We start from the raw sequence: 141,315 nt of genomic DNA, 5'->3' as shown, positions 1-141,315 counted from the left end.
CTAAACCAAACATGTCACTCTTCTAGACTTACCCCATTGTGAAAATGACTTGGGCAATATTGAATATAAACCCTTTTCCAATCAAGCCAAAATTCTTGGGAACAACCGAACAAGCCTATCCCCAGCAGAAAGAGCAAGTCATCAAACGAGAATCAAAGCAAAAGGAAAATCAAGATAGAATTTGGAGATATGCCTCTCACTTATTCCACCCAACTGTACACAAAAAGATCTATATCAGCTGCAAAAGAAACATTGTTTTTTCACTTTTTCTTTGTTTTCGACTTTTTCACATGCCTGCAGCTAGCTTCCTCTAACAAGAACTGATGTGATTTTCCGAAAACATTAATAAATAAAAAGATGCCAAGGTATATTTCCATGTACCCACTACAAGTTCTCTATCGTTTTTCTTGGCCAAGCTTTTGTTGGATTCTAACGGGAAAAAAAAAATTGCTGAGAGAATCACTACTCAACAATCAATACTCATGAGAGAGAGAGGGAAAGGCTTTCTTTTCTTTGTATTTGTTGTTGCATTTGCATGTGTGTGTCTGACGCGTGAACGTTATTAATGCGTCCCGTTTTCCTAAGAGAGAGAGTGAGACACAGTGTGGGAAAGTGATGCAAAGAGAGAGAGGCAGTGAGAAAGTTTCAAGAAAAATGTTCACATCTTCACACGTCTCTTCTTCTGATGATCCCAGCAAAGCTATGGCGTTATTGATTCGTTGTTGTTATTATTATTGTTGGGTTTCTTTGCTGATGATTCCGAAATTTCCCACCTCAAAGAGCCAACTAACTGCTTCCCATTTCCTTAATTTGCCCTTTCAAAATTCAAAAAGAGTGAAAATATACATACACCCACGTCCCTTTCTCACTTATGTTCTTAATAATTGTCGTTTATATATTTTGGATATTATATTAAAAATTTACAACTAATAATTAATTTTGTGGGTATCCATCGATGGATTTTATGTTAATTCTTCTCCTAAGAATTTAAGAATTTATATTTTATTTTTATCTTTTTCTTTTTGATGATTTAATTAAATTTATTTTTTCTAAAATGAAAAGACATGTTAATACGTAACAAAATTGGTCAATTCCCACGAAATTACATTTTTTGTTTAATACGTAGCCAAAAAGTACTAATTACAACTTAGGTATGGGTTAACCTTTTTTAATAATTAATTATTTTGAGACCACGTAATAAGATAATTTTAAAGGACACCATAAAAATTGGTTAAGCGGCCTAGAATCTACTTTGTTTATTCAATTTGGATTGTTTAAAATTCTTTTACTATTATTTACCTAATTACTCCAATGATAAGTAAAAGGTTCTCTATATATGCCATTTTCATTTTAATTCTAAATTCAAGCTGTAAGATATCTATACATCAAATATTTTCAGGAAAGAAAAGCCAAACAATTCTTTTTCATATTTAAATATTTTCAGTGAAACATCAAAGAATTTTAATTATTTCAATTTAAATTTTTAAAAAATGGTACTATAAAGAAACTTTACTTAGGTGTTGTTTAAAAAGAAAAAAGATGGGTAAAATAGTTAATACTAGTGTCATAGATTCACACGTTCAATCTAAAAAATATATCTGTTAAATGGAGGAACGTTTTTACTTGTAATTTTAAAACTTAGCTCATATTTTACGGATGCGTAACAATAAAACTTACAAGAACATTAAAAGGTCAATTGGCAAAAAAAAAAAATCATAAAAAGGCCAATGGTTTTTTTGTCCAAAATATATAGGGAATATGCTTAAGGTATAATTTTAGAAACAAAAAAATAACCCCAAATAAATACACAAGAATAGAAAAAGCACTTGACATTAGATAGGTGAGGAATGGAACAAACTGAATTTCTTTCCTTCCTGAGATTTTTAGTGGATACCTTCAAGATTTGAATTGGTGTAGTATTTTGATTATTTGGAATTTTGGACCTCTTGAGTTTTGACCTCAATTAAATGTCAATTTTAGAATTTTGAATCACAATTTTATTCGCATCAAATTTCAATGGAAGAAAAACATCAATCATTGTTTTCCAAGTCCCCCAAAAGTCAATTTATTCTAATGATTTTAACAAGGAATAAATTTTACTGTTAATTTTCCCAATTATTACCCTTTTATCTTTTTTCTTCTTTCAAATTTTAACCCATATAGAGACAACAGAAGAGTTAATCCTTTTTCCCCCTTATATATAAGAAAATGTGGGACATGCATCACTTAAATTCAGCCTTTATATAAGAGAGAGAGAGAGAGGAGTAAAATTACCAGGGAAGAATGAAGAAGAGGCTGAGGCAATATTTTGTTTCCACTTAACTGAATTAATGGGAAGGACAAAAGGGGTCCAAACAACCATGTGGGGCTGACTCATTCTCCTGTTGTTTTATTTTTTATTTTTTTACTATTTTTTTCTTTTTTGGATGAACACAAGATCACTACCACCAAAGCTACAAACAAATGCAGAGAAAATTTAATTTACCCTTGGACAAAATGTTCAGTTAAAGATTGTTTCATCATTTTTGTCTCATCTTCTTTTTTTTTTTTCCTTTATAATTTGGCCTGCCTTAAAAGTTAAAAAGAATGACCTAATGCTGATGGATGCATTGCCATTGACAATTTGCATTAATTTCTATCGACTCTTTTTTTGGGTCCAATTTTCACGTTTTAATTAAGAGTTTTTATTTTCTCCCAAAATGTCAAACTAGTGGTAGCAAATGGCAATTGACCAAAGTGATCAATATGCTTATATAATCAATTAGACATTTGATTACTAATTAGTTTCCAAATTAAACGTCTAGTGATGGTTGAAGCACTAATTTTGTCAAAGTTTTTTATATGCATAAAAGGTGTATAATGTTTAAACGGTTGATTAATTACTGTCGATTTATTTTGTGATGTTCTGTAATATGATTTAAAATGATTATATCTTATCTTTTGAATTTTTGATGTGTGTTCGTAGCAATAAAATTTTGCTTGATTAAGCAAAAAAACATAAAAGGTCTAAAATTATCTCTCTCCCTCTTCTCTCTTTCACAAAAGAAAGATGCAATTTTAGAATCAAAAAGGGGAGAAGCTAGTTGAAATAATTATATTCCATAGGCACTTTTGAAAGAAAAAAGAGAAGCCAATTTCCTTGTTTGCATGCATCCAAGTCAATGTTGTAAATGATGCCAATTCACAGTCATTCCAAAAGAAATGCTACACTTATGGCCTTGATTCCCCTCACCACTCCTTCATCACTAGCTTTGCATAGCCTCTCTGGTCCCATTGACAAAGAAATTTTTCGAGAGAGATAGAAAAAGAGAATCTCAACAAAATTCTTTTATTTTTTTTCTTCTGATAATTATGCATTATTAGTGGCAACTGGTTCTTAATCCTCTTAGTGTGGACAGAGGGTACTTAAAATTGGTCATGGGTCTTTGCTCTCCTGCTTTCTCCAGCGGTTGTAATGAAAGGGCAGCTACGACCATGAGCTCATTTGGTAGGCTTTGCATCATAATCAAATGGTAGCGCATTATCTTCTTCTTAATTAAATGTTACATTAATAATTTATACAAAATCACTGTCATTACGTGTCTCACGTTAGAGTTTATAGGTTCTTATTTTCACAATTTCAATTTTTTTAATAAAAAATCTTCAATAAAATACAAAATTTTGATATCTGATTACTTCTTATGTGTCATACTTATTCAAGCTAATTGTTTTAGTTTGGCCTAGTATGCAACGAATCAATATATGTTTTAAATAACATGGTGATATGAGATAGGTTGGGGACTTATTATTTCAAGTTAATTTATTAAACACCTACCAAATTGACATAAGAAACACTTTTTTTTTCCTTTGATATTTTCAAGAAAGAAAAAGAGAAGAGATTCAATCTTTAAATCTCAAATTTTTTGACAAAAATTATACTAACTGTTCTATCAAACTTTGATTGTTTACGCGCTTAGTTCGATAAAATTCATAAATATTAAATGTATGAGATATTTTATTATTGATTCAATTGATCAATAATATAACTGAATAAGATATACATTTATTAAATTATATAAAACATTAAAGTCCACTTATCAATTTTTCTTTTAAAAAATATAATCCACATATGAATTAACTTAGCACAGGAAGCCTGTTACATAGGTATACTATTTATTTGTTAACTGTCACATTACGTATAGAAGTATCGATATAAGGTAAATGTCAATTCTTAATTAATTATCTTTAAAAGCATTCATTTAGATATTTTCTTTATCCTTATCTTAAAGTTAATTAGACCCGCGCCTTCCATAAAACAAACCCAAAAAAAAAAAATTAATTACACCCCAAAAAGGAGAAAAGGAAGTGTGTTGGCACCGTTTCCACGTATCCCCAATAAGTTTGAAGACTGTTTCATTTAAAAAAGAAATAATGTGATTATTCCTAAACCAAAATTAAACCAAACCCTCCTTTATTTTGATTCTTTTAACGTTTGATATCGTGTCTTCAAGGGCTACACTAGTAGATACGTTGGTGATTGCTTAATTTGCTATTAACTCCACCACTTTAATTAATTTTTCCTTTTTACTATTTAAATTGTTTTTAGCATTTACCAATTCAGATTTCAAACTAAAAATGATTTAAACGTGAAAAAGGAAAGTTCATCCAAATGAGGGTATTTTTCACTTTCGATGATAAGGTTTAAGTTCTTATTATTACTAGAACCATGAATGGAGGTAAATTAATGATTTTTTAAGCTATTTTTTTTACTTAATTTCATTTTTCCAGCTAACACTTGGCAGTGGGTACTTTATAATTCGGTATTTTGCGTTATCCGAACTCGATTATAAATTATAGATTACTTTTATTATTGCAATATTTATAAAATTCAATCAATTTTCTAAATATGATTTAAAATTTTAATTTATTATTTTATGAGTTAACTTTAATTTGTTGATTTAATTTTTATTAATAATATATGTAAATATTAATTTTATTTTTTCTTTCAAGTTTGGATTTGTGAGCTGCCATTCCTATCATTTTAGATCTTTATTAGTCTTGAAACCATTTTAGCTTTCTTAATTTCTTCTTTGCAATCCTTTCAAAAAAATTTTCTTCTTTACAATCCTTTACTACCTCAATAATTGATTTGAATTCAGAGATGAGGTATATATCTTTGATGTGATACTTAAATTTTATAGTCTTATCTTTATTAGAAAAAAAAAACAAAAATAAAAAAAGAATGACTTAAAGTTTGATCTAATCCTTTTGCTATCAAACTTTTTATTAATTAGGAGAAATGAAAATATTCAGATACAAAACAAAATAGGATGATAACAATTTTCTTTTCTTATCAGATGAAAGAACAGACACACACATCTAACTGATCTTTAAAAGTTATTTGAAGAGATAATGTAGGAAATTGAATGTTTAAAACCACAAGTTTAGCATTTGGATATGAGAAAGTGAGGGAAAAAGAAAAAACAAAACTATGGGATATAAAAAGATCTTGACCAAGTTTTTCAGATAATAATTTTTTTTTTATTCTGTGAAGGAGATAAAACAAATTTTACTTAACAAAAAAGCATATGGGCAAAGATTAATTCTACAAAGTGGTCATATAAAATAAAATTGATTAAGTTCATGTGGTCAAAAGTCAAAACTTAAAAATTATTAAAATGAGTAATTAACCATCCTATTATTAATTTTATTAATTTATAAAAAATAATAAATCTAATTAAAACCCTATAAAACCAGTCTGATCAATGCATATTTTTGAATCCAAACTCAAAATTATTTATAAAAAAAAAGTGAATTATAGACTTAAATACTAACTCCAAAAAAGACAAAAAAGTTCTCAAAATCAAAATGTTGCACATTCTTAATTGAGACTGGCAAGAGCTGCAAGGTAAACTGTGTCCCAGAAATGGGCCAATTCAAATTCCTTTCTGGAATCAGTAAAAATCATTATTCCTCAAAGTTGGTCCCCAAATGTATACCTAATTGGGGCTACAGTGTCAGGTTAGCCAGAAGGGAGAAAGGCCTCAAAGCAAAAATAAAATAATTGTCTCTGCTCTGCCTCTGATATTGGTAGCCTACACCAATATGGAAATATGTGACCTATTTCACAGTTAAGCCTTACCATATGGTATCAAAATTTATTGTTATCTGTTGGATTAAATTAAGGGACCACTGATTTTCATTTTTCCTTCAGTATTTATGGCTTTTGTTCTTTAACCAAAGTTGTTCAACATTCATTGTGGCTGGTGAAATATTTTAAGTGATTTTTATTTTTTAAAAATAATTTATTTTCCCTTTCACACAAAAAATGGGAATTTTGATTTTTTATTCTTCTTCAAAATGTGATATTTGTTAATGATATGGATGTACGAAATTATGATATGATTCTAGATGAATTATTGATCTGGGTTTTTTTTTTTTGGTGGGGCACTAAGAATTAGGAGGAATTTTTTCAAATATTCAAAATGCTTGAAAAGTTGAAATAATACATATCATTATACTTTTCCCATGTGCTTACTGTTTTTCTCTTGTTTATTATGTTAATTTGTAAAATGAGTATTTAATGGAGTCTTTTTATTTTCAGAATAAATTCCAATTTTACTCCACCATTGAGCAAATTTTAAAGTCCATGCACGTTTGCTGCAATCTTGTGGGCATCCTGTAAACTGAATGCCTAGCTAAAATCTTTAATGGCAAATATTGAAAATGTAACCACCCTTAGTTAAGAAATGAGCAGTACTGTTGGATTATCAAGAAAATTGCTCAAAATTCCCCCATGCCAAAGTCAAAAAACAAAAAAAAATATAAAAAGGAAGAAAAATCATGTACAAAATAATGTCAATAAATAAAGCAGAATCCCATGCATATGGGCCCTATAGATATGACTCTGAAAGTGTGCCCACAATGAATAGCGAGGGGAAGGTTGGTTTCGCAGTGAAAGCTTTGATTCTTTGCAACAAATGCATAGAAGACCCACTCTGCGTGTTGCTTCCCCATTACCCCTTTCAAAGTCCTTTGTTTCCTTCCCTTTTCCCTTTTATTTTTTTTTTCTCTCCCTCTTTTCCTCCTTATGCTGCTGCCCCTTTTCCTGTGACTGGCATTGTCACTAGAAAGAACAGATGCCAAAAGTACTTTGGAGACTCATAAATTATGGCACCACCCACCACCTTCCTCCTACTGACATATTCATAAATATTTATTTCTACCTCCCCCCCTTGCTTCTTAATTTTCATTTTCCTAGTGTTTTTTGAATCTTGTCTTGGCATTTTCCCGGGTAAAAAGCGTACCTATATATTGTTTTGAATTTATGTTGAGCATTCTTAGTTAGATGAACAACGAGTACAAGGTGGTAGATGTTGATAGTTGATTTGAACCATCATAAATATCATCTTTCCAAATTTGATTTCGAGAAATGTTATGTCCTCCATATTTTACCATAACAAAATTAATGCTTTTCACTACTTGGATTTTTCAAATATACCATTCCAAATATTAAATTGTAAGAATAAGCATACATGGAGTAGAGATATAAGAATAAGCATGCAAGAATTCTCTTGGTAAAAATAAAAAGAAAAAGAATAGAATTAGGTATTTATCCCACCACAAGCTTCTCACCTCTTTTTGGTGATTTTTTTATTTTGCTTGGAAATTAAATTTTATTGATTATTTTATATTATAATCATGTTAATCATCAATCAATAACTCCCACTCTCTCCTGCCTTACTTTTTCGCAATAAGCTCATCAACCAATTAATGAGTGGCAAACCTATGTGAAGTATGATAGTTGAGCGATCCAATTAGCTTGATATAGGTGTTATTTCACTAAGTTGACAACAAACAAATGCACATCACTAATCCTCCATTTCCACATTTGTTAGCTCATAAAATTCCCATGAATAATAAGATAATATATTATATTGCATAATATATTGATGTTGTAATTATTGTGATAGGGGGATAGCACTTATTCCTTCCTTTTCATCTCTCACAAAAAGGTGGTTTTTTTTTTTGAATAAAAGCAAAAAATTTACATTAAATTACAAATTATTTAGAATTTAATAGCAGAAAAAAGAAGAAAAGCCTTTAGCTTTTGGTGAAGCAAAATTAGGTTTCAGCACTTAGGAAAGCTAGCTAGAGCACTATAAGATTTAAGAGGGTTACATCTTGCATATATAGGGACATTGAAAAAATTGATAAATAAAATAAAGTAAAACTTAAGAATGGTTGAAGCTGCATTTGTGGGTTGTAATACTAATTGGGATGGTTGGCAGTGATTTTGGTGTGAGAAAGCCATTGGTAGTGGGTAGACTGTTGGGGGAGTGGTGGTGTTGTGGAATAAGGATGGTGCCAATGCAAAGAAACAAAGTCCAAAGGAAATTTTAAGTGCAAGAAAGAATGGAAGGAAGGAGAAAGGGCAAACAAATAAATAAACAACAAGAAAGAAAAAAAATGAATAGAAGGTTTTTTTTTTGGAGGGGTGTGGTGTGTGGGACAAGGAAATGGATGGGAATGGTTGGATTAGCATTAAAGAAATGTCTTAAGTAAAGTTGGTATGTCTTCAACCCAAGGAAATGCGCCTGATTTCATGATACTTCTTGGAAATGATGATTCACATCAGACTTGCAAGTTTTATCTCATGAAAAGCACAAGACACAAAATAGTCTCCAATTAAACTATATCAATTCAATAGAAAATTGAAGTTAAATATGCATACACCAATTTTCAATTAAATAGTTTCAATCAATCCATGATGGTACAGGCAATCATTATTGCATAATTTCACTGAATTATGGGAAAAAAACAATACTATATATTTCAAGACTAATTAGATAAGGTTTTACTCAAACATTTTAGCCAACTTCTTAATTTTACCAAAGTTTTGGCATTAGATTAGTCTTAATCATCATTGAAAATAGAATAAAACAAAAATAAAAAATTGGACCGAACAACAAGGAGATGGTGATTAATGAAGTTTCCTCCTCTTTCCACTCGTTTGTGGTTCAATTGTCTATGTATAATTTGCAGAATTTCGTGACCCAGACCAGGTTTCCGATGCAAAAGCCTATTAGCTTCCAGGAGACAAAACCAAAAGTGGGTTTCAAAAGAAGCATGTAGAAACATAGCTCAGTGTTTGTTTTTCTAGACCGATACAATTTGATCCCTTCCGCCAACCGTGTTGACTAGCCTGGCTGTTTCTTGCCTGTTTCTCTATTGACTCCCCATAAATTAAAACCTTTTCATCATTGTTGTTATCAAACATCATTCATACTTCAATTAATTTTACCTTGTCCTGCCACACAATGATAACCACAAATTTGCTGTTATTATCGATGATTCTATATTATTCATCAGGGATTTGCATGAAAGCCTCTCCAGCACATATCCCAATATTAGTTGTTCATTTGCTGTACAAAACTTCAGGGCAATTTGATTAAATTTCAACCTACTAGAAATAAAAACTAGGTGTGAGGTCAACCGTTTTGGCCTGCTGGTCTAATGTTTGATTTCCATGGAAACATTTGGTTTATACAAAACTCCATTAAAATCAAACCGGTCAACTTCATCTAGTCTTCAATTATCTCGAAAGACCCATTTCATCTAAATCATCACTAATTTTCTCGGCATATTAAAATATAATTCAACAATCCTATTCTAGTAAAATGCTATAGTGTGATATCAAGGTATATATTAACTTAATTGGCATATGTATCTTTATATATATAAAAACTAAGCTCATGTGTAAGCAAACCAAGTAAAAGAGACAGGGTGGTCGATGATGCCCTTTTGCTTTAATTTCAAAGTACTAATAAACTAACAAAAACAAGGCAAATTAAGTGAAGATGGAGGGGAAAGGGAAATGCTGTCTTTGAGAGAGGGAGAAGAAAACTATGAGCAATAGGCAATAGTGATATGCATTTGCCGTGCAGCTTTGTATTACTATGAGGGGAGAGTTGATTATGATTTTAATAGCCAAGGAAATGGGGAGAGGGAAGGAGAAGGGAGCCGACCCTTTCCTAGTGGGACCAAAGCAAAGACAATGCGTGATTCCATTCCAAGCACTCTCTTTCACATTTTTTTTCTCTTCTTCCCTGCAAAACCTTTCTCTTTTTTTGGTGGCTTCTCCCTTTCTTTATCACCTCCATTAATTAAAGTTAGAAATCCTTCTTGGTTTTGGGGAAGATCACCAACACCAGTGTAACTTTTGTTGTGAGACACTTAATTAAAATTTCATTTTCTTTGTGTGATTTTACATTTCCTATACACTTTGTTCACAGTGATCAGAGGCAAAGGCATATGGCTCATTAATTATATATTGCAAAATTTTTAATTAACATAATTGGCATGACAAAAAGGAGCCTATTAAATACAAAAGTATATAAAATTCTTTTATCAATTGTTTTCTTTTGACCAAAAAAGAAAGAAAGAGAATTACTACTTAATTTTAAAATCTTTACCTAATTAACCTATATTATATGCACCAATGCACCATGCCGTTTTGTGTCATCTGCACTAATTGCATCCAGTTGTATCATCTAGCTCGGCTAAAACTTTAATTTTTCTGGTTAATTAGTAATTAAAGAGTTTGGACTTTGGAAATAAAGGGTTGGGATCTATCTATGAATTATTAAAAAGAGGTCAATAAACACCGATGGTACAATAATTTTTTGTAGCTTAAGAATCATTAATATTGGAAGGTAAAGTTAGTAGAAAATGAAAAAGTGATGAGTTATAAGAAAATTCATGAAACCTTGGTTGAATTGACAGGGTAGTTCCCACAAATAAATTCAAACAAATTCCGAGACAATTTTTCTTTTTTCTTTGTGATAGGGACAATTTGTGATCACTCGACTCACCTTAATTGTTGAACAGTCTTCATCATTAATTGGGGAGTGGCAACTTAAAATAAAATAACAAGAAGAAAAAGAAAATGGAATACAGCTAAAACAATTAAAGTACGGTAGAATACGTTCTGTGTTTACTTTGAAATTCAATTTAACCAAAGCAATATCAGAAAGTATGATAGCAAAAGGGATAGCGTAATTTACTAAATATATATATGCATATATGTAGATTCAAGAGTTGAAGATTTCTTTAATCGTCAAGTTACATCCCCTAAATGAAGGGTTTGGAGAGACTACGACATTAGTAATTTGACATAGTCGTGTTTAGAGAAATTCTTGATCTAACACCAACTCTCGACGTTTTATCAAGAAAAAATAGGGAACCCCTCAACCAACAACCAAGCAATTAGGTCAGTGATGATTCATATATTTATTATAACTATTCTCAACTGATTTTCTTTTCTAGGTTATATATATATATATATAAATATATGGAAAAGGGTACGTAAAAGAATGCATAAATATGAAGAAATTTTGTGGGAAAAAGTGGAAAAATTAAAAATAGGAGGCATGAATAAGAAAGCTGGCGAAAGATGCATGGGCCATGTACAAACAGAAATAAACCCCGCGGCAGCGGTAGCGGCAGAGAACTGCCCGCACTATGGCACCAACTTTCAACTTACTATTCGTACCATATTTCATCACCATTTCCTTTTATCAACGGCAGTTTTTTTAATACTATTTATTATTTATTATTTTATTTTTGGAAATTAAGCGTTTAATAATTAAGTGGTAATTAATTAAGAATTAAGGAAAATTAGAATAAAGGAAAGATAAGAGGGAGGTATTTAATTGGCCTTATTGGATGTGAAGTTAATAACAAACACGAGACTCTCCCTGAAGAAAAGCCAACCCCACGCGAAGAAGAAGAGGAAGCAAAGGCAAAGAAAACAAAAGAAAGAAAGAGCAGAATAAGGTGTCTCTCTCTTGGACTGATTCTTTCCAATCGCATCTCTTTCTCTCTCTATCTCTCTCCCTCCCCGGTTATACCTATATATCAAACAAAGGAACAAAGAAACAAAGAAAGAAAAAAAGAGAAGCATATCAAACAAGGCCAAGGCAAAGCAAAAGTAGGTGAAAAACCAAAACAAGGAAAAGGAAATGAGAAATGAGAAGAAGGGTGATTTGGGTTATGCTACAGCAACTTGCTATTGAGCTTATCGTTCATTCTTGATTGATTGATTGATTCCTTTATCTTCTTCTTCTTTATCTTCTTCAAAGTTTATTGCTTTCTCCTCACATTGCTATAATGGCCGTTCAAGCTCAATACCCTTCAAATGTCCTTCTCTTAAACAGGTTTGTTTTTGCCTCTCCCTTTCTCTCTCTTTCTCTGCCTATGCTTATCATTTCTTATCTGAGTCTTTTCTCCCTTTTTTTTTCTGGGCATATATTTCCAGAAGCGGACAAGAGGGGCATGAGTTTTCGTTGCAGCAACAAGCAGGAGTTTTTCTTGATCAATCCCATATGATATTCAACAATGGAAGCAACCATGGTAATATCAACAATCAAAATAATAATCCACGGAAAAGAGGAAGAGAAGTTGCAGGGGCAATAACAGCGCCCATCAATTCATTTTCTATGCAAACGCAACCGCCTCAGTTGATAGACCTTTCTCAACTACACCAACCAAATGTAGTCTCCACCGGCCTCCGTTTATCTTTTGGCGACCAACAACACAACTTACAGCAGAATCAAAACCAAAGTTTTCAACACCAACAACAGCACCACCAACAACAACAAAATCTTGTTTCCAACTCCTCTGCTTTTATGTCAATAATATCCGATGATTTGGCTACCCAAATCAAACGGCAAAGAGAAGAATTGGACCAGTTTCTTCAAGTTCAGGTACCAGTTCTCTCTGACTGGAATTGGGCGTTGGTCAGTTTTTAGTTTGGGCAAATGTAACATTTGTTTTGGTTCGTTTGTTTTTTATTAAAGGGAGAGGAATTACGGCGCATGTTAGCGGAGAAACGGAACAGGCACTACCGTGCGCTACTGGGGGCAGCGGAGGAATCTGTGGCGAGGAGATTAACAGAGAAAGAAGCTGAAGTGGAGAAGGCGACGCGCCGGAACGCCGAGTTGGAGGCACGCGCTGCGCAACTCAGCGTGGAGGCTCAGGTTTGGCAGGCGAAAGCCAGGGCACAGGAGGCAACAGCGGCTTCATTACAAGCGCAGCTCCAACAGGCTATAATGAGCGGAGGGGCTGCCGCGGCGCAGGATATCAGGAGAGGGGAGGAGGGGCTAAAGTGCGGAGGGGGAGTGGAGGGACAGGCGGAGGACGCCGAGTCGGCTTACGTGGACCCGGAGCGGGTGGCTGCTTCGGGACCGGTTTGCAAGGCGTGTAGAACACGTGTCGCGTCGGTGGTTCTTCTGCCGTGTCGGCATCTTTGCTTGTGTACAGAGTGTGACCGAGTGGCACAAGCCTGCCCGCTTTGCCTCACCGTCAGGAATTCTAGCGTTGAGGTTTTTCTTTCCTAAAAAAAAAGGTTAAAAAAAGTCAAAAACAAAAAGTTGGCCAAAAAAAAAAAGCAAATCAAAATAAATATAATAATAAATTTTCTTTTTTCTTCTCTTTTTTTTGAGGGTCTGATATTATGGTTGTTCACCCAAGACCCAGAAATTTTACCTTTTCTTTTTTTTTCGCCTTGGTTCCCCCTCTTGGAGGTAATGTACATTGGCCACTTGGGTAGTGGCATTGTTTTTCTTTTCTTTTTTAATTTTTAGAAATTTAATTCATATATAAATTCTTTTATTCGATAAATCCTTCGTTAAAATGTTGTTAAATGTTGATTATACTTGTTTTGCATGGTAATGGAAGAATGCAAATTGCGCTGCCAAGAAAAATGCGGTATGCTTAAAGCTTGTCAGGTTTCAGGGTTTTGTATTTTTATTTTCCATGAAAAGAAAGAATCAATAGTTCGATTTACCCATAAAACTGGGAAAACATGGTAGAGATCTTTGTTTATGTTGTTTCATAGGCAGTCCTGAGGCCCCAAAATCAAAATTACTACTACACTCTGGTGGAAATCAGTGGCAGCAGTGCAGTTTCTAACACACAAAAAACTTTGAAAAATTTCCAGTTTCATCAGGTATAGTTTGAATCATTGGGTTGTTCAATTTTTGTTTTTCCTTTCTGTTTTTACTTGTATTTTACGTTACCCCTTAGCTCATCAAGCTTTTGGTGATGGGTAGCATTCTTTGAATTCATTTAGATTGAATTTTGTTGTTGTTGTTGTTGTGGTTAGTTCAGGGAGTGCATGACAAAATCAAGAACAAGTTATTTGCTTAATGCCAAAAGACATGAATTGACAATGTCCCTAAGAATACAAGATTAATCAAAGATTAGCAACAATTTCCGTGTTGGGAACTCTAAACTTGCCGTTATTTTTGGCAGTTTAGGTTAATTTCTGCTGCATGGTTCAACCGCATCCAACATTTTCTTGTGCCAATTTAGCAGTTTTTCTTCTTCTTCTTCTTCTTTTTTTAATAAAAGAAAAGGAATGAAACTTCCTGAATTTCTTGATGCCAAAACAAGAATTAACCCTGTCCAATGATAATTAATTGAAAGGATTAATCAATCAAAACCCAAACGAGCTACATATGGTTCAAATTTGAAGCACAATCATGTCATCCATCCAGGGTTAACAGTCCATGTGTTGCTCAGATGCACAATGTCTCCATTATAGACATCAACCACCACTATAATGGTTTTAATTATTGCCTTTTGGAGGCAAATCCCTTAAAAACATACCACTATTTCATAAAGGATGAGAAGAAATTGTTTTGTTTAGCTTTGCCTTTAGCTCTCTACTTCAAGTACCTTCTTTCTAACAGGGAGGATCAGGCATTTGCAAAATTTTTACTCCTGGGTTAGACAAGTAAAGAAGAGATAGATGCACACATCCTTTGCCTTTTTTTTTTATTATTATTTGGAATTTCTAATTTATATGAAGCTATGTGTTTTGCTACTTCAAGTTGAAGACATTGGGTGCACTATTGGTTTGGTCCCATGCAACTACTGCTGAGATGCTGAAATATTGCTACTGGTCCCATAAAGGTAGTGATATATATGGCTATTGGCCAATTTGATTGCTATAATGTTTCCATAACCACAAAAGATACCTGCAATATCTATTCCAATAATTCAGCAAAAAGCTGAATGCCCTGCTTTGGTAGATGAAAGAAGGAGAGATTGAGAAAAATCACATACAACAACTGAAGGAAAGAAAGATATAGTTAAATGTATGGTAACAGCACATCAATCTTTCCATTTCGTTGTTCATCTTTGGAGACAAAATTCCCATGGATTATATGCATGTCTTTTCTGCATGCTCAGGAAACCTTTTATCGAGTGGTATTGGGGCTAACTAAGCTAAGCAATTTCTTTTGGTGGTTTCCACCTTTATCAAGGCCTAAGCAGAGGAGACTTTTCCTGTTGTTGTGAAACTCAATTATGCCTTGAAAGATTAATATATCCACCATAAAAGTCCACCGTCACATTAGTCCAGTTTCAAGCTCTCCCTGTTTCTCTTTTGAAAAGTGGGTTGGAGGGAATCAGGATATTGATCTGTTTGATAATTTTCTTTACTCCAATAATTATGCTATGTCTGGTCCTATAAATCCTCTAATCCAGGAATAATTAGAATTTCAAGTTCATGAATGGAGGAATTCTCACTTTTGCGTTTGAAATTCTTGCAGCTATTTTCTCGCAATGTGCTAAACTTATAACAGAAGCAAACTACTGGCCTCACCAACTGCATTACAATACTATTGAATCTTGGAATTCAGCTAAAACAATTTTCCTTGAGAACCAAGAGACTCTGATAAAGAGGCATCAAAGACAGTGATTTTTCGTGACTTTAGCTTGCCTTGTACATTTGTACTGAATGCATATTCTGACACACAAACAGAAGAAAAATTACAAGACTGGAAGCGAGAAAATATAAAAGAAGCAAAGAACTAACTGTTGGAAATATATTTAGGTAAATTTTTATTTGAATAAAGGTCTTTTTTGTTTTTTGGGTTAATAAGGCATTTATATATCAAAGTTTGAAGAGAACAGTTTGATATCTAACCTAGAAAGTAAACCTAAGACTGTGTTTCTTTGAATATATATAATAAGCTGTCTGCAGCAGATTGGATCGCAGGCATACCTAATTACATATTATTATGCAACTTTAACCGTGTCTCTAACTTGAAGATAAGCTGGAATCTGATTGTGACCACATGCCCATCACATTACATTGTCCAATGCAGCTGCCTATGTTATGGACTTTCTCAACTCAAAGGGGTGTGACCAAAAAGCCAGAATAATTCCACAGTACATAAATGCACAAGGAAATTGAAAGGAAGAAAAAAGAAAAAGAGCAAGTTTCACAAAAGAGGGTTTGCTGTTAGATTTATAGCTGTCATGTTCTAAGAACAATCTTGAATTGCTCTCTAGTTATAGACAAACAAAGATTCCTTGCAATTGAGGGAGGATCGTGATTTCACTTGTTTAAACAGCCCTTCTTTAACTTTTTTTTCTTGGATTGATACCTTCTCTCCCCATTTCACCAAAACCATACATGGGAAGCATTTTCTTCTTCTTCTTTGAACTCCATGAGATTCTTTCTCTAAATTAGTCATGAGTGGCTCATGTTCATCCAGAAATTAGTAATCCTAGAAGAGAAAAAAATAAAAATAATGACAACTTTCGGTTTGGCCAACATACAAATATATATATATATATATATATATATATATATGGAAAGAAAGCAAAATTTATCTATGCCCTTTGTTCCTTAGCTCTCACATGCTAGTTCTTTGAGCTACTATATGTACAGTGCAGGATTTTTGCTTCTCGAGGAGTTTGTCAAACTCAAAGTCATAGGAGATGTCTTAAGGGTTAAACATATGATTTTCTTAAGTTTTTTAGTCAGAGGGGAGATCTATTGAAGCTATTAGGTGAGAACTGAAGAACAGGACTTATCTAGAGACCATGAAATTGAAGGGAAATTATGGTTTGCAAGTCAAATGATTCTTTCATGCCAAGGAAAATTAAACAGACAACACATGAATCTCAAGGCTGTCAATGGGGCAACGAAGAGGACAAGATAGCATACACAGACTAATTACAAGAGCAGTGCCCCCATGTTCTCATAAATTGGCTCTCCATTCCTTGTTAAAAAGACCTTGAAAATAAGTATGCGGAGTGTGTAGATGTACCGACAGATGGTCTTATAAATTTTCCTGGGGCCAAAAATGAAAAGTTAGTGTGAGTCATGGAACAACAACAGCCTGCAAATGATAAAGACTTGATATACAGTGTGCGACCGCATAGATAGTTTCCAATAAGACACCACAGAGAGGAAAATGCAAGTCCATGAGAGCACACAGAGCACTTGCTTTTGCCCTTTGTTTTAAATCAATATTTGGAGTGGAAGACAGAGAATGCTGTCCCGTCTTCTCGTTATTATTGTTATCACCAGATCCCCAGTCTTTATGATTTGTCTGTGACACCATTTGTCCAACCTTGTTGTCATAAACCACACTCTGATAGATACATACTTCTATTCCATTTTCATTGTAATAACAATAATAACATACATGTTAGGTTGGTCCTCTCCTGGATGAATTTTCTGCCTGCTAAAATGCCTCAGAATTGACACTCACGGGCTTTCTTTTTCATTTTTTTCTTTTGGAAATTGATCATAGCAACTAAACGTGGGCTAACCTTTAAAACACCAGTACAAGCTGTCTTGCCAATTAAATCCAATGCTATATGCAGCCAAGTAGCCAGAGATAATGTTTTGATAAAGCATTGTATGGAAGGGGGCCCTTGACATGATGCACAATGGATGGCAGTTTGACAAAACAGGGACATGAAAGATCGATCTGATGCACATTTTTGGTACTCTTTATTGCTAACATGCATGCCTTTCAGTACTGATTTTGGCCTTTTCTTCAATTTTGTTAGGTGTGGGAAACCACATCTCGTTTTCTCCCGCCATCACACTTGTCAACCAATATTACTAATATCAAATAATGCAGTGGTAATTGCCCAGTCTTTTTTCTTTTTGGGAATAAGCAAGATCTAATCGTTTAGGTATAATGTCTCAGAATGGCAAATACCTATCTCTAAATCACATAGAATGATTACTCTATTGAAACTGTTCTTGTGAATCCTTTCCATTTCTGGTTCGTGCATGTTTCTGACCTCTCTGGTTCAGTAAGTTCCAAAAATAAATAACCTCTGAACTCAAACCTCAGGCTGCAAGCCACTTGAGTAAGGATCAAGGGGCGTGCATCAGACCCTGGTTTTAAGCCCAAGCGATAATGATGACGAATACGATTGGGAAAACCCCAAAAAAAAAAAAGGTTTTCGAGTTTTTCCATGATCAGGATGCTTAAAAACGTCATCTGACATGTTAGTTAAAGTGGTTGAATCGGACGAGTTTGAGTAGGATTCATGGGTTTGATCGTTCCAGTTCATGCACTTCTCTTGTATTACAAATTAATAAAGTAATTGAAAAAGTCTAGATCAAAATAGATAATAAAGTCTCATTCTTCCAAATCAAAAATATCATAAATAAAAAGAAAAAAAGAGCTTATTTTTCATCACTTTGTTCATTTATGATGGAAATGAGTTATCCGTGAAGAAGCATGACTACAAGTTCATGTCTAAACATTGAAGATAACATTCCCGTGTAGGGTTTTTCGAGGGGTAATAAAAGAGTTCACGAGCAAGATGAACATGTAGCTCTTGGCTTTCGTCATGTCTACTATATCAGACTATTCATGTCATTAATACATGTCCATTGTTTGGGTTCAGTGGGTCATGCTTCCCTCAAATCTACCCTTTTTGGATTGAATGGGAAGAATTTGAATGGTAATATTAAAATATAAGTTCAAAAACTATCAGTTTTCACCATTTCACCCGATATGATTGATTGCCAGTGTATGGCTGATTGCATGGTTGCGTTGCTTCCCATTCCTAGCTTTCTAGTAGGGTCTCCATTGCTTCGTGCTAGTCAAGAGAATAGGGCCATCAGGGGAGGGATCCTCTTTATTGCCTGTTCCAGCCAGGATCATAATTCTTCTCCTTCTTGTACCAAGTGCCTGAATCAACTTGATCAACGATTTTATAGGTTATTTTTATTTAAGCCCAAGCTTCAAATGTTAGGTTTGGGTTCAAGTTTGAGAAAACAGTAGGCCCACCAGTGAAATTTTTTTTCATTTTCTTTTCTCTTCTGTAGTTCTTCTCTCATTCAAGATTTTGTTCATGGTTTTGACTGAACTACAAAATGATTCCATCTCTCAACAATTTAAGCAAAACTGGACATTATTGAAGCAAAAGAAACCATATGAAATCATCTAAATTGAAGTTCCTTTAATTTTTTTCGAAATTGAACAGCAAATTGTTACCTTTGCTGTACTAGAACAACATTCAACATCAGCAATCAATCAAATAGAGGAGAGTACTTCCATTCCCTTTTTTTATTTTTTCTTTTTTTTTTTGGTATTTTGCATAGTACTTCCAAGAGAGAAAAAAAAAAAAGAAAAAAGTTGTAGTAGCCAAAAAACAAAAAAAAAAAAAAAAAAAAAAGGCAGTACACTGGGAAGTTTCTGTTTTCTATTGTTTTTCCCACTCAAGCGACAGACTCCACCGAAAAAGCATTAATGAAATTTGGAAAAAGAAGTCAATAAAGAAGAAGCATGCCTTTGATAGCTAGGTCTGGAAAAAAAAAATTGTGAAAAAAAAAAAAACAGTGGACATAGGCAATTATTAAGCATGGCTTTCTCCATATACAGTACAGGACTTGTTCCATAAGCTTTCTACCTTGGTTGCCATCAATTCCAAAGACGTTGATGGATTATGAAAATGATGTAAGATTTTCATTAATGCATTTGGTTATGCCGATTAAGAAACTCCCAAAACCCAAATTCATTGAAACTTAAAAAGGGTAAATTACTAATTACTGATCAGAGATGTGCAATGGTCCATTTTTTTATTATTTTTATTATTATTGATTGCAGGTCAAGCAAAGCGTCTGTACAAATGTTTGCTTTTTTATTTTTTCTGTTGTTTGTAACTATTGATTCTGTTAGGTATAGGAAGAAGCAATTATTTTCTGCTTGCTTCCGCCATTAAAAGTTGCAAATTAAAGTTCAACAACCAACATCAAAGACTGAAAGTCGGTCTTGGGTGGCTCAGATGCCAGTCATCATCCCCCCGTATTCTCAAGGCCCAAGGAGGGAAAGGGGCATCCCCTGTGGTCAAAAGGTTGGAAGGTGGAGACCTCCAAAAGTACCCTCAAAATAATTTCATTTCTTCCAAGAAGTTGGTCTTTGCCCTTTCTCACTTTTCACCATGGCCAACTCACTTCAGAATAATGTAAAGTAAATTCTCAAAACAACTAGTTAAAGCCTGAAACATATCGAAATTAGATTGATGGAAGAGAAAAAGAGCTCGCATTCGGGTCGCCAAGGCCAGATCATTTTGACCGGATTGGTTTGCTCTAGGCGGTTCATGAACCAGCTACAATTGCAAAATGGGCTACTGATCCAAATATGAATGAAATGGGTCGAATCAAACCGGTTTTGGGCCTCCAATATTCACCACATGGAGATGTAGGTAGTCAAAATTTCTTGTGCCATATCATATCAAATCACAAACAACTAAAAGATTGGTACAATTTATGGACGGGGAGACTTGGATCAAACTGTCATGTAACCTAAAGTTCTTTGGAGCCCTTAGTCAATAACTTATCTACAGATGGTGGCATATTTTCTTAAAGTGGTTTGACGTTTGAGTGTCAAACCAACCTGCAATCAGAAGAAGCCAAATCACATTTGCAACCTTTTTTTTCTTCTTTCTGCTCTTTCAATTCTCATTGATGTTAGTCTTTGGAAACTTGTAGAAGTTTGAAGCTTGAGGCAACCTTCATCCTGTCAATTGATTTGGATTTTTTTTTTCTGCACTGCTGGTACAAATAGATCATTCATTAAGTTACAACCACAAAACCAGCTGTTGGGTTAACAAGCTTTCGATTGTCTAATCACAACTGGTAATGATGCTGAGTGAAATGATAATCTAGATTTTTAGAATCTAAAGGCTATTAGTAATGATTTATAACACTTTGTGATGGGTCATTGATTTCCATGAAACGGAAAATAAAAGTTAATTTCACACTTAAGGGAGAGGTTTATTGAAAAGTTATGGTAACCTGTGCATAGTCCTAGACATAGACATTTACCTTTCATTTCCTCCCCACTTTCTGGGTTTCTTCGGTATGTTTTGAAAGAAAAGGCCGAGCAACCTAAGCCCACGTTGGGTTTAGGGAAGCCAGCCCAAGGAGTGGCAGTAGACAAAGCAAGAGCATGCCTTCATTATTATTTGCACTATTTGTGGTTTCCAAATTTTTCATACGAGATTTCTTTTTTAATTAAAAATATATAAATATCATTTTTCTCTGATTACCACTTTATCAAAAACTTCTGTTCTCACATGAGTTATTCATAGAATACCATTGAGAAAATATTATTCATAAGGTGTTAACAAAAAAGAAATACTATAAGATGTCATGCAAAAAAGTTGAAATTACCAGAAGTGTAAATAAAATTTAATCCAATCATAATTTTTTTACATAATAATAAAATGTGATTGTGGCACAACCAATCTGTATATAAGCGACTCAATTTAAGCGTGCTCAAGCTATTAGTCAAAAACTTGGACCCATCCAATTCTTACACTTTTTAACATGTTATTACTTTTTCTTCTCCCCGTTATTATGCCTTGTTAACAGAAAGCAAAAGCCGCCTAACAAAGGTCCAATAATGGCATCAACTTTGCACCCCTTTCAAAGTAATAGAGCATCGAATGAACCTTTGCTCGTGCAAGACCCTAACACATTCCACATGCCTACTTACCATTTCTAACTCCAACACGATTAAAAAACGAAAGCCTAGAGAGAATGGTTTGAGCTATGCTTAATAGGATGGCCGTGGAGAAGCCTTAATCACACACATGGTTCATTCTCCTCCTTACGTGGCTCACCATATTCGATGGCACCACGGAACTACGAGTCTCCATTATTCACAGATTCTACTCTTTAATATTATAATCCACCCCATTAGAAAATCCCGACGCATAATAAATAATTTAAGAGCGACCCTTTTATTTTTAATTAATTCGTAAAATGACAGGCCCAAGCAATTAAAATTCGCAAGAAAACAAAAGCAAAAGCTTAAAGCTTACTTGGGATGCCACCTTAAAGAACTACAAAAAGCCTTACAAAGGAAAGAAAAGAATTTTTGTAAAATTAAAATAGTAAAACCCCAAAAAAACGAAAGGGGGAAGGGTCAAGTTAAAATAAAGAAAAGTGAAAGAAAGAGAGAGACAATTAATTAAAAAAAAAAAGGAGCGTGGTTTCACGTCCCAGAACATGCCCGGGGCTTGGGAGACACACGTGGGACAAAACAATTGTTCCACGTGGCTGTCTCTATGTTGTTGTTGGAAGCCTTGTTCTTTGAGCTCGAATCAAATCTTTTACAGACACAGAAGTTAATGTTTCATCCACGTGTCAATATAAACCGCCAGCATTTGTTAACGTGTGGTGATATCATATCACTCACGTGTTAACGCAGCAATCTGGAGTATAGATTTTTTTTTTTTTTTTGAAATGGAGTGAATAATTTATGATTATTAGGAAAAAAAAGCAGAGAAGATATTTGAAAATAACAAAAGTTTTGGTTTGCAGTTCAAGTCATTTTCGATTTGCTGAAAAGAATCCATAGTCTGCTGTATATAATACAAAAACGAGGCCTTGGAAAGAATCAAGAGTAGCCCAAGTTAGCAAGATTTTTATATTGTAAATATCATATTATGTGTGCGAGAAAATTTCAAATTTGGTTTTATTATGCAAAATATGTACTCATAAATAGGATTGATCAAATTTTTTATTAAAATCAAATTAAACAAATTAATTGAATAAATTTAGTTCAAACGAACTGTTTGATTAAGTTTTTTAAAATAAAATATTTGATTAATTCGATTAAAATTTGTTTAAACAGAATTAATTATTTGTCCACTGCGATTTATAAAATCATGTTTGGTTACTAAATGTTGTTTTATAATTTCAGTAACAAATAAGTGATCAGATGTTAATAATGTCAATGATTTCAGTATAAACATACTTTTATAATTAACTACAATGCATAAGTTTTCATTTATATTTGAATTACATTTTGACTATTTGTTTAATTTTATTTATTTATTTATTTATTTTGAATTCTTTAACTACTTTCAAGCAAATGAAAATAAAATAGTTGAAAAAAAAACAGACAATCAAATACTTAAAGTATAATAAAACAAAACCTAAACTTAAAAAACTCTAGACTTATGATTTATCATACAGTTTTTGCTTTAAATATTTATTATATACGTGTAGCACGAAAATAACCTCTCCATCTCTTTGTTTTTTTTTATTTTGTTTTGTAAGACCATCATTATTCGAGATCTCAGAAGATAAAATACTTAAATTTGGAACTAATTAATAAATAAGGTATTCAAATCTTACAATTAGTTTAATATTTTTAAAATTTATTACACTAACTCAAATCCTAATAAATATCATTATTTCATATTTACTCGAACTCATTTAAAAACTCGATTATTTAAAAAAATATTAAAATACTTTTTATGAATATTCAAGTACCCGAACTTGAATCTGTATTCATATATAGTAATATTTAACATCTATATTTTATATAATTAATTAATATTAAATTTATAAAAATATACAAATAATAAAATTTAAATTTAAATAATTCAAAATAAATATCTCAAATATCAACTTAATTAATTAAAAATAAATATCCAAACAACATTACAAATTTAATTAACTATATGAGTTTATTTTTAATTACATAAAATAAAAAAAATAAATTTCAAAACTATTATAATATCATAACTTCTTTTTAGATATATATATTATAAATTTATATAAATAAAGGTACATATATTATACTTAATAATTTTATAAATTATAAGTTTTGTAACATTAACATAAAATAAAAAGTATATGTGTTAATATTTAAAGTATATATATTATAAACATATATAATAATAACTATATTTTTTATAAATTAATATAATATATAGTGTACATATATTAAAATTTATAAATTAACTATTGACTTGTTGAATTAAAGCAGTATGTGACAATTGAAGGCACAAAAAGAAAAGAGAGTTGTAAAAAAATAATAATAATAATAATTGACAGTCAACGGTTTTGCATTTCCGTTGTTTCTCGTGAAAGAGATTGAATGTGCCACTTGAATATTGATTGAGAATTATTATTCCTGTCCCTGATATAGTTGAAAGTGTCTTTTCGTAGTTTTCATAGCTAGTGAACGTCATTAAATTATATGCACCAAACAAAAAATTCATTAAATTATGAGTTTATAATTAATAAATTGTCACGGTATAAAGTTTACATGTTATCAATAAATTTAAGATTATCATCTTATCAATAAATAAATTTAATAATTATAAATCTTAAAATATAAATATTCATAATTATAAAAATATTTATTTTAAAAAATTGACTTTTTGTTTTTACACATTTATAAAGTGACAAAAAAAAACTTGTGAATCAAATGAAATAATTGAAGGTAGTTGTGAATTGAGTTTTCTTTAGCTACTTCCGCAATTCATCGAATCCTATCAATTTTATAATCGAAATTTAAAATGCCAAAAGCAAAAGTTATTACAAGTTGTGTTTGTTTAAGGTGGAAGACTATTTGTACACTGTCGTTTTTACCTTGTTTTCATCGGTTATATTATTGGGAAATGCCCCTAATTCATAGTTGATTCCCCTACTAGCATTTAGGTGCATGTATCTATTCGACAGCATCATAAGCATAGACAAAGCATACATTTAGCTATCTTTGGCATAATCTAACTTAATTTACTACAAAAACAGCAATAGTCAACACCTGTCATTTTTCGAAATTATTTTTAAAATAATTTTTACATTTTAAACTTAAAATTAATTAAAATATAATTCTTTTTTCTCATATTTCATGTTTTTCCTTTTTTTTAATTCGTTTATTTTTTTCTATAAAATTTAATATTTTAAAATAAATTTTAAATATTGTTGCCTAGAATCAATTTGGGGACGAAGTCGAAGACAAATTCATAAAATTAGGTGGCCCACTTGTTTGACGGCCCAATGCAACGAAATCTATGGGTCGTTTCCAACGGCACTCACAGAATCGAGGAATAAAAATAAATAAATAAAAAAAAAAGGTCATTTTCTTTGGTGTCTCAGTCAAACGGTCAGCTTAGGTCGTGAGAATAAATGTAAATAAAGTTGTTGCAAAGCAAAGGTAATTGTTCAACGTTGGATGAAAAGCCTTAACCCACCCACCCTGATAAAGAAAGAAAAACGCAATAAGGTAGGGTGCTTTTTTTTTTTTTTAAATCCTTTTCACCCGATCAAAGGGTCATTGCAGAGTAATAAACTCCACTGAATCGTAAAAAAAAATTAAAAATAATCAAAATTCATTTATTATGATCGATTGCAATGATTATATTGATTTTAATGAAATTAATTTGTAAATATATTTAAAAATATTAATAATTTATATAATATATTTAAAATTTATATTAATAATAATAGATTTTTCAACTAATCTAATTATATATTTTAAATATTGAAAACCAATCGAAATATAAAATATATTGTTTTTCTTAACCAATTAATACCAAAATTGAATAATCCACGTAAATTTAATTCAATAAATTTCAATCAATTATTTTAATTAAAATCAATAAATACTCACCTATAAATGTTTTTTCTTTTATTGTTTGCAAGCACATGGATTGAAGATTCGAGTACATACATTTAAGAATTGACAAAATGGAAGCCAAAAGGGTAAATAGATGATGAGCAATAGATTAAAATTTAGAAAACAATTGAAAAAGGTGCAAAGATAAACGTGACAAAGGGTTTATTTTTCCCTACATTTGTGGTTTCCAAAGAAAGGCACATCTTAATTTTAAAAGATGGTAATTGATAGAAGGCTACGTGTTTACTAAAGCAACTTATCATAATAATTGATTGCATATAAATAAGTGTATATTAATCATATTATATGATTTTTTTTAATTGATATTGTTACATTTTAGATATGCATCTTACAGCTGTTTTTAGACGGTTTTATTTAAGGAGAATCATGTGTAATGATCAATATATTGATTTTTTTTTTATGTTTTGCGTAATTTAAATTTCGAACTAAGAGAAACTGTAAATAAACTAGATAAGATGTTAACTATACCTATAAATACCTCTCCATGTTCATTTGTAAAATTCAATAACAGGATATTGATTTCTTATTTTATATATGATAAAAATAATAAAGGAGATTGATTATTTAATAAAAAAGGAATTAGTAAGATACTTAGACGACGGTACCCTATAAATTTTCATACCAATAAAGTCTATCATTAAAGTGGAGATGCAATTAGATGATGATATTTGCCGGCCTTATGTTGCAAAAAGTTGAAGCATGAAATTAAAGTTAAACAAGAAAAATGAGTCCACTTTGAAACAAAGTATTGATTAAATATATGAAGATTGTCAATTCAAAATTATGCTATTAGAATCAAATCACACTTGAATGTCCTTTCATTTTAACTCCTTTTTATATATTTTAAAATAATCTTTTAATAATCGAGAATTTAAATCGTGTCGCCTTGAATTATAATAATTCGTGGATCTCATGCGAGACTTGATCATTGTCATCAATCTTATTGTTTGGCTGGAAACAACTATAGTCTGCCAAACTCAATTAGTTTAGTGAGCTTTGTTTTAATAATGGGGATAACTATAATTGATTCGAGACAAGGAGCTAGAGTAATACTCAAACACCATCATTTTTCGAAGTTATTTGTTTTTTATTTTTTGGTATAAGAGAATAAGACATCTTATTAATCAAATTTTCGTTAAAAGAGAAACAAATATAATACACAATAAATTTTTTAAAAAATTAAGAATTTATTATCATAAAATTATATAAAAAAATCACTCGAAGACAGCAAATAAAGGCAAAAAAATTTATGTTGTAAGTAGTACTGGATTACTGCATGATTCACATGAATCCAATAATGAATGAAGACTGAAACGTGAAAGAGTAAACTTGAAGCAAGTTTTTACGTTGAAGTAAAATTCAGAAAAGTTGTCTGAGTCTAAAGGAACCTAAGGGAATGGTTATGGCATGACCCTGTCTCTAGCTGGTCCATAGATGGCCTGTTCTGCCATTAATCAGAAGTGAAATTCTGGAAACCTACCCCCTGCCACGATCTGCTCCCTCTCCTCCTACATAAATCTGGCTCTCCATTTCTTTTTTCGCAAGAATTAATGCCTGAATTCACATTAAATACATCACCTCTATTTTTTTTTGTACCAGATTTTCAAACTTACTTAGGTTTTAAATTTGTATCGACTAGGATACCATCTTTTTGGTTTGTCAGGCTTTAGATTTATCATACTTCATTGATTAGCCAAATAATTTTAGCTTTAATTCATGAATAGTTAAAAAAAATGAAATCATGCTCTTTCCATAATAGCATTGGTTTCGGGCATATAACCACAAACCGAAAAGACCCAAAAGCCGAATCTTTGTCCAGAAGTAATTCTCCGGTTCTAGAAAGATCAGAATGGCCTGATCGTGAAGGCAATCTCAGCCGTCGCATCTTAGCATTCAGAAAGAAACGAACGCCATATTGGGCGTACGGGATCGCTGCTCTTGGCACCGTCAAAATTGAATACTGTTCCTAAGAGAAAGACGTAATTAAGGTTTTGTCGTGTTTTGAGGTGCCACGTGGGAGGGAAGAGGAGATCTAGGTGCTGCGGTGGTGACAAGCACTAAGCCACACGTGTACAGTGCAAAATCACGGGCAGGATGGGGAGGTGGCCAGTGGCTGGCTGACCCGGATGTTCGGGCAGGAGCTGTGGTTGGGGAAACAAAAACCTCGGAACCAGTGCCGAGGTTAAAGTAATGACCACATCATGCATTCATGTCGTTCAGCTCTCTCTGTTTTTTTATAGTTATTAATTTTTTATTTTTACTTTTCCCATTAGTCACTGTATTTTTCCCTTGGTGAACTTCAAAATGATACACGTGTTTGAAGCAAATTTAAATAAAGATTTTCCAATAGCATTTTTTAAATAAAATTATAATATGGTTATTCTTTTTTTTTTATAATATGGTTATTCTTACTTGCTAAGAAAATACCATCTTTAATGTACAATTAATTTTGAATTAATCTATATTGAAATATTTTAAAGTCATTTTCGGTGAGTTATGCATGAATTAAAACTGATTTGCTCCTTATTTTATGAAATGGGAGCACATTTTTTACCCAAAAAATCCAAAAAAATCATTGATTCCCGGTGGATACGCAAATGGACAACAACTGGCAATATATTTACTGACGAAACTGATTTTTTATTAGTACCCAAAATTATTTTGATATTTAAAAAAAATGGCAAAGGGAAGCTCCTATCAGAGTCGTACATCAAAGCCAAACCATGGCATCATCATCATCATCAAGGACAAAACAAAAAACCAAAAACAAAAAACTGAGCATGGAAGGGTGGTCCCCACTTTAGATGGTTTTGGGAGGTGGGCCCCGGTGAAGTTGGAGAGAGAAGAAAGGGAAGAAAACGACAAGAGAATGAGGGAAAAAGCGAAGGCGACTGACGTAAGAGGTTGAGTGAAGAGCGGTAAGGAACAATCGAAACCGTGGATTCTCCTTCTCTTTTTTGGTACTATTTTCCTTTTTATTTTGAGTAAAAATAAAAGGTTTTACAAGTATTTTAAGGGAAAAAAGAGAGAGAGAGAAAAGAGTGTATAAGAAGTACAGTTGGGAAGGGCTTTGGAGCAGTTTCTGACAAGCCTTACTTGCATCCATGGCGCGTGGATCTACACCATATAATGCTTTTAATTATGTTTCTTTTTTTTTCCTTTATTTCTTTTAATGATTAGGTTGTACTCTCCCCAAACGCGGAGGCTTTTTCCAAACTTTGCTGAAAGTGGGGCATTTAATTTTTCTTGGTTCCAAAACGATTTTAGGACTAATTTGGTCAATAATACGGCGATTTCATTCAATGCAAAGAGAAATTCACGTATTCTTTTAATAAAGAAAATTTCTTCATCAGTTATATTACTTAAATAGATTTACCTAAGATTTTTTATCAAATAAATAAAATAATTATGAGATTAAACATATATACTCCAACTTATAACCATGAATAATTTTAATATCCAGATTTTATCAAAATTCGATTATAAAATGTATTAATCTTTCCCAATCAAGTTAAGTAACAAAGAGTACCAATGTAGTTACCAATTAAATATAATATGAAGAACTTTTATCCAAACTACAAGTGATTGTTTAAGGGATTATCTTGGTATACAATTACAGTATCTAACAAGATCATGGGTTATAAATTGTTAAAGAGTTAATACCCAATTAAGTAACTCTTGATTGGAAACCACAATCTGGCCTACATCCCCCAAAATATTTTGTTTCTTCACCCTTTGCTCACATGCTCCCCAAAGACATTTTCTTTAGGGCCAAGGATGTTGAAGACATTGAGATTCGGTTTCTTGGTATGTAGACGTCCCCCCCCCACCCCTCCCGCCCCTTCCACCAATAGGCAAGATGGATTAATAATCAATCACATTAAATAGAAACTCTTTTCTCATTTTTAAAGTAATCGGCTTAGTGATTCATTAATTTGTAATTTTAATAAAATTTGATTATCGTATAAAATAAAGTAAACTATATTTGTTTTCTTCAAATTATTATTTCTAAAATAATTTTTATTCGATAGAGAAAAATAGAAAGAAAAAATATATGCACTGCTACAGAGGAAAGAGAGTGTAAGTTGAATATCAACGGCTAAGAGCGCATTAAAATCCTGGAAGGTGGAGAAAGGGGAAACCAAAACCGTCGTTGGAGCCAAGATTATGGCGGTGTGGTCGTTACGTTAACGCGCATTGCACGAGCGTGGGGCCTGCCACAGATACTGACGCTAGAATATGGACAATGGGGCTTTGTTTTTTCTTTGTTTTAAAAGATCGAGTCCCAACTACGAGACTGTCAATTTCCTTCTTTCGCCCTCTAATCTTTCTGAAACCACAAAATTGCCATCTCGTTTCCTATTTTCATCATTAATTCTTAGTGGTAAAACATATTTAATATGAAACAATTGGATTTAATAATTGACGTATATCTTTTATTTAATAATTTGATGCCAATCTTTCTCTTTTTACTATAAAATATCTTAATCAATTAATTATTTTTATTTCCTAAAAACTTGTTAATTTATTATTAGATTGAAACACTTTTAGTTGGTTTTCATTATACCTTTTTCAAAATTATTTAGAAAAATGTTTTCAATATATTTTAAACTTAATTGGAGGTTTTATTGTTATTTTACAAAAAAAAATGTTTATATGGTGATTCAAGACCTTCAATTAGTATTTATTTACTTTCAGTTAAATGTATTCTTTAGCTTTAATACTTTAAGCGCAATTGCACATATAATCAATAACATAAAATAAACAATTACATTTTGTAAATATTATTATTGTTATTATTATTATTATATTTTTTCACATTTTTTGAAAAATTAGACAAATTTGTTAATTTTTTATTTTCTCATTCCAATGGTGTTATGGTATTTTTGGGTATAAAGGACTGGCAAAAGAGTAAAGGGAGCACAACTACTAACCGGAAATAATTTTTGAACTTGGAGATGCAGGTATTTTGAGCCAATGGATTCACTTGCACGGATTCCCGAAACCTGCCGTTGTTTATAGTCTTTTCCTCAACAAAGAACAAAGCTTTGCCCTTATAAAATCTACCCCATCATTCCTTCACCCTTTCATCATCCTGTCTCTCAACCATTTTCCTCTTTCCTCTTCTTCTCTTTACTCTTCTCCCTCTCTCTCTCTCTTCCTCTTCTTTTCAGAGACTCTTAAAGACAAGATCTTTTCTGAACAGACCAAATGGACTCTTCTGGACCTTCAAGGAGGCCTTGTTTCATTGAAGAAGATGATGGATTGGCTTCTCTCGCGGATATGGAAGCTGGGTATTCGGGAAGCCATTACCATAGTCCTAACCAAAATGGGTTTTTTTCAAGGCCTCTTTGTTACTCAAGGAGGAGTAGTTTGAGGAATCTGTCTTCTTCTGTTTCTTCTCCAAGGTCTGCCAGGTTTTATGATGCCAGATTTGAAGACCATCAACCCCATTTCTTGGATGCTTGTTTTCTTTGCAAGAAGCCTCTGGGGGGTAACCGTGACATCTTCATGTACAGGTTAGTCCATATTTTGATGTGCATGTGAAAAAAGTCTTTTGTTTTTTAGATAGAAAGAGTATAATTTCATGAAAGATCCGATGAATCTTTTAGTTTGAATCTCAAAAATTTGAGGAAATGCATATTTGCTTTATGAACTCTCTCCCAAGATCCATGGAACTGCGATTGGCTGATGCTGGATACAAGAACTAGATTTTACCAGAACAAGTTAATAAGTTTTTATTCCAATTTTTAACTAAAGGACTATAATTTAATAACGATTTCCAGGCTGCAAAACATATGGAATTTACTGTGGACTGTGGAGTTGTTTCCAAAGAAATTTTTTTTTCTAAAGTTCCTTGTGTCTTTAAATTTCGTAGAAACCAAGACTGGTGTTTTGGCTTTAACATTTGTAGCATGTATAGATTTGGTTGCTGATTGGTATTTGGTCTTGTTATGTTGAAATCTTGCAGAGGGGACACACCTTTCTGTAGTGAAGATTGCAGACAAGAACAGATAGATATAGATGAAGCCAAGGAGAAGAACTGGAATCTTTCTTCCTCAATGAAAGCTTTGAGAAAGAAAGACCAAAGGAAATCTACATCTCCAACTGAGGCTCAAGACTACCCTTTCCGTGCAGGCACTGTTGCAGCTGCCTAAAATTCCCTCACAAAGGAATTAAAGAACATATCTACCATAATATAAATAGTTGAAACAAAAAAAAAAAGCAGACAAGAAAAAGGAAGACATGGAGATCCATGAAGAAAAGGGCCAAGGAGAGAGGAGCGGAAGAAGAAGAATCCTATTTTGAGGGGTTTTTTCTGGGTTTTTTTAACCTTTTTTCTTTTTTAAAAAAATATATACAGTAATAGTTTTAACTGTGAATGTTATGTATATGAGGATGTGAGATAGCCTGGATCTACTCTGTGATGTGGCTCTTTTTTGGGATTTTCTTTTTTTTTGGTTAATTAGATTTGATATTTTTCTTTTCTTTTTCTTGAGAAATGCTAATGCATCAATGAAGAATGATGAGAAGGGAAAGGTTTTTTTGGGCTCTTCTTGGTCTTTTTCTGTACTAGTTTCTTTTCTATTTTCAGTATTACTGATGTTAAATGGGAATGACATAAATGGAACGTACTTAAAATGTTGTTATTGCACTTTTTTATTCTTTTCACCTTTGGGCTTCAAGTCTAGAGAGAGTTAAAGGTGGGGATTAGAAAAAGGCAAAAGTAAAGAGCTTTTTCTGGTAAAAAGAGGCATTTGCTTCTCAGTTCAGGAATTCGTGGCTTGTTGTGCAGTTACCTGCCACGCCACGCACAGCTCCCACCAGGGAAACAATAGGTATTTTGCCATGTTAGGCTTTTGGCCACCAATCCTCCACGCATCTGTCCCTGTTGAATTCCAGAAGCTTGTTGCATTGAACAGAGTTAATGGAAATTCTTTATTTTTTCTTTTCTCTTTTTCTCTTCTGTGACCTTTTTGACTGTATAGCGTTAGATATCTAGCACACTATATTACTCTTTCTTGGAAGGTTCAAGAAAAGGGAATTGGTTTAAATGGTTCATGACTCTTTCTTGGAAGGTTCAAGAAGAGGAATTTGGTTTAAATGGTTCAGACTTTGAGACAATATAATAACATCAACAAGAATCTGTGTGGGAATTGATGGGACGTCAATGGTAAGAAAGAATATAGGTCAGAACTCTGAAGATTATTAGATCAAAACTTCAGAGTGAGCTAAATTACAATCCCGATTTGAACTAATTTTGGTTGAACTAAAAGTGATTGGTGCCACTGTTTTGAATAAAGAAATATGCTTAATAACTCAATCATCATCATTAAGACTCTCTTAATGATTCTTTTTTCTCTTGAAGTTCAACCGCACAACATCTGTATTTTGATGAAAGTGCTGTGAAAATTTATTACCCGTTTGAGCAAGTTTAAAATGTAAATCATAGCCAGCCCAGGCTTCTAGCCAGAAAAGAACAATATGCTTAGGTTTGCAGTTTGAGGTCCAAAGCTCAAACCCAGATGGTAAGGTGAGGCAGAGTGGGGGATGATTTACAGTCCAAACTCTCTGTCTGGATTGGAATATGGACCAAAAGAGGTCATGGTTTTGAATGAGATACAACGTTGTTGACCTTAGAAGACCATGATTCCCAGTTAAACATTTTGTTGGCTCCTGGGCCTGGCCCGTTGGGGCATATGGTTTGCATGTTCACCCAATCCTCCATTTAAAGGGAAAAGTTTATAAATCAGTCGGTTTGGATTGTAGGAGAATTAAAATGTTAAAAGAATCAACAAAATCCATCCGCATTTCTATGGATTCACAATCCTCAAACAATCTGTCTATGTTATGTTTAAAAGAATTCTAATTCATTGTCATTGTAAATCGAGTCAAAAAACTATACATATTCTAATTTATTAAAACAATCTGTCTTGTGTTCATTAATTTGATTTTTTTTTTGTTTGTGTCAAAGGTTGTTTTAATAAATTTTTATTTAATTTGCAAAATATATTTGTATATTATTATTCATTTATTTAGATATGTTTTAAGATAAAAATTAAACCATAGAAATGCCCATGTGCTCAATGATGTTCCATTTGATCGCTCAAATCCATTTGATTAATTAGTATTACTTGGAAAACAAAATATTGATTCAACCAAGCAAGCATTGGAAATGAGTCACGTGAGCACGTGAGGGATGAGATGAACTGCAACGTCTATTGCGCTGCGACGCCACGTGCCGCCTTGCGGTTCAAGTCTTTCAAGACGAAGCCCGTGTTCCGGGAAATCGGGAGAATTTTATATGGGGCGATTGAGTTAAAGTATTTTGAGTTTGCTACCATGAAAAATAATACTTATTAGAAAGGCAATAGGTTTTTTTATTAATTATTGATCGGCAAATTGCAAATACCATTTTACCTATTTTTCTTTTTTTTTTCTTGCAGGACTAAACATTAATTGGTGCAAATCCAAATAACAGAAAGAAAATAATTGAATTTGGTTAGTTTGATTTGATTTTTTTAATTTCGATATTAATTGATTAGGAGAAGTAATTTATTTGGTTATTTTGATTTTTTTGTTTAAAATTTACACTCGAATTAATTAAAAACTCGACTATTAATAATATATTCTTTTAAACATAAGTATTATTAATATTTTAAATTATATATACCATTAAATTAAAAGTATTTAAGAGTGAAACATTAAGTATGCTTTTCTAATATGAACATAGTTAATATTATTAGTATTTGGAATTGATCATCTTGATTGAAACCAATTAATATAAGTCGATTTTAAGATAATAATTTTGATTATTTTTTATTAAGAGTTTTGCTAATATAGTTTTTCAAATTTTAAGACTAAATAGGTCAAATTAACTAAATGCTCACTCTTATTTTTTTCTCTTCTTTCTCGCTTTGGCTATGGACATCGACAATGTTAGTGTTAGATTGACCATCAACCTTATCAAATTTGATTAATGTAACACATTTTCAAATTTTAAAAAGGTCAAATTACTGTTAGACATAGTTGAATAGTGTAAGTAGACCTAATTTGTCATTATTAGAGTCATATTTAACCATCTTTTGTGTTGTTGATGACTTAATTATTGTTGATAATGACTCTTTTTTTTTTAAACTTTTTCTCTTTTTAAAGTTGAATAAATACTTTGAGCACCATGTCTTTCTCCCCTTTCTCTCATTCTCACTTTTGGTCCCCCTCCCTTTCTAATCATTGCTAAAGCTGAGGCTAAAATAGTTAACTCCATTTCCATTTTAACTATTTTCAATAATTTTATTTCCTTCTTAATAATTATCTTATGTCATGGCAGCAAACTCAAAATATTTTCACTCCATTGCCCCAATTTCGAAATTCCCCCAAAAAAATTCCCTAAAATTAACTGCAAACGTCATCAAGCCCACTGTAATATTCGCACCTTAACGGCTACACGCCACCGCCTTTCACTCAGTGGCATGCTAGTAAATCTAAATGCCAGTCGTGGACTTTATATAAAATCAGCTACAATCATCGTTACATTCACATCTTCCACCCACCAATCCCCTTACGCTCGACGGTCAAAGTAACCTACTCTCCATTAACCCCATCAAATGACCTATCAATTCTCATCAAGATCGATAAATTTCCAAATAAGAAATAGGAGTAACCGTAGAGTATAACTACTCTTCTCTTTCCCTTCCATTACAAGGACGCCTGGCGTGGTGTTGGAGGAAAAACCTCACTTCCTTTTTCTCCTAAAACCGCCATTCTTTTCGGTTCCAGAAAATTTCTTTTATACCCGACAAAAAGAAATGAAGAACAATTTTCATTCATTTTTTCTTCTTTCTTACGTCAAAATTTTCAATCTCTTACATCTTAGATTCTTGTTCTGATCAGTGTCTTGGATAGTTTGATTCAAGAATCCAGAGAAGAAAAAGAAAACACAAACAGCAAAGATGCTGGAGGATCAAGTGGCTTACCTCTTGCAGAGGTATTTGGGGAACTACGTGAGAGGTCTCAATAAAGAAGCTCTTAAGATCAGTGTTTGGCAAGGTTTGACGTTTTCTTTGACCTTTTTTTTTGGTTCTATTCTCTGTCGGGTTATAGTTTCTGAGATTGTCGATAAAGTTCATTTGTTTTTTTTTATGGGTTATGCTTCGTCAAATTGTTTTTAAGTGTAATTTACACGATTAGGATTGGAAGTATGTTTGGACTGGATGAATTTAAGTGATAGAGAAAGTAAAACTGAGCGAGTGTTTTTGAAGTCGGCTTGTTTTCTATTTGAATGTAATTTTGTTGATTGGTCTATGGAGTTCTACTTTCTTGCTTGCATAATGTTTGAATGTGGATGGAAATGTTGATAGAGTCCTGACCATTTATTGTTCTAAGTGATAAAGATAGAGAGCTGCCTTAGCCTCTTAATCAGGTACTGTTCAATTCGAATGCACGGGGTTATAAGCATGTTTGTCACCATGTTTTCATCTGTTGTTATTCCTATTATCTACTAATGTGAGTTGTATTGGATGAAAAATGATTTCCACCCAAATGTTTCGGAAAAGAGAAAAGGGGAAGACTAATGGAGGGGGAAAAACCTGAAAAAATGTAGAGGGCGTTGAGAGAAATTTTAGAATGCTCAATAAACAACATTGGACTGAGGAACTCAGTCTACTCAGAGCTGTTTAGGTTTGCTTAAAATAGGATTTGGAAATGTAAAAGGGTTTTGATATTGATCTGTGAAAGGGGTATGAATGATGATTTTGAAGACTGTTCTTTTGAGGATTATACAATTTATTATTTGATTGGGGGTTTATGGTGACGAGGAAAGTGTAATATTGTTTGTGGTAGTTAGGAGTTGTAGAAGGATAGGAATGGTGTTGATTTTGCTTCAAATAATCAGTATGTATAAATATGTTGCTGTCCTTGGATCACCTTTTTTTCTTGATGTCTTCACATATATTCTTAAATTAAAACAGGTGATGTTGAGCTAACAAACATGCAACTGAAGCCAGAGGCACTCAATGCTTTAAAGTTGCCTGTAAAGGTCAAGGCAGGATTTCTTGGATCAGTTAAACTCAAGGTTTGTGGTGTAAAATATTGTTCTCATAAAATTTTATTGACTGTCCGTGCTTTATGTTTGAATATTTTTGGATTTGCTTGTGGCTGTTTGCCTCTTTCTTTTTCTTCTTTTAAAATATAAAATTTAAAATATAAGGGAACAAATTATAATCCTGATTTGTTGAGTGTGAAATCTATGAGGTTTAAAAACTAATGGAATTATGAAGTTATTGTTGAAGACGGTTGAGGTGCAGTTAATGATGGTGACTGTATGCCAGTGGTGGCTGACAGGTAGCATATTGTGGCTAACAGGTAGTATATTGTGGCTGATATGTGCATGGTGGACTTGATATGTAGTCTAAGAAAACTGCTGTATTGCATACCACTTCTTTTTTTGGGTAACTATGAGGAAGTCTGAGAGGAGAGAATGGATTTGAATCTTGGACCTTATTCTTTCTAAAGAGGGATAGTGACACTTAGGCAAAGCCTGGGTTGTTGATGCCACTTATGAGTATCATACATGTTTTAATTCTTGCAAAGTTGGTTGCATGCTATAAAATTTCTGATGTTTTACTTGCCAACTTCAGGTTCCATGGAGTAGGCTTGGTCAGGATCCAGTTTTAGTTTACTTGGATCGCATTTTTCTGCTAGCTGAACCTGCAACCTCAGTTGAAGGGTGCACTGAGGATGCTATCCAAGAAGCTAAGAAAAGCCGAGTACGGGTAAGACCGGGTGAGCAGTGTGTATGTTGATGTTGTTAACCATATAAAATGTGTTTGAATATTGAATTTGTTTCTTTACAAATTTAATTTTTGTTGGCGGTGATAGGAAATGGAAATGAAGCTGTTGGAAAGGACACATCAATTGAAATCTGAAATGGTATCTTAATGACTCCATCTAGTACTTTTAAGACAGTGGTTGCTGATAGCTGGTCATGGTTCTTCCCATGGTTATATGTTTGAATAGTTAGGTTTTTAGACTTTCTTTACCAGACATAAGCTTTCTCCTTGATGATCTTGATCTTTGTGGCTTTATGAATTTTGATTCCTCTTTGACTTGCATCATAAGAGCTTTGAGATTTGATATGGGGATTGGTCTTTTTGGGTTTTAAGAAGTTTCCTTGTTTATAAATATTTTCAATCAATAGAATCCACTGGTGCAGGTTAGAGAAACATGCATGTTTTTTTTTTCTGTACATGGAGCATAACTTTTTCTACCTCATTGTTCTTGATTGTGCAATTAGCTTCTGAAACGTGCCACTGTTTATTCTGCACAAGTAAAAAAGATTTAGTTTTTTTGAGTCTTTCCCTTCCTGGACTACATATTTGGTTACTGATTATGATTAAATGTACTTTTTCTTGCTTTTCTTTGAAGAATAAATCATGGTTGGGATCCCTTATAGGCACAATAATTGGTAACTTGAAGCTCTCAATCTCAAATATTCACATCAGATATGAGGATCTTGAGAGGTAAAGTAAACCCTACAGGTTTATGCCCTATGTTTTAGCAATTCATCTGGAACTTACTGGGTTCTTTTTTCACCCTTTCCCTTTTTAGCAATCCTGGCCACCCTTTTGCAGCTGGCCTTACGTTGGAGAAACTCTCTGCTGTAACAGTTGATGACAGTGGGAAGGAGACTTTTGTTACTGGCGGTGCACTAGATCGTATACAGAAGGTTTCTCTTTTAGTAAAACATCAAAATTTGATTTTTTGTTGCTTCAATTGCTTTCGCCTGAGAGAAGTTACTGAAACATGGATCCTCATAATAACAGTGTCAGATTGTTTAATTGTGAATCTGTTCTTTATGATTGTAGAAAACAATTTAGTTTTTTGTTGGGTTTCCTGTTGATGCTGCAGAGTTTTAGCAAAATCTGTTGTTCTTTTTCTCTTTAATCAGATTTAAAATTCTTTAGCAAGTACAGAACTATAACCTATGTGTTTCTCTGAGATATATGGTTGCCTTGGTATTTGTTAATTTTGCTTACGTTCCAATGTGTCAAATGTTACCATTTAAATTGGCTGTTATCGGCTACCTTACACAACTGTTTGCTGCTAATGTCCAAACTTTAATGGCCATTAACTGCCTCTGGCAATATCATTTGTTAGTCACATCACACCAGCATGACCACTGGAGCTGTTATGTGCTCACTTTTGCTTTTCAGAGACTCTCTCATCCTTTTAATTCCGTTCTCCCTCAAGTTCCTTTCCTTCCAGTATTCTAGTTATTATTTATGATGGCCTATTTTTGTTTTTATTCCCCCTTTTTATAGTTTGTTGAACTGGATCGACTTGCTCTTTATTTGGATTCTGATATATTGCCATGGCATATCGATAAGCCATGGGAGGATTTGCTTCCTTCTGAGTGGGTTCAGGTATTGTTTTATGTCATTCTTTAAATTTAATTAGTACATGCATTCTGTTCATTCGCACTTTTCTCAGTTTTCAACCAAAATTGTCCTTGTTTCCCATGGAGCAGGTTTTTAGATTTGGTACAAAAGATGGCAGACCAGCTGATCGTCCTATAAAAGAGCACACCTACATCTTGCAACCAGTGACTGGGAATGCAAAGTACTTGAAGCTGCGGCAAAATGAATCTTCTGATAGTGGTGAGCCTCTCCAGAAAGCAGCAGTGAACTTGGATGATGTGACTCTTTGTTTGTCAAAGGTTATTTCCGGTGTTTCTTTCTTTGAAGTGCTTTGATTCTTGAGTGTAGGTTTTTAATGATTTCATTATCTTGGTACATGCAGGATGGGTACAGGGATGTTTTAAAATTGGCTGACAACTTCACTGCCTTCAATCAGAGGTTAAAACATGCCCATTACCGTCCAACTGTCACTTTGAAGTCAGATCCAAGGTCTTGGTGGAAGTATGCTTACAAAGCTGTTTCTGATCAAATGAAGAAGGCTAGGTACCTAAACAAGTTTTGTTTCTTGCCATCCAGCTTTAGTTTATTGAGCAAATTCTTGTCATATAATTAACCTGCCCCAAGATAAAACCTCTAATCTTTCTCATCTTGGAAGTCTTTATTTAAGTGTAATTTAAATATTAAAAATCAGTACTAGTCAACCAAAGATGGTTCACATCTTGGCTTTTTTTTTTTTTTGCTTTATTTCTTGATCTCTCTTTAATTTAAGCTAGGACATAAAGGTTCATGGGAGTGGGGAAATTTTGGCTCTTCTCTGAACATGGTTTGACACTTTTGCTTTTTGGTTCTGCATTGTCTAAGAATCTACTTGTTGTGGCAGTGGAAAATTGTCGTGGGAGCAGGTTTTGAGGTATACAAGGTTGCGCAAGAAATATATATCCCTATATGCATCCCTGCTTAAATCTGATGTGAATCGGCCGGTAGTTGATGATAATAAAGAAATTGAGGAGCTTGATCGTGGACTTGATATTGAACTTATACTGCAATGGAGGTATTGTTTTTTGTTAAAATATGTCATACTAATGTCATACTGTTAGTTATCCATATCAATTTTGGTTTTGATGTTGCTTATATTTTAATAGAATCCCTGACAGTAGAGCTTTTTAACTAACATGTATATTGTTTGGCTCATTCCTCCCTTGGCAAGTGTACTTTTTGGTCCCTTGGATTGGTTTGCTCTTGTATTAAACTACCTCCTAAGTAGAGTGCTAACTCATCTACAAGAACCTAGGGTGACTCACATTATATTGAACAGTATCTTGTGCATTATAATTGCATAATGAGCTTAATTCTGGTAGTATATTCTTAGTCTCCGTAGCTTCATGTCAAAATTAACTTTAGGTATCCTACTTCAATCTAAATACCAAATGGCAATTGATGGAGTGGCTCAATGTAACTAAGGCTAATAGATAATGGATAGTACCACTTAATGCTCTCTCCCACATTTAGGCACAATAGTCTGCCACAAACTCCAAACCTAATCAATGTCTGGTACACTACTTAATTCTTATGTTTTTAATGCTAGGGAGACGACAGTATACCCCGAAGTGAGAAGTTTGTAGACACCTATAGACACATGCATGAGTATGCTGGGCATGTAATCTTAGTTTAATTCAGTCCTTATACAGATATGTATAATTATTATAAATATTGATTACTTCATTACTTTCTTGTTTCAATATAGTGGCTTTTCTGTGTTGATTACTTATATTCTATCCTGGTATAATGCAGAATGTTGGCACACAAGTTTGTTGAGAAGTCAATAGACTCAGAAAATCACTTGAAGAAGCAGAAAGTTAAACAATCATGGTGGTCATTTGGGTGGTAAGTTCTTGTATGGAGAGCATCTTCTTACTTTTTTACTGGTGATCTCTCATGATGTTGTAGGTTTTACAAAAGACCTTTTATATGTACAATTTCAGGGCTAGTCAATCTCTTAAAGATGAAAGTGAATCATTCAGTTTTAGTGAAGAGGACTGGGAGCAATTAAACAAAATTATAGGTTATAAGGAAGGTGATGAAGAGCAGTCACTTATGATTAATGAAAAACCTGATATTCTTCAGACTTCTTTGGAGGTTCACATGAAACATAATGCTTCAAAGCTTCTGGATGGGGCCCATGCATGTCTTGCTGAATTATCATGTGAAGGCCTTGATTGCTCTATTAAGCTTTATCCCGAGACAAAAGTGTTTGACTTGAGACTGGGTTCATATCAATTATCATCTCCAAGTGGCCTTCTTGCTGAGGTCTACTTTTCCTCTTTCATTCTTCAAAATTGCTTTTTTGGCTGGTTGCATTTTTGCCAAACAGCCGTAGTGGCATCTTAATTCTACCTTTTCTTCATGCAGAGTGCAACTTCATCCGATTCTTTAGTTGGTATTTTCTGCTACAAGCCTTTCGATGCAAAAGTAGACTGGAGCATGGTTGCAAAAGCTTCTCCATGTTATGTGACTGTACGCAATTATTCCCAACTCTTGACTCATAAAATTTTTGGACTATATACTGATTTGTTAAATTCCATGTCTTGGGCAGTATCTCAAGGACTCCCTTGATGAAGTTATCAAATTTTTTGAAAGTAATACAGCTGTCAGTCAGACTATTGCACTGGAAACTGCAGCTGCTGTTCAGGTTTTGTTCTTCTTATGCCATCTTTTTGATTCTATTGAAAAGTACTTTCAGTAGCTAAGTCGCTGGAAAATAGCCTTCTGACTGTTGAATCTTTAGTATATGTATCTAGAGCTTATAATTCCGGCTTTAGATGGGAAATTAAATAGTGATGTTATTGTATATATGTGGATGTGTTTATTGTTGTATTGAAATTAATAAAAGCAACTAGATATTCCCTGTTATATAGAGTTGTAATGTCACATTTTTTAAAATCTTTTACTGAAGAAACTGGGGTTAAAAATTAATATGTTAACATAAATTTCTCCTGCATGACCAGCAGGAATAGAGTTGATTGTGGTTTTACATTCTTTCTTTTCTCAGAGAAGTTACTACCAGCACATTTTTAGTGATGATTGGTTCCCTAATGGTGTATTTAACTGATTACCAGATGACAATTGATGGAGTCAAACGTTCTGCTCAGCAACAAGTGAACAGGGCTTTGAAGGACCATGCCAGGTTTGTTACCTTCTTTAGATTAAAATTTGCACCAGTGCTACATAATTGTGTCAGTCAGGAAAGAATTAGATTATCCACAAAGATTGCTGGGTCAATTTTGTCTGCTTTGTTTTTTAGGGACCTAGTATTTTAATGTTTGTTACAGCTGCAGCTGTCTTGTTTCTTTCTTCTCCCTCTAGTGGGGAATACTGTCTGCAATGTATAATCTCGTATAGAGCTACCTAAATTATGTTTATTGATGTCAGAACCAAAATAGCCTCATGAGCCTTTCACCAGAGGCTTATGGTATATATAACACCAACTTCCTGGGAATTTGGAAGCTTCATATGATGTCTCACTCTTCTTGCTTTGTATATTTATCTAGGATGGATTAGTTCTTGTATTGTAACTAGCAATTTTGAAATCATGGATTCACCTTACCGGTATTGACTTATCCTTTTCAATTGTCATTGATATATGCACGGACATGGACTTTTCTTGGTATGTAAGCTATAATCTTTGGATGTGGCTTTTTGGGTGATATAGATTGACCCTTCTGGGTCTTACTTGTCATTTCTAGTGAACTCTTTTTGGTTTATTTGATCAGTATATCCATTACATTAACTCTGGTAAGAAAATTTATAATTATTTGAATAAGCTGAACTCTTTTACCTGTTTATAGGTTTCTGCTAGACCTGGATATTGCGGCTCCTAAGATTACAATTCCTACTGAATTTCGACCTGACAGCAAGCATTCAACAAAACTTCTTCTTGATTTGGGAAATTTGGTCATTCGTTCACAGGTTAGTGGATGGGTACAAGCCCTATTTTAATTACTTAATTTGAAATGTTTAATTTATGTTGACTTTGCTGAATATCTGCAGGATGACTACGCATGTGCATCTTCTGAGGAGCTGGAGTTGTATTTGCAGTTTGATTTGGTTTTGAGTGACGTCTCTGCTTTTTTGGTTGATGGTGATTACCATTGGAGCAAAACCTCTCTACAGAAGTCTGCAGCTTCTGCCATCATTGATGGTTTTTGTTCGTTGCCTGTTATTGACAAATGTGGGGTAATCTTAAAGCTTCAGCAGGTAAAGTTGTAGACAGTTTCCCTCAAATTTGGTGCTTGTTTTGTTTCTTTTTAACATTGTTGTGTTTTTTATGGTTAATTGTTTTGTGTCACATACAGATTCGCTTAGAGAACCCATCATATCCTTCAACAAGACTAGCTGTGCAATTACCGTCATTAGGGTTCCACTTTTCTCCTGCTCGGTACCATAGATTGATGCAAGTATTTAAGATCTTTCAAGATGAGGACAATGACAGGCCAGATCTCCTTCGCCCATGGAATCAAGCTGACTTTGAGGGTTGGTTGTCTGTTCTTAGTAGGAAGGTTTCTCTCTCACACTCTCTATATTATATATATTGTCTAGTTTTGTTCTGGTTTTATTTTCTTGACATCTCTCTCTTTTGGCCCACAATTTTTATGTGATAGGGTGTGGGACATAGAGAAGCTGTATGGCAGCGGCGATACCTGTGCTTAGTAGGGCCTTTTCTGTATGTACTTGAGAGTCCTGGTTCTAAGTCATACAAGCAGTATATCAGGTTAGTTCACCAACTTCTCCAAATTGAATTTCCTGTCGCATGATCATCTAATATAAATGAATATGTATCTTGAAGATTTAGGAAGTACAAAAAATTCAACTGGCATGATCATCTAATATAACCGGATAGATATTTGAAGATTTAGGAGGTACGGAAAGGGAATAAAAGATCTAAGCCAACTAAGATGCATGACCGCTATGTAAACTTTGAAATGCATGAGCATTTTCTTTCCTTAGTTAAAAGTTTGAAGCGGAACCAAATTTATTTATTTAGTTCTCTTAACATCCTTTTGCTGAGCTTCTAGCTACTTTATAGCGGTTGGTTCACAAATGAGTGTTAGATACTCAGTGAATTCTCATTTTAGTATATTATATTAGAAATTCAGTGCGAAAAATTGTGGAGCATGGCAAAACTCCACCCCTTGTGTATCCACTGGCGGATATGCATTTGATGAGGCTGGATACGTTCTTATGTGGCTGGATAACACCAAGAAAAGTTGCATTTTTGTGATGGTTAAGGTCTAAGGGGACTTCTTTAAGTTCAGAGTCACACCATCTAGTTTACAGTATGATACGTGTACTTGGTTTGAGTGGTCTTCTCATTTGTACTTGATGTTTATAATTTTATGTCCTGATTTTCTTGCTCTGTAGCTTGAGAGGAAAACAAACTTATGCAGTCCCAGCTGAATTGGTTGGTGATGTGGAATCTGTATTGGCTGTTTGTGGTGCTGGACGGTCAAATAGCAAGGTTGTAAGAGATTTCAGTTATTAAAATACTTAATACTCAGGAATTCATTAGATTGTACCATAAAAATTCTGATTGTAGTTCAATAGTTTTTATCCTTTCTGAATATTGCTTTAATTATATCATCTTTCCTACTAGGTGGTAGAAGATGTGAATGCACTAATATTACTTTGTGATTCTGATGATTCGAGGAAAGCATGGCAAAGCCGCCTGCAGGGAGCTATATATCTTACTTCGGTAGGTCCTTGGTTCCTGGTTTTAATCTATTAAAATGGGTAGCAGAGCTTTCAGGAACTTGAATCTCTATTATAAATCAACTCTACTGAGTCTAACAATACAAAGACATATAAATAGGACAACTTAACTAGTTGGACTAGGATTTGGAAACCATTAGAATTAGTGAAAACAAATCCCTCCAAAATAAAATTACCAAAATTCCCCTAGGGCACAAGAGTTGTGAAAATTATAATTCTGCCTTTGTACCTGAAAATAGCCAGACTTTGTAAGATGAAGTCCTACGTTGCTAGAAATGAAATTTTAAATATGAAAGCATACAGAAGCGATAAAGTTTCTTCTAGCATGCTTGCATCACTTTCTTCCAGGCTAATTCTAACCTATTTGAGGTGATGGTCTGTGAAATCAAGGGACATCATCAAGAATATTTTGCTTGTTAAAAAGGAAGCACTTTTTATGGGTTGGTAATTTTTCTAATGCAAAGAACTAATGCCATTCTAATCTCTCTGCAGGGTTCTGCTCCTATTATTAGTCTATCCGAAACTTCATCAGACTCAGAAACAGAACCCAATGACAAGCATGATACAACTGATTTAGCAAAGATTGAGAGCATTTTTATTACTGGTGTTCTTGATGAGCTAAAGATCAGCTTTTGTTATAATCATCAGGTAAGCCTTGAGTGTTTAGTCTTGGAACTCGGCTGAAGTTTGAACTGCTTTGGAATGACTGATTTGTGCCTATCTTTTGTAGCATGAGCGGAGTTTCATTAAGGTGCTTCTTGCTGGAGAGTATCCACTATTTGAATTCCGAGCAATAGGTGGTCAGGTAAGGTTAACATTAGTATGTTCATATTAGTTCATATTTCTATTGGTGTTGATCTTATAAAATTTACTTTTGTAAAAACAGGTTGAGCTTTCAATAAAAGGGAATGATATGTTCATTGGCACTGTACTGAAATCTTTGGAAATTGAAGATTTGATTTGCTGCAATACTGTGTCTCGGCCTTGCTACTTGGCAAGATCTTTTATACGAAGTGCAGATGCACATTCATTATTAGATGATGCCGAGAAGCAGAATTTGGAAAGCAAATCCCCAAGTGAAGGAGATGATAAATTTTATGAAGCACCTGAAAGTTTGGTTGACCCTGCTGAGTGCACAACACCAACACCTCGAAAAGCATCTGAATTCGGTAGTTTGCAGAAATTTCTCTCATCAGAGAAAACCTCATTGACAACTTTAAGTTTTAGTCGTGTTAGTGGTTTACTCCCTGATGACAACCTTCTTCTGAGAAGGGAGGACATTGGACTAAGTGATACGTTAGACAGTTTTGTAAAAGCACAAATAGTTATTTATGACCAGAACTCTCCTCTATACAACAATATTGATATGCAGGTGGGTACTTCTCTGGGTTTGAAATAAACTTCAGTCCTGGTCTTCATCATCATTGTCTTCTTTTATTTAATATTGAAGTGATAATAAATGGTACTTTCAGGTCACAGTGACTCTGGCTACATTGTCATTTTTCTGTCGTAGACCAACAATCCTTGCCATTATGGAATTTGCCAATGCTGTTACTATTGAGGATGAAAGCTGTGAATCTTTTAGTGATAATTCTTCAGGAGTTGGTGTGAAGCAGGATATTTCCAGTGAAGATCCTGCTGACAATCAACAATCGACCAGTGTTGAGGAGCCTGCGGTCAAAGGTCTGCTAGGAAAAGGGAAATCCAGAATTATTTTCAATTTAAAATTAAATATGGCTCATGCTCAGATTTTGTTGATGAATGAAAATGAAACTAAGCTTGCTACATTGTCACAAGAAAATCTGCTCACTGATATAAAGGTGCTTTAGCTGTTTCAGACTTTCCCTTTTCTCTCTTCTAAATTTACTAGTTTTTATTTTTAATTGCTTCCCTTTTCTCATCTCAGCCTCTGCATTTCATTTTTATGAAACTTGGTTACCTTTTCTTAAATTTGATGTTCACAGTTTTAATGTTTAAAAGTTTTCTTTTGTTTGAAGGTGTTCCCATCCTCTTTCAGTATAAATGCAGCATTGGGGAATTTGAGAATAAGTGATGACAGTCTCCCTAGCAGCCATATGTATTTTTGGATCTGTGATATGAGAGATCCTGGAGGAACTTCATTTGTTGAGGTATTTCATTTTATCATCTTTTACTGAACTTGTGAAGAAAATTCTTCATTTGTTTAGACTCTTGGATGTGTTGCTGAAATTTGCTAGATGTTTGTCTTTTTAAATGTAACTAGAATTGTTTGGAGTTTTCATATTTGTATTTTTCATATTTTACCCTTTGTTGTACTTCTCTGAATTCAGTGTATAATGTTATAAAAGTTAAATCATTGTTTTTTTGGGGCTGGCGTGCAGTTGGAATTTACTTCATTTAGCATTGATGATGAAGATTATGAAGGTTACGAGTATAGCCTTGTTGGCCAACTTTCAGAAGTACGCGTTGTTTACTTGAATCGCTTTGTGCAGGAGGTAATAAAACATTCAATTATTAGTAATTACTTACCACAGTTTTAAGCTTATCTCTCATGCATCTTGAACTTGATAATGTAGGTTATTAGTTATTTTATGGGTCTTGTTCCCAAGGATTCAAAAGACGTTGTTAAATTCAAAGATCAAGTTACAAACTCGGAGAAGTGGCTTACAACTAGTGAAATTGAAGGATCACCTGCTTTAAGGTTGGATCTTTCACTTAGGAAACCTATAATTCTGATGCCTCGCAGAACAGACAGCCTTGAGTAAGTTAATGCTGAATATATCTTTAATTCGTTTTGAGTTTTCATATTTGAATAAGTTAATGCTGAATATATCTTTAATTCGTTTTGAGTTTTCATATTTGAATTTGTGCCTATGTAAGCTATCTTTATGTTTGTCAGTGGCTCTTGGTGGTCATGACATGTTAATATTAACTGTTTTAAATTTTCTGTTACAGTTACCTGAAGCTTGATGTTGTTCATATTACGGTGCAAAATACCTTCCAATGGTTTTCTGGCAGTAAAAGTGACTTGAATGCTGTCCATTTTGAAATAATGACAATTCTGGTGAGGATCATATCTAGATTGCCCATTTTATGCTAGCAGCTTAGTTAGTAGATATAAGAAATTGGAATAGAAATGGAAGAACCTATTGACGGTTTTCTCCCCTTCTAAAAGTTAGATATGATGAACTGTTGTTTAAGATATCATCTGTGTGAGGTTTTTGTTGGTGGTTTATTCGAATTTCTTAGCCAATAATGTTCAAGAATTTCTTGGAAATTAGTGTAGGATTTTGTCACAAATTATCATATAAGAAAGAATTATCAATTAGATTTGGTTATCTTTTGTTAATTCTGAAGGGTAATGATACACATCTCACCTTTTTTTTTTCAAGTATCCCTTTGGGCGTGGAAATAATTTATTGATAAATTTAAGGTGGGGTCTACCAATTTATGCATGGGTCGATAAATCCATAAATAAGATGTTAGAACAATAAATTACTACCACATCATGTGGGACAAATAGTAGGGATGAATTTGTTGTGTTGTAAAGCCTGATCCAAATCTGTATTTGGCTAACTTCATCTTTCACATGCATTTTCCTCCCTTTGCTTTTCTCTAATGGGGGATGCAGGTTGAGGACATCAATTTAAATGTTGGTACTGAATCAGATTTAAGTGAAAGTATTATTAAGGATGTCAAGGGGGTTTCTATTGTCATCCAGAGGTCCCTTCGAGACTTAATGCATCAAGTACCAAGTATTGAAGCTGCAATCAAGGTGACGGACTGTGTGTTCATTGGTTCTGGTACAGGAAGCAAGAAACTTTATGGTCTTGTTGCCATTTTTATGTAGAGAAATGTTGACGTATATGTGTCTTTGATGTGCTTTTTCAGATAGAGGAATTGAAAGCAGAGTTGTCAAACAAGGAGTATCAGATTGTTACTGAATGTGCAGTGTCTAATATATCTGAGACCCCACATATTGTGCCGCCATTAAGCAGTGATTTTCTGACATCGTCAGTAGATGTTGTAGAACCTGTTATTCCTCAAAATGTGGTTGGTGAGCCTAGTACTCCAAATGATGAAACTTGGACTGTCATGAAAGTTTCTGTTGTCATCAATCTAGTTGAATTGTGCTTATATGTTGGGGAGTGGGATTCACCTTTGGCTACTGTACAGGTGAATTTCCATTAGTTACACAGTGTAGTTCTATTCTTTTAAGTTGTTGGAGTTCTCCATTAGTATGGTTCTTTCTGATGAATTGTTTGAAGTGGCATATCATATTTTTAAAAAAAGTCTAGATTGCTTGTCCTTTTTTTTTTTTACAGTTAATTCTATGTTGCATGGTAAATTGTGTGCATATCCAGGTCTATAATTATTTTTTGCCCTTTGTTATGCAGGCAAGTGGCGCATGGCTCCTCTACAAGTCTAATACACTAGGCGAAGGTTTTCTCTCATCAAGTCTGAAGGGTTTCACTGTGATTGATGATCGTTTGGGAACTGAAGAAGAGTTTAGGTTTGCAATAGGGATGCCTAAGAACCCTCTAGTTTCTGTTTCTGATACCAACAGCCAGCTCATATCTAAGGGAAATGTTACAATAGAGGATGGTTTCAAACCATTTCCAACAATGCTTATTCTTGATGCAAAATTTGGTCAGTTCTCAACATCTGTTTCTGTTTGTGTCCAGAGGCCACAACTGCTTGTAGCACTTGATTTTCTGCTGGCACTAGTTGAGTTTTTTGTTCCAACAGTTGGCAGTATGCTGTCAAACGAAGAAGATAAGAAGTCCTTACATATGGTAGATGCAGTTACTTTGGATAAGTCGACATACACACAACCATCTGCTCAATTCTCACTCTCTCCTGTGAAACCTTTAATTGCTGATGATGAAAAGTTTGATCATTTTATTTATGATGGTAATGGAGGAATGTTGTATTTAAAAGATAGAGAAGGAGTTGATCTTTCTGCACCTAGTAATGAGGCTATGATATATGTTGGGAATGGGAAAAAACTGCAATTCAAGAATGTTCTTATCAAGGTATAATTTTTAGTACTTTTTTGTTCACCTAATGAATCAACATCTTTTCCAAAAATGGGTTCTAATCATACCTGCTGTTATTTTGGTGCAGAATGGACAATTTTTAGATTCATGTATTTCACTGGGAACCAACAGTGGCTACTCTGCTTCAAAGGATGATCTGGTCTACATAGAGGGAGGAAATGAAGGTGTGCAAGTGGATGCTTCAAGGGAAAATGCTAAAGATATGGCACCTCAAAATGCCGTAGCTGACAGATCTGCAGAGTTTATCATCGAGTTTCAGGTTTCTTTGTTTGTTTATTCGCTTTTTAAATTTATTTTTTATTTTTACTCTGTATTTTCTTTAGGTGTATTATAGATTTGTTCCTGAAGTTAGCAAGTTATTTAGGTGTTGTATTTTGTCGGTGATTTGCTGGGAAACTGAAAAGTATTTATATGCAAGGATTATCACAAATAGGACAGCAATGTGGTTGACATATTCCTGATGGAAATGTGGGGGGTAGTAAAGCCACTTGTGGTTGCTCAATTGGTAATGGCAGATTGGGGTTTGGATAGAGATCTTAGGTTTGAGCCACAATGCTTTTTCTTTTTACTGACAAAAATGTGGGTGATAGAAATAATACGAGATTCATCATACACGTTTTCACATATCAAATATTGCCAAAATAACGTGTTGGCATGTTTTAGCCCGTGTTAATAGTGTTATAGATTAGTAACTTATTGGTTTCAAATTTAATATGATAAGTTTGAGTACTTATTTCATTAAAAAGTGATGGTAATTAATTTGTAGATTGTACAATAAATATTGTTTTACAATTTATTTACACAACTAAACAGGTTTTTTATCTTTTAAGAAATTTAAAATTGCTGATGCATCATCTGACTTACCATTTTTATTTCAGTTTAAAAAATTTGTTTCCTTATTGACTCTTATCTCTGAGTTGCTAAAATTGAAAAATGGATGTGGACAAAAACAGTATATGTATGCACATTTATTGTTTAATAATGTATTTTCTTAATTTTTATTTGATTTTGACTGACTTAAATATGTTGTTGAGTATGAATCTTTGTAGCCCTCTAAATGCTGTCTTGCTTTTTGTATACTTTGTATAAATGATGTCAAGACTTCCATTGAAGTGATAGTATGTTCATATAGGCTTAATATATTTTCTTTTAAATGTGATGTAATTACCATCTGGAGTCTTTGATTTAAATTATGTTGTTTATCCATTACTTGTGACATTTAATCTAAGCAAGATATATGCGTTTCTGTAGATTCCCCATGAGAACAATTTCTCCCTTTGCAGGCAATTGGTCCAGAACTGACCTTTTATAATGCATCAAAAAATGTGGTGGAATCACCAGTCTTGTCTAACAAACTTTTGCATGGTCTGTTGGATGCTTATGGAAGGTTGGTTCTTTTTTTGACTTTTGTCATCATCAATTACAATTCTGGATATGAATTAGTCTTGGTTGTGTTTCTTGCTTCTCAGTAGGTCTATTTTTTCACTATCCATAGATTTGTTTATATTTTGAAATTCCGGATATATCTATTGTTTTTTATGATACCATTTTCAAGTAAGTTATTTTTTTTTTGCTCAATCAAAAGAAAATTGAAGTTATTTACGTCCTTGATTGTTGGAAGATAATGCCGACTAATAGTATCATATATTCTACATACACTTGCTATGATTTGTGTTGTATAAATTTTCTGCCGGATAATCTCAAGAACAGAAGTGTAACATGAACTCTTGACAGTATGACAGTTGATTTCTGATGCTGGTTTGTTTCTGTAGGCTTGTTCTGAAAGGTGATACTGTTGAGATGTCTGTAAATGCCCTCGGCTTGACAATGGAGAGTAATGGAATCAGAATTTTGGAGCCTTTTGACACGTCCATCAAGTATTCGAATGCTTCTGGAAAGACAAATATTCATTTAGCTGTTTCAGACATATTCATGAATTTTTCATTCAGCATCCTGAGATTGTTTTTAGCAGTTGAAGAAGATATTTTGGCCTTTTTAAGGACAGCCTCAAAGGAAATGACTGTCGTTTGCTCTCAGTTTGACAGAGTTGGAAAAATTATAAGTATGCTAAGATACACTTGGTTTCTTTGTTGCCCTGCCCACACCTGGCGCCTTTTATATAATATATATATATATGTATGTATTAATGAATTTGTTAGAAGTTTTGCATGGTTGACTTATGGCCTAAGTGTGCTTTACAGATTCTAACAATGACCAGATATATGCCTTTTGGAGAGCTCGTGCACCTGTCGGTTTTGCAGTTCTTGGCGACTATCTGACACCAGGGTCAGTGGAGTCATAACCATGTCTTTATTTGAAAGTAATTGTACTTGTTTCTGTGCTTTGATACTGATGGTTTTCACTTGACAGGGACAAACCACCTACAAAAGGGGTTCTTGCTGTAAACACCAACTATGTGCCAGTTAAGAGACCTGTATCTTTTAAACGAATTTGGCCACCTTTAGATTCTGGAGGCATCTCTGATGTAGGTGAAGTTAAATCCAATTCATTGTCTTATGGTATGCTTGGTGATGGAGAAAGCAGCTGCTCTGTTTGGTTCCCTGAAGCACCTGAAGGTTATGTTGCATTGGGCTGTGTGGTTTCCCCTGGAAAATTGCGACCATCACCATCTTCTACTTTCTGCATCTTGGCTTCTTTTGTTTCTCCTTGTTCACTCAGGGATTGCATTACCATCACTGATACCAATCTGTATGTGAAATTATAAAGCTCCATCTTTATTATGAATTCAGTTGTTTGTGTATGCCTGTGGGTGCATTTGTGTTTATGCTTCACGGATTGCTAGTAGATGTGTGGAATATTGTTATGTAAACTAAGTTTTCTGATGACATTATTTATTTCCCAAAAACAATGTGTAATTGCAGATACCCAAGCACTCTGGCATTTTGGCGCGTGGATAATTCCCTTGGTACCTTCTTGCCAGCAGAACCCACAACTTTCAGCTTGTTAGCTAGAGCATATGAATTACGTCATGTGATGATTGGGTCTTCCGAAGTCTATCCAAAAGCATCTGTAAGTTCAGATATCCAAGCTTCTGCATCTGGTCACACCCACAATCAGTGGTCAGAAAGTTCAACTGTTGTAAATTCTGGTCGGCGTTTTGAAGCTGTTGCTAGTTTTAGGTTGGTGTGGTGGAATAGAGGTTCAAGCTCAAGGAAGCAACTATCAATATGGCGTCCAGTGGTCCCTCAAGGAATGGTGTATTTTGGTGATATTGCTGTTCAAGGGTAAGTATAGATTTATTCCTGATATACCTTGATTTAATCCATTAAACATTAATTGTTCTTAATTTTCTATGGGTCAGGTACGAGCCTCCAAATACATGCATTGTTCTTCATGACGGCGGAGATGAAGAGCTCTTCAAATCTCCTTTAAGCTTCCAGCTTGTTGGACAGGTTAAGAAACAGAGAGGAACAGAGAGTATCTCTTTTTGGTTGCCCCAAGCTCCTCCAGGTTATGTTGCTTTAGGTTGTGTTGCACATAAGGGCCCACCAAAGCTGCAAGATTTTTTCACATTAAGATGCATCCGCAGTGATATGGTAACTGGAGATCAATTTCTGGAAGAAAGTGTTTGGGACACATCAGATGCCAAATTTGGTACAGAACCATTTAGCATTTGGGCTGTTGCTAATGAGTTGGGAACTTTTGTTGTCCGTGGTGGTTCCAGAAAACCTCCAAGAAGGTTTGCTTTAAAGCTGGCAGATCCATATTTACAGAGTGGTTCAGATGAGACCGTTGTTGATGCAGAAATAGGGACCTTTTCTGCAGCCCTTTTTGATGATTATGGTGGCCTGGTGAGTATTTTATTCTGTGATTCCTCTATGGTGTTTGGGCACATTATGGTTATAAGTTGCTTTTGAAAGTACATGAAGAAGTATAATTGTTTTTAATTATGGATCAGAAGGAATATGTCTAGTCATTACCAGTTATGGTGCATTGATTATTTATAGCTATAGCAGCATCTTTTTCTTCTAAGATTTAAGATTGTTTGTAGTGATCTGTGGGTATTCTTTTTTCTCTCTCTGAAATTTTCTGGGCTGTATTTCTAGTTTTCTAAAACCATCACTTCTCAGGTTGTATTTATACTTACCTTTTACAACTAAAACCCAAAAAATCTGGTAGCTGTTTGCTCTTTGTTAATTCCAACAGTTTTATATTTGGCATGTTGCAGATGGTTCCATTGTTTAATATATCATTGAGTGGAATATCCTTCAGTTTACATGGAAGACCTGACTATTCAAATTCTACTGTTAGCTTCTCTTTGGCTGCCAGATCATATAATGATAAATATGAATCATGGGAGCCGATTGTTGAGCCAGTGGATGGGTTTTTAAGGTAATTATTTTATGATGCATCTAAAGAAATGTTATACTTGTGGTTGGCACCCCTCGTTTCTTTTGGCATGGTTAGTTCATCTATTAAAAACAGAGTAGCTATCGGCCTCTGTGTTTTATCTAGCTGTTAATATGATAGCAACTGGTCGATTCTTAGTCCATTGTAGAATTAAGAAAATGTCTATTCTAGAATTAAGAAAACTGATGCTTAACAAATTTCCCTTTGAACTAAACTTTGAGTTTTCTATTTTATTTATATAGCTTTTCAGAAGTTTAATATTTGCATAATGTTGGTTTGGAATGTTGGTTTCTTAATGCAAACTGATTATAGCAATGATAAAATATTTCAAACTCTATAGAACTTTCATGCTGCAGTTGGAAAAGAACTTATGCTTAGCATGTATCGTTGAAAACTTTGTATTCTCTTTTGATATCTTATTTGGGTAATAGCTTCGAGTAAACTGAGGTTTTGAAGGTTGAAAGCCTGAAATTTTAATACTTTTTCGGTTCGTTTGGTTAATACTTTTGCTATTTGCTTTTTGTGTTTTCCTTTTAAAAAATGAATAGAAAGGAAAAAGCAAAAAACAAAGGTGAATAAAAGAAAAGGGCAAATAGCAAAAGCATCAACTAAACTGAGCCATAGTTAGCTGAGCTTTTTTTTGGGTAATAGAAATTCTGATATTTCATATTGCTTAGCTGACATTGTGGACTTCTCTCTCTGTCTTCCCCTTCCTTTCCCCCTAAGATATATGGTCCTTTATGCAGTCATGTAGTTATGAAATACTTGGTTTCTTGTTACCTCTATTTTAACTTTCATTTGCTTTTCCTACTTTTCTCAACCCTTTTTTAAGTGTTTTGCATTAACTTTTCTGGCCCCTAATCTATGGTAATGTACAGATACCAGTATGATCCCAATGCCCCTGGTGCAGCTTCTCAGTTACGTTTCACCTCCACGAGGGATCTCAACTTGAATATGTCTGTGTCTAATGCTAATATGATTATTCAAGCTTATGCAAGCTGGAATAATCTTAGTGATGTTCATCAATATTATAAAAGACCGGTAATATGATTATTCAAGCTTATGGGTTGATTTGAATGTGCTATTTTTTATCTCTTATCTCTTTCACTTTTGTTTTGTTATTTTCCTTTTATACGTTTTTTATGTTGAAAACTTCTTAACTCTCCTTTACAATGCTTTAAATAGGAAGCATTTTTTTCAACTTATGCTACAAGATCTATTGTTGATGTCCATCCCAAGAGAAGTTATTACATCATCCCACAAAATAAACTTGGTCAGGACATTTTTATTCGAACCACTGAGATGGGAGGGTTCTCAGATACTATTAGAATGCCATCTGGGAATATGAAGCCTATAAAAGTGCCTGTTTCAAAAAATATGTTGGACTCACACTTGAAAGGAAAGATATGCAGGAAAGTTAGAACAATGGTGGCAGTCGTTATAGCAGATGCAATGGTATAATCTCTTGATCTCTTTCACCCTTTTTATAGAGGATATCACTTTCTTTGTCCTCTATACCCATCTTTGCGTTTGATTTATGAGCTTTTGTGAAGAACGAATATTTTTAGAAATAGAGAAATCCGCGTTTTAAGTAAAATTTGATTTTCCTATTCTTTTGGTTAACCTTGTTGAGTAAGTGATTGGCTTGCTTTTGCAATGTCTGGACTTCTTTGACTTAGGTAATAATGTCAAGAAACTAGAAATATATGATCCGTAGTTGTTGAACTGATTTTTAGAAGCCTATGTAGGATAAAGACGATGTTTATTTATTTATTTTTTTAATTAATTTTTTCTTTAGTTTTAGGTAGTGGGCATCATGTTAATCTATAAAATTGGTGAGAATTGTTATGGGTGTCGTCATCAATCTTATTTTTGGTATTTAATTGTTACTATTGGACCTCTTTTTGAGGTCCAACATTGTTTGGTTTTTGATCTTTTAAGTTTCTGATGTTTTATGTGGTGTGTATGTGTCTTTCAAAACAGGATGACCATCTGGGTGTTTTAAGCAATAATGGTAGAAAGGAAATGGAACTAGTGTGTGAAACAATTTAGACTTCACTAATCTATTATTTTTGATAGTTGATCCACTTCCTTATTTGCTATAACGTGACAAATACGTTGTTCATTTTCATGGTCTATTGGCATGCCTTTCTGATGCAGTTCCCCAGAGTTGAAGGGTTGACTTCTCCCCAGTATACTGTAGCTGTGCGCCTTTCTCCTGACAATAGCCTTCCAAGTGAATCACTGCTTCATCAACAAAGTGCACGCACATGTGGACGCATCTCAAGTCACTTTTCTTCCGATATTGAATTGGTTGACTGGAATGAAATATTTTTCTTTAAAGTTGACTCTCCAGTACGTAGAATGATTTTGTGTTTCTTTAATGAACCCTGTTCTAATTTCTCTGTCTTTTGCTTTTCTTCTTTTGGTTTCCTTGTTTGCATATTCCATAATATTATTGTGATGCTCAATTTGCCCAGATCTCCTACACGGTGGAGCTAATTGTTACTGACATGGGAAAAGGTACTAGATGTACATGCCAATCTACTCATTCTGCTAGTCAATAACTTACCTTCTACAGGCTTCTATAATATTTTAGATTTTTGAGCTGTTATAAAGAACTCTTAAATTTTAATGTTCTTGCATTTGAATTTATGTCTGACAAAACTATCAGAAATGTGATATGTATGCTGACCAAGGATTTGAGAGTAGTGGTATATTTAATATGTAAAGTTGTATACCACTTGCTTCAGGTCTCCTTTAGCCTACTGTTTTATTTTGAGAGAGTAATACTTGTTTCTACAACCGGTGAACTCAAGCTTCTATATGCAATATAGCGGTTTTTTTGGTTTGCAGGAATTAGTTGTATAGAGGAGTATAATTATTTGTTTGGTTGATACAAATTTAGAATGAGCTTATATTCAAACAATGCTGATGCATAATACTTTAAATAAAATGCAACCTGTCTGTTTTCTTTGACGAAGTAAGGTGATTGCAATTTTGAATCGATGCCTCATGCTAGCGTTACAGTAAGAAAGAGAACAAAATTATTAGTAGTCCCGGGGTCTAGATAGAGGTAATATTTAGCAAAGTTTTGTTTATTTGGCAACTGATTAGCACATCGTTATAATAATAACACTAATTAAGTTTAACCGAAGTCCTAAGCAACTCTTATCCTGTTTCTTTGTAACAATCTACTTTAAAATAATAGAGTAAAAGGAGCAGAAAAACCTCAACATGACCGTTAAAGATTTCTGTGAATAGCATTGATGGCTTAATTACCAAATCAATTTTTTTGAAGAGTATTACCAAATCCATTCATGAGGCAATAATTTAAGGAAGCAGATAATCTCCTAATGCCTGTATCTTTTACAGGTGATGCAATCGGATTTTTTTCAGCTCCCTTGAATCAGATAGCCATCTATGTTCCAGATGATTCCCAAAAGTATGATTACAATAACAGCTTAATGTGGATGGACTTATCCTTGGCAACATCTATGGTAAATGTGATAATTTGTATTTTATAATTTAAAGAAATAATCTTTTTTGTAGCGTTGGGAAGTGAATTTGCTAGCCCAACATGGAAATACTAAAAGCATTTGTTAACAGTGAGATGCGTAAATGGATTGTTTCTTGCAGAATACAACTCAAGCAGATGGTAGTGACAAGAAGTCAAGTGGGAAATTAAGATGTGCTATAATTCTGTCACCTAAACCTAATGTTGATGAGAGGAATGAACTCTTTATTGGTGGCGGAAAATCTGGATTTATTCAGTTAAGTCCTAGCATGGAGGGACCTTGGACTACAGTGCGGCTGAACTATGCTGCACCAGCTGCTTGTTGGCGCTTAGGCAATTATGTTGTTGCTAGTGAAGTTAGTGTGAAGGATGGCAACAGATATGTAAATATTAGGTCCTTTGTGTCTGTACATAACAACACGGATTTTATCCTTGATTTGTGTCTTGTGCGCAAAGCTTCCAGTGAGATGATGGAGCCACCTACTGATGTAAGCATGCCTGAAGGTTTACAAGTTGATTGTAGAACTCAGACAGATGAGTTATTTGAAACTGAAATGTATGATCCAGATATTGGGTGGGTTGGCAGCAATGTTCAACTGAATCAAGATCAAACTTATGGTGGTGGCTTTCAGCAGGTAGGCATTAACATAAATCGTCTCTTAGCTTTCAGTAGCAGTGACACATTGTGCAGCATTACTAGTTTTGTAATTCACATATTAAAGTACTTTATTGTTTTAATATGAAGATTCTGTTTAAAAAGCTCTAACTATGGTAGAATTTTTGGATCATAAGCATCATGTCTTCTTCACCCATTGCCTCAACCTACATGATTTTTGACCCCTAGTCTTCGGCACTGCTTTTATTTTGGAACACAATTCCTTTGTGTTACTGCAGGCACCTATCTTTTGGAAATTATCACTTAATTTTTTTCCTCAAATTTTAATTGCTTTTGTGTCTAATTCTGTGAACATGCAATACATTTTTCTTTCTGAACCCCTTCCAGTTACGTAGATTGTGCACTCATCCTGGATAATATGGGTACAAATTGCCCACGGATAAACTTGTCTACTTCGTGCTCTGGTAATACATAAATAAGATTTCTGTTTTAACTTTTTGATACTGGGTAGTCTTTATGTTTGTTGTGTAGTAGCACTTTTTTCATATTTACATGCTTTTGAGCCTGTTTATCCTTTTGGACCTGGAAAAATGTGTTCTCAAAGTTCAAGAACTTAATTGAAATCCTCTAAATATTGGGCACCACTTGATTTTGGCATATTTGAAGCTAAAGTAAACAATGTGTTTTGGAGATCTAAACTCTCTGTTTGGAAGTCTATACTGGTTTTTTACTCCTCCCCAACCATGCAGGCAACTTCTGGAGTTGAGTTACCATCAGGTTGGGAATGGATAGATGATTGGCATTTGGATACGTCATCTACTAATACGACAGCTGGATGGGTTTATGCTCCAGATTTAGAAAGCCTAAAATGGCCTGAGTCTGATGATTCCCTAATATTTTCAAATTCTGTGAGGCAAAGGAAATGGATCAGGAACAGAAAACAAATATCATTCGATCCAAAGGAGATATTTGTGGGTCAATTGAAACCTGGTGATAGAGTGCCTCTTCCCTTAACAGCCTTGACTCAATCTGGATTATTTGTGTTTCAGTTGCGGCCTTCAAATCTTGATGGTTCTGATAAGTATTCTTGGAGTTATGTGCTTGGAAAGCCTGGTCGACTGGACATTTCTGGAAAACCTAACAGCATATCTGAGATATATGTATCAGCTCTCACTGAGTCTGAGGAATTGTTGTGCTGCACCCAGCTAAGTGAGACCTCTTCGAATGCTTCTTCACATAGACTATGGTTTTGTTTAAGCATACAAGCGACCAAGATTTCAAAGGACATCCGATCTGATCCTATCATGGACTGGAGTCTTGTGATCAAATCCCCGTTATCTATCACCAACTATCTTCCTCTTACAGCGGAATATTCTATCCTTGAGATGCGAGCAAGTGGTCATTTTATTGCCTGCTCCAGAGGAATATTTTTCCCTGGAAGAACTGTAAATATTTATAATGCTGATACATGTAATCCTTTATTCTTCTCACTACTTCCACAGAGAGGATGGCTGCCAATACATGTGAGATTTTAAGCTAATCCAATATTTTCTATTTTACTGTTATAATGCTTATTAAATTGCAAATTAAATCTGTCTATTCCATTGTATTTTGTTTGTTTACTTATTTATTTTTTTACTGATTACAGGAAGCTGTATTGATATCTCATCCTCGTGAAATTCCATCCAAAACAATAAGCTTAAGAAGTTCAATTTCTGGAAGGTTTAATTATGTGCTGCGTTACCTTAAAAAAAAAAATCAAGTCTGTTGAATTTGTTAAAGCAAAGTCTCTTGTTTTCTGATACCTTTATCTTTTATGATGTATGCAGGATTGTTCATCTCATTATTGAACAAAATTATGAAAAAGAACAAACAATGATGGCAAAAACCATCAGAGTTTATGCTCCTTACTGGTTTTCAGTTTCCAGATGCCCACCACTTACATACAGGCTTGTTGACGTTGGAGGGAAAAAAAACAAGAGGAAGATTGGTTTTCCACTTCATTCTAAAAGGAAAAATGAAGGCATCGTTGATGAAATAATGGATGAGGAAATGTACGGTGGTCATACAATTGCCTCTGCTTTGAACTTTAACTTTCTGGGCCTCTCTGTATCACTTTCTGAGTCTAGCAATGAGCACTTTGGACCTGTTAAAGATCTTTCTCCCCTTGGTGACATGGTAGATCTTATACATATCATGATTAGAAGCCATCTTTTCTTAAAAGAATATTTTTGCTAAGTACCTTCCTTTTGCCTGAACGACAGGATGGATCTGTGGATCTCTATGCTTATAATGCTGATGGTAAATGCATGCGGCTTTTTATTTCTGCAAAGCCCTGTCCTTATCAGTCTGTCCCTACAAAGGTGGCTATAGTTCTCAGTGCTCTACAAATGTATATCTTATCAGTAATATAAGCAGCTGATTGATTGTAATCTTTGTAGGTGATTACTGTCCGTCCATACATGACCTTTACTAACAGACTTGGTCGGGATATATACATCAAGTTAAGCAGTGAAGATGAGCCCAAGGTTCTTCGTGCATCTGATTCAAGAATCTCCTTTGTACATAATGAGAATGGTGGAACGGATAAACTTCAGGTCAGTGAATTGCATAAACCTTTATCCATGAATTTTTCTGTAAGCCTTGAGATATGACACAATATTTTATGCCGATTGCATTTCATGTTGAGCATCCCTGGATTTCTAGATTAAAATTGCACATTTGTTTTGCCTCCTCCTGATGACAAAAAGGTCTACAATTTTGCCCACTGGGTTTTTGCTATTTATTATTGTCATGGTTTTGGGCTTCTTGTTGTTTGCAAGCTATGTATGTTTAATACAAAACAATGATGCATCAAATTTATGTTATCTTATAATAGATTTATTGAAATTTCTAGGTCCAACTAGAAGATACAGAGTGGTCATTTCCTGTTCAAATAGTGAAAGAGGATACTATCACATTGGTTTTAAGGCGCCACAATGCTACAAGGACCTTTTTGAAAGTAGAAATACGTGGCTATGAAGAAGGATCACGTTTTATAGTGGTATTCCGCCTTGGATCAACTAAAGGTCCTGTCAGGTAAGTTATACATTAATTCATAGATATTAAGTATTCTGTTGTGATGCAGTACATGTGTTTATTTTGGTGTGTCAATTGACTTGTCAAAGCATAAATAAACAGGATTGAGAATAGAACCACCATCAAAACAATATGCATTCGCCAATCTGGATTTGGTGAGGATCCATGGATAAGTTTAGGGTCTCTTTCAACTACAAATTTTTCTTGGGAAGATCCATATGGACAGAAACTCATTGATGCTAAAATTGATGGAGATTTCAATAACCAACTCTTGAAAGTTGATCTGGCAAGGGCTGGGCAATTTTCTTCAGGTGAAGAACTTGGAATGCAGTTGCATGTTTTTGAAACAGGTAACATCAAAGTTGTTAGGTTCACAGATGATCAGACATGGAAGGTGAGTTCACATGAAGATGCAAGGCCTCTGACATCTGCTGAAAAGCCACAGATCAATGTCACACCTGTAGAAATCATCATTGAGTTGGGAGTTGTTGGGGTATCTGTTGTGGACCACATGCCAAAAGAGCTCTTTTACTTGTACCTGGACAGAGTCTTTATATCATATTCTACTGGCTATGATGGTGGAACTACCAGCAGGTTAGAGCACCTTCCATTTTACAGATTTTTTATTTTTATCTTTTAAATAATTGGCATGATCTCGTTTTTAGCCTTTTGTTCTTGGTTATTGTGTAATGCTTCTGATAATGCACAGTATTTAGAATATATCCTGCTATGTATTGAAAATTAAAACATATTATTGTGCTTTTCTGCAGTAGTGGCATGCTTTAATTCTTCTATCACTCGTATTTTGAGCTAGATGGAATTTCAAAAGCCGTTCTTTTTCTTGCTTCAAGTTCCTATTTATACACCTTTACTTTTGGCATTTTGTCATTTCCAACATTTTTAAAATAGCAATATCTTGCAAATATATACTGGATCTTAGGATTAAATGCCCATCTTCTATTAGTTATCTTTCTTGGTGCTTCAGATGGACAAGCTAAGAAATTGTATTCCTTTCTGCCAGGTTCAAGCTCATAATGGGCCATTTGCAGATTGACAATCAGCTTCCTCTAACATTAATGCCAGTGCTCTTGGCACCTGAACAGATGAGCGATATTCATCATCCTGTATGTAAGATGACTATTACAATGCGAAATGCAAACACTGATGGCATCCAGGTCTATCCATATGTATATATACGGGTAATGCTTTATATTAGGGTTTGGCTTTACTGTATTCTTTTAGATAATAGTGTAATTGATGTTCAGTACCACTTTTCACTTGATAGGTGACCGACAAGTGTTGGAGGCTTAATATTCATGAACCGATCATCTGGGCATTAGTTGATTTCTATAACAATCTCCAGCTAGATCAGATTCCCCAAAGTTCTAGCGTCACTGAAGTTGACCCAGAGATACGCGTTGAGTAAGAATAATTTCTACTTCTTTACAGATAGAAACTTGTAATATTGATAGATTCAGGAGGATGATTTCAGTAGTGTGCTGGCAAGTCCACAATGTTGGCTAGCCAGCTAGGTGATGCCTTGATAAAATTTACCTTTATAGCTATTTCTTATTAATTTTTATTTAAAACTGTCCAATTCAATGACCATTTCTTAGTTTGAATTTAAAATGGAAATACAATGGGGAGGTAAATAACAAAAAGTTATTGATAATTTTTGTGATATTTTCATGATTTAGTTTCAATAAGACTTTTCCTTTCTTCCTTTCCGCCTTTCCGTGTCTGTTTGGTTATGTGTTCCTGCACGCAAGGGCATGTACACATAACATATATGCACACATTTACACATGTACGTGTTACATGTCCATCCACTTAAATGCATACATGCATTTATGTATATCCAACTTGATTTGGCTTTTATTGCTATGTAAATTTATTTTCTAAGGGTCTCTTTTTTCTTGTTTTCATCCATGCTTTATTTCCTAAGAGAATGATGCAAACTATCTTGATGCTGTATGAGGCTTTGGTTAGGATGTGTGAATGCTGTTTTCTTCCTTCTTTCCCATTTTATTCACAAAATGAATTTTGGTGAGATTCTTGAAATCCTTATCAACAAAATAGCTGGAGGTATATTGATAACGTGGTCAGCATTACTGACTTCTAAAACAATTTCACATTTTCTCAGTTGACTAATGAGTCATTCCAAGCCAGTAATTAATGTTAGAATGTCATTATGCTGACTTGAAATACTTGAAATTCTTGCACCATTATTGTTGTATTAGAAGGATTAATCTTGTATTCAATGATAGTTCAAGTATTACTAGATTTTCTCCTTTAATGAAAAGTGTTGAGATGACATTGATTTCTTCTCTTTATAAGTCAAAGGGGATTTCATCTTACATCATCAAAGATTTAACGTTTTAGAAGAAATATCATTTATGGGTTTCTAGCTGAGATGTAATAATTACTTTTCCCTCTTTTAATCTTTTCAGCCTAATAGATGTTTCAGAAGTAAGGTTGAAAGTGTCTTTAGAGACTGCACCAGCTCAGAGACCTCATGGCGTTTTGGGTGTATGGAGTCCTATACTTTCTGCTATTGGAAATGCATTTAAAATTCAGGTCAGGGATCACCACCTTGCTAAATATTGCAATGCTTCCGCCTACTAAAACAAGATATAGGACATTTTATTCAGGAGACATTCTACAGGCTACTGACTGTTTTGAGCCTTTTGTTATAGGTGCATCTAAGGAGGGTGATGCGCAAAGACAGATTCATGCGGAGAAGTTCCATAGCTTCTGCAGTTGGAAACCGTATTTGGAGAGATCTAATTCATAACCCTCTACATTTGTTATTTTCAGTAGATGTACTTGGTATGACTAGTTCGACATTGGCCTCTCTGAGTAAAGGATTTGCAGAGCTTTCAACCGATGGACAGTTTCTGCAATTGCGTTCAAAGCAGGTAAGTCTGTCTATTTCATTAATTTGGTTATTTAGAAAAAACTGGAGAATAAGATTCTAACTAAAGAGTAGGTAACGTCAAGGAGAATCACTGGGCTAGGCGATGGAATCATTCAAGGAACAGAAGCTCTTGCACAAGGTGTGGCTTTTGGGGTGTCTGGAGTTGTGACTAAACCAGTGGAAAGTGCCAGACAGAATGGTCTCTTCGGACTTGCACATGGAATAGGGCGTGCTTTCCTAGGATTTATTGTTCAACCGGTGAGTGGGGCATTAGATTTCTTCTCATTGACAGTTGATGGGATTGGCGCCAGTTGTTCCAAATGTTTGGAGGTTTTGAATAGCAAAAGCACCTTCCAGAGAATTAGAAACCCTCGTGCTATTCATGCTGATGGTGTACTTAGAGAGTATTCTGAGAGAGAAGCTACTGGTCAGGTACCTTTATAACCTTTTTGAGATGGAAAGTGTTATATCCTTAGATGTGTTTTAAGTTTTAGAGCAAGCTATCATTTCCTTTTTGTTGCTTTTATATACATGCACAAAATGTTTTGACCATTGACCCAAACCGACATTCATAGAAACTAGTAAGCATCCAACCTAAAGCCAATTGACAATAGCTGGAAAGACCCTACCGAGGTCAATATAAACTCTAACTCAACTGATGTGGGATAACATCACTTAAGAATCCCGCTCACATGTAGGCCAAAGACTAGCTACAACACCAAATAGGCCTCATGCATGGACAAGAAATAACAGGCAACAAAGCACTTAAGACTCTGATATGATGTTAAAGAGCAAAGCTATAACCAATTGGCAATAGGTGGGAAGCCATACCTAAATATAAGGCCACAACAAACTCTGAACTCAAATGATGTAGGATAACACCATTTAACAAAAATACTTGAGATTTTGGTTTCTTATGCTTCTTCGTCTTGTGAAATTTCAGCAAAGATAAGTAAATGTATTTCTAAAGAGGATCATTTATCTTTCACAAGGAAAAGAATGTAAATAGTTTTGATAATTATAATTATTCTGTTTGGTTCTACTTTTTATGTGTTGCTTCATGTGTAGGTATCTATATCAACATCTGTGGAGATGTCACTAAATATGATTATGTTTCACACGATGTTGGATAAAGTTTTGAGTCTAGTTTCATGTTGTCCTAGTTTAATCTTATAGAATGTTGGTAATTATTTACCTGTGATCATTTTAGCATACGGATGGGTCTCTATGTGCTTCCCCTGTTACTCTATGAAGTGCCAAGAAATGGCATCATCCGCTGACCAAGAATAAGATTGGCACATGTGCACATGCATCATGCAGGAGACATTTGCCAAAATTGGCATAGAATAGGTTGACACACATTCTGATAAATAGAAATAGAGGATGGAAGAGTGCTTATAAAGCTCCATCTATCTGTTACGCACTTAACACTTTCAGATCTTAAAATGAAAAAAAATGGAAATATCTATTGCATCATCTATCTGCTTGGAAAATTTGTGAATTTGATTGTTTTCATGTTTTTGTCTCCAGATGGTGCTCTATTTGGCAGAAGCAAGTCGACATTTTGGCTGTACTGAAATATTCAGAGAGCCCTCAAAATTTGCTTGGTCTGATTATTACGAAGAGCATTTTATTGTACCATACCAGAAAATAGTTTTAGTGACCAATAAGCGAGTTATGCTATTGCAGGTGAGTGAAGGGGACTTGAGCTATGAAACTACCTACATATGGAAAATTTTTAGCTGTTTTCTGATGCCGTCTTTTCTCAATGTCTACAGTGTTCATCTCTTGACAAGATGGACAAAAAACCTTGCAAGATCATGTGGGATGTCCCATGGGAAGAGCTCATGGCACTGGAGTTGGCAAAAGCAGGTTATCAGCTGCCTTCTTACTTGCTCCTTCATCTTAAGAATTTTAGGAGATCAGAAACTTTTGTTCGAGTGATAAAGTGCAGTGTTGAAGAAGTTGAGGGGATAGAACCGCAAGCTGTTAAGATCTGTTCAGTAGTGCGTAAGATGTGGAAAGCACATTCATCTGACATGAACAACATTATGCCAAAGGTTGGTACTTTGTATACATTTTGAAGATGGCATGTAAACAATAATGACAAGATTGCCCATGTTCAGGTTCCTTCAAGCCAGAGATATGTACATTTTGCTTGGAGTGAGACTGACAGGAAACCTCTGCATGCCTCTAAGAAATCCATCATCAAGTCAGGGGAGCTCTCATCAAGTTCTGCATCTGATGAAACAAAATTTGTTAAACACAGTATAAACTTTCTGAAGATCTGGAGCAGTGAGAGAGAATTGAAAAGTCGATGTGCATTATGTAGAAAACAGGTGCTTTATGCTTTACCATACTTTACTTGTTGGAGTGTAGATTACTGCATGGCACAGTCTTGGGATAAAAATGCTTTGTCTATTTAGGTAGCAGATGATGGTGGAGTATGTAGCATTTGGAGGCCCATTTGCCCAGACGGGTAAGTACTAAATTCTTTGAAGCTCATTTTTGACCTCATAAATTTTACAATTTGTATTGTTCTTCTTATTTCATCTTGTCTCTGAATTTGATTGCTGTGGCTTCCTATGCATCAACATGGATATGTGTAGTCTTCACCATCGAGAAAGTACTGATTTGACCACAAGCCTCACCTTTCCATTCACTAATATTGACCCCAAATGTAGTAAACCTTGAAAAATACCAATTTTTATAACAAAGGGCTAACATGTATGTACACATTAGTCATCTGTTGACATGCATCGGTAGTGAACCATAGTTTTTCTTTTTTCCAAATTCAAGAAGAATATTATATTTTGTTAATAGTAACTAGTTAAGATCAAAAGTTATGATGTGAAATTTGAAACTTGATACACTATGATGTGAAACTTTAATTTGGAACCAGACACACAAAGGCTACCTTAGATTACAAACTACATGTAAGTTTAAAGCTTGAAACTGATATCATTAAAATTAGAAACTCCAGCTGATAGAAGTTACTATAAGTGATAGGACTAACATATATCACTCAATAACCAAATAAGTTTTAGTTGAGTGATAGGTCATAATATTCAGTTACTGGCCAAGCAAAAGTTAATCATTCAACTCATTTTATGGCTTTTTTTTTTTAATTATTTTTGCTCAAAAATTGTTTTGCACTTTAATTTTGATGCAGTATGCTTCTTATAATAGGATGTCTATGTACTGTTAATATTTTGACTTATGCCAAGCCGTGTCAAGGCTGAAGTGGCCAAGGGGCTGGAGGGAGGTTGAAGCTGAGAATTTGTTTTACTTTCTAATGTTTTGTAGAGTACTGAAAGAAAGCAGCTTCTTTATTACCTACTGTTTTTCAGATGAATTGTAGCTCTGGTAGGCTAGTGATGTGGGAAGTGAGAAAGAAAAGGGGAGAAAGGGGTTAGATCTTAGGAAGTTTGTACTTCATTAATTTGCACAAAAAGCTATTAAGAAACACAGATTATTTGAGTGGGCCTAGGATCTTCAATTCTTCATCGTAATTATCACTTTACGTTGCTGAATGCTTTTGCATTAATTTTGGTGCTGTATCATGTTTTTCTTTTTTTCAGGTATGTCTCCGTTGGTGACATAGCTCGTATTGGGAGCCATCCTCCTAATGTTGCTGCTGTTTACCGAAACATTGACAATCTATTTACATTTCCTGTGGGTTATGACCTGGTAAGAATTATCAAACATGATTACCTTTGATCTTATTACTACCTTTGTATTTTAGCGATTGTAAGAGCGAGTTAATAATATCCTGATTTTTGTCCCAAGTATATGAATTAGACATTACATTGTCAATGCCAGCGCAGACGAACTACTTTAGTCTCATGAGTTTAAAGCGTCAGTTTTTAACCATTTGGAAATGGGGTTTCTGCAGGTATGGAGGAATTGTCCGGATGACTACACAACTCTGGTCTCAATTTGGTATCCACGAGCTCCAGAGGGATACACTGCTCCTGGATGTGTTGCTGTAGCAGGTTTTGCAGAGCCAGAAGCCGATTTGGTACATTGTGTGGCGGAAACACTTGCAGAGGAAACAATGTTCGAGGAGCAGAAGGTTTGGTCCGCACCGGAATCATATCCATGGGGTTGTCATGTTTACCAAGTCCAAAGTGATGCTCTTCATTTTGTTGCTCAAAGAGAAAGGAAAGAAGAATCCGAGTGGAGGCCCACGAGGGTTCGCGATGATCTCCCGCTTCCGCAATCATCAGAAGCTCAGTGAATTTTGGTATTGTTAGAGACAGAAGGTGAGGTTCTGTTAGGTAAAACGGTTTGAGCTAGCGGACAAACCAAGTGGAAGAACCTGTTTGATGTGTTGTGATTTTATTGCGTGTTCTTTTATAGTGAAATAGGGTGCTCCATTCATTCTCCTGTAAAAAAAATTCTGTGGTTAAAAAAAAAATTACAGTGTATACAAAACCAATAAAATTAGTGAATTTTCGAGAAAGTTCTCCTTGTTTGTTTCTAAAATGGGGCACGTTTGAGAATAATAATTTTAATACGAAATCAATATATTTCCTTGTTTATATGTAAATTTAAAAGGAAAAAAATGAAAAGAGAGGTGCAATAAATTTTAGACTATATAAAAAATATTATTTTTCTGTCCTGTTTGGTTTTTTTAATAATTTTTGAAGAAATTATTTTAATTTTTTCTTTATTTTTCAAAATATTATATAAAATTAAAATTCTATTCCAAAAAAAATGTTTTGAAAAGTTTGAAAATCAAAATTTATAATTTTATTGAAAATAATGATAAAAGTTGAATTTATTTAATTAAAAAATTAATACAAGGGACGAAAGAGGATTATGATAGTATGAATAGGATATTTTAGAAGTATCGGAAGAAGACGAGAGAGGGGTCCACAAGTTAACTACCAAGACACCTAGGACCACCCACGTGGCAGGAGGTGTATGGTGGAAGGGTGTCGGCAAACTTAAAGTTGCCATTACCCGCGCCCGTGGTCTCGTCCTCCGCTTCGCAAAGTTGATAGTCTTGCGCTTTCTAAGATTACATCACTCTCAGTGCTCGGTTCTCACGCACTTCACTCTTACAAGGTACATCGAGATATGGAGGGACTGATCAGGGGTTTGATCGACGTTGCGATTGGCGGCGGCGACGGTGGTGGAGGCCGCGACGAGGAAAATGAGACTCGAGATGAACGCTCCAGATCCAGTTGGGCCCAGGTTAATTTGGAGTTCTTCGCCTTATCTGATTGCTTATATTTGTGTCATTTGCTCTGATCGCGTTTGCTAACATTCGCAGGTGGTGTCAGGGGAGCAAGATAATGATGATCGTCCACATGGCCATAATCCTACACAACGGAGAAGACAGGTTTTCCTTTTTTATTTCAATTTTTTTTTTAATTTCTTCGTCGTTTGGATCTGAAATTGGAGTACATGGAAGTGGTTGTTCGTTCTTGTTAAAGTTGGGAATTTTATTGACTTTTGTAGGAAGAGAGTCAACAGGAGGATGAACGCTGGGAGGTTTCGGGTTCAAGACCTTCCAGGAAACCTCACAAGGTAAATTTCTTGTTTTTCAGGGGTACAATTCTTCAATTTACTATTTTTAGCATTTTTTTTAATACTCAACTTCACAGCAAAAGACCGTTAATCAGAGGATCTGTTTACTAGGAAACAGACGAAGAAGAGTTTTTACTTCTTTCTTTTGAATCAATCACGTTTTTGTGAAACTATGTAAATTGTATACATGAAATTTGCATCTATACATGCACCCATGATTATATGTATGGATGTATGAAAGGGGTCCTTTCAATTGATTATGTAAACAGATTTTGTTTTTGAAAGTTGTACAAATCTCTAATGCAGGTTGAGTATGGGGGATATGAGAAGGATGAAGCTGGCGAACGTCATGGTTATAACCAAAATGAGTGGAACAGAAAGGTTCACACTAGGTCTTTTTTTTTTCTTTACTAAATTCTATTTTGTTAGTGCTCTGAATAATCCTGAAGGATTGTAACTTTGCATACAGGAGCAAGAAAAGGAGAATAATGATGGCTGGGAAACTGTTGGCAGAAAGCCTCAAAGACAACCACACAAGGTTTATTCTTACTCTATTTTGTATACGTCATAGTTTAAAATGACACAATGCTAATGTACTACTCATCTCGGATCGCTCTGAGCTTGTTTTTTCTCCTCTATCAGATAAGAGCCTTATTCTTTTTGAATCACTGTTTCTAAAACCTTGTGACTGAAATATTTCCAGGTTCAGATGGATCAGTGGCAGGGATATAAACGACCTCCTAGTGAGCAAGTATACTCTGATGAGTTTGAAACTGGTACTAGCGTAGAACCTTCAGAAGAGGAACTTGCTGACTTGTCACAAGCTTGCAACAGGCTTTGGCAACTTGATTTAAACCGTTTGGAACCTGGGAAGGATTATCAGATTGATTGTGGTGAAGGGAAAAAGGTTTACCAGAAGGCAGATATGGCAGAAGGAAGTCTATTTTACTGGGTGAGTGAAGACATATTCAGAAGACCTACATTTTCTCGTTTCTGTTCTCTCTTAGATAATTACAACCCAAATGCTGGGTGTAAGGAAGTTGTTACATCGGAGGAGAAACAAGAGCAGTCTGCTTTCATGGAAGAAATCAGTAGAACTGCACCAATTAAATATCTTCACAAGTACCTCTCTTTGAAGGGCATTGTATCTGAAAACTATCAAGATTTCAAAAGAATGATAACAAAGCTATGGTTTGATCTCTATGGTCGGGGTGGTGCATCTGGTTCCTCTTCTGCTTTCGAACATGTTTTTGTTGGAGAAATCAAGCAGCATGGTGAGCAAGAGGTTACTGGCTTCCACAATTGGCTTCAGGTTGTTTGTTTGTTACTGAGATATTATACAGTAATTCTTTTTCTCAAACATTTCAATTTACATCTGATGAAGCAAAAAGAAAAAGGTAAAGAAGTTTCTCGTTAACCTTTTGAAGTTGTTGGTTGCAATAAAAGAGAAGCATTGGCCTGGTTAGATCTGGAAGCATTTAAATATAAATTAGAGTAATTCATTGTCAACCCTTGTCCCAAGTATACCTTAGCACACTCATGGTTTCTGAAGTTAATTTTAGGTTGCATGTAATTAGATTTGCATTTTTCATAAAAAAAAATGCAAAAGTGAGCATCTCTTTCTCAATAGGTGTGTATTTCTAATGTGACATTTTATTTTCCAGTTTTACCTAGAAGAAGGTAAAGGGAGAGTTGATTATCAAGGTTACATATTACCGCGAAGACGTGGGGAAACTGTAAGTGTGTTCATCTTTAATGTTGTTCCATTGGCATGCTGAGATTACAGAGAATTTGGAAAAGAAATTTCAACCCAAACTTTTTTCTGTTCTTTGCGCGCTTCAGCTGCTGAATTTTGGCTCTTTTCTTAGTTTTGGCCATACATGCAATTTTTATTAATTTAATGAAGAAAATTGAAGTTCTAGACCGTGCAGATAGTGTATTAGGTTGAGCTCTCAGAAAAACATAACATTTCATTTTTCGTTGATGCCTGCAATTAACCTTGAAGAGGGATTTCTGTTTATTGCCTGCACCCACACCCATTTGTGCAAATTTAATATTTCTCTTCTACCTATGCCTTTTTGCAGCCGGACTCTGAAACACAGTTGCTTACCATCCAGTTTGAATGGAACGGGATTCTCAAGTCTGTGTCAAGTACTTTGGTTGGAGTTAGCCCAGAGTTTGAAATTGCTCTCTATACTCTGTGTTTCTTTATGGGTGGAGAGGATAATTACGTACAGCTGGGTCCATACTCTGTTAACATCAAGTGCTACCGCTTTGGAGATAAAATCGGTTCTGTTTTTCCGATCGCAGAATGTTGATTTACTGCTCTCTGTTGAGCTTTGGGTCATGCCAGTCATGCACAGTGTTTGACTCTTACCTCGAAGCTAAAAAAAGACTTAAGACCTCTGTTAATGTAACTGTATAACATAAGTTTACTATATCATAATGGATGTTGTTTCAGGGATTGTATACTTGATTATTTGATAAATAAGATCTATGTAAACTTACATACAATTTTAATACTCATTCTCTTGGCCATAATTTTATGATAATTCAAATCCTGCATCTGGTTCTGAACTTCTGTGCTTCTATTTTTTGTGCTACTGTCATTCTTTTACAGAATAAATATCGAACGAAATGAAGGTGGAGCTTGGTCTTGCCAGTCACCTACCCCTTAGAAAGTGGTCCAGCCATGGGCCTGAGGTTCGAGCCCCAAGCTTCTGCAAATGCTTCTTGAACAATAATATTGCAAGCAATTGAAATATGTTCATGCGAATTACTGGGAGCTGATAAGTCATATGAGATTCTGCCCACACAAAAATCCAAAAAAGTAGTAACGTAAGCAGTAACCTGTATATTAGTACACTTGGGAGTAATGTTTGTTACATGTAATATCAGAACAAAGCCTTTTACTTAAGTAAATTTAGTGTCAAGTGTCGACATAATTTAGTTCACGATTCATGAATTAAAAGGATTTGCGTTATTCTTGCACCAAGCAAAGTAAAAGGTAAGGGAATTTTTGTTGGGAAAGAGACTTGCAATTCACTTTCATTGTAAGTTTTGTCATTGCCCTTCCTGCCTAATCTTCTTCTTGCTTCTTAGCTGCAGATTGCTTAGAGAACATTCAGGGTACAGAAAACTTCAAGTTTTTGTTCAAGTGTGGGGGTCTTTACTTGTGAAAATGACAGGTACATAGAACTTCAAATAAGGATTCTGTATCACCATTTTGAGCGCCCTCTATCTATGGAGAAGGAAAAGTGTGGTAAGCAGCCACTGTCATGTTAGCCTGGTAGTTCAAAATATCATTTCGAAGCTTCTTCAGATATTTCTGGAGGAAGTGTTACCCCCCTTTTTTTAGAGCTATTGGCTGTGTTCGGAATCTTAAATTGGCCATTAAATCAAGTAAAAAGACAAAAGTATGAAAACCCAAATATCTTTTATGCCTTTGTTCAGTTGAATTTGGTATTACATTGAGAACCCAAAACTTCAATGAGAATATCTGTTACGACGGCCACTCTCTTCTTGTCATAATTCTGTTCGTAGTTCATAGTTCATCACACATGCTCGGGTCGAGTTTGTATTGATTATGTTCTGCTGGGTATGGATAGACACACACAAACTCTAACAATTAACACAAATTAATTCAAATTTAAACTTGCTTATGTAATTTAATCATCATCATCATCTTCTTCTTCTTCACTTTCTGAAATAATTGACCTCTGAGGCATTTCAAGATAGTTTGTTCATTGACTTTTTCATATCCCTTTCAAAAAGAATCTCTACAGAACAGAAAAAAGATTTAGGTAGCCTACTTTTGTTGCTTTTATAACCCAGATTTAGAGCAAAATTTGACAAAATTGATCGATCAAACGTAAGGTCATACACCTAACTCGTGTTTATACTTTTTATCTTTGAAAAAAAATCTCTCTTTCAGACACACACACACGGAATCTGTTCTTTTTCAGCACATGCTCAAGGTGACCATCCACTGCTTGCATGGCCTCGGAAATGAAAGGGGCTGTGAGGGATTTCTTTTTGGGTGTGTGTGTGGGAGGGTTGAAATGGACACGTTTCAGCAATGGAGAACAACAAGCAATTGTTTAAAGGTAAAAAGATTTAGAAAATATGTGGGGGGACCTAGTTTACGTTGATTGTGACAGTAGAGGACAATGACTACTGCAATTCGAAAGTGTGGAAGCGGTGGGCAAATGGGGTATAGGAAGATGAATAGATGATCAAATTTTCCTCACGAAAACGAAACTAGATTCTCCTTGAGACGGAGTTATATCTACTTTTGACTTCAAATTGTGTTCGAGTGATTGGAGAGAGAAAGACTAGTATCCACCAATAGATATTGATCATTCTTCTCTTCCAATATGTTGATTCAATTTGCCAGAGACATCGGAGAGAGAGATTGTTTGGTTGTTTGTTTGTGTGTATGTTTTCCCTTCCAAGAAGAACGAAGAATTTCATTGCCAGGCTTGGAGGGGTCTAGAGGAGCAGAGAGCTACCCTGTTTTGAGGCTCAATCACCGGATCAAAAATTATAATAAAAAAATCAACTTTATAGCTTTTAATCGTTTTCTATAAGCCCAAATTTCACCATCAGGGAGAAAAGGAAGCTGCCTGCCCGAATTAATTTGTCAAATAATAGACAAAACCCACCGCCATTTAGCTAACCTATCAGCTTCAAAGGCTGCTCTTCTTACCCAAAGGCATTGTCACTAATCACACTACCAGCATCATTTGAGGTGCACATTCATGATACCAATATGTCCGATAATATTCAAGCAGAAAATCATTTACACTGCTTAATTATTCAAAACTATAATGAAAAAGGAAAGGAAAATGTTTGTTTGTTGGAAAGAGCACAGTCCTTGATCTATGCGTGCACAGGTTAATTAGTGTGATGTCTTCCAGGCATGCAAGTTTGATGCTCCTTGGTAATTTCTTGGTTATAGACAAGGAAGAACATGGCCCAATGCTTCATAATTCATTTGGCTACCTCGAAAAACCCTTTCCTTCTTTCCATTTTCAGAAGCATTTTCTCTTCCCCACTTGACTATTGTTTCCTGAGAGAAACTTGAAGAGAGAAGATCTAATTTTGCTCCACAGAAACATGTAACGGTGAGCATGAGAAGTGAGAGGTGATTGGCTTGCCTACAGCTAAGCTCACTACTCCTCACCTGAATAAAGACCAAACCATCCATGTCATGAGGTACAACAGATTCGGCATTATATTTTCCACTGAGCAAGGACAGGTCGGCTCAATTCTCTCTATCAAATCTGATTATATCTTCTTTTGCCCTTCTTAGGCAAATCAACTCTTCAGACACATGCACTCACATGGATGCAATACAATAATAGGATCAACTCAAAATTTTCTTAATTTGTTTAAGAAAACATATGCTAAGATTTTGCCTTGGACTATTAAAAATTTATATAACAATTCTTTTATCGAACGATTAAAATTTTATTTATTTCTTTTATAAAAGATTATTTATTAATCATTAAATTAATTACATGATTGTATCTAAAAAACATTTAATTATTTTTTTAATTAACGAAAAAGGTAAGAGTGTACCAAGTTACCTTCGACTAGGACTTTCATAGAGCTATATACCCTCGGAAAGATTTTCCTTGGATGTTACTTGTAAAGGCATCAGTCATATGCTTTTCAGTTTTCCACACTGACGGTGGGAACATGAAAATGACAGATGGCTGAGCCTACGCCTGAATGACGTGGAGGAGTTTTGATCCTATCAGCACGAAGTAGACGGTGTTTGGTCAGGTAAACGATTAGGTACTAGCATGAATAATATTCATATGGTAAATGAGTGGAGCAGTTCCAACTTTCAATAGATCAATGCATACGGAAAGAAAGAAAAGTCCAACAGAAAATGAAGCATGGACTTAATTACAGCCCTCTCGCAATTGAAAACAGACTCCAATTTTCTTATCCTAAACCGACCGATGCCAAGCAAAAACAAAAAAAAAAATTGAAATCCTGAGAGAACTTTGTCAGCCACAGAAATTCATTGTGCAGGACAGAACATAAGCCAAAGAAGGGGGCTAACTCACTGTAGAGTTTGCTGAATCATGTCAAAGTAGTACCACCATGGGTTAACATAGAACCCAGAAAATATTAGCAAGATTACAGTAAACTTACTTTCACCAGCAGCAGCTACCACCGGGAACAGGTCATGAGCAAATTTATTCTCATAGTGAGTGTGATATTATGATGTTGCATAATCATATATAGTTTGAGGTGAAGACAGTATATGGAAAATTCACTTCACTTTATGAATTGCAACTTCTTTTGTGACTATGACTTCTGCAATTAACATGTCAGTTAGTACAAAATATCTCTTGTGAAGATATTTCATCACTCTGTGAGTATGCCAAATGACTGGGGCTTTAACATTTTCAATGGCAACCTTTTTTATCCTTATAACAACTTGTTTTGCGAGAAAGTACAAACCAACATGTAAACATTCCCAAGCTGCAAAAGAAATGGTTGGTGAGATAAAACATACCCAAATAGTCAAGAACCAACACTACAGGCAATTCTGCCATTTCAAAAGTGATTATTGCTGACGGTTGAAGCTGAAAACCTTTTGGATCCTAGTGTTTGTTAAGAATGGACAAGAAACAACCGCGTTTGGATGACACATCCTTGAAAATTTGAGCTGACTAGTTTTGATCTTTTGCACTTTTTCTCTTTTAAAGCAGAGCTGACACATCCTTCAGAATGCTAATCCCAAAGCTTCTTTTTATAAATGAATGCAAACCATCTCATTTCTTCTCACATCTTTCGTTCCCTCACTTCTTCTTTTCCCAAACCAGCAAACAGAAACATGACCTTAACGTTACGTTCTTCTACATCTTTCTTTAATCTAAAAGAAACCAAAAGCTTAACCAAAACTCCTGATGACTTCCTAGGCACCATTTGCTTTGCTCAAACGAAGCCTTCTTGCCGTCTCCGAGCAAAGAATTCCATGTCGATGCAGGATGCACAGCTCTCATCACGTGGGAAAATCTCAATCGCGGAAGGGAGGAATAGTGAGAATAGGGAGAAATTACATGGTCTAACAATTTCTCATAATGAGAATAACTCTAGGGTGCCTGTTTTTGTGATGTTGCCACTTGACACAATCACCCTAGGAGGTAACTTGCATAAGCCACGGGCGATGAATGCCAGTTTGATGGCGTTAAAGAGCGCAGGCGTGGAAGGAGTCATGGTGGATGCTTGGTGGGGTTTGGTGGAGAAAGATGGACCTTTAAAGTACAACTGGGAAGGGTATGCCGAGCTTGTGCAAATGGTCGAAAAGCATGGTCTAAAGCTCCAAGTTGTTATGTCTTTCCATCAGTGCGGAGGAAATGTTGGGGACTCTTGCAGGTATTGCTTTCTCGTCTTCATATTTATTTCTTCAACTGGCAAAGAATATGCATTATTTCAATTCTCATTATGCAAAATGGCTTTAGAAACATAAACCCAAATTTTCCTCCTTGAATGTTTTAGCATTCCGCTTCCCCATGGGTGCTAGAAGAAATCAGCAAGAACCCGGACCTTGTCTACACTGATAGGTCAGGGCGGAGGAACCCTGAGTACATTTCCTGGGCTGTGACGCGATCCCTGTTCTCAGGGGAAGAACACCTATTCAGCCTACAAACAGATACATAGGAGCCTTCCGCGAGAGGTTCAGAGATTACTTGGGGCGAGTTATTGTGGTGAGCATCTCAAAACTCAAAAGGCGACTCTCGGGCGTTAAAACAGAGAAGGGGAAATTAATTAAAACGGTGTCGAATACACCATCTTTAAATTAAGAGGTTTTTTTCGTTATTGTGCAAAAGCAGTTGAGGGATAAACCTCGACAAAATAATACAAAAGAAAATTTAGAGAATATCAACAAAGAAATGAGAAATTGTTAAATTTTTAAAATTTTAAAATTTTAAAATCAGATGGAGTTTATGTCTATTTCCAATAATAGATTTGAATGTCTCTTTTTAACAGATATTTGTGTGATAATTAAAAATAAATATAATTTATTTATTATTTAATCACTTACACGTGACACTTGCCGAGTGTCTTTATAATATATTAATTATATATTGTTAATTTCATTAATTTTAAGCTCATCTTAATTTATTTTATGTTTTAGCTCATTTTATTCTAATTATTATGTACTTTTTTCTTTTATTTTAAAAAAAAATTTTTTTTTCAAATCTAAGTATATCTTAATATTGAAAATGTCTAACGTCAAAGAGAGGGTAGATCATTTTGCACTAGTAGACAAATGGATAGAAGAGTTGTAGTATAAACAGAAACTCCAATTCTCCTCCAAATTGTTTAACCCCCACACTTTTGCAAGATCAGGACAGAAGAAAGAAATTAGCAGTAATACTTGTATCAAGGTTCAAGTAACAGGGTAATCTTTTTTCTCAGAGTGAATGGATGTAAGGAGAGATAGAGCAAACAACATTACTATTAAATACTAAAAAGGGTAAGAGGAAAAAAAGAAAGATAATCACAAAGGCAACTAAACAATGGTGTCAGCATCATACCACCAATCCATTAGGATTAGCGTCTAAATACCATCCAAATGATGGACCACCGGCGCCTACCATCATGTTTTAAATATCAAACATCAATATCTAGTTTTTTGCACTTTCATTGCTTTATTCAAGTGGTGACATTTTTCTTTTCTTTTGTAATTTCTATTTCAGGAAATTCAAGTGGGGATGGGACCTTGCGGGGAGCTGCGATACCCAGCTTATCCAGAGAGCAATGGGACATGGAAGTTTCCTGGAATTGGAGAGTTTCAGTGCTATGACAAGGTAATTATAATCAACCAAAATGAAGTTTCCTTTTTATTTATCTTTTGGGAAGTGAAAGGAATTATGGGGCTCAAGCAATCAGAATATTGCACATAATTTGAATGATCGGAACTTAGATGTGTTTGTTTCCTAAACAAGCCTTATAATGTTGAAACAGTATATGAGAGCGTCGCTTGAAGCAGCGGCCGAAGCCATCGGGAAGAAAGACTGGGGAAAAGGCGGTCCACATGATTCTGGCCACTACAGGCAATTCCCTGAAGAAACTGGGTTTTTCCGAAGGGATGGAACATGGAACACCGAGTATGGACAGTTCTTCCTCGAGTGGTACTCCGGGAGGCTACTCGAGCATGGAGATAGAATCCTTGCAGCAGCGAAAGGAATATTCCACGGAACCGGAACAACACTGTCTGGAAAGATTGCTGGAATTCACTGGCACTACAGAACAAGGTCTCACGCCGCTGAGCTGACAGCAGGGTACTACAACACTAGATATCGAGACGGTTACCTCCCAATAGCACAAATGTTGAGTAGACATGGAGTTGTTTTCAATTTCACCTGCATGGAAATGAGAGACGGGGAACAGCCTGATCACGCAAACTGCTCACCGGAGGGATTGGTTCGGCAAGTAAAGATGGCAACAAAGACGGCCGGAGTTGAACTCGCTGGAGAAAATGCACTGGAAAGGTATGATGCCGGTGCATATTCACAAGTTTTGGCAACGAGTAGATCAGATTCTGGCAACGGATTGAGTGCATTTACATATCTAAGAATGAACAAAAGGTTGTTCGAAGGAGACAGCTGGCGGCACTTAGTGGAATTTGTGAAGAACATGTCCGAAGGAGGTCGGAAAATTTCAGAGTGCGACTCCAAGGGGACAAACCTTTACATTGGGTTAATCAGAGAGAAGAATGTCGAGAAAATGGAGGAGGCTGCTCTTGTGTAGAAGCTACGTACAAAGTCCTGGTACAACAGTACATAGTTTATAGTGTAATATAAGCTAGAAAAACAGAGCAAAAAGACTATAGATCATATACACCATAATTTTTAATATCATATGTCAAACTAGCAGATGGGTAAAACCAAAAATAAAAAGATTGCATCTCCACAAAATATTTGGAGATTAATTTCATTCAATCTTAGGCCAAGATCATTTTCTTTTTATTCCAATTTTTTTGGTCACACTTTGAAGATTGAATCAGTCCAATTAATTTTCCAGTGTGTCATTGTAATCAATGCCAATGGGCTCTCAAACTGTTAATGAATGTTTATTTTTGTAACAAATATATATATATATATATATGAATGTTGTTATTTCTAGTTTATTGATTACATTTCCAATATTTGCATATTTCAAAAGCCAATTTCTACATTCAAAGGCTACATAAACCATTCTTCAATTCAAAGTACCAATAATTTGGCAGACATTTGATAACAATAATAAATTGTGGAACTGCTACATTAAGGGGAACATGAAAAGCAGAGACATGATAAATCATGGCCTTTTTTTCTTCTTTTATTTCCACTTTTTTTTTTGGGATAAATAACACAATCTTTAATATTTTTAAAATTGATGAAACCATGACAGAATGTGCAAAATTCATGCATTTTACATTTCCTGTAGCACGATAAGAGCAAAATCATATCATGATGCCTAACAAAAGCATCATTTATTTGCAATTCAAAATAATTCATTTATAGAAGAAAAAGTTGTAGAATTTGGTTAAGGCATGAAGCCCGCCCTACTTTAAACAACATATCCAGTGACTTGGCAACGGCCAAAGGCCCCAAGTATCAACATGATTTTATATTGTTTTAAGATGGTTGTGCACATGTATTGATGCTCTATAATGTGTTATGTCTGAAATTATACACCTCAATTAGTTAGTTTCAAACAATTCCTTCACCCATAGAAGATAGTTTTCATACAGTGAACCCAATACGCCCAGAGTTTTTTAAAAAACCTTGTCTACAAAAAGCTACAAGACATGAAGCACGCAGCCAGTGCAGGCCAGGGGAGCACTCCTAACCATGTTCTCAGTATCAACAGGACTTTCCTTAAGTTTTGGCGATTTCCAAGCCTTGAGGATGAAAATCATTCACTCACAGCTTACTTGATGCTCCCATGTAGCTGAATATGCCACAATCCAGATGAAAAGTTTATAATTTGGACATTCATCAAGATAGTATTTGAAAAGAAAAAAAAAATCCACGCACCATTAATTAGACATTCAGCATTGCCATGTAACTGAAGCAGTAAGTTCGAGATATTCAAATGAGACAGAAGCAAAAGAACAGGTTAACACATTTCGAGATAAAATATGTAAATTAAGCCACCTTGGCATGTTGTTGCACAAAGAAAAATGAAATCAGAAGTTCCTAATTAGCATTCAGCTCAATCAACAAATTTGACAAAATGTGAAGCGAACAAATTGAAGGTCCTTCCAAATTATGAAAACAGCAAATAAGTCACAGTACTACAGTACCAAACTGGCCTCATGTTAATAGCTCTCAAACATCAAAGACATAAAAGTCCTAAAAATATCAGCCCTAAAGTACTAACTTTTAACAGTTAATAGCTAATACAAAAGCACTAATTCATGCCTCAATCTCTAAAACCCAAACATATCTACTGGGATCCACCTAGTAGCATCCTCACAAAAAGTTATTTGAAATCATCAGGAAGTAAAAAGTGGTAATTAGTTTTCACAGTATCAGCGGTTATAATAGCTCCAACCTTTATGACTGCTTCCTCCCCAAGTCCATCAATCTTAGATACGATATCATACACTTTCCCTTTCTGCAGTGCATCATCAGCCATGAACTCAAAGTTATTAACCAATCTACCAAGCTCAACACTTAGACCCTGACATATCTCACCCAGTTTCTCTACTGTGCGTAAAAATGGGTCATCTTGACATTTTCTAGTTCTAACCCTCCTTTGAAGAATGGATGTCTCCCTAAGCAGCTTATTTCTTGTAGCTGCACCATTGAAGGTTTCTCCATTTCCATCTGGGATCCGAGTGACAAACTTTGACTTTGCCCAGATCTTCTGCATTAAACATTTCGCTCATCTTCTTCAACTAGAATTTTGCTCAAAGCTTCATGAACTGCTTAAGTCGAATCAGATTCAAACACCTTTCTTTTAATGGGATGTTTCTCATAATTACTATAGTTGGATCTTTTAGGCTTTCTATTTTGGTGAATCTCTTATAATAAGAAGCAACACAAAAAGTGATAATCAACATCATATTCTGAATCCTTATAGCCAATGCTATAACAGTCGCGAGCATAGCAATTTGCTCTTGTGAGAATCCTTCCTTGATGGGAACTAAACAAGAGACAGATTAAACATTCATTTCAGACCCAAAGTTTTAGTTGAACAAAACAAAATTTATTATTTTTATCACTAAACCCTAAACCCTAAAACTAGAGGCGCCAATAGGAAAAGGAAAATGAAAGAGGCATCCTGCATCAAGTTTTGTCTTCCCAACAACTTGCTCTCCTAAATTTCAAACAAGGAAAAAAAGGCCTGACAATTTGAATAAAGCTCCAAGCATTTTAAATATAAAACAGAAAAGTCAAAAACAGTGTTCACTTCACTCGTAAACAGAAAAAAAGGGGAAAAAAAACCACAAAAAGATTTGAAAGAAAACCAGAGATACCACAAAACAAAAAATCGCAGCCAGAGATAGAAAGAGATCTATAAACAAAGATGCATAGAAAGAGATAGGCTCAAATTACTTGATTTTCAATAAGAAATGGAATATTCCAGCTTTAAAGTAGACTAGAGTTTCCAACGAGCTTCTCCTGCCAAATTCCCGGTAGAAATGAAGGGGAACGCGGTGCGGCTAGGGTTTCAATTTTGAGAGAAAGAGATGGGGAGAGTGAGAGAGCTACAGTAACTGCGCCCAATGACTATAACTTTCCCACATCCCCGTGGTAAAATCATATTGCCGTGAATGTAGCATACCAAACGTGGGAATCTCCTTCCTACCAAAGTAGCCAACTTTCCTCTAATCAAACCCCACCCTTACAAATGAGAAAAAAAAAAAGGCAATGCAGGTGTTTTTCTATGCCGCTAATCAATCATATCATATTCGAAAGAAAATTCTCTAGGTCGGAGAACTGGAAATACCGATCAAGAATGCGAAGGAGGTGAGGAAGACGAGGAGTTTGAATCATCACGGCGAAGACTTTCGATCAAGTCTCCCAGTTCTTTACGAGCCGACTCTCTGCCAAACATGAATCCATACCTAAATAAAAAAATTTGAAAAACAAAAAGAAATCAAACGTCGACGTATGGAGAGATTCTTGAGAAGGTGGGTAAAATAAAAAATTTAAAAAAAAAAAGGAATTGCGACCAGTAAGACACGGCGGAGAAGGCAGCGGCGGTAGCAACCGTTTGAATGAGAGTGAACGTTTTTCCCATTTCTTCGTTCTTTTTATGATAACTGAGTCGGAGTGAATTTGGGTTTTAATTAAAGGTTTAATCGTTTTGACTTTTAAACCATTCATATGGGCCCCATCTGGGCTCACGTGTGTTCATAATTCTCATGGATTAAACTTGGACTGTTAGCCTAGGTTTCAGCCCAAATCATGAACGGGCTGAGCCCCTCGAGGTTTCGTCCCTTACCAAAGTTTTTAGCCTATTTCGACCCAGGTGGTATAACTATTACGAAAGGATCCACAATGAAAAAGTTTCATTCTTTTTATTTTCTTTAATACTAATATTTACCTGATTGATCTAGCTTTTTTTTAGTTTAAAAGTTATTATGAAACTTTTATAAAAAATAATAATTTTTAAAATTAAGTTAAATTTATTTAATAAATTTATTTTTATAAGTTTTTTTTATAAATAAATTGTTTGATAAAATAATTTACATAAGTTCTAATTTTGATTAAAATTACCATAAAAGATATTTAATAAATAATTTTTTATTAATTACAAATTCTTTTGTTCATAATGAAAAAAAGTTAATTTTAGTTTTTTATTTATAAAAAGTATTTTTATATAACATAAAATTTATAATTAATGATAAATCATACAAAAATAAAAACAGATAATATTGAAATTATTTTTAATAAATGAGGATATTTTTGAAACAAAAATAAATTTTTTTAAAAAAAAAATACATGTTTTTAAAAAAAGAGGAGAGAAATCTCCTCCCTAAAACTTTTTCTAAAGCTCTTTTTTTCAAAATTTTGTTTTTTAAAAAAAATATTTATTTTTTTAAGAGTTTTTTCAAATTTTTGTTTGACTGATTTTTACTTTTAAAAGATAAATAAGTTGAAAAAAATCATAATTAGCTTGACCTCTTATGTATGGAGTCAAATATTAGCAAATCAATTACCTTCAAAACACCCCATTTATTTTTCTTTCAAAAGAACAGAAAATATATTAAAAAAGTTAATTGATTGATTTTATATGAACATTCGTAAGAATCAATTCAATAATATAGAATTCAGATATCTTATATTTAGATTTGAAACCATTTGAGCAAAATTAACAATAACTGCTTCGAATTTAGGTAGATTTCAAGTATCACTCTTAAAATAGCCATTATCAAAACATGATTATATTAATTCTTGAATATTATTGTGTATCCGGTACCTTAAACCCAATTGTACATACATAAAAAATACTTCAACTTTTTCATTAACAATGAAATTTATATAGCAATTTAATGCAAAAGAACTTACAATCGCTACTGTAATTTACAAGCATTTCTACTAATCTCGCCTTTTTAGTCACTCGCTGCTTCTTCCATCCATGAATGGTATAATATAGTAGTAAAAAAATGTATGCAAAGACCAAGGTCTTGCATAGTTGAGTTGACTGGAACACTCCATCACAATTCCTCAGGGGATCCATCACCTCTCGCCTTTGGATATAACTTAGCTGCACACACCAACGAAAATAGGAGTATCCCATTTTCATTTAAAATCCAGGCATTCATAGTTCAAACCTGTCAAACGAAAAGCAAAAGACAGCTAAGAGTCACTGATAAAAGGTTCCATGGTTGACTCTGCTAAAGATCACGAATGTCCTGTACCAACCTTTTTTGATCTTCGCCCACTGCTTCTAGATGAAGATGTAAGAGGCGACTTGCTGACCGAAGAGCTTCCCTCGCCTGAGTCTTGTATTGCTTGCTTTAAGCTCTCTACCACCTGGCTCATTGTTGGTCTTTCCTTGGCATTTTTGTTTAGGCAGCTATCAGCCAACTTACCAACTTTTCGAGCTGCACTGGGAGAATAATTGTTTCTAAGTCGAGGGTCTATTATCATGCTGAATCGTTTACTATCAGGAGGGAATTGTTTCACCCAGTCTAGAAGCTTCTGCTCCAATGTTGGGCGGTTTCTTTCCACTGTTCGCCTCCCTGTGAGGACCTCATAAAGTACCACCCCAAAAGTCCATATGTCACTTTGGATTGTGAGATGGCCTGTTTCAACATATTCTGGGGCAGCATATCCAAAAGTTCCAACCACCTTTAACAATATGAAAAGAAATGATACTGTCAACCACCTTAATTTAACGAAGTTCATGTTCCGAAATGAGTCATGCTTCTCAAAAATATTCACAATGCAACTCTGACTCATTAATACAAGAGTAAACATACAAAGCTGGAATCAGACTCGTTCATCCAAATCTTTTCCTACCACAAAGAAGCCTATCAAGTAAATCTAGAAAACTCTGCCTCCTTTCCTGAGAGGGAAAAATTTGTGGAAGTAGATTTATTTGGTATCCTAAAGATATCGAGTGCCTAATGTGCTAAGCAGCTACAATAGCTAAATTAGTGCTCGTACTGTACACTTAAGATGTTGAGGGTCAGCAGAGAGTGGAGGGTTGAGCCAACCAACAAGAATGCAGTGTTTGTTGAACAAACATAGAATTTAGTCAGAAGTCATGAAGTACCATACTTAAATAACCAAAATCTACTTACCGCTGTGGACACATGAGTACGATCACCAGTTGGCCCTTCCCTTGCAAGCCCAAAGTCTGAGAGCTTTGGCTTAAAATTTTCATCCAAGAGCACATTTGAGGATTTGAAATCACGATATATCACCTGTTCAAAGAACACAAGGCAGATAAGAGTATGGTCTTCAAGTAAATGAAGAAATAACCAATGTCAATCCATTATAAGGATGCACTGAATGAAGTTTTTTGCTTTATTTTATCTGATAGGTAATTAAGTGCATTACTTGTAACAGGTACTGCAGTAGAAGGCAATCCCAGCATTAAATCCTGAGAGTAACTTGAATTCTCTCTCCCCTAAACTTTCCAATTCGGAAATTTTGGCTTTTGGGGCCTATAGAGAAAATGGCTAATTGGCCTATAGTTTCAGTGCAAGAAACTATTTTCTCTTCAGTCTTCCCTTTTATGCCCAGCCTTTCCTTCTTCCCACCTTTTCTCCCCCCTTTTCCACCCACCTCTTTCCAACTTCTTACTTTTTTCTCTATCCTAGCAAGCAAGTCTTAATGTGATAATTTATGGTGGTTTTGCTCAAGTCATCTGAACAAAAGAAGATTGTACCTTGACTTCCAATCCTTCATGTAGGTAAGCCAGCCCTTCTGCTGCACCAAGCATAATCTCTAATCTTGTTTTCCAAGGTAAAGTGGATGTCGTGCTAAAAAGATGATGTTCTAAGCTCCGGTTAGGCATGAATTCATACACCAGCAGTCTCTGGATCCCTCTTTCGCCATCTACAGAACAATATCCAATAAGTTTTACTAGGTTTGGATGATTAACAACACCAAGAAACTGAACCTCTGCAAGCCATTCCTTATGACCCTACATGAGTTTAGCCAAAATAAAATAAGAAACAGAAACTAGTTCTTCAAATAAAGTGCAAAGATTTTAGCTAGCAAAAAGAAGAAACTATAATTTGTACTAGTAACTGACAACAATAATATTCATCTCTCAAAAAAAAAAAAAGGTGACAACAATAATATGAGAATTGAGGATAATCAGCCACCTTTTAGCTTCAAAGACATGCATCTACTTTAAAGGCAAAAAATCATGTAGCAAGCTATTTTGAAAGCAGTGTGTGAACACAATCCAGCTAAATCAAGGACATTACTGCAGATGAGAATGCACTAAAATTCTTCCTTTCAGCACAAATGATCATATGAAATTTAAGAAAATGCAACTGCTTCTGCTCTGCAGATGAATGAGTTACAAGTAGCGGAGATATAAAGTAGATAGTTTAGAGGGGGAAAAAGAAAGATTTCTCCGCTTCCATTTGGAGACTGATATATCACTACAATGACGAAATTTTTGAAGGTTCAGTTCATCCAATTTTCTATTAACAACGACTTTTTGATTTCAATTTTGGAAGTAATGCCTGTAAACTCCTAGGGTTTTGCTTCTTATCTAATTTCTCATCAGCTTTCTACGAAAGATAGATGGAAAATTTCTATAACACTATGCAACATAAACATGCAACTTAGAGCAAACCCTTTCTGTGTTTTAGCAGACACTATTCAAGTAAGAGTTACTAGTGTAGCCAAACTTGGGCCCAACTCTTCAATCATCCAGGACCATTTCTCCTTAAAGTGATAAGCTAAAAGGAAAGAATATATCATACTACATTAGAAATGTAAGTGATATGGAGAGCGACAGCACAGAGACAGAAACCTCATGGTCCAAAGCAAGAATAGCAAACTGCTATCTTATATCAAAATCTTTTGGATCCTTACAAGATTCTAAACAGTGAATCTGATCTACAATATCAAATTCTCAATTAGCCAACACCATATCCACCATATAGATTCCTAAATTTTGTATGGCTACTAAGAAAATTAACCCCAAATCTAAATTCTGGCACCATCCCTATCCAATCATTCTAGGAATCAGCCTTACAGCAATTCATCAATATGCACTAAATCTAAGGGTGCGGAGTGTACCATTTCCTCACATTTTGTTGCAAAATTAAAATGCGAATCCTTTTCAGCTATTGTGAATAGAAAGACCAGAAAAAGTGCAGTATGTTGCGCTTGAAAAGATACTACAAGAACACAAGTAGATTATGTGTCAAAAAGCAAATTTAAGGAAAGAAAAAGTTTGCAGTAAGTACCTGTAAACTGTGCGTGTTGAGCTTCTTTATAGCAACAACTATAGGTTCACCTTGACCATCGAGAGGCTTAATTGTTCCTTTATAAACACTGCCAAAACCACCCTCTCCAATCTTTAACATCCTGTTGAAACCATTTGTCGCATCCCTCAACTCTTGAAAAGAGAAGACCCTCAAATTATGCTCCTTTTCTTTGTACAACTCTGGTATGCTCCTTGGAGATGGCAAAGATCTTGATGTCCGAGTCAGTGCTGAATTATCCGATTTACTTTGGTTCCTCAGTTCAGGAGCAGAGCTTGATTCTCTTTTCTTGCTCTTTGATTTGTCCTTGAAGATCGAAAAACACTTCATTTCTAAGCTTAATTACAAAAAAACAAAACACTTCCAGTTATCATCAAAATTGTTGTATCAAACTGCGACCTCTTCCTCTCGTTTAACTTAATCCTCAAAAGATAGATAAAAAAGATAAAAAGAAAACTGGGTTTTGAACAAGACCAAGGAAAATCGAACCCTGACGAGGAACAAGAGAAAGAAAATTGACCCAGAAAAGTCTAGGAGCCAAGCAGAGGAAACATGAAGAAGAAAAGCCAAAATATATAAGATATGAAGCGAAATGGGAAAAAGAAACAAAACAAGACGACAATTCTACAGATAATGTGAACAAAAAACGACCCTAGCTAAGAAGCCAAGAGGAAACAGGCGTGAAGCTGAAGAGATTGAATTTATCAAACAACGGTAGAAGAAGCGAAATCCCAGATAAGAAACAGTAAAGGGAACACGGATCAATGTGTGGAAAATATTGTACAATCACAAGTACAAACATACACCTGGCACCTCCTTTAGAGGAAGGATAGAACTTAAAAGGAGAAAAAAAAAAATAGCGTGTATAAAACGATGAAGTCAAGCCACTGAAAAGGACAGGACAGAGAAGAGACTGAATATGAGTGTCGCCTGCAGGAACAGGAAACATAGAGAGACCAAGCAAGAAAGATGCAAAAGTTCCATCAAATCTTCTTTTCCCCGGGCTATGTTCCTACGTTCACATTGACATTTTTTCAAATGAACAATGAATAGTAATAGTAAGTAACCAAAAATATTGACGTCATACCGCGTTATCTCTGGTTTCCTCTGGTTTCTAACTTTCCTATGGTCTCCGTTCTTAGTAGGCTATGACTGTGGACCTCTTTCTAATTTCTGTTTGTTTTTTTTTTAAAATAAAAACAAGCACTGCAAAAGTCTTACGCAGACAAGTACAAAAAGGCAAATGGTTTACGTTATTATCTTGAACAGAACAGGAACAGCGAAAACAACAGAAACTTCATCGAAGTTCCCATTTCACTCTAGCGGTTCTGCCTAGGGGTCGAGGATCAGATTATGCAGTCTTTTCAGCGACGTCGCGTCACCATTAGATTCAACACGCTGACGCCACCTTCTTTATTAAGTTCGTTAATGTAATATTACAATTTCCATTTTATAAATTGCTAGCTAGTGTAGCAATTAATTTTTTTTTATAATAGGGTAAATTTGAATGTCTGACAATATTAAATAAGATAAAGATATTTTATAATCGGTTAGTATAAAATTTGAATAATAAAATTACTAGTTATACACGGTCAAATAATGATTTTAAGATATTTATTATTCAAACTCAATTATGAATAATAATTTTTAATATTAAATTTTTGTTTTATATATATTATTTATAATTAATATAATACTTATTCCAATTTATTTATTATTTAAAGTATGGTTTTAAGCATTAATTTATTTTTAATGGTTTAATTTAAATTTATTAATTTAATTTTATTAATAATATATATAAATAACTATAAATTTATTTTTTTGTTTTAAATTCGAATTTTTTGTGAGTATTAATAATCAAGTTTAACTATTAAATATTAATTTTTAAATTCGAATTAAGTAGAGCATAAATAATTAAATTTTAATCGATTTCAAATTTAAATGCTTCAAAATTAATAAATACTTTCATTCTTTATTAAGTGAAAGATTAATTATTTCTTACGTATTAAATATGTCATTCACACATTTCACTATCGGATTAATAAACTATTCAAAGGGGAATTCAACTGAAGATTAAAGTATTCATAAAAGAATGAAGCACTGGGAGAGGTAGATGTACAAGAGAAATTCGTCCAATGTAGAAACAGCAGCATTCTCAAATTTTAAAGCAACAAAAACAAATTAATTAATCTCGACTCTTGCAGAATTAGGTCGTATGAGTTGACATTTAAAGACCACTTAATTTCTTTAGTCCACATGCTGCTGCCTGCCCATGCCTCGCAATTTCTTTGTAGCCAAGCCTTTAATTTCTTCAACTCTCTGACATTTACTACCGCTTCAAGCTTTGCGGGTGATTTATAATATTTTAATCATGGCCACGGGTCACGCCACAGGTGTCAGTGCTATCAAGAAGTTTGGGTTCGGAGCCTCAATTGGGTAGTCAGTTGTAAAATAAGGGAACAAAACTATTTAGTGTGTCTAATAATTAGGACACTAGTGTAATTAAGCAAAAGGAAAAATATAATGGAAATAGTAGCTTTTATTATTTATCTTTTAATTTTACCTTTTACGTTTTAATCTGTATTTGATTATCAATTACAGTCCACAAATTGTTAGTCTTTGTTATTATATTATAACTAGTTAATTATATGGACTTTACATTTTATAAATGATGGATCTCCTAATAATTTTATTACAACTGGATAATAATTAAGCTTTAGTCCGACTTGGAAATTTCCATTAAATGAGTATTACACGTAATAGAGACACATAGGCGGAAAAGGGCAAACTAAATGGTGCTTTTAACTTTGACGAGTTCTTTTCACATGGGCAGTCGCGTTGTCTCCCTCACCCAGCAACCATTTCTCGCAAACTTTAAAACCTTAACACACACGCACATGACAGCAATGAAAAAGGTCAAAAGCCAAGAATGAAACGTCTTGATCGTTTTCATATTTGTTTGCATTATAATCTAGTCACGGGTGGCATTAACAAAGCCAAAACATTAATGTTTGGTGGGTTTTTCTTTTCTTTTTATTTTATTTTCATATTTAAATGTGATGTCCCACATTTCACGTTATATTTAATTATCTTAGTCGAAATGTAGTTATCATTGCAATTAGTGGCATGTCCAAATTCGAATGGAACCAATTTTGAAATTCTGTTTTCAATTTTAGAGACAAGTTTTCTTAACTAATCATAGTGGGACAACGTATGAACATATTGGACTCCATATATTATATAATTTATCAACACATTTCTAGCACTTTATTATTAAGAGAACAGAAGAGCATACAATAAGGAAAGGAAGGAAAAAATAAAAGAAACACACAATCTCTACCACCGGCCAAACGAATTTTTGTAAAACATGAATAATTCACATGTAAAATTAGGAATTATATGTCGCACCAAGGTTAGTATAAGTGTCACGTCTAGTTTTTTATAAGAATTCGTAGATTATGGTGCTTCAATTCTCTTTCGGGCAAGTAGGATGATCTTAAAATATTTGTAAGAATAGATATTACACATTTTATTAAGTTAATTCTTTTAAAAAAATGTTCATAGCATTGTGACAAGTAAGTCTTGAACTTTTAAATGAGATATTTTCTCTACTTAATAAATATGTTTTTTGAATTTAAAATATAAACTCGTGAAAAATGATATCAGAGTAAATTTGGAAGTATGAATACTGCACATCGTATCAAGTTAACAATTTAAAGAGAAAATAATGATCGGTGATATAAATCCCATATAGCATTAAATGTCTAAACCCAAATTAAGAAATTAATACTACAAAAACAACAAAAATTGAAACACAAATGACCATTTCCCATTTCTCTACTTCCACTTAAAATTTTCCCTTTAATTTCACATTATTATTATATTAATTTGTAATACTTTTTCTCTCTCGAAATTTCCTTGCCATTCTTATTATATAATTTGCATGCACCGTGCCTAACACTTTTGTCAAATAGCCATGATTATACCAAAACTCAATAATTTAACCTATTTTTCTCCCCACCTTGGTTGGAAAAACCAAACCAATTTGAAACTAAAATCAAAGTTAACCGATCCAAAAAATAAAGTATTATAACAATATTTGCTTGACACCTAGTGTTACATATATATTTCCGTCTCCAATAAAATCATTACAGTAAAAGATTATGATTTCTGGTTTAAATTATGTGTTTACATACATTTTTAACTTTGATTAGCGAAAAAATTCGATTGAGTTAGAACATTGACCGACTTTGTTTTATTTGATAACAATAATGATAAACTTACCAAAATAATAATAATAACAATAATAATAATAATAAGTACCTTTGTGTTTCTGTTTGTTTTGAAATTTTAGAAATTGATTTGACACATTCCTAACAATATGACTACTATTCTATGTGAGGGAAGAATGAAGGCTATGTTTCATGGAGGAGACATTTATGATCCAGCTATTAAAGGTAATTCCTTGGTCAAAGGGGCAAATGTTGTTTTAAATCTAAAACCTATGGTCAGAGCAATGTAACGTTTTACTTTGTTCATCTCATTGGCAAAATGGAAATTCAAAAAGAAACAAAAAATGAAAAATATTGCATATGTGGCCAATCCTTAGAAACTTAAGAGTTGAATTTTCAAACCCATTTAGAAATAAATCAAGCTTTATTATCTTAATTGCAGGAATTGAATTTTAATAGTCTTTTTTAATATATAATTGTATTAAACGAGTAAATTCAAACTTAAATAATTTCATCGTTTGGTTTTAAGTAAATAATTGGTTATTGTTAAATATATATTTTTTATAAAATAAAACTCATTTCAATAAAAAAAACCCCATAATTAAACCCCTTATTAGTACTCATGTATTAATTTTATTAGTTAACATAAATTTCTTTGGCATCCTATTGGGTAAAAATTCATGCCAGCTAGCCAGCTCCCATTTTTAAGTTTTAACTTTTCACAAGCAAGATTTCTTTTAGACAAGTCAAACTCAATTTATCCAGCAACTGAAATTTGATGGAAAAAAAGCACAACAAATCTAGTTTCGTGGCTTCATTAAAAAGCATCTGAGGAAAAAGAAACAGGTGGGGGAAATCAGTCAATATTCAAAGCTCGGTTTTCCATAAGCATATTTGAAAATGGATTCAGTCACCTGGGCAGGACAAAGCTTCTTAATGAGACTGCAGGTAGGGTGACCGTAAATGCATTAAGTGGATTAAAAAATATTATTAATGGATTAAGAAATCTTAATGACTTAATTCTAGTTAAACAGTAATAAAAACGGTAAGTCAATTACCAGGCTACAACCATGTTTCTCAGCTCTCGGTTTTCGTTGGCTACTGATAGCTTTTCCGCCAATCTCTTTCCCATCCTCTCTGTTGTTCATTTCCTTGGACAAACTCTTTGGTTCTCTTCTTTGAAGCCCATACCCAAAATCAAACCAAGCTCAATTCGAAATCAGATTATCAATTTCAATCCTAAAAATAAAGCCCATTAAAGGCATATCATTTTTATCCAATTGTTCATCTCAGTTTGTTTATTGAATGAATGCCATGTTCCAATAAAACAAGGACATGGCAGCAGGAATCTCAGCCACACAACCTCTTAATAGCAAGAGAGTTATTGCAGCAACCAACAATCAAGAGAGAGAGAGAGACAGAGAGAGAAAGTATCACGGTTGCCTACGTGTTAAGCCAACTGAATTATGATCAAACCCAAAGACTTTTATGTAATTTACTCTTTTATTTAGTTGTAATAAATGTAATTTTTCAATAAATGGTGAGGACTTCCATCACCTGGGAATCCGTTCATGACCGAAACCAATTGCTTCAACTTTTAATGAAACTATTATGAAGTCAACATACTCCCTAGCGTTGCAAAACAATTTCCATGACTTGAATATTTACTAAGCTCAGAAGAAAAAGCAGGGGCCTGATTAGGACATGGTTTGGATACGTCTAAGCTCAGAAGATCATCAAAACTCAAACCCAATTGTAGAAATAAAACAGCACTTCGAATATTCAGAACAAAATATAGAGAAAATTAAGTAAAGAATTATGCAAGTATCATATTATACAGGGTATGAAATGAACCAATACACTCTCAAATTCATTACCTTCCCTCTCGTCTATATATAGGGACAAATTCTTTGGTCAGGGAAGAATGACATAGTCATACAGATCTCGTCATGCTAATGCTATTCAATGAGTCATAACAGTGACAGCGCCGGTAGCACATGGGAAATTCTGCCAAACTCTTTTACCAATTCACCAAAACTACCATAAAATTAAATCAACTCCACAACCATGTCAGTTCTTCAACGATGGTAGCCACCAGGGATATAGCTCTATGATGATTCTTCAAATCAAATGTGGCTGCAAACAATCCTGACAACATTATCAGGTCGTTCATTCTAAAGTCTTCGATTAGGAGTCCAGAGTAACCGCCGGTTCATTGCAGGTGGTGCTAATCCTGGAATATCCCGGATGTCCTTGTTGTTTGGATTCACAAGCTGAAAAAGGAAAACCCAATACTTAAGGACACGTATATACACCATGTAAAGAGAGAAAAGATACATTAAAACAGGCTGCTCTCTACATTGCACTATGGTACTTGTAGAAACTGCTTCTATTCAGCCAGTTACACACAATCCACAGTAAGATGTTAGTTTAATGGCGGAGAGGTTGAAAAGTAGAGTACCTTCACAATTATGATGGCTATGACACCAGCGACGATAAGAAACAACAATGCCATTATGCACTTATCAGTAGCAACCTATGTACCAAAAGGGAAAATAAAATTAGTCAATAAAATTTAATACTAGACAGAGCATATGAATGAAAGGAAGTGGATGTTTCAGAGATTGACCTGCCTACCAATTTCTTTGACCAACTTAGAAGCTTTCTTGATTGAGAAATGGATAGAATCCAGCTCATTAACTATCCTGCTCATTTGTTCAGTCTAAATAGGACAGAAATAACATATCTCAGTTTGAATGTCACTATAGAATCTCTAAAGGTTAATATAACCAAAGAGTAAAACAGTTAATTGAACCTGAGATATAGCAAAATGAATGATATTGATAGTTCTTAATGCTTTTAATTTATGTACCTGAGCCTTGACAGCTGCAGCAGTCTCTGTTCCAACATCAACTGTGTCTTGAACAACCTATTATAAACAAGGGACAGGCAAAATTTAGTCTTCCTTTTACAAACAGCCCTAGAAATTAGGGAGAGTTATTAACATCGGGGTGGGGGGAGGGGGGGGATTGAGCTAAGAGGTAGTACATCCCATCGCCTTTTGTTGGTTTTAAGATTTAATATAAAAGGAAAAGTTCAAGAACCGAAGCTCTAAATACAACCGATTATTTCTCAATAGAGGAAGATGCAGGATATGTTACAAAATCTGATGCAGCATAACCAACCTTCTTAGCCCTGTCAATGGCTTGATCAGTTTCATCCATCATCTGGTTTCCCCTATCCATTAGCTGTTGATTTGTCATAGCTGCAGAACATACAGGCTCTGTTTCAGAAACAGTTTAAAATTGAAGCAAAATATGACACCTACACCTTATTTCCAAGCAACATTCCAACATCATCCAACAATTAATGTGAAGGAGTCAGAACCAATATGCAGAGTGCATTGACTTAAAAGTACAAAAACAAACAGGTTCACTTCATTTCTAAGGTGCAAGATAATGTCAAATCAAGTGATCAGGGTTTCTTTGTCAAGCCTCTTATCCTTCTTAGACTGAGTGTGTTTAACAACATATATTCTAGCAATGGAACAGCAAAAACTTAGTTTCACATCTTACAACTAACTACCACTAGATAATCACTCTAAAATACATGAGAAATTCAAAATTGTTATGGCCACACTTAAAGAGTAAAAAGAAAATTAAAAGAGACAATATTTTGTGCAAGTGAGTTTGTGCATATGTGTATACTGTCAATGTCAGAAGAGAACACTGATTACGGAAGAGTGATGTCTACCAATGTCACTATTTATACACAAAAATTCAACTTGAACTTCCACATAAACAAATCAGCTAAAATCAGAAAAGTTGATGTACTTACATGAAGCTAGCAAGACATTTTCTTCTCCAAAACCTTCGTTAGGCCCATCAAAGAGATCAACTCGTTTGTTGTTCTCAAGATTGCTTTGATGTCTGTCACAGAATGACAACTATGTCAAACCAAGCCAAATTATACATCAATATAATGAAACAGAACTTTAACATATAACTAGTGCTTATTGATACCAAGATAAATTATTATTGCATGATATTTATAGTAATTTCCTTAACAAATTACCAGTTTTCAATCGATGATAACTTTAGTTTACAGGCACCAGATCACAAGGATGACCAAAAAGAAAAGGTTAAAAGGAAAAGAAGAGAGAATTGGGAGGGGGATGGAGGCAGGGGCATGTAACCTTGAAAATGCATACGGGTTAGAAATGATTCATAACTAGTAAGAGCATGAACATGCATGCAGCAATCTCTTCATGCCACAAGAAGCAAAATGGATAACTTCTAATGGATATAAACTTACTGCTTTTTAAGCGCAACATATGAATTCAACTCCTTGATCTGCATGAGAATCACATAAGATTGAGACAAGTTTGACCACAAGATACTCAAATGAAAAGTTAGAGCATCTGACTAAAAGAACATAAAAAATCAAATAAAACTTAAAAGTTATAAAGCACCATTGACTGTTTCTTTTCGTTCAGCATTCTGTTGGTGTTTGGATCAATTCTACTCTCCATTTCCTTCACTTCTCTATCAAACTCTTTGATGAGCCTGAAAAGGAGAAGTAGATAATATTTTGATTCAGTCCAATGGAAAAACAGTTTCAATAACAACTTACCAGCAACAGCATAGCAGAGTACCAAGCACAATTTCTTAGAACCTCAATTCTTAGTGAAGAGATCAACATAAGAACATATGGGTGCTCTACTTCAGACTTTTTTCATTTTAAAATGAATGACCAAAGCATTCTAATTCCAATTTATTCAAAGTAAGGAAAACAAAAAGGATAACTTTCAAGGAAGGATCAATCTGGAAATACCTTTTACATTCCCGCATCTTGTCAGTAAGCTCTTCCAATTGCCTACTCTGCCTATTAACATCCTTAACCTTCTCCAGTTTCTGGAATCCATTTCTGCAAAGACAACCCAACAACATTTTAATAGAAATGTAGAAAAATTCGCAATCACTATGAAATCAGTATCCTAAGCTCAAGCTACTTCGAATAGAGTCATAAATTATTACAAAAATAGCATTTATGAGAAAAAAAATTCAGTTTTTTAACGCAAAGAAATAACAGAAAGCAATATATATAAGAACAATCTGATTGGAATCTACATTACATAAACGACAAAAAAAAAAGATAAGAATTTAAATTCTTACGATAAAGCTCGAAAAATGTCGGCGATTTGTCCATCGATCTCAGCTAGCTCTTCGCTGACCGCAGCCAAAGGGTCCATCTTTCAACCTTCAATGTAACCAGCTATCTTCTGTCTTTAGTTCAGTCTTCACGCATTAAATGAATTCCCCGAGCATAAATAAAGGAGAAATTTGATTTTTTTTTAGCTGTTTATTGACAGGAATGACGATTCAAAGACACGATCGCCAAAACACCAAAACAGAAGATTCAAAATCTGGACCAGATCAGATCCGTACGATTTACAAGAACTGAAAATCGAATCTTCAAATAGAATTCCAAATGGGAACAATGCTGAGCCAATGGCTAGTAAATTCTCCTCCAAAAGAAAACAAGAGGCGAATCTTGAATTCCCGATCCAAAAAGCAAAACAACTCTCGAACTTTCCCAAAGAAATGAGCGAGATCTCAAAACGGATTTCAAATGCGGATCAAATGAAAAGGAAAGAAAGAAATTACGCCATTCGAAATCCAATTCCGTACAATGTGAAGCCCTTTTTATTTCTGGAATGGATCGGCGAAGACAGAAAGGGAAGGTTCTTTTAACGTTTGATAATGGTGCCCCCCGATCTGAAAGAGCTTATCAGACAAGTCAATGTCTTCTCGTGATTTACAGACAATTTTGGTTTTTATTTTATTTTCATTTTAGATTTTTTTTTTTTCTGTTGCTTGGCGATGTGATGTGGCTTCTGTTTTGGGAGGGGTTTTGCCCCGGAGGGTGAAGGTTTAAAAAATATCCGCTAATTTAGGCAGTTTAAATCCGGAAATTAGGGACTCAGGAGTGGGGGCCCACCACCGATGGGTTTTCTTCCGGTGTATTCAGAAAAACGGTTGTTAGCGTCTGATCAGATAATCCTGGCCGTTTGATGATGTAAAAATGATAAATGGGCTACCCATAAAAATTACCCAATATTCTTGTGTAAAGATTGGGCCTGGGCCATGATTTTTACTTGGTCTAGATTGGATTGGATCTAGACCCGATTGTCCTGACTCGTTGATGTTCAAGTTTCTATAAAAGCCGAACAAGAAAACCCTAATTCGTCTTTGTTGCTTTCTCACAAAGAGCCGCTCTTCCACTTCCGAGACCATACAGAGATCGTCCGACCCTAACCACAATGGTACTATCTTCTTTCTTTCTGGGAACGCAATTTTCTTTTGACATTTGCGTATATTTATGGACGTGTTTGTTTCCTGGGAAAATTATTTTTTCTTCTTGCAAAAATTGTTTCTGTTAAAGTAGTTGGTTAGCTAAACAAGAAATTTTATATAATCGCTTTTTTATAACTAAATAGAAGATTATGCTTTAGTTATGTTGTTGGTCGTTGAAGGGTTCAGCTGTGGTATCATGTTTTAACTTCGAAATTTCATTTCTTATGCAACGAAGAAGCAATTGGAAATGACATAGGAAGTCAAACAATCTTATCACAAAAATTTTGGGTAAAAAAGTTTGTGGATTAGCCATAAGTTTTGCTTAATGTCAATTTCAGTTGCTTATTCTGATCTTTTTATTATTATTATTATTATTATTATTATGCATCAAAAGGCTAGTGTGGTAGAAAAGAAATTAGATTGGCTTAGTTATTGTCTCTTAATGGGTTTTTCTGGAGAATTGAATGGGGAGTTGGGTCAGTGGGCATTGTGACTTTGTTAGGTTTTTTATGTTGTTTTTTGTTGCAATTCATTAACTCCATTCTTTTGCTGATGGTTCAGACAAAGAGAACGAAGAAGGCCGGAATTGTTGGAAAATATGGTAGGTGCCACTTAATTTAATAAATCCCTACCTTGTTATTTTCGCTTAGAGAGAGTTTCTAAGTAGATTGTATCCGTAGTGTATAAATGATCAGTAACCATAAAAGCGTCTTGGAAATGACCTTTCTAATTTGTGTCCAAATTGATCCAAGTTTTTAATTGATGTAACTTTTTCTTAAAGTTTCTGAAGGTTTTAATCAATGTAACTAAATTAAAATAGAAGTTTGGCTTTTTAAAGTCTGAAGTTTCTGATTCCTTGATTTGCCTTGTAATGAAGGTACCCGTTATGGTGCCAGTTTGAGGAAGCAAATTAAGAAGATGGAGGTCAGTCAACACAGCAAGTACTTCTGCGAGTTCTGTGGAAAGGTAGGATGCTTCTGATTATCTGTTTGATCCTTTAGCTCCTGAGGTTTCATTGTTGTTTTTCTGTTTTTGTTTGTGCTCTTGTCTATCTTAGTTGCATGCATTTGTTCTAAGAAACTTTGCTGCTACAGTATGCAGTGAAGAGAAAGGCTGTGGGAATCTGGGGCTGCAAGGATTGTGGCAAAGTCAAAGCAGGCGGTGCTTATACTTTGAAGTATTGATCCATAAACTCCCTATTCGCACTTTAATTTCTTTTCTTTGGAATTCTGTGTAACTAACTAGTTGTTGCATTTGTTATTGAACAGCACTGCTAGCGCTGTGACAGTGAGGAGTACTATTAGGAGGCTGAGGGAGCAAACTGAGAGCTGAGCCACCATTGGCATAATATTCTACTTTCATAGGATGTTTTGCATGTTTTAGCTACAAACTTAATCAGATCTTTTTTGTCAATGATGAGCTACCATTAATTTTCAATTTTCTATCAGAGCCTGGTGTTGGATGTAGGTCATCAAGACTTCATTTAAGTTCGAATATGTAGTTGTTTGTTTCATCATTATCATGTTAATTTTCGTCAAATCAAGCTGTGTGGTCTTCTTGACTCTTGTTCTTGCCTATTCTTGGTGTTATGCTGCTATTACACATGTTTTTTATTCATTTTTATGGCTGTCGAAACTTCCCTATTAGTTAATCTCTAGCATAGAATCTTACTGTTTTCAAAGTTCCAAGAGTGGTGTCATCCATACTGATATATGATTATTGATCATCATTCCAAAAATGTTTGGGCTATTGCCATTTCATATCTTGATCGAACGGAAAAGTATTTTTACCTTTCCCATCGAACAAGAAAAAAGAGGGAAATTGCGTGCAATGGAGCCCAAGAGATGGTGTTTAACATCTTCACTTAGTTATTCTCATTAAACATGGCCGGACTGGACAGTTTTATCCAGACTTCCAGGATATTGAAATACAACTAATTACACTTACAAGAAGAAAAAGAGACAAGCAGTACCAGGCTCTTTGGGCACCTTAGTGACATCCTTCACTCAACCTCAACCTTTATGCATTAACTGAAGCCATTAAAGAGAAAAAAAAAAAAAGACAAAGGGAGGCCCGTTTCTTGCTCCATGATCAGCCATCTTCTTGGATGACTGAACGTGGTTCCAAGCAGGTACCTTGCTGTCGTCATTCGTTATACTGGGATGGAATAACGAACAATATCAAAAATTAAAGTGAACGGCTAAAGAAAGACGCCATATATTGAATTCATAACCAAAGCATCATTCTGGAGTCCTATATTAGACAATTGCAGTTGGTGGGTCATCACCGTTAGAATGATGCATTCGTTTTTGGACAGCTTTCACAGCCACCACTCTGGCAGCATTGGCTGCTTTGTTTGCAGCTGAGACAGCTCTATTCACTCTCTCATCAATCTTTGCAATGCCATAAGCTTTCTCCGCGGCTCGCCGTGCTTCCTGTATACAAGACAGCAAATTATAAGAGAACTCATAGTGGCTCTTTTCTTTTGTGGAAAGGCCATAAGGTAGAAGTTATCTTTGGCACTATAAGTTATAAATTTTAGCATTCAAGTAAATTTTCATTGAATTCTCAGGATTACTTGCAGAAAGTTTTTATGCAAAGAGCAAAGGAATGATGTATCAACTGTTAGTGAATGCAGATAGATGCCAGACAATGACATGAACAATACCTGGACAGCATTAAGGACTCTGGATTGAGTGACGGCATAGGGAGATCCAAGATGGGTGTTTTGTGCACTATGAACATCAAGAACCCCATCTTGCCAGTGACCAGATTGAGTCTCACCATTTCTGAAAGTGTATGTACCAAATCCCTGCCTTCTTCCCTCATGCCAGGCTCCCTCATACCGGTGTCCATTTCCAAATTGATAAACACCAAAGCCATGCATCTTGTCTGCAAAATATTCCCCAGAATATATATCCCCATTTCTGGATTTTGAATCACAAAATTAACCAGTCATTAAAACTGAAGAAATCTACATCCTAGGTAGATGGTTGTATCCCACAATTGCCCAATGAATGATGACTCTAAGTTCCAGAGTTATGTTCAAACCAGTTTGAAAATTCCAAACAAGTAAAGAATAATCTGCTATTAAAGTACTCCCCACAAGGAAGCCATTTGGTGAATCTTGAAGAGATGATTTATTATCAACAATATCAACATTCAAGGCCTGGACATGTATCAAAAATGACAGCGAAAGTATATGTATAAGAAACTATATGGAATGTGAAGCACAATGAAGAAACCAATAAAAATCAAAGAGACAACTATAAAACCAACAGCTGCAATTCAATCTTGGTGACAGAGTTCTTTATACAACAACAAACAAACTGCCCAGAATGCTAGTGATATATACGAACAATGGTTAAAGGAATCCGAAACCAGTCTTCCACTCACTGAGTTTAAAACTATCAAAATTACTTTACATATAACAGGATTAAAGAGAAACATAAGAGGAAAGTCCAGAGCTCAAAACTCAACAGCACTTTGAACCCTGTTCTGCAACTTAACCAGATAAGTAGTAGTTCAATGATCTAAAATAAGAAGTCTATTCTATATCTACAGCCTGAAACTAAAAGAATAAATACTGTGAGATGTAACCATCGAAACACAAGAACAACAGGAGCTAACTATCAGTTTCAAAATCTATAATTAGAATTTAGAACAAAGAATACCAGATCCAAAGACTCCAAAATTATTGAAGATAGCACAATAGAAACACATCAATCCTTCCCCACATTCAACAATCAAACATATACAAGCCAGAGTAATATGAAAATCTAAATTATCTTTCTTCGTTTAATTTATCCAAAGAAGAAAGTTCAAAAATTCACCTGAAATAATAATGACCCAGCCCATGCTTTACACCCCACTTGAACTCTCCCACATACTTGCTGCCATCCTCACATGTATGTACTCCACATCCATGACACTGCCCATTAGACCACTCCCCAGCATAAATATCACCAGTGTAAAACCTATACACCCCAATTCCATGCCTCAATCCCTGCCGATATTGACCGCGAAATCGGCTCCCTTTTGCCCATGTTTCCACACCATAACCATCATATTTCCCATCAATCCAATCCCCCTCAAACCTACCTTTCATATAATAATAATAAACCCCACTTCCTGAACATTTCCCTTTATGAAATTCACCCTCATATACATCCCCATTACTGTAAGCCTGCACCCAAGTCCCCGAATTCACCTTCTTCTCCGATTTTGGTTTTGACCCAATCGACCAAACAACAACTTTTGAAGATTTAGAAGATGAACCAAGTTGACTAAACTTAGCAGGTAATGAACGAGCAAGAAGTAACCTTATTGAAGGCAAGCGAGGGAGTGCAAATTGAGGGAAACCATAAGGGTAAGCGAAAAAGCAATCAAAGCAAGAAGATTTAACAAAAAAAACCGACGAGGATTGGAGACCAAGAAGTAAAGTGAAGGAAGAGAAAGCAAAACAAGAAAACGTAAGTGGAAACAAAGCAAACGCCCACGGTTCAGATGATGAACAAGTTTCCTACCAAGCCGTTGAGTATCAAATGGAATAGCAAAATAAGCAGAACAAGAAAAAGATTGGAAAGCGAAGAATTTGAGGCTAATTTCTCAACCTTTTTGCGGTCGTTATGGTGGTTCTTGAAAGAAGAAAGAGTCGGGGAATGAGAACGAGAATTTTGGGTCATGATGGGCCTCTTGTGGGGAGTTGAGAGAAGGGCATGAGTTGGAGAAAGGTTACTGAAGGAGGGTTCATGATGGTGAAAGTTGGGGTTTTTATGATGATGGGTTGTTGCTGTTGGTGGTGGTGATGGGTTTGGTGATGTGGGTGGGATTTGGATGGTGAGATGAGGCTTGTTTGGAATGGAAAAATCAGGACCTTTTTGCGGACTTGATTCAAGGTAGTTCTGATTGAATTGGGAGTATAAGAGATGTGGGTAAATGGTTTGGTCGAAATCGGAAGAGATGCAGCTGCTGCTTACTTTTCCGATCCCTTGCTGTTTGCCAGATTTCTTCTGATGCATTTACATAAAGAAATCTCCCCTCCACTGTCTGACTGAATCTTCTCTCTCGGTGTTATAATTGTAAGTCAAAGTGTTGCTTGAAGACCATTTCCACAATGTTTTCTGTCTGTCTGTGTGTTTGTTTGTTGTGTTCTAATTCTGGGTTTGGGTTTGGGTTTTGGTTTTGGTTTTGGCTCTCTGGTTTTGATGTCTGCTTTTCGTTCAGGGAGATAACCAGCTTGGGGAAGCAACATACATTTGTTGGTTGTCAGGGTGTGTCTTTGTCAAAACACCCTGCTCTTGTTTATATTTTCTTAAATGCCACTGCCCCATTTTTCCTCTCCCTCGTATCTGAGAGAAAAACAAATATAACAAACCAGATGGATTTGGTCAATTGTGTTTTATAATTATTATTTAATTAAGAGCATATTCTAAAAAGATGACATAATCTGTTGATAATCATTATAAAGGGAAAAGCAAGAAAAAAAAAGACACAAACTAAATAATTATAAGACTTTCAACTCATGTTTACAACATCTTCCACTAACTTCAATATATTAGTTAAGCTTAAATAAAATATGAATTAATAATTGAAAATAATGACTACATGCCAGCCAAAAGATGGACATCAAACATCAACAAATGCACCAATACCCTTTTAAAATGTTAATCAAAAGGAAAAATTTTGAAGAGAAACAAAATTAAACAAATACATGGAACCCATTTTGTTTTATTTGAACTTTACTCACAAAAACTTGATTATGTAAACTACTAAAATATATAAGTTTCACTTATTGTTTGAAATCTGTTAAAATCGAAAGTTTATTGACGAAAAATGTTTTTCATCAATACAAAACATTTTCATTATGAATTATATATTACAAGTTTATTGTATATGAAAAAATTTATTATTATTGTGAAATTTTTTTAAAATTATGAATTTACATTTATAAACGTGTGATAATTTTTTTTAAAAATTAAATATTTTATAATTTTATATGTTTATAATTCTTTTCAACATCAAAAACTTTATTTTTGTTGTAAAAACTTATTAAAATTGATAATTTCTGTTGTGACACATGTTATAAATATATTTTTATTTATGTATTATACCAATTCAATTACTAGTTAATGATTTTACTTTTATGAAGAAAAAGAAAGTGAAAACCCTCGATGGAGAAGGAATAGGCAATTTTGTAAATTTGGGAGGAATTAGGGGTAATAACATGGGGAAGTGCGCATAAGTTTTCCTTTGATATTCAGTGGTGGCTTAGCCCCATCTCCGAACTTGGCTACAGAGAAACGTTCAAAAACGGAAACTCCGGTTAACGGTCAACCATCTCATCTGCCCATGTGGCTTCCTACTTTATTCCACGTGGCAGATTCTTTCTCTCTTTTTTATTTTCTTTTATAATCTCTCTTGGCAAATTACTGAATTCGCCACTCACTTTTTCTTCTTCTTCAATTTCCCTCCTTTTGGTGCTTCATTCTTTCTTCCCTCAATTATAAAACTTTTGTAAATTAAATGCTATATAAGATAGTTTTGGATAAGTTGCATAACTTTTTATTAAAAAATTTTAAATTTTAAATTTTAAATTAAGTGTCAGCAAAAATACATAAAGTAAGCTATAAATAAAAAAATATTTTTTGACAGCAACTTTTTATAAACACTTTATTATATAAAAATTTATCTTAATACCAATTTTCAAATTATTAACGATTAACATCATCAATGTTAAAATACAAATACTTTAATTAATACATATAAAAAAATCTTTGTAATTATTATATATTATACGACTATTTAATCATAATCATAAATAATAAGAACATAAATTATTCATATCAAATATTCGTGATTAATTTTTGTAAAATTTGTATTGCATTACTTATTGGAGTAAGTTGCTATTGAAAAGTAGTTTTCCCCATGTGATCCAAAATGATTAAAAATACAATGTGATAGCAACAATTGCTTCTAAAAGTAAAATGTTGGACCCAATTTTTCTTAAGAGAATATCAACGCTAAGAAGGCCTAGCTTTTAAAGCATTTCTCATAAGACGAGAGAGAGGATATTTCACCAAGTTCCCTCGAATGGATATCACGTGCCCTCCACCACAATGCACATGCTGTTGCTTAAAGCAGATGCCATTAACCCTAAAGTTTGGACCACTTGAATATATATATATATATATATATATATATAGAAAACAAGCTGTCTCTGTTAATTTTATTTTCTTTTTCTTTTTCTTTTTTGCTTCTAGCTGTGCTTCCAATCCTTGATTTTGTTATCCTAAAGTTTAAAAAATTACCATACATAGGTTAATGGTTTTGGTGTTAAAATATCTTAATTTTGGGTCAAAAAGGAAAATATTTCCTTGGGACATTTCTTCGTGGAGGCTAAAACATATAATTTTTCGATACAATGTATTCAAAAACTAATTAACAATATGCCACCCCAATTATTATGTTATTAAAATGAAAAACCTTGACCCTTATTAAGAAAGGAAATTAGGTATGTTTATCTTAATGTTCCTTTGTCAGGCTACAAACATGTGCTGATCTTATACAAAATTCATATATTCTATGAATTGTCTGAGCCCAAGAAATTCGAAAAGAACTCCAACACTCAAAGAATTCATAATTTTTTTTTTTCATTTGAAGAAGTTATATAATCTGTAATTCAATTAAATACAGAGAGTAAGCTTGTTAAACAATATATGATAACTGTTGTGAGGTGGTTTGTAACTGTCGGAACTAGACAACAGCATACCTATGAATATTTATTCATAGTTTGCTAGTCAGAGAAATTGGAGGTGAAGCCTCCACATCCATGACAAAGCAACGGCGTGGCGTGGCCTTGCTTTGTTCTTATCCACGTACGCCCACAGCTTCGCTTTGCACATTTGCATCTCCTCTCCTTTTCATGGCCTTCCATGAAGCCCATGCTATTGTCGATTTCCATCCACTATCCTATCTGTTTGGATATCTTATTATTATTTTTTTTTATGGAGATATTTTAACAATTAAGATTTGGGTTTTAATTTAAAATTCTCAACTTCAAATTCTTAGAGCGAGAGAAGTGAGATGAAATTCATAAGATGATCAAAGGGATTAGATTTATGAAATATGAGAAGAGTACCTTTTATTATGTAATCCTATATTACATGCATAAAAAATTACAACTAATTTAAATATGAAAATACTCTCATTCTTTAAATTTTATCTATAAACATGTAAAAATAAGAGTGATTTCCATCAAAGAAAAGAGTCTTATTGATTTTTTGTATGGGGTTGGGAATGAGACAAGGAACACAAAACTACAAAATGTGAGAAGAGGATGGAGATGTGATCAAGGAATTGATAACCAAGAACAAAACCAAAGGTCTTGAAATTTCGTTTCATTTTCATAAAGATATAGCCATATAAGGATAAAACCCTATTTAAACTTGATGGTGAAAGTTTGGGAGATCAGACAAGTGGTATTATATCATCATGTGAGACTTTGCCATATGGATCATCTAGATTCGGTTTACACGACCATGCCATCTAGTCCATTTAATCAATTATGCCATGTCTACATCTGAAGAAGGGGACAAACCGATCATGATTCATGAATCTACGTCTGGTAATCACTAGCTTAGAATCTAAGATTAATTTACAGTAATTAATTAGGAGACCTTGTCAAAATTGGGGGTCCTTATCATCAATTAGATAAAGGGCTGAAGGAAAAGTTGATGAGCCTTGAGTAGAAAGCAAACTCTTGCCGAAAAGTTAGAATTTTTATCTTCACTTTTGAAAAGGATAGCAATTGATTTCATTACATTATGTTCACCCTCATATTTGGTTACTTAGGAAAAGTTTAGGTCAATACCAAAATGATTCACTTGGAGGAAGATCTTATAAGCCTTAGCCTATTTGGAGTCAAATTCTTTCTTTCATTCTTTAAAATACTAGAAATTTGTAGGAGAAGAATGTAATTTGCTTTTCCTTTGGGTCTAAAAGCCCTAAAGGGAATAAATCTTACATGTAGTTAGTAAATAGTAAATAGTAAATCCTCATCACATTATTTTGTACTTGTAAAAATGGAAAATGAGGGTGTGAGATGGACTGGGAGGAGAGAAGAGAAGGGTATATCAAAAAAATCCAAATACCTTTAGGAAGTAGAAATTGAATTGCTGTTGCACTTTAGGCCTGCATGCATTTATATAGAGGCTCCACTCTTTTTGTGCGTGCGCGGAGGCAATGGGCTGCCATCATTAGCTGCATCAGGAGCAGTGGCAAATAAGCACAAAGCTAAGCTCATTAGAGGACATGGGTTTGGGGACTGTTGGGGACAATATCCAACCATATGTATAAACAAAAGACGTATGGGCTTTGGTCTGTCCTTTGCCAAGCATATGTGCTCTTCCGGACGCCAATCTTCATATAATAAAATTATTGCTTTGGGGAAAAAAAGGAAGAGAAATATACTTAACAAAACAATGACTGAAATGGCCTGAGTTAGTGCCACGCCAGGGTCACTGCTCCAACATTGAAGAACTGTGGGCCTCTCTGTTCTGATGAAGTCCTTACAAGCCCAAAATGGCCTGTACCCCCTTCTTCGCTTTTTGTCTTAATTGGATAACATCAGATCTAGTACACACAGCCCAGACCCGTTTGTTTGAACGCATTTTGACAATTATTGGCATTAATCCCCAGGGCCCAGGTTAAGCTTAAGCTTTTGAATCTCCCTAGTGTATGCCTTCTTTATGACACAAGTAGTTACCCTAACTATGTTTTCGAAGTAAAAATGGGAAAACACTTGCAAGTAGGGGTTTCAAATGCTGCTGTAAGAGCACATTGGCAGGGTCAACTTGTGCCTGCATTCCACTCTTGGTGTCTTTTTTCTCTTGCTTTTATGTACTCAATAAGACAATAGGGGAGAAGAGTTAAACATCACCATAAAGAAAAAGCTTAATCCAAGAGTGCATTTCTTTCCTCTTTCGATCTCCATACTTCTTTTTTTTCTGTGTAACTAAACTATGTGAAACACAAGCAAAATAAAAGAAAAATCATACAAGTTTAAACCCTCTAAGAAGAGAGAATGTAATATAAGGGCAAATATCTGTAATGTGTTACAAATGTAAGAACCGGATAGCGAGTAAATTGTTACAAAAAAGAATATGCTGTGAGGAATATATATATGGGGCAATTGATCCACTAAGTGAATGCCGAGAACATATATAATATACTGTGAGTACAAGACAATACACAGAGCAAACACTGATTAAATAATCAAATAAAGTACAATGGAAGGTATAGCAAAAAAGCAATTTAATAGTTACTCTACCAAGAAAGAATTCGGATGAAGAAGCCCACAGTATAGGCTGCTAAATTGAAATTAAATACTTGCTGGTTGCAAATATGCTTTATGGTAATTTTTAGAACATATAAAAAGGACCTAAGACATGATTACTCGCAAGACTACTGAACTATACCTGATCTTTCAAAAGCATCACTTCCAAAATAGAAGCTAGGCAATACAAACCCATGAGAACTATTGCCCATAACGGAGCTTTAATTTCAGTATTACGGCTTGTGGATCTTGAACCCAAATACTCTTGGAACATAGCTTTGAGATGCCTTTAGTGGCTTCAGGTGCCCGTACGTCATCAGGAACAGGTGAGGAAATGTGGTACCAAAATAGGCTCCGTCAATGTCTAGATAGAATTAAGGTTTCGTACTACAAATTCAAACCAAAACATACCAAGGCAGAAGTGTTGGAAATATCAACATCAACGATATGGCAATATATCAGGACATTCATACGACCTATACCAAGATGTATCAGCTGATAGCCACCTGATAAATTTACTACATCCTGAATTTGTTCCAATAGATTCTCTATCCTTATTATGCCTCATATTGGGTCCTTTCAATAATATTAACAAAAATGGTTTCCATGGGACAAGTAAAGTTCACATCATTTTTGAAGAAAATAACCTACTCTGAGTATGGAACCCCCTTGATAGGGTACTTTGACATAAACCATATCAATGAGCTTTATTAAAATATCTCAGGCAGCAAATTTGATATCCAAATTTTTTATTTAAATTAAATATATCAGTTATATCTAGTTATCATTTTTCTTTCCTTTTTTCTAAAAATCTTAAGTTATCCTTTCATATACCTGGCCAAAAGTTAATATTCTCTGGCCCAGAAACAAATTATTCCTAGGAAGTTTGCAAGAACTCTGGATGTACCAAAAGAATTGCAATACCTTTATGCTCACCCACAAAAAATAAGGCCATTCAAAAAGAACTTTTTTTTTCAAAGACCTTGCAACCATTTCCTAAACGTCAAAAATAATTAGATGAATATCATAAATGCAACAAAGTGGCAGAAAGGAAAGCTATTCATAACATGCATGTTATCTCCCCACACAATGCATACAACAAGAAGTATAAAAAGGATACTGCCTTGATATTTGGACCGAGGGTAGTAGATATCTTCACATCTAGGGCAGTATATTTTTACGGTGCTTGACCGAGGGATATCTGATTGACCAACTGGAAGACATGGCTGTCCACAGCAGTAAACTCTAGGGCATCTTCCAAAATCGTAGTTCTTGTACTTGTCTAGCTGTAAAATTTTCAAAACATTGTTACAGTCAGTTCCCAATACACACACACACACACAATACATATTAAAACATGAAACTATCACATTGAATTTCATGATGACCATCTCACCATAGCAGCCATTCCTTTGCTTGTCAATATGTATCGGGAATGAATCAGACCATAAAGCATCTCTGCTGCAGATTCAACTAATTCATTTTGCTCCTCCGTAAACATATCTCCTATCATTTTCAGCCCAACACAAATTACGTATTGCAGGAAAACAAAAGGAAAAAAGACACTTGCCATGTTGCTACATGACATAAATAATATGTTCCACTTAAATTAAAGATGTTATCAAGAACATCAAGTGCAGAAAAATTGAAAAACTTGACATCTGTCATAATTTAAAGGCATCAGATTAAAATAAAACCATATTATGAAACAAGAAGCTTCAAAGAGAATAAATGAGACTGACGTTAACACTCTCAAAACTACTAACAGAACGGCATACAAAGACTTCAACCAGAACAAGAGAAACAAACTTTCATGCATCCTAAACAACTTGACATGATAAGAAACTAACTGTAAGCTTACCATGAGAAGATTCAACATCCAAAATCAAATCAAGTGCATAATCATAATAAGGAACTTGACTGCTTAGCCCACAAAGGTTAAAATCATCTTGTATGTAATCATCATCAACTTCACAAAAGAATTCATTTCCACGTAGGTTGCAAAACCATGAGATCCAAGACGTGTCATCCCCATCAGAACCACTAACATCTGACTCTTCACTGTCTGTTTCAGATTCATCTACAGTCAATGCATACAAATTAGCAGGTTATAAAATTATATGAATTTGATTTGATTTGGGAAATTGAACACCCCTCCAAAAGGGGGAAAAAGGGAAAATGCTAAAACCAACTTAGTTTCAATGCTGACAATTCATTTGAGCTATAAACACAGATATTGATTAAAGCTATTCATACAAATACAGGGTTTAGCCAATATCTATATAACCTCATCACACCACACGCTTGTGACAATCTAAAGTAAGAACGTTTGCGATACAAAGCCCGTCTCTTTTCCCACTTTAAGAGATAGAGAAGCACGTCCAGTTGAAAGCAAGGGTCGTTTAGGACATTTCAACAGAAACATTTGAGCTTTCTTATCTTTTCTCACTCTCTCTCAAATGTAGGCATAAAAAATTTTGTATTACTAATTTGTTTTTAAACAACATTAGTATTAATAACAATAAAAATTCAGAATTTCAATTATATCCAGCTTCAATTACATAAATTTCAAAACCGTTTGGCAAACTTAATTACATTAGAAATCATCAAAACTCAAGTAATGAAAAAATCAAATAAAATTTCAAAATAGTCAGGTCCAAACCTAAATATAAAAATTAATAACGATAAAAAAAAAACTCAATTTATCATTAAAAAGGAAAAAAAATTCAAAAAATTTTTTAGTAGAAATCTAATTTAATTATTGACAGAGAGAGATGTGATTCTATTTATACCATCGGAAGCTTTGGCTTTGGGTAGAGAAACAGAGCGAGAGTCGCGATGATGATCAGGTGGATGCTTCCCCATGAGGAGGGAGTGCGCGGACTTATCCTTGCCGTTGATCGCCCTCGAAGTGGAAGGCGACGATCGCTCCAGCTGCTTATCAAGAGCCTCGTTGATCCGCTTCCGATCCACGGACCCTACCTCTCCCTTGGAGCCACCGGCCGCTCTCTCTCCTCTGTACATCTTCTCTTTCTCTCGTCTCTTCTCCTTCTTATTCTTCTTCTTCTTCTCCCTATTTGCCGATGATATGAATCGCTTGTGTTATCGCCGATTCATAGCGTGTAATGACGCAAATTACCCTAGGTGCCCCAAAATCTAGGGTTTCCTTTTGTTTTTTTTTTTTTGTTTTTTGTTTCGGATTTATTTATTTATTTTTAGTTCAGGGAGAGATGGAGCTAAGCGCTTAAGGTGACCCATTTTTATTCTTTTCTTTTATACTTCCGTCCCTGGATTTTATTGGGTTTTCACTTTTTTTTGCTAGATGGAGAAAGGAACAGGGTAGAGAGAGAAAGCAAGGTGGAGGGGACTTTTAGAGAGAGAAAAGGTTAAAATCGGGAGACAATTTTTAGGTTCCGGCGAGATGGCCGATAAATCGGCGGGGCCAACTTTAGGCTCCCTTTTGAAGGGTGGGGGCAAGCATCCGGTGCGATCACTTCAATATCTTTCGACTGTCTGACTTACACGTGGCGTCTGATCAGCTCATCGCACAGTGAAAACAATATTTTTTCTAATTAAAAAAAGAATTTAATTGAATGAAATTTCACTTGTCGTTACTCCAATGATGGATATCAATCATTTTTACTAACGACTGTAACTCACAGAGGAAATACAAGCTGTTAAATTTTTTTTTTACAAACAAATAAATAACAGAAGAAACCCAAAGAGAAAAAAAAAAAAGCAAATGAAAAATCAAAAACTCAATGGGTGTCTGATGAACTGTGAATAATGCTGGGGACCAGATGATACAGAGCCAGTAGCCAGCTAGAGACTGCGTATTTGATATTTGATATTCTCCACCCGGACCTTTGCATTATCACAGAACATTCTGTCACGTGCCAAGTATGCATATCAGTGCTTTCAACACCAACTGTATTTTATTTTAGTTTTGTCTTGGAACGTCTGGGACAGCAACTTAAAATACAAGAAAAATGGTGGAGTAGGACAGTTGGTACTGCTGCTATTAACTTTGGTAGGTGATTCTTGTTTAAATAAGTTAGTTCTGAGCTTGCATCCGATGTTTCCAAAGAATGATTCTTAAATGCTGGTCGTGCAGGATATAATAAATGATTAAAGAATGCTTCATGATTCATGGTGTAGCATTGTAGGGGTGTAAATGTTTCAGTGTTCATCTGTCCCTTGGGTGGTTAACGTGAGAGATTTGAAGCCAGCCTAACTCTTTTGCATTCAATCTTTTAATTCTTGGTTTTGAAAGCATTGGCTCTCCCACAAGTCGCCCCCTGTGCTTGGGGATTTTTCTTGTTTTGTTTTCTCTAATGTTCACATTGAGGCGTGGGGTTGGCATCGTGGTCACTTGACCTTGTCTTCATTAAGCAAAAGAGAACAGATTCATTCTATTTGAACTGTCAAATCCAAGATCATTTGATCCTTTCTGTTCCCACTTTAGGAGGATGATAATTATTCCAAGGAAGAAGGTGCTTTGGGTTGGACATTGTTTTGCTCCATTGATCGACACTGTACGTCTCCCACGAGGTAAAGAGTGTGTGAACACTAAACCTCACGAGTTTCTCCCATGTGAGCCAGTCTTCAAGTTTGTCTTTGTATAATCATAGAAAAAACCGCCATCAATCCTGTCGAGACATCAACTTGTCTAAATTTCATCCACACTTTTATTCTGTTCAGTCCACGATTTGAACTGCCTTTCTTCACTATGCAGTTTGCGGCATTCCATTTAAAGTATTTGGCAGGATATGGATACATTGATAAGTATTTATGTCACGAGATCATAATACTCCTCACGTTTATAAATTCTCTAAAATCTTCTAGTTACTCGATATGGAATTTAAATGACTTATCTATTTCCTTTTAAGTCTATGATAGCTGAGAACCTTAGATGTTCACCTAATAGAATAGATCCACTAAGAAGTTTAGATAGCCATGACAATTTTTGTTTCTCTTCCTCATAGCAAAAGGGAAGAGAGCAACATGAAGGACATTTTAGGAGCTTACAAATATTACTATTGCTCTTTCTAGTACGAATATTCTTCCAAGGATGTTGTACTTACAATTCACTGCGAAATTCACATTTCCAAATACTGTTAATAATCACACAAATGTGACGTTTGGTACATTACAATGCAATGTGATTACAGGTAATGTGATTGCAAGTAATGTGATTGCAAGCAATGTGATTACAGGGAAAATAACATTACAGTGTTTGGTATGTAAGCAAAATAATGATTAAAATACAGAAAAGATAATATTGCAGTGTTTGATTTACAAGTATTTTAGTGGGAATGTAATGTTAATTGTCAAAATTACCCATAATTATTAAAATATAAGTTTAATATATTTATATTTTTTATTATTAATTTTTATATAATATCATTTCTTAAATATATTTTTAATATCATATATTTTATTTTTATTTATTATTATAATATTTTATATTTTATTTTTAATATATTTATATTTTTATTATTAATTTTTATATAATATCATTTTTAAATATATTTTTAATGTCATATATTTTATTTTATTTATTATTATTATATTTATATTTTATTTTTAATATATTTATATTTTATTATTAATTTTTATATAATATCATATTTTAAATATATTTTTAATATCATATATTTTATTTTTATTTATTATTATAATTTTATATATTTTATTTTTAATATATTTATATTTTTATTATTAATTTTTATATAATATCATTTCTTAAATATATTTTAATGTCATATATTTTATTTTATTTATTATTATAATATTTTATATTTTATTTTTAATATATTTATATTTATATTACTAATTTTTATATAATATCATATTTTAAATATATTTTTAATGTCATATATTTTATTTTATTTATTTTTATAATATTTTATATTTTATTTTTAATATATTTATATTTTTATTATTAATTTTTATATAATATCATATTTTAAATATATTTTTAATGTCATATATTTTATTTTTATTTATTATTATAATATTTTATATTTTATTTTCATTTTTTAATATATTTTTTATATTATATATTTTATTTTATTTGTTTTACCTATATTATATAAATGTTAATTTTTTATATTTTATTTTATTTTAATTTTTATTCTTATATTACATATTTTATTTTAATATTTTTATTTTAATTATAATATTATAAAATATTTTTAATAAGGTAATAAAATTGAAATGTAAAATTTATCTTTAAGAACATTGCAGAGTGCAATGTAATGTGATTGCATTGGTTTTAGACTGCGTTCAAGCCAACCCATAAACCTTAGGTACATAACAGAATATTGCCTCCATGATATGAAACCTGCCCTGGATTCTGATTCTTTGTTGGTATGTCAACTTGTTAGAGTATTGAGTACAGCGTCAAGATCAGCAAATTGAAGCTCTTTTCCAGATTCAAGATGATTTGACGCAAGTCTAATTTAAGATTTGCCATGCCATGACAACAAGCTGCTCACCACATTATTTGCATAAAAAGAAATGTTAAGGATGCATTGTTCCCAAAGATAGATTTGGGTAGTAATGGAGCCTCATCATCAGTATCTATAATGACTAAAGCAAACTGATTATTTTCCTTAAAACTTCTTATGCCAAGAGAATCGTCCATATGCTCACAAAACTGTTTACGACAAGCAACCTCAGCACAGGGCAAAACACAGTAGGGGGCTGCTTAGTCTCATGGTTATGCATGATTAACGTCAGAGGCATTCGTAATTCATTTGGCTATATGCTTGAAGGAACTGTAAAAAAATTGTAATTCGAAATTACTATACAGAATGCTCTATTATCGGTCTAATTGAAGAATTGCTTCCGACTGAACGTGTGATTTCATACCATTTATATGAAAAGAAGTTAGGTGCATAACTACAAAAGGGTAATCACTGCTTATACCAAAGAGCTATCTGCAAATGTTTAGCAATGAGTGAAAGTATGTCTCCATTCTTAGTCCTCAGCAAAATACTTTTCCTCAGCATCATGGTTAGCTTCCCTAAGCCAGTGATCATCCAAGGTCTCATCATCATCTATTTTCGCGTAATCTAAATGCTCACGGTCTTCGCCAGAGAGAAACTTCTGCTGCATAATGTAGGTGAATTGATCCATCCTATCTTGCATTTCTTCTGCTGAAGGTGCTTCTTCATGTTCATCCATAGTTGCAGAAGCAGCACCCCTGTCATTGCCAGGATGGTCCAAAAGCATCTGAAAGAGACAGTGTACGATATCAATGTATGAAAACCCACAAAGACAAGAATCCAGACACCCTAATTACTACTTGTAATCATTCAGAAACACTAATACATCGTAATTAAAGGCAAATTAATAGGCAGCACACAAGCGATAACGGCCTTGCCCATCCATCTTTAGAGTAATAGTAGGTCAGAGGATACTAGTTTCCTGTAACAAAATGATCAACCTTTACGAGGTAATGGCATCCGGCGATAGAGTCAAAAAAGGGTACAATACCTTTAACAGCATTTGGAATTAATGATAAATTTCATAGGAAGAAAGATGTTCTGTTAGTCCCTGGGTCTACAGTCCAACTTAAACTGGACTTAGATATTGCCTCTACCTAAGAATCCTAATTAGTAACTTGTTCGGAAAATGCAGATGCTAAAATATAGACAGGAATTGAGTCAAGTACTTACTCCCTTGCCCTGCTCGCCTCCATTTTCCTTCTTCATTTCATGCTCATCTTCCTCTTCCTCTTCCTCTTCCTCTTCTTCTTCTTCTTCTTCCTCCTCCTCCTCCTCCTCCTCTTCTTCTTGTTGCTGGTTTGTATGATTACCAACCCAATCTTTTTGAGCCACACCGAGCCTCTGCTGTTCTTCTCTAATCTTAGCAACCAACCTAGCTTCCTCACACCTCCTCATCAAAGTCTCAGACCAGCGTTCCCCAGGCTTGGCCATGCTTCTCCCACTTAAATCCTGAAACCTCCCCAAATACTCATGATGCAAATAGGGTTCTCTCTCCCTCATTGCATCCTCCGAAAAATATTGGCCATCACATATCAATTTATTCAAGTAAGCCCTCCTCCGATTCTTGACGGTCACTGACCTTGATTTCAATTCCTCTGAAGTTGGACTCATCTTGCTTCTAAGATGCTTTAAGTGCCAATTAACCTCATAATCATCATTGAGTGCATCGAATTCGAGGAGTTCATCACTCGTCAATTCTGACCCATATCTTTCTGCATCACCGACATTAGTTTAATTACAGTTATAACGATTTTACTACCATTCTTGAAATAATGACTAATGCTATTCAAAAACAAAAAAACAAAAAGCAGTACCTAAGAAAACGGGGACGTCGCGCGAAAGGAGGTCGTGGAGGATAGACTTGCGATGGAAGGGATCAGAGGCCGAAGATTGAAGGGCGCGTGGGAAGTAGAGATTTTCCAGACAGGACAACCTCTCTGTTATGCTCTCAATCGCTTCTATTGTCACTTTTCTCTCCATTTCTTTCTGATTCTTTCTGCTTCACAAACCTCCGAAACCCACACAGACCGCTTCTGTAACATTACCGGTGTCGTGTCGGCTATTTGAGTCGGTGTTTTATCAGCTCCTGGCTGGTCTAGCCAAAACGACCGCGTTACAAATTTCATTTATTACCTTAGCTTAGTCCCGAAAATTTTTTTGTGCAAATAAATTTTAATTCTTTGTTAGACTTATATTCTTTTTAAATTAATCTTTTTATGTGCTAAATATAAATTATAAGTATTGGGTTTTTTTAAAATACGAGTGCATTATGATTTAAAGTTTAAACTTTAATATAGAGCATCCTCTATTTTGTTCCCATTTTATTGTAGTTATTCAAATTATATACCTTCTTTTACATTTCTTTCCTGGCTTGCCCCTCCCTGTACAATGCTAAAGACATTTCTCAAACAGGCTGATTGCAGCAGCCTGATCGGGGAAAAACTGTGTAAAGTAGATGACAACTCCTATAATATCGAAATTACAGCAATGCTCTTAACGCGAATTGATAAATTAACCCCATCACTTTCCTTATGAATCCTTGTATCGTGAACTATCTGAATTACAAGTCACATGCAGGTTTTCTAATGGCTACAATTGCTCAACGTGCTTAGTAATTGCATCAGGGCAAGATTGTGCTTGTAGGAGCTCTAACCGGCTGAATGGTGGTGCGAATTGCAATATGTAGTCCTCGTCTGAAGCCAACAAAAGAAATCAGAGTGTATGCACACAGTAATTATTTTGATTACTGACACAAGGCCGCTTAGAGAGGGAGAAATTAAGAGAATGGGGAAAGAGGTCATGAACTACAAAACTTCCATGATGCCTGTTTTTACTAAATTATATCAACAAATAAATGGGGCTCAAGCAGATGTGGAAGGGGAGATTAAAGTTAGAATCTTACTCTCTTTGACTGTTCCGTAAAGCCAGCACAATACCTCATCAGCAAATGCCAGGCAGACTCCTCCCTAAGAATGAGTATTAAACAGGGAGAGAACGTTAGTAACACCAATATTTATTCTGTAGAGCTGTGATGACCTTGACTAATCACATATGACATCCAACAAAGGCGGACATAGAAAGGCATTTTTTTAAATAAGTGGACGCTAAAGAGAAAAGTTACACCAATGGGTGTGCAATTAACAGATTAAAGGGGAAAAAAACCAGTTCATTTGCATGTATTTTGCAGCAAGACATGAGTTTTGTGTGAGTAGTTCTTCATTGCCACCGTGTTATGTCTTTGGAGATACTGATGGGTAAAAAAGAAAAAATTCAATTCAGTGCATGTGTTGGAGTAAATGTATAATACCTGCCAGTAGTTCTTCATTTTCACTCGATGGGTTATGTCTTTGGTTCTTAGTCTCTCAGTGCGTACAAGTCGGCCTGCATCATCCCTACATCAAACATGTGAATGGAAAAGTTAATATTTATTTGCAAAGAGAAAACCTAACACTAACAGCACAACAGAACAGAATTCAGCTCAGCATTTTTTGAGAAGAGAGTGTGTGCACTCAACTTATTTCTGTTCCTCTCCAATACACCTAAGCTAAACTTACATAGGGAAGAAAGTGATTTCCCAATCACGACAGTAAAGAGAGAGTGCTTTCTTAAGACATTTGAAGTTAGTGTGAAGTGCCAATAGAAATTACCTAAACCCGATAACAATATAAGGAACACCCGCCAGGAATGATTGAATCTGTGATGATAAAATAGCCATGTTATTCTCTCCACAAACAAAGGATAGTTTGAAAAAGAAGAAAATGCCTTTTCTGAACAAACCTTTCACAAGTGCTATTTCTCAAAAAATTCTAACAATATAAACTAATGAAATATGTATCTAAAAACAAGACATACATGTTGCATGCCAAACTTCAAAGTAAAAGATATTCAGGCACAATCCATAGCCATTGGATAAAAAAAACATACCCAAAACTTAAGCAGTTTCTCTCTTTCATATCTTTCCTCTGTATGATAATCCAACTGCAAAGCCAGGGACATATTCATGAGTTATTGAAGTCAGTGAAGGTTATGATTAAAAGGCAGCAAAAGTAACATGGAGCACAGCAGCACACCATGAAGCAAGTTGTTTCTTTACCTCACGGCTTGTTTTCAACTCCACATAAAATCTTCTTCCCTCATCTGTTGAATCACAGCAGTCCATTTCAGCGCCCATCAAAATACGATGAGCCCCTAATTTGGTTTTAATCACCGAACAGTATTCAACATTTGCATCAATATGATGTATCTCTTCACCATCAGCTCTTCTTGGATCTTCAGTGGCAAGGCTCTCAAAACAATACCCCCAATAACATCTAAATTAACAATATTTGAAAAGTAAAGCACTTAGAACTTAAAGTCAATGAGATGAGCAATATAGTAAATGAAAACTAACAAACACATGTAGAAATTATGGACATAGTGAATGCTTATCACTCGGTAAACACCTCATAAGCACTAAGACATTTTAAATTTGGAAACCTCAAAAGTATTCCAGTGGATTCAAAATTTAGTGGGAAGGAGAGGAATGTTTCAAAATTTTGGTACCTTTGACGATCCACCTCACTTCGTGGCCTCTCAGGCAGTTTATGCACATCAAGATAGACAACACCATTCCGCTTGTGCACTCCCATTTCCCAAGGCTCATTTCTAATGTAAGCAGTGGCCATTATCTACATGAAAGCAAGAGAGCATCCAATAAAAGACTATAAAAAATGGGTTAATAATCCATCAAATTCATAAATGAAAGCTCACATATATGCACTCATTCAAAAAAGATTAGCTGATAAGACCTCTGACTAGAATACCATGTTCATTAGCACTTTTCTGCAATGAGTATGTTATCTATGAATCAATTTTTCTCCTCTTAAATATATGTGTTTAATGGTTCACTAGCATTTTGATAACCCTTACTGTTAATTGTTTCAGAGAGAGAGAGAGAGAGAGAACTAAAAATCATGTAAGAATAGCTGCTGTTATACTTCATGGGACCTGAGAACCTTGAAAAAGATATGGAATGGAAAGTGGCACTAAGAATGCTCATTTAAGAGTTAAAACACTGATAAACATAAATTATATACCCTCTTATCATTCCAAGTCATGCAATAACAAAAGAGGAGTGGACATTCTTTCTAGAGTAGCAATTACCTTATTAAGATTGTTGCGAAAAGTCTGTAAAAGAGTAGGGAATAGGGTTAGATGATCTCCTTAATCGAAGCAATAAAGGATGAACTCTAAGGTAAATGAATAACATTTTCCATACCACAAAATGAATGTTTTGAAGAGGGATAGTTTTGTCTCTCATGCAAGCAAGAAGGTCACCAAAACCCTCAGACCCTAAATCTGGTGTCAAGAAAAATCATCGGGGTTGGCTGCACTGATTAGACCTCATTTGTAATACAATCAAAACATGATTAATCTCTAACTGCCCCTAAACATGCATACCTTTTTTTTCAATAAAGGTATTGAAACCTTGATTGAGATCAGCTCCAATATCTTCAGTAATAAGACGCTTAAAAAGTCTCTGGTAATGAGAATAAAAGAAATATATGCGAAATGAGCTAATGATAAGGAAGACAAAAAAAATTATGTATAACCTACTACTACTACTCCAGAATGCTTACCAAGCTGCGGTCATCAAAGTAGACATCTCCACCTTCAACACGGCTATAGCAAGCAAGTTCACATGGCTGTTACATTTAATTAGCACATTTAGCAAAAAGTAGACCACAGAAAAATATGTGTTTGTGAGCATGTGAAAGTACATAAATTTGCATACTTTAAAGGGTATCTAAAAGCATAAAAAGAATTGCCCAAACAGAAACTATTGATCATATCAACAAGATCATAAACGTGTATATAGACCAAATAAACATATAGAATGTTCTGACCACCATTTTCTCAATATATGAACTTGTCCTTTCCTTTCTAACAATATGATATTGGACAGGAAAAAGGAACATACGTATGCCAATCACCAGTTCAAGGAGATTTATGCAAACCAGTGAGACAAGAAAGATGGACTTGGGATGATGTTTCGCATAACTTTGGTATATCAACCTAGAAATTTTAAGTAGTCATTAAAGAAAAAGGACAAATAATTTACTCACTTCCTGAAAAGCAATACATTTTCTAGATAAAGTCTCCTCACTCTTTGAAAGCTTTAGTTCAGAAACAAAACGTTCATCGTGACGTCCATTTGCAAATTTGGATCCATACCCATAACCTTGCCTTGGAGGATAAGCAGGACGGCCAAGGATGCCTGCTCCTCTATCATTCTGCCAGCGACCACGTCCAAAACCCCCTCTCCCTGGGTTATTTGTATTCCGAATAACAGGCAATACTGCAAAGGAATCCAATATTATTGTAAAGTTTTTCCCATATTTCCTGAAACAAAACAATCCAATAGCTCATACTTTATTCCTGTCATTTTATAATTCTAAAACTTTCACTAAACAGACGATAAAGAGTTCATAACATCTGCTGTTACTTGTATGTTAAATTCCGTTGTTAATAGCCAGCTGCCCATTTCCTTATACATGGAGGTTACTCCCTAAAACTTAAATCCCAGAAACCAAACCAAAAGAATCACCAAAAAAGCAATTGAGGGAACCTCTAAAATCTACACCCAAGCAAAGCAAGAAAAAATAATCTTACAAAGATTTCTATTTTCATATAACATAGCAAAATTCTCCCAGAAAACGAATGGCCCCATTGATGGGCAAAGATCACACTGAATACAATCAAGAAAGAATGAAAAAGAAATTACCAGGAATAGAGAAAGGGCTTGTGGCAGGGGTTTTACAGTAATCTTCATTATCGGACCCAAAAAGATCTCTTTCATCTTCTTCTACATCCCCGTAAATACCCTCTTCACCATTATTATTATAATCGTAATTATTAGTATTAACGTTGCCTACTTCTTCTCCAGTTTCTTCTTCGCCTCCGCTGCTTGCGCTTCCACTTGCGCTGCTGGTCTCACCGCCATCGCTGCCGTTGGGTGAAGAAGAAGCCGAAGATGATGATGAAGCGGAGGATGACGACGAAGATGAATGAGAGGAAGAGGAATCATGGGAATCATCGTGGTTATTGCTGTCGTTGTTGTTGTTGTTGTTGTTGTTGTTGTTGTTGTTGTCTTCTCCGAAGACATCCACATCTTGTTCTGAGAAATCCATGTCGTAGATTCTGTTTTAGTTTTGTTTTCGCTCTCTATAACAAAAGAGCAAAGCGAATCTTTGCGTTTGAGGTTTCGGTTGTCGATGGTTATCAGTTCCTTTTGTGTCGACGACTGGAGTTCGGGGGGGTTAGTGGAAGGTGACTCGGTTGGAAATCATGCGAGTTGCCTCAGTTCATGGGCCAGAATGAAAATACATAGCCCATGAAAAAATGGTTTAATTTCTTATTGGAAAAGGCCTGCTGTTTAATAGATTACTTTTTCAGCAATTTTTTTGGGCCTTTTACTTTCAGCATGGTCCAGGTAAAAGCTTCTGTCATCCTTTAAAAAAATAAATTCCACGTCATAGTTTAGTTCATAAGTTAAAGGCTTTTTTTTTTTAATTGAAAATCTGCCAAGTATAGAATTTTTACTGTTAAAACTTAGTGTGAACGTTCAGAACCGTACATGAACAAGTATCTGCCAGCATTGATTGGGAAAGGCAAAGGAATATGGCACAAGAGTATTCTAGCAAAAAATTTCCTATGCCATCTAAATCGAGTTTCTTCCACCATTAATCCATTCAATCTCGGACATGACAATGAAGGCATGGGGTTATTCTGAAACTCCAAGGAACTAAGCAAAGCTAGGATATCTTGGCTCCCATCCTAATTCCTGACGAGATTTGTGTTGTTCATAAGTTAAAGCCTTACACAAGAGAATCAGCCTTGTCAATTATGGAATCATTAACCGATAAAAAAAAAAAAGGAATTTGCACATAATATTAGAAAGTTACATTAACGTAGTTATCACAAATAAGAAACTAGAAAAGATTATGTCAACAACTATATTACAAACAGAGACACATGGAATAGGAGAGATCCTATATATCTCCACCAAAACTCAGCTTACATTCTTACTAACAGTTAACCTCCAGATCTGAGTTCAAAAGAGTTTTGTAATTTTCAGGCCTTTGCACAGACACATATATACATGAGCATAATGCTCAAAATTAATTACATGGATGAACAATACTGAGTAAAAATTTTTGTAATTTTTTAGAGCTCAAGTAATGGAGGATCGGAGGAACTTGATTTTGAGAATTATGCTCAGCACAAACACAGATACATGAGCATATTCTTTGCGGGTTTGTATTGAGTGTCATTCAGTTGCAATATTTTGGAGCTCAACAACTGGGGGAGGAACCTGATTAGGGTTTTCTTCATTGCAGGTGATCATGATGATGAAATAAATGGGAATGGACTGAAGAGTGCCGGCGAGCCAGCGGAGAAAGCTTGCAAAGAGATCAAATATTTGGGTGTGCCAAGGATATGTAATAATGACCAACAAAAAGAAAAACCAGAAAAGGGATGGTTGTAATAGGAAGGAAGCTACAAGTGATAGAAGCAATGCAATAGAGAAATCTTGAACGCTCGGTAACAACGGACCGAAGGTGACTGGGAGTTGAAAGGAGACTTAGAAGAAAAACAGTAGCAGAAACAAGGCAAAAAGTCAGAGTATTAAGTTCAAAACAAGATATGGGGAATCAAGGAGTAGCTCAGCTACGGCCATTGGGTTCCATGGCTTGTGTGGATTTGTTCGGAGAAGAAAGAATAAGGCATTCATGCAAGGAGGCGAAGGACGAACCTTAAATCCACATGGAAGACCATGTTTTGACGTTTGATTATGGACAAGGAAACGAGGAAATGGAGAAAGAATAAGGTTCGAGAATTGCAAGATAGGTTTAACCTTAAGCTTAGACAGAGAGAGAAGAAAAGATGAGGAGAACGAGGGAGGCTGGCCGGAGCATATATTATAGGAAAGCAGAGTTTTGGGGGCCCAAGGCCACACGTAACATCTGTCACTCCTGCTTAAATACGATTTTAGGGGGCCAAGGACAATTATATTATCTTTCCTGAATAAAATATATATTTCTCTAGTTTTTTTGCGCACACACCCTTAGGATGTTATTTTAAGTTTACTTATAAGATTTTTCCTTCGTAAAAATTTGGAAAGACCGCGGCCAAATATATGATCTTAACTACCATCCCTCCTTTTTTGACTTCATTAAAAGTAAAGGAGATGCTTATGATTACATATCATATTCATATGGATTAGTAGCTTTCATTCTTTCTTCTTTTTTTTCTGCAATGTTACTGTGTATATTCCTTTCTTCTTCTTTTTTTCTAGTTTGTTTCTGTTGATACGAAGAAAATACCTCTAAGTTAAGCGAACCTTCGCGTTTGAGGTTTTGGTTCTCATGGTCATAGGGTCGGGGGATTATTAGTGGAAGGTGACTCGGTGGGGAATCATGCGAGTTGACTTACTTCATTGAGCCAGAATGAGAAAACAAAGCCTATTCAAAAATGGTTTAATTTCTTATTTGAAGTGGCCTGCCGTTTGATAGATTGCACTTGGAGCTGCGAAATCTGGTCACTGTTCAACTGCTCCATGCAGAAGTAACACTGGGAACAAGCTAAGTGTTGAACCCTGGCCACAACGAATGATTCTTAAGATCCCATGGCCATTATGTCCAGTAACTTTAGGGAGTGGGGTATAATATTAAAAAAAGGTTGCTCCACCTAGTCCCTCATCCCATCCTGTGGCCGTTCAAGCATGAGTGACTTTGTGTTTGACTTAAAAACATAAAAACAGTCGATTGCCCAAACGAATAGTCATATGTTTCGTGACTAAGCAATATAGCAAAAGAAATCTAGCGGTGGCAAAGTAGAAAGGTTGTTGCGTCTATCTTCTGCCTCCATATATATATCCTACGGCATCTTTTTTTTACAATTTTTACAAATTATTGTAATTTTATTTTTTACAATTAAATCGATGGATCACGTTAGTACAACATCACATAAAATAATAAATGATATTTTGATTAATAATAATTAATTAATTATAAAAAATTAATTAATATATAATTAATATCATATTAAAAAAATTCATATTACTCAACAAATATTTTATTAAAAGAGCAAAGCGAATCTTTGCGTTTGAGGTTTCGGTTCTCAACGGCTATCAGTTCCTTTTGTGTCGACGACTGGAGTTCGGGGGGTTAATGGAGGGAGACCCCGTAGGAAATCATGAGACGCGAGTTGACTCAGTTCATGGGCCAGAATGAGAATCCATAGCCCATGTAAAAATGGTTTAATTTCTTTTTGGGAATGGCCTGCTATTTAATAGATTGCGTTTATAGCCATTATTTTGGGCCTTGTACGTTCAGCCTGGGTTCAGGTAAAAGCATCTGTTATTCTTAAAAAATAAATTCCATGTGATAGTTTAGTTCACAACTTAAAGCCTTACAATCAGCCTTTTCAATTTGCGTAATCATTAACCACAAAAACAAAAAAGAAAGGAACTTGCACGTAATATTAGAAAGTCACATTAACGTAATTATTCACAAATAAGAAACTAGAAAAGATTATGTCAACAATATTATTATTACAAACAGAAACACATGGAATAGGAGAGAGGCTATCCCCACCAAAACTCAACTTACGTTCTTACAAACGGTTAACCTCCAGATCTGAGTTTTGTGATTTTCAGGCCCATGCACAGACACATATATGCATGAGCATAATGCTCGAAATTACATGGATGAACAGTACTGATGAGCAAAAATTTTCGTAATTTTTAGAGCTCAAGTAATGGAGGATCGGAGGAACTTGATTTTGAGAATTATGCTCAGCACAAACACAGATACATGAGCATATTCTTTGCTGGTTTGTATTGAGTGTCATTCAGTTGCAATATTTTGGAGCTCAACTACTGAAGGAGGAACCTGATTAGGGTCTTCTTTATCGCGGGTGATCATGATGATGAAATAAATGGGAATGGATTGAAGAGTGCTTGCGAACCAGCGGAGAAAGCTTGCAAAGAGTTCAAATATTGGGGTGTGCCCAGGATGTGTAATAATGGCCGACAAAAAGAAAAACCAGAAAAGGGATGGTTGTAATAGGAAGGAAGCAACAACTGATAGAAGCAATGCAATAGAGAAATCTTGAGCGCGCAGTAACAGAGGACCAAAGGTGACTGTGACTGGGAGTTGAAAGGAGACATGGAAGAAAAACAGTAGCAGAAACAAGGCAAAAAGTGAGAGTATTAAGTTTAAAACAAGATATGGGGAATCATGGGCTAGCTCAGCTATGGCCATTGGCTTCCATGGCTTGTCTGGATTTGTTCGGAGAAGAAAGAATAAGAGATTCATGAAAGGAGGAAGGACGTACCTTAAGTCCACAAGGAAGACCATGTTTTGATGTTTGATTATGGACAAGGAAACGAGGAAATAGAGAAATTAGAATAAGTTTTGAGAATTGCAAGATAAGGTTAACCGGTTTAGACAGAGAGATGAGGAGAAAGACAGAGGCTGGAGTATAGATATATAGGAAAAGATAAAGGAAACAAGCTAGATTGGTTTGGATTACGGTTTTGAAGGTTTTGTCATGAGTCGCATGCGGATGGGACAAGAAAAAACAGGAGTAGCATGTCAGAGGGACCTATGTTGAAGAACGTGAAACACTCACATACTAAGCAAAAACACTAGTTTCTCTTTGGGCGAATCTTTGTTGAAAAAAGTGATGTCTCACACCACTTACTTCTTAAAAAGAATTAGATTTTATACTATCTACTTATAGTATAAGGTAGTTAATATACTAATAAATTTATTTTTTTATAATTTTATAAAGATTGAGGTCAAAAATTTTAAGTAAAAGTAATTTATCAAAAAATAATTTATATATTAAATTTAAATATTACACAAAAAAAGAAAAAAAATTATAATTTAATATTTTATTAAAAAAGTCAAAACTTAAATTTCTCTCTCTATCCAAACATTCAAATCCTTCTTTTTCTCGATCCATGATTGTGTTTTTTACTCTCTTAAAATAACTCATCTAAGTTTTAATTGTAAGTATTTTTTAACTCAAATTAAATTTTTAAATACTTTATGTCTAAATTTTTTTGATTAATTTGATAGTTTAAGTTCAGAATTATAATATAAGTAATAAAAAATAGTATTACGGTTGGATCTGGCCGTGGAGTGCTAGATTCAGCTGTAGGGATCTAGTCAAGATCAAGCCGTAGATCCCAGATCCGGTGTGAAACCTCCATTGTCGTCGCTGTCGCCGGTGCTATTTTTGGTAATAGTGCAAGTTAGAGAGAATGAGAGAGGAAAGAACATGAGAAGAGAGAGAAAGAAAAAGGAAAATGAGAAGAAAAAAAAATTTATAGGTTTAGGGTTGAAATATTTTTAAATTATAAGAGTTACTTTAGTTTTATCACATTTTAAGGTTATTCCCTCAATCATGGAATAGCAAAACTCATAAGAGAGCTCGGGTTTAGTTAAACTTGAGTTTTACCTCATTTTAAGGAATATCTATTACTTAATAATAGCTACTCCTTATGACATTGCATACCAAACGGAAGTAAAGAGAAAACATGAGAATAGACAGGGAATAGCTTAGCTATTCCCTATACCAAATATGTTATAAGGAATGTAGCTAAAGAAAAGGCGAAATAGAATCTACCTCTGTATCCCATGCGTAGTTTCCTGCAATTTTTACAAATTTCTCACGGTCAATCATTCATTACCATACATAAATATTACATTATATAAAATAATAAATAATATTTTTAATTAATTATCAATTATAAAAAATTATTTTATTTAAATAAAAATATAAAATTTAATTTAATATAATAAAATAATAAAAAACTTATTTAAATATTTTTTAATAGTTCAAAAAATTTTTAAAGTACTATACCTATTAAAATTAGCATTGGCTTTATATGTATATTTCTTATTATGTGATCACAATTAATTTCATCATCTATGCACGATCACTAACTTCAGTTATTAATTAATTTTCTTTTTTGACTTCTCATAAAATTGAAAAGTTAAGATTTTAAATCGATCAAAATAATAAAGTTTTAAATTTGTGAACAAAAAATTGTATACAAGATGCAAAGGTTACATATTAATTTGGGCATTTTAGTGGAATAATAAATTTATTTGATAACAATTATGAGAGGAATGATGGTACGTATCCGAGCTCATGCGCAATGTCAATCGGTCTTGTGATGAAACTAGTGGGAAATTTCCCTCTTGGTCTGGGCGAAGAATTGTCAAACTGCGGCACATGATCAAAACTCAAGCCCCTCTCTTACGCTGCTAAACGCCTGATGATGATGGAAATTGAGAAATAGAAATTTGCACCTGCCTTACCATGAAGACTGAGAAAGAGACCCATGTCCGAAAGGAGATGTCTTTTATCCATTAATGATACCATTTCTATTTCCACTTCAAAAGTTGCCTTTTTTTTTTTTTGAAATATAGTCTTTTTTTTATTTGCTTTTGGGTTTTGCTCTTGTCTCATTTCCTTTCTGATTTTTCCATTTTCATCATTTCTTGTTGCTTTTCATGTCCTGGTTTTATTCAATCTTATTCTTCTCGTTAATCCTTGCATTTATATTAACAAGTGTTATATCAACATAAATTATTGTTAATTTAACTAATATCACGTCAACGGGATAAATATCATGTTAGTACTTGATGATTATCGTCACATTAACAAAAAAGAATATCACATTATTTTAATAAATATTATATCAATTTAATTCAAATGTCATGTTAACATATTTAATGATAAAAATTTAACAATGTTAACACCAGTGAATCAATGTTAGACTAAATATAAGTAACATATCCAAAGAAAACTATTGATGGCAAAATTTAAAAGTTGCTGCTTGTATTTTCATATGTTATCATGTTAACTTTTACAAATTATCACCTGTTAATTTCTTGCTGCACTTGCCCTCAAGTTTCTTTCTGCTCAATGCCCATGCTTCGATCATCCCATTCCCACCGCCACCTTCCTCCTCATCGCTTTTGCTTTATTTAGAAACATTATTATTATACTACTACTATTTAAGATATATACTAACTTTTCGATGTACAAATATATTCTGCTTTATTGTGCATATATATGTATATATATTAATTCATAAGTATAATATTTAATTACAGAGTTTATACTATCTCTGATGAGAACATATTTGCAAATAGACATTTACAAAAAATAGTTGGCAAAACGGCCAACTAATTATAGATAAAAAAGCAGCGTAATGATTAAGACAAAAAAATCCAATATAGATTTGACACACTCACATATGTTATATATGATTAATGGGTTGAAAACCGTTGCTTTATTTACCATTTGAGGTATAAACCTGATTCACAATTTATTCATCCAAATCTCTCCTCTCCTACTGGATTTTAAAGTTCCGACAACAACATAAATAAGTTCCTAATCCTGTCTGAATTTACAATAATAACTTCGTGGTTTGGGCTGGTCTGTGGACCGTTTAGGTGCCCTAAAAATCTCACAGCTCTCTTGAAGGCCCAATATGCCCTTTACCAAAATTTCATTTTTTTTTAAAAAAAGAGGTAATAAGTTGTGAAGCTTACGCTAAATTCAGTTCAATATACTTAAAAGGATCAACATATTCGGTGAATTATATTATCATTTGTAGCATGTATTTATATTTTTTATGTAATTATTATTATAAATTATTTACTTAAATGGATCAACATAAACTTGTAAAGGTTTCTATTTTCATATAACATAGTAAAATTCTCCTAGAAAATGAATGGCTCCATTGATGGGCAAAAATCACACCGAATACAATCAAGAAAGAATGAAGAAGGAATTACCAGGAATAGAGAAAGGGCATATGGCAGGGGTTTTACAGTTATCTTCATCATCAGACCTAAAAAGATCCCTTTCTTCTTCTTCATACCCCTATATACCCTTTTCTCTATTATTATTATCATAATCGTAACTATTGGTATTAACGTTGACTACTTCTCCTCCGCGCTGCTTCCGCTTCCACTTGCGTTGCTGGTCTCGTCGTCATCGCTGCCATTGGATGAAGGAGCCGAAGATGATATATGATGAAGCGGAGGACGGTGAGGAAGATGAATGAGAGGAAGAGGCTTCATGGGAATCATCGTGGTTATTGCTGTTGTTGTTGTTGTTATTGTCTTCTCCGAAGACATCCACATCTTGTTCTTAGAAATCCATGTCGGAGATTCTGTTTTAGTTTTGTTTTCGCTCCCTAGAACAAAAGAACAAAGCGAATCTTTGCCTTTCAGATTTTGGTCCGTGATGGTTATCAGTTCTTTTTGCGTCGATAACCGGAGTTCGGGGCTTAGTGGAAGGTGACACGGTCGGGAATCATGTTAGTTGACTCAGTTCAGGGGCCCGAATGAAAATACATAGCCCATATAAAAATGGTTTAATTTCTTATTGGGAGTGCCTGCTATTTAATAGATTGCTTACCTCGAGCATTACTGGGAATGGTTTACTTTCATAGCAATTATTTTGGGCTACATTCAGCATGGTCCAGATAATTAGAGTTTTTCTTAACCCCATTTGCAGAAGCTTTTCTCTTTTTTTTTTTCTAAAAAAAATTTCTTATGGTTAGAGGCTTACAGCACAAAATCAGGCTTTTTTATTTTTTAATAGGAGCAGAGAATCAGCCTTATCAATTATGAAATCATAAGAAGAAAAAAGAGAGGAGGTTATATTGACATAATTACTCACAAAAAAAAAAAACTAGAAAAGATTATATCCAATAAGTACATTATAATCAGAGACAACAAGGAATAGAAGAGATCCTAGTCTCCACCAAAACTCAGCTTACGTGCTTACGAAAAACATGCAAACTTCCTACAAATAAAACAAGACTACAATTTAAAAAAAATCAAAAGTCAAGCTTTTAGAATAAAAAGTTGCAAACATATATTATTTGAAATGTACAGACGACTCCCATCTTATTCACTACATATAAACTAGGACAAAAACCAAAGACGGTAGATATTACAAAGTTATATGCTGCCGTATATTCTGAATTTTGGAGGCTTTGCATGCAGTTTCATTGAATTGCAATATTTTGGAGTTCAACTAATGGATGAGGAACTTGACTTGGGTTTTCTTCATTGCGGGTAATGATGATGGAATAAACGGGAATGGATCGAAGAGTGTGTGCGAACCAGCGGAGAAAGCTTGCAAAAAGATGAAAGAGTTTGGTGTGCCAAGGATATGTAATAATGATGCACAAAAAGAAAAACCAGAAAAGGGGTGGTGGTAATAGTAAGGATGCTGCAAGTGATAGAAGCAAGGCAATCGAGAAATCTTGAGTCCGCAATAACAACGGACGTAAGGTAATTGGGAGTTGAAAGGAGAAATATAAGAAAAACAGTAGCAAAAACAAGGCAAAAAGTGAGAGCGTTAAGTTGAAACCGTGATAGGGTGAATCAAGGACTAGCACAACTATCGTAACTGGGTTCCACGGCTTGTCTGAATTTGTTTGGAGAAGAAAAATTAGGGTATTCATGAAAGGAGGAAGGACGTATCTTAAATCCACATGGAAGACCATATTTTTTGATGTTGATTATCGAACAGAGGAAGGGAGGAAACATAGAAAGAAATAAGCTGAGAAATGGAAGACAGACAGGGTTATGCTGAGAGAGAGAAAAAGCTGAGGAGAGAAAGGGAGCATGAAACAGTTTATAAAGAGGGTGGACGCAGGGGGGATTCAAAATTTTTTTTGAATAGTGTCAATAATTAATAATTTAATAAATTTTTATTTATCGATCAAAATTAAATATAAATATTCATAAATTAAAATTAAATATAATAATCAAATAATATATCTATAAAATAAAAATTCATAATTTTAAGAAATTATTTAACTATTCTCTACTAGCTAGATTTTATTTGAATCTCAAATTATCTAATTAATCAAAAAATTATTTAAACATAAAGTATTTAAAAATTTAATTTGAATTAAAAATTATTAGATGAGTTGTTTTAAAATAATAAAAAATGTAATCCAGAATTGAGAAAAAAAAGCTTAATTACAAGTATGAAAGGTAAGATTCGAATTTTTTAGAAAAAAAAGTAGTTTAAGTTTTAATTTTTTTAATAAAATTTTAAATTATAAAAGGAATTTATTTAATTTTTTAGTATTTAAATATTAGTAAAAAATTAATTTTAATAAATTTATTTAGAGTTTTTATCACACTTTTTATAAAATTAGTAAAAAATTAATAAATTTATTAATATTATTAATTATATAAAATTTTAAATAAATAATATATTCGTATAGATTTTTAACGATTGAGTGACGTGAGATCCACCTATGGGTGGAACGAAGAAATTAGTACACCAAAGGAAAGTAGAAAGAGACAAAGAAGGGAAGGGTTTATGAGGAAAAATAGTGAGTGATAGTGACAGGAGAGACGAGGAGAGAGGGCTTCATGGAAAGAGACAAAAAGTAGAGGTTTGGTGGCGCACATTCCTGTAGTTAAATTGGTGTAATAAACCAAAGGAAATTGTTGTAGTCGTTGCCGTCAATCACTTTTCTCAAAGGTAAGTAAAGAGTTGACTCAGTTCATGGGCCACAATTAGTCTAAATATTTGAAAAAATTTTATATTAGGGTATTTTTAATTTAGTTTTTATTTTTAAAATTATAATTTTTTAATTTTTAAAATTATTTTTATTTAATCCATTTAACATTTTTCGTTCAAATTGACTATTATGATAAATGTCATCGTTACGTGATGCTGACGTGAAGAATCAAAGACTAATTCAACTATGGACATTGAATTCCATGATTTGTCTAAATTTATTTGAAAAAAAAGAATTTTAATTTTAAAAATTATTTTAACTTAATTCATTTTATATTTATATTTACATTGATTATTATGATGTTGATGTCATTATTGATATAACACTGACGCGGTGAATTAAGAACTAACTCAAGTATAGGCATTGGTTTCCATGGCTTGTCTAGATTTGTTTGAAAAAGAAAGAATAAGAGATTCATGAAAAGAAGAATTACGCATCTTAAATCCACAAAGAAGACCATCTTTTGATCATGTTTTGCTAATTCTGTGTTGTAGGTATTTTTTTTTTTACAAATCTAATATTTTGATTAATTAAATCTTAATTTTTTCATTGTATGAAAAAAAAGAATATTAATATTTGAAGTAAATAATCACGCATAGATAATGGAATTAACGGTTATCACCTTACATAAAGCAAATATTAATTTTTTTAATTGATCACTAATTTTCATTATCGGCTTTTTAGATTAATTAAATATAAAAAAATTAAAAATTCAAATTAATCAGAATAATATGTTAAATCTTTAAAACATATATATCCTGTCTATTAATTAGTTAGTAGAATATTATAAGTGGAACAAATTAAGGTAACCTGCTGGGTTCACTTTAAGATGACTTTTGCTTACGACTTATGAGTAGGACAAAAATGGAATTAGCGTATACTACTACGGAGGTAAAACGTCTTGGGAAGAGTACTGGACGCCCTCTCCAAACTTATTCTTCTTTTTTATTTTAATTATTTCAGTTAAATTAGTTATTTGGTAAGTATTTCTTATTTTATTATGAAATGTGATTACTGCAAAGATAATAATAAATTAAAATTTTTTACTTTGGCAAGTAAGTGGAAAAGTAACATTACACTGATTTTGTAATGTAATGTGTTTCTTTATTGATTTTAAGGTGATTGTAGTGTAATATTTTATTATGTTATATTATTTTTTTCTTATTAAATATTGCTAAATAATTTTAGAATGTTAGTAACATTCCATTGCACCAAATGCCCACAGCTGAGAAAAAAAGGGTCTGTCATTGCCTGTCTCACGTTGCAGCACAAAACCTCGAGTCGTGACATAGTCATGTGGCCCATCAACAACCCTACTCTGAGGCTCAGATCGACCAGTGAGGGTGCTGGGACTGAACTTGGTCATATGCGACCAACCAAAAGTTACATTAAATTCCCTCTGACATTTTGGTTTGCTTATCAGTTCATCTTCTCAAGGGTCAGCATTTTACGACAAGGATTCGTTCATTTAACATGAAATCTTATGACAGTAAGTATATAAAGAGGGACAGTGTTACTAAAGATGACAAGCTATATAATATATATGTCACAGAAAGGAAGGGCAATTTATTCATTTTACTAAATATTCCTGCATATTATTGTTTAAATTTTTCCCATATTTCCTAAACCCAAACAATCCGATCGCTCATAATTTATTCCTGTCATCTTATAATTCAAAAACTTTCAGTGAACAGATGATAAAGAGTTCATACCATTTCCTTTTACTTATATATATATATATATATATATATATAAATTTGCTGTTAATAGCCAGCTGTGCCTTTCCTTATACACTGACGTTACTCCCTAAAACTTAAATCCCAGAATCGAAACCCAAAGAATCAGCAAAAAAAGAGATTAAGGGAAGCTTTAAAATCTAAACCCAAGCAAAGCAAGAAAAAAAAAACCTTATAAAGGTTTCTATTTTATAACATTGCAAAATTCTCCCAGAAAACGAATGGCCTCACTGATGGGCAAAGATCACACTGAATACAATCAATAAATAATGGAATTACCAGGAATAGAGAAAGGGCTGGTGGCAGGGGGTTTTACAGTAATCTTCATTATCAGACCCAAAAAGATCTCTTTCATCATCTTCTTAATACCCGTCAATAACCTTTTCACTATTATTGTTATTATAATCGTAATTATTGGTATTAACGTTGCCTACTTCTTCTCCTCCGCTGCTTGCGCTTCCACTTTCGCTAATGGTCTCGCCGCCATCGCTTCCGTTGGATGAAGAAGATGCCGTAGATGATGATGACGAAGATGAATGAAAGGAAGACAATTCATGGGAATCATCGTGGTTATTGCTGTTGTTGTTGTTATAGTCTTCTCCGAAGACATCCACATCCTGTTCTGAGAAATCCATGTCAGAGATTCCGTTTTAGTTTTCTTTTCGGTCTCTAAAACAAATGAGTAAGGCGAATCTTTGCGTTTGAGGTTTTGGTTCTCGATGGTTATCAGTTCTTTTTTGTAGACGATTGAAGCTCGAGAATTAGCGGATGGTGACTCGATGGAAATCAAGCGAGTTGACTCAGTTCATGGGCCAGAATGACAATTTGGAGCTCCTGGCAATACATATCCCTTGTAAAAATGGTTTATTTAAAGCAATTGTTCTGGGTATTTGACGGTCGGCATGGTCCAGATAATTGGAGTTTTTCTAAACCCCATTTACATAAGCTTTTCTTCTCCCTTTTTTTTTTTTCTTTAAAAAGAATAAATTTGTATTTCATAGTTCGATTCGTATGGTTAAACAAGATCCAAAGTTATTTTTATATAGGGGCGACATCGTTTTGACCCAACAAAGTATTTTTCTTGTCAAAAGCCCAAAAGCTTAAGCCCATTATACTTTTTTTTTTCTTTCTCCTCTCTCCCTTCTCTCTTCCCGCCAACGAGGGTGGCTAGATGTGGCCCTCACCGTCGCGGTGTGGCGAAGGTGAGTCAATTGAAGCTTGCCTATCGTCGTTTCGAGGGGGTGAGGAGCAAATCACAGACGGCTTGTCATCCCCCACTCCTTGGATCCTTTCGTTGTTCACCAGGCCACCTTTCTCTCTCTCTCTCTCTCTCTTTGCCAACCCGCCACTCCTCTCTCTCCTGAATTCTCCCAAAAAATGGTAAAATGATCATAAACCGAAGTCCTTTTTACTATAAACTAGGAGAAAGAAGGACCAGGTGTCGACCCTCGGGCTCTTTCCAGTTACCAGTTATAGATTGTAGCATACTTTCCTATTATGTTAGATTCTGATATCATAAACAAACAAAAACAAACTATAAACGATTATATCAACAAATAACAATAATATTAAGGCCTCGAAAAGAAAAATACACTACAATTTTCTATTAAAATCAAAATCTAGCTTTTAAAATATTAAAGTTGCATGCATTGAACCAAATTCTTTGTACAGACTGCTCCCACTTTATTCACTACCTATAAACTAGGTCAAAAACCAAAAAGTGTAGATGGTCAAGCTGCTTCGGACATTCCTGTTCTTAGTTTTGGGGGCTTTGCATTGAGTTTCATTGAATCCTAATATTTGGGAGTTCAACTAATCGAGGAAGAACTTGATTTGGGTTTTGTTGATTGCGAGTGATGATGATGAAATGAATGGGATTGGATCGAAGAGTGTGTGCGAGCCAGCGGAGAAAGCGCGTAAAGAGATAAAAGAGTTTGGTGTGCCAAGGATAAGTAACAATGATGCACAAAAAGAAAAACCAGAAGACGGGTGGTGGAAATAGTAAGGATGCTGCAAGTGACAGAAGCAAGGAAATAGAGAAACCGTGAGTCCGCAATACTAACGGACGGAAGGTGATTGGGAGTTCACAGGAGACATAGAAGAAAAGCATTACTACAAATAACGCAAATAGTAAGAATGTCAACTTTAAAATGAGATAGGGTGAATCAAGGACTGGCACAACTATCGGAAGATTCCATGGCTTGTCTTGATTTGTTTGAAGAAGAAGAAGGAAGGCATTCACGAAAGGAGGAAGTACGTATCTTAAATCTACATGGAAGACCATGTTTGATTCGATGTTTCTCTAACAGCGGTTTTCAAGGAGGTATCTTAAATCCACAAGGAATCCATATTTTTATAAGCACGGCGAAGAGGAACTTGACCTTTTTTTTCTTTACAAGTAAGAAGAGTGCAAATGCAGTTGATGCCTTGATGGTTTCAGGGTCCCAGCCATTGAAAATAGACAATGAATTAGAGAGCACAACTGTAGTAAGACACCTAAAGGTTTATTTCTATTGAGTAGTTAAAAAATTTCTTTTCCCAAACCAATATGAATGGAAAATTTTAAAAAAATTATTTTAAAAAAAATTGAAATCATATCATTAAAAAATAATTAAAAGTACAAAACAGTCCATATCCTAAGTAACATGACAAGACATAAAAGAAGCAGTGGTTTGCTGTGATAAGTCTTTGGTGTACAGAAACGAAGCCTTACGGCAGCAAGTTGTAACTCATCTTAATGAAACATATAAATGTTATGCCTTCCAAAAAGAAAAAAAAAATACATAAAAGAAGCAATGTTGAAACTTTTAAAAGAGAAAAACGAAAATGGCATTGAGCTTTAGAAAGCAAAGGCCACTGCATCATGAAGTCTTTTTGAGGAAAAAGCTAATGTTTCAACTCATTAATGATCAGGCAATGAAGAAAAAGCCATCATATTCATATGTTGTTCCTATCCACAACCTACAGCAGCATCTGGGTATCATTATGATTTGTTAGTCGGATACCAATATTTTCCTTTTGAAGGCAATACGAAGAAAAAACAAACATGAATTCTTACAACAGTATAGTATATAGTTAATGTTGGGTTTCTTTAGATTTGCAGACGGTTTTGTGGCTGTGGCAAGTTACGCATTTGGGTCATGATCTATAAAATTAATTGTGATGGAATATTTGGTTGTAGTACTTTGTTTCTCGTTTGTTCATAACTGAAGGTCGAGTCATTAATAAGTGTAGGACTTCGGTTCCACTACACTAGATAAGAGAGAGACCCACATGGCCCATCAACCAACCCTAATTAGAGTGACCGGTGACGCCAGCGGCACCGAAACTTAGTCACTTGAGACCAACAAGAAAGTTACATGAAAATTTCCTCGACATTTTCGATTTGCTTATGATTAAAGAACTAAAAGCAGTTCTGTATACAACAAAAACAGTGACTTATTTGGAAAAGGTTATGAAAGATGACAAGCTATATAATATTTCACGGAAAGGAAGGGCTTTCTATATTCATGTTTAGAAAGGCAGAGACGTGCAGATCCCTTAGGTATATATGGCACGCCATTTCTGTTCATTTTAATATTAACTTGCGACAAATTTTGAACTCGTCTGGTCAACTTAGTTATTTATGTATTCTATAAGTTATAATATCTTGATTCTAAAGTTTAGGTTTAGCGTTCCTAAGTGTCTTTTAGTCTTTTTATCTTAAAAGGAAAAGTTAAAGAAAAGGAAAAGAAAAGAAATAAATTAATTTTTTAAAGAAAAAGGAAAGAAAATATTCTCCTCTATTTTTTTATTTTTTAATAATATCTTTAATCTAAAATAACATAAATTAAAATTGACTTCAGGAAAAAAAAACCATTATTTAGCATATACATTTAGTCAATGAATTTGTACTTTTTTAATAAATTGATCAAAAACATTTTGAGGTTTTTTTTTAAAAGGAAGAATTAAGGGAGAAAAACAAAATGAAATTTTGAATTCCTTATATTATTCTTATTTGTTTTCTCATGTTTCATTTTCACTTGTTTATGTTTATGTTTCTTTGGTTTTAGCTATTTTCTTTTAAAACATATAATTTATAAAAACTTTTACAGAACTTTGATTACTCCATAAGGGTTAACTTTTTCCTTCGATTGCCAAAGTTCCAACTTCAACTTCAATGACCTGAGGGGGAGATGGTTCTAGGTTTTCATGATTCTGCGATATCATAATGGTGGCCATGGATTGAAGATCAAAAGGTGAGAGTAAATCATTGGAAAAAACAATCAAACAGTTTATCGTGCCAAGGAACTACGATTTTGATGAGCAAATATGTAACCCAGTATGACTGGTCTTGCTGTTTTGAGAATTTTGCTTAATGTTTGGTTTGATGGGCTATGCATGTGAAGGTAAAGATTATCTCTGAGTACAATTACAGAGAGCGATTCACAATTGCTGATTTATCTTCCCTGGTTTTGGCAGTGCATTGTGGCGGGACATATTGAAGGCCCAAGCATGAATGTTATGGGAAGGGATGATGGGGGGAAGGGTATAGGCAAGCGTTATAATCAGTCGACAAGTGAATAGTATGAATGTTGTACAGGTTGTATTTGCTTTTGTTTTTGTTTGGATTTGAACTTGTCCCGAGACTGGAAAGTGGGGATGATGTGAATACAGGGGAAGTGTTATAAAAATTTTTGCTCATTATTGCTTTTCCATATAATTTTGAGGAATATGCTCATGTTTTTTACGTTGAGTATTATAAGTCAACTTTGTATCGGATTAAGTTAAAGTGGAGTTGTCTAAAAGATTGAGTTTTTTATACTTATAAGAAAAATGTCCCTCTGTGAAATATTGTAATAGCTCCTGGTGACATTTCTAAAAATACTTGTTAAGTTTTAAGAGAAAAACCATTTAGAAAATAAATGTTTTCATCTCAAGCATTGCAATAGCTATTGGTGGAATACGTGTAAAATCTCATAAACTCTTTATAAGAGGTGAGCATTTAGCGGATTGTTGGGTTATGTCACTGGTAAAGGTATGCTTGTAACGAATCATTTAGAGTTGCCTCTATGACCCGATGATGGCGTGTCTTGATTCTTTTATAATTATTTTCATATTAATAAAATATTTTTTCTTTTTTATGACTTGCATATATGGTATTAGGTATGTTCTATAATCTTGATGTACATTCTCTTAATTTAATTTATTACTATTATTGATATTTAATCGAATATAATTGAGTATCGACTAGTTTGCGTGAAAGTGTTCACTCAAATATCGCACAGACTATCACATATTTAGATGAAAGAACACAATTCGTGACACTAAATATAGATCTGAAAATTACATTACTGTTTCATAAGTATGATTTGGAGGTTAACCTTTGATTACTCTTTTGTAAGTATGATTTGGAGCTTAACCTTTGGTTACTCCTTCTAGCTCTCAATTTAAAAAAAAAAAATAAAGGCAACCGAGTGAAGGGCAAGAAAGATTGAAAAGGGAATGGAGAAACCTGATGTAGGTCGCAAATTGATAAGATGGGGAGTGAGAGGGAGTTGAACAGAGAAGAAGAGGAACAGTAGCATTAAGAAAATGGAAAAATAAAAACAAAAAGGCTGAAAAAGTAGGAAAAAGTAAAAGGAATATGCAAAAAGAGAGAGAAATTGAAATGGAAAATGTCCAAGCCACTTTGCCAAAGGTCAGAAAGCCTCAAAAGTAGAACCCCACTTGTTTTTCCAACGTTGAAGAAATAAATTAATTAAGGTCCATCGTCATCGTTGGTACAAATTAACAACATGATCAGGCCGATGGATCCACGTTATAATACTAAGTTCAAGAATAATCAGAGCTTTCTGTTCATCACGGGTGCTTTCCAAATTCTTTCCAACCTTTTTTTTTTTAAGTTCTCTTTCCAACTCTCAATTTCTTGATGAGTGTGATTTGTTTAATTGGCAAGTGGGGAAACAAAATAATGGGTTGTGATTTGCGGGACAGGCGTAAGGAGCCCGCAAATAAACTATGTTTAAAGCAAAAAAGTAGAATACAAAAGAGTTGGTTTTATTGGTTAAATCCTGATCAGTTCATTGCATTAAGGTAGTAAGAAAAGTCGAATTGAAACCTTCTTCAATTAATTTCCTCAATTTTAAGGTGAATGATTCTATTAAAGATAAGCTTGATCCGACAAGATGTAGATGCGTTTTTAAAATTTGTGATAAAATTTTTATTATTATATTTTTTGTCCTAACGATTTCTTTAAATTTAATTATGTAAAAAGTCTAAACCATGATCAATTTTTTATCAAACTTATGTATTATTTTATGATCTTTCTTCTTGAAAACTTCCGCGTAATTTCTATATTTACTTTTGTCTTGCGTTATGAATAGATAACTTCAATTTAAGTAAGCAACTTTCATTTATAATCTTTTTGTAATGCTATAAAGCAGCTATCTTTTGAGGAAAGTTTGGTCATGCAAAAGTGTTCTCCACAGTTGTCCCTCCCATTTTTTCGCTTTTAGATCCTTATCAATAAAAAGTTTTCTCTTCAAACTAAAACTTCTTATTTTATGCTAATTATAATCTCCTACTT

General features: G+C 34.3%; 13 protein-coding genes and 1 pseudogene across 19 annotated transcripts; 7 read left to right on the top strand and 7 right to left on the bottom strand.

Annotated features, from left to right (window-relative positions):
* The first annotated feature begins 11,710 nt into the window (after nt 1-11,710).
* Nucleotides 11,711-13,685, top strand: LOC110413237 (SBP (S-ribonuclease binding protein) family protein). Its single transcript, XM_021424010.2, has 3 exons — nt 11,711-12,197; nt 12,299-12,746; nt 12,840-13,685. The coding sequence occupies exons 1-3, from the start codon at nt 12,151-12,153 to the stop codon at nt 13,377-13,379; spliced, it is 1,035 nt and encodes a 344-aa protein (XP_021279685.1). The 5' UTR covers nt 11,711-12,150; the 3' UTR covers nt 13,380-13,685.
* Nucleotides 13,686-30,713: 17,028 nt separating this feature from the next.
* Nucleotides 30,714-32,412, top strand: LOC110417782 (FCS-Like Zinc finger 1). Its single transcript, XM_021430309.1, has 2 exons — nt 30,714-31,276; nt 31,729-32,412. Exons 1-2 carry the CDS (start codon nt 30,969-30,971, stop codon nt 31,913-31,915), a joined length of 495 nt encoding a protein of 164 aa, XP_021285984.1. The 5' UTR covers nt 30,714-30,968; the 3' UTR covers nt 31,916-32,412.
* A 3,074-nt stretch (nt 32,413-35,486) lies between these two features.
* LOC110420323 (pleckstrin homology (PH) domain-containing protein) lies at nt 35,487-68,967 on the top strand. Its single transcript, XM_021433599.1, has 64 exons — nt 35,487-35,807; nt 36,728-36,831; nt 37,397-37,531; nt 37,638-37,688; nt 38,184-38,278; nt 38,367-38,484; nt 39,080-39,181; nt 39,286-39,474; nt 39,558-39,718; nt 40,056-40,226; nt 40,967-41,059; nt 41,158-41,482; nt 41,585-41,689; nt 41,769-41,864; nt 42,292-42,359; nt 43,021-43,141; nt 43,223-43,429; nt 43,528-43,731; nt 43,834-43,943; nt 44,594-44,690; nt 44,826-44,924; nt 45,434-45,589; nt 45,672-45,746; nt 45,828-46,313; nt 46,414-46,761; nt 46,939-47,070; nt 47,302-47,415; nt 47,497-47,681; nt 47,876-47,984; nt 48,552-48,695; nt 48,812-49,096; nt 49,318-49,956; nt 50,048-50,239; nt 51,264-51,367; nt 51,753-52,042; nt 52,182-52,266; nt 52,351-52,689; nt 52,863-53,225; nt 53,303-53,792; nt 54,170-54,333; nt 55,230-55,392; nt 55,537-55,806; nt 56,512-56,706; nt 56,832-56,874; nt 57,727-57,851; nt 57,991-58,503; nt 59,234-60,007; nt 60,133-60,206; nt 60,314-60,662; nt 60,749-60,847; nt 60,926-61,081; nt 61,381-61,562; nt 61,665-62,156; nt 62,584-62,761; nt 62,848-62,984; nt 64,013-64,139; nt 64,259-64,480; nt 64,552-64,911; nt 66,010-66,168; nt 66,258-66,539; nt 66,606-66,818; nt 66,906-66,958; nt 68,061-68,169; nt 68,375-68,967. The coding sequence occupies exons 1-64, from the start codon at nt 35,711-35,713 to the stop codon at nt 68,717-68,719; spliced, it is 13,068 nt and encodes a 4,355-aa protein (XP_021289274.1). The 5' UTR covers nt 35,487-35,710; the 3' UTR covers nt 68,720-68,967.
* A 488-nt stretch (nt 68,968-69,455) lies between these two features.
* LOC110426727 (uncharacterized) lies at nt 69,456-72,558 on the top strand. Of its 2 annotated transcripts, none has more exons than XR_002446181.2 (8): nt 69,456-69,681; nt 69,761-69,829; nt 69,949-70,017; nt 70,324-70,398; nt 70,487-70,555; nt 70,721-71,414; nt 71,682-71,753; nt 72,102-72,243. XR_002446181.2 is itself a non-coding variant. In XM_021442019.2 (8 exons), exons 1-8 carry the CDS (start codon nt 69,565-69,567, stop codon nt 72,333-72,335), a joined length of 1,314 nt encoding a protein of 437 aa, XP_021297694.1. In that variant the 5' UTR covers nt 69,456-69,564; the 3' UTR covers nt 72,336-72,558. The 2 variants fall into 2 exon arrangements, 1 of the variants encoding a protein (XP_021297694.1); XM_021442019.2 differs by having other exon boundaries at nt 70,721-71,329; nt 72,102-72,558.
* A 4,315-nt stretch (nt 72,559-76,873) lies between these two features.
* Nucleotides 76,874-78,042, top strand: LOC149527711 (beta-amylase 3, chloroplastic pseudogene; annotated as a pseudogene).
* Nucleotides 77,681-80,171, top strand: LOC110415672 (beta-amylase 3, chloroplastic). Its single transcript, XM_021427369.2, has 3 exons — nt 77,681-77,747; nt 78,744-78,854; nt 79,012-80,171. Exons 2-3 carry the CDS (start codon nt 78,759-78,761, stop codon nt 79,795-79,797), a joined length of 882 nt encoding a protein of 293 aa, XP_021283044.2. The 5' UTR covers nt 77,681-77,747; nt 78,744-78,758; the 3' UTR covers nt 79,798-80,171.
* A 564-nt stretch (nt 80,172-80,735) lies between these two features.
* On the bottom strand, nt 80,736-83,318 carry LOC110415761 (Putative membrane lipoprotein). 4 transcript variants are annotated; one of them, XM_021427492.1, is made up of 4 exons: nt 83,216-83,318; nt 82,990-83,107; nt 81,069-81,099; nt 80,736-80,982 (listed from the first exon to the last, which is right to left on the bottom strand). In XM_021427492.1, the coding sequence occupies exons 1-2, from the start codon at nt 83,281-83,283 to the stop codon at nt 82,993-82,995; spliced, it is 183 nt and encodes a 60-aa protein (XP_021283167.1). In that variant the 5' UTR covers nt 83,284-83,318; the 3' UTR covers nt 80,736-80,982; nt 81,069-81,099; nt 82,990-82,992. The 4 variants fall into 4 exon arrangements, with proteins under 4 accessions (XP_021283167.1, XP_021283149.1, XP_021283159.1 ...); XM_021427474.1 differs by having other exon boundaries at nt 80,736-82,844; XM_021427484.1 differs by lacking the exon at nt 81,069-81,099.
* Nucleotides 83,319-84,483: 1,165 nt separating this feature from the next.
* LOC110415709 (Protein kinase superfamily protein) lies at nt 84,484-88,895 on the bottom strand. The gene is made up of 5 exons (XM_021427411.2): nt 87,929-88,895; nt 86,386-86,643; nt 85,796-85,918; nt 84,912-85,340; nt 84,484-84,820 (listed from the first exon to the last, which is right to left on the bottom strand). Exons 1-5 carry the CDS (start codon nt 88,274-88,276, stop codon nt 84,815-84,817), a joined length of 1,164 nt encoding a protein of 387 aa, XP_021283086.1. The 5' UTR covers nt 88,277-88,895; the 3' UTR covers nt 84,484-84,814.
* Nucleotides 88,896-93,959: 5,064 nt separating this feature from the next.
* NPSN11 (Putative plant snare 11) lies at nt 93,960-98,096 on the bottom strand. 2 transcript variants are annotated; one of them, XM_021427444.1, is made up of 10 exons: nt 97,353-98,096; nt 97,012-97,104; nt 96,650-96,743; nt 96,493-96,530; nt 96,016-96,107; nt 95,364-95,443; nt 95,051-95,107; nt 94,808-94,900; nt 94,640-94,714; nt 93,960-94,451 (listed from the first exon to the last, which is right to left on the bottom strand). In XM_021427444.1, the coding sequence occupies exons 1-10, from the start codon at nt 97,427-97,429 to the stop codon at nt 94,353-94,355; spliced, it is 798 nt and encodes a 265-aa protein (XP_021283119.1). In that variant the 5' UTR covers nt 97,430-98,096; the 3' UTR covers nt 93,960-94,352. The 2 variants fall into 2 exon arrangements, 1 of the variants encoding a protein (XP_021283119.1); XR_002445112.1 differs by having other exon boundaries at nt 94,378-94,451; nt 94,816-94,900.
* Nucleotides 98,097-98,390: 294 nt separating this feature from the next.
* Nucleotides 98,391-100,151, top strand: LOC110415749 (large ribosomal subunit protein eL43). The gene is made up of 5 exons (XM_021427457.2): nt 98,391-98,503; nt 99,096-99,135; nt 99,412-99,500; nt 99,629-99,711; nt 99,803-100,151. Exons 1-5 carry the CDS (start codon nt 98,501-98,503, stop codon nt 99,864-99,866), a joined length of 279 nt encoding a protein of 92 aa, XP_021283132.1. The 5' UTR covers nt 98,391-98,500; the 3' UTR covers nt 99,867-100,151.
* Nucleotides 100,152-100,384: 233 nt separating this feature from the next.
* Nucleotides 100,385-103,776, bottom strand: LOC110415683 (uncharacterized). Of its 2 annotated transcripts, XM_089785177.1 has the most exons (4): nt 102,368-103,776; nt 101,203-101,461; nt 100,822-100,969; nt 100,385-100,691 (listed from the first exon to the last, which is right to left on the bottom strand). In XM_089785177.1, the coding sequence occupies exons 1-4, from the start codon at nt 102,640-102,642 to the stop codon at nt 100,687-100,689; spliced, it is 687 nt and encodes a 228-aa protein (XP_089641303.1). In that variant the 5' UTR covers nt 102,643-103,776; the 3' UTR covers nt 100,385-100,686. The 2 variants fall into 2 exon arrangements, with proteins under 2 accessions (XP_089641303.1, XP_021283055.2); XM_021427380.2 differs by having other exon boundaries at nt 100,385-100,969; nt 102,368-103,775.
* A 4,959-nt stretch (nt 103,777-108,735) lies between these two features.
* On the bottom strand, nt 108,736-112,324 carry LOC110415727 (casein kinase II subunit beta-1-like). The gene is made up of 5 exons (XM_021427433.2): nt 111,663-112,324; nt 110,732-110,950; nt 110,267-110,376; nt 109,991-110,156; nt 108,736-109,234 (listed from the first exon to the last, which is right to left on the bottom strand). Exons 1-5 carry the CDS (start codon nt 111,892-111,894, stop codon nt 109,104-109,106), a joined length of 858 nt encoding a protein of 285 aa, XP_021283108.1. The 5' UTR covers nt 111,895-112,324; the 3' UTR covers nt 108,736-109,103.
* A 3,221-nt stretch (nt 112,325-115,545) lies between these two features.
* On the bottom strand, nt 115,546-117,489 carry LOC110415718 (coiled-coil protein). The gene is made up of 3 exons (XM_021427422.2): nt 117,200-117,489; nt 116,556-117,097; nt 115,546-116,109 (listed from the first exon to the last, which is right to left on the bottom strand). Exons 1-3 carry the CDS (start codon nt 117,363-117,365, stop codon nt 115,855-115,857), a joined length of 963 nt encoding a protein of 320 aa, XP_021283097.1. The 5' UTR covers nt 117,366-117,489; the 3' UTR covers nt 115,546-115,854.
* A 252-nt stretch (nt 117,490-117,741) lies between these two features.
* On the bottom strand, nt 117,742-122,664 carry LOC110415695 (glycine-rich protein). The gene is made up of 13 exons (XM_021427400.2): nt 122,149-122,664; nt 121,490-121,722; nt 121,004-121,069; nt 120,825-120,903; nt 120,643-120,722; nt 120,528-120,551; nt 119,928-120,052; nt 119,479-119,695; nt 119,310-119,363; nt 119,033-119,079; nt 118,693-118,777; nt 118,288-118,351; nt 117,742-118,078 (listed from the first exon to the last, which is right to left on the bottom strand). Exons 1-13 carry the CDS (start codon nt 122,552-122,554, stop codon nt 117,975-117,977), a joined length of 1,584 nt encoding a protein of 527 aa, XP_021283075.1. The 5' UTR covers nt 122,555-122,664; the 3' UTR covers nt 117,742-117,974.
* Between the last annotated feature and the right edge of the window lie 18,651 nt (nt 122,665-141,315).

Source organism: Theobroma umbraticum, unplaced genomic scaffold, assembly GCF_002168275.2.
Source record: "Theobroma umbraticum cultivar Fairchild unplaced genomic scaffold, ASM216827v3 scaffold_30.0, whole genome shotgun sequence".
Classification (NCBI taxonomy): Eukaryota; Viridiplantae; Streptophyta; class Magnoliopsida; order Malvales; family Malvaceae; genus Theobroma; species Theobroma umbraticum.
The sequence above is the reverse complement of the archived record's forward strand: the minus strand, read 5'-3'. Positions and strand labels throughout refer to the sequence as shown.

Bases quoted from the DNA above. Each gene is read 5' to 3' on its own strand.
- LOC110413237 (XM_021424010.2), top strand. From the start codon at position 12,151: ATGGCCGTTCAAGCTCAATACCCTTCAAATGTCCTTCTCTTAAACAG. The intron at 12,198-12,298 runs GTTTGTTTTTGC...ATATATTTCCAG, and splicing joins AATGTCCTTCTCTTAAACAG to AAGCGGACAAGAGGGGCATG. The intron at 12,747-12,839 runs GTACCAGTTCTC...TTTTTATTAAAG, and splicing joins ACCAGTTTCTTCAAGTTCAG to GGAGAGGAATTACGGCGCAT.
- LOC110417782 (XM_021430309.1), top strand. From the start codon at position 30,969: ATGGACTCTTCTGGACCTTCAAGGAGGCCTTGTTTCATTGAAGAAGAT. The intron at 31,277-31,728 runs GTTAGTCCATAT...GAAATCTTGCAG, and splicing joins CGTGACATCTTCATGTACAG to AGGGGACACACCTTTCTGTA.
- LOC110420323 (XM_021433599.1), top strand. From the start codon at position 35,711: ATGCTGGAGGATCAAGTGGCTTACCTCTTGCAGAGGTATTTGGGGAAC. The intron at 43,430-43,527 runs GTAAAGTTGTAG...TGTCACATACAG, and splicing joins TAATCTTAAAGCTTCAGCAG to ATTCGCTTAGAGAACCCATC. The intron at 62,762-62,847 runs GTAATGCTTTAT...TTCACTTGATAG, and splicing joins ATCCATATGTATATATACGG to GTGACCGACAAGTGTTGGAG.
- LOC110426727 (XM_021442019.2), top strand. From the start codon at position 69,565: ATGGAGGGACTGATCAGGGGTTTGATCGACGTTGCGATTGGCGGCGGC. The intron at 70,018-70,323 runs GTAAATTTCTTG...TCTCTAATGCAG, and splicing joins CTTCCAGGAAACCTCACAAG to GTTGAGTATGGGGGATATGA. The intron at 70,556-70,720 runs GTTTATTCTTAC...AAATATTTCCAG, and splicing joins CTCAAAGACAACCACACAAG to GTTCAGATGGATCAGTGGCA.
- LOC110415672 (XM_021427369.2), top strand. From the start codon at position 78,759: ATGGGACCTTGCGGGGAGCTGCGATACCCAGCTTATCCAGAGAGCAAT. The intron at 78,855-79,011 runs GTAATTATAATC...ATGTTGAAACAG, and splicing joins AGTTTCAGTGCTATGACAAG to TATATGAGAGCGTCGCTTGA.
- LOC110415761 (XM_021427467.1), bottom strand. From the start codon at position 83,283: ATGGGAAAAACGTTCACTCTCATTCAAACGGTTGCTACCGCCGCTGCC. The intron at 83,108-83,215 runs GTCGCAATTCCT...TTTTTTATTTAG, and splicing joins TTCTCCGCCGTGTCTTACTG to GTATGGATTCATGTTTGGCA.
- LOC110415709 (XM_021427411.2), bottom strand. From the start codon at position 88,276: ATGAAGTGTTTTTCGATCTTCAAGGACAAATCAAAGAGCAAGAAAAGA. The intron at 86,644-87,928 runs GTACTTACTGCA...AAACTCATGTAG, and splicing joins TCAACACGCACAGTTTACAG to GGTCATAAGGAATGGCTTGC. The intron at 85,919-86,385 runs GTACAATCTTCT...TTCTTTGAACAG, and splicing joins ATGAAGGATTGGAAGTCAAG to GTGATATATCGTGATTTCAA.
- NPSN11 (XM_021427444.1), bottom strand. From the start codon at position 97,429: ATGGACCCTTTGGCTGCGGTCAGCGAAGAGCTAGCTGAGATCGATGGA. The intron at 97,105-97,352 runs GTAAGAATTTAA...TTGTCTTTGCAG, and splicing joins GACATTTTTCGAGCTTTATC to AAATGGATTCCAGAAACTGG. The intron at 94,452-94,639 runs GTACTCTACTTT...TTCCTTTTTCAG, and splicing joins TAGCCATCATAATTGTGAAG to CTTGTGAATCCAAACAACAA.
- LOC110415749 (XM_021427457.2), top strand. The intron at 99,136-99,411 runs GTAGGTGCCACT...CTTGTAATGAAG, and splicing joins CGGAATTGTTGGAAAATATG to GTACCCGTTATGGTGCCAGT. The intron at 99,712-99,802 runs GTATTGATCCAT...GTTATTGAACAG, and splicing joins GGCGGTGCTTATACTTTGAA to CACTGCTAGCGCTGTGACAG.
- LOC110415683 (XM_021427380.2), bottom strand. From the start codon at position 102,642: ATGAAAGGTAGGTTTGAGGGGGATTGGATTGATGGGAAATATGATGGT. The intron at 101,462-102,367 runs GTGAATTTTTGA...TTCAAAATCCAG, and splicing joins CTGGGTCATTATTATTTCAG to AAATGGGGATATATATTCTG. The intron at 100,970-101,202 runs GTATTGTTCATG...TCTTGTATACAG, and splicing joins GAGTCCTTAATGCTGTCCAG to GAAGCACGGCGAGCCGCGGA.
- LOC110415727 (XM_021427433.2), bottom strand. From the start codon at position 111,894: ATGTACAGAGGAGAGAGAGCGGCCGGTGGCTCCAAGGGAGAGGTAGGG. The intron at 110,951-111,662 runs GTATAAATAGAA...CATTGACTGTAG, and splicing joins CAAAGCCAAAGCTTCCGATG to ATGAATCTGAAACAGACAGT. The intron at 110,377-110,731 runs GTAAGCTTACAG...TGAAAATGATAG, and splicing joins GGATGTTGAATCTTCTCATG to GAGATATGTTTACGGAGGAG.
- LOC110415718 (XM_021427422.2), bottom strand. From the start codon at position 117,365: ATGGAGAGAAAAGTGACAATAGAAGCGATTGAGAGCATAACAGAGAGG. The intron at 117,098-117,199 runs GTACTGCTTTTT...TCGGTGATGCAG, and splicing joins CGACGTCCCCGTTTTCTTAG to AAAGATATGGGTCAGAATTG. The intron at 116,110-116,555 runs GTAAGTACTTGA...TGTCTCTTTCAG, and splicing joins GAGGCGAGCAGGGCAAGGGA to ATGCTTTTGGACCATCCTGG.
- LOC110415695 (XM_021427400.2), bottom strand. From the start codon at position 122,554: ATGGATTTCTCAGAACAAGATGTGGATGTCTTCGGAGAAGACAACAAC. The intron at 121,070-121,489 runs GTGAGTAAATTA...TAAATGTAACAG, and splicing joins AATGTATTGCTTTTCAGGAA to CCATGTGAACTTGCTTGCTA. The intron at 118,352-118,692 runs GTATTATACATT...ACTCATTCTTAG, and splicing joins AAATGAAGAACTACTGGCAG to GGAGGAGTCTGCCTGGCATT.